Source organism: Aedes aegypti, chromosome 1, assembly GCF_002204515.2.
Source record: "Aedes aegypti strain LVP_AGWG chromosome 1, AaegL5.0 Primary Assembly, whole genome shotgun sequence".
In the NCBI taxonomy this organism is placed as follows: domain Eukaryota; kingdom Metazoa; phylum Arthropoda; class Insecta; order Diptera; family Culicidae; genus Aedes; species Aedes aegypti.
The window spans coordinates 294,615,861-294,730,157 of NC_035107.1; the positions used below are offsets into that span (position 1 = coordinate 294,615,861).

Here is a 114,297-nt window from a genome sequence, read left to right on the forward strand (position 1 = left end):
TCATCAAGAACGCCTTAGCCTAAGAGCTCTCAAGTGATATTTGTTACGCTTGCCCGAGTTCATCACAATTTATCATGCTTCTATTATGGTGTTCAGTAAAACTACCGCCATGATTGTAATTACCGATGCTTTGGCAAGGAAGCCATGATGGGAGAATCCATGTATGCTGGATTGTTCAACATTTTCGGGCACCAAATAGATGAAATTGTTTTTTTCTGGAAATGCAATATTGTCGAGGCGCATTGTGCGTTTCGGGTGTTTCATGCATGATATTCACGATGTAATAAGCGTGACAACCGAAAACACAGGTAGGCATCGCAAAAAAACGGAAAGTTATTATCACAAATGTTTTAATTTGCATTTTGTTTTATTATTGGTTGATAATTTTATGAAGAAATATTTATAAATTCGTTAGCCAAACCAACATGATAAACATATTGTGAGTTTAACTTGTTTTTAGAACTACAGTGGGATTCCGTTTTTGGCAACAAAGTCGAAATTTTCAGTTGCCAAAAACGGAACCATGCCAAAATCGGATAAAACATCATTAGAATGTTATTACATCATCCTTATGGAATCATAAGGCATCGGAACTTCGGAACGGTTCTGTTCAAAGCAAATTTCCGGACGGGTGGACTATGCTATGAATCTATAACCCCGTAATGTTGATTGTGGCAAACGTTCTACATAATTTTTCTCGCTTCAATGATCTCTTAAAAGCTTTATTTACGCTATTTGTATATGTGGGTAATGTAAACCAATAATCGCATAAGTGACCTTTGTTCAAGAATTGGAACTCCTTGAAACTTTGTGAGAATACAAAACAAAAAATAAATGTATTAGGCGTTTTCCTTCAAAGACGTACTTATAAAACAAAGGCGATGGGTATTACAAAACTGCATGAGTTTTTTTTATAATTTAATGAAAATTAAAAATCAGTTCAACTTTTAGACTCTGGCGTTTGACAAACTTTGGTGAGTTTAGAATAAATTTATTTTCTGATAAAGCATATCATCTCATAAGGAATGATTTGCAGTAATCAAAAGAGCAAACATAAACAAGTACATTACAGGATAGTGCTATGAAATCTCAAGAGCCTGATAAGAATCTTCGGGTGCTTGTGAGTTCTCTACGCTAAAACTCTGAAGCATCTTGGTAAGAATCCGCAGGATCCCGCTTAGATCTCTCAGGATCTCGCTTAGGATTTCGCCTCGATATTTCTGAAAATTCTCAGGTCTCCGATGTTAATTTTCAAAAATTCATTATTCTTAGGCTACCATTATCACTGGCCGAATTCCTCAAAAAACAACATTTTCAAAGTCTACAACTTTTCACCAGAACTACACAAAATACCATTAGAAATCCATTATCTCGCTAGGATTTCACAGTACGCCCTAGAAATCTTAAGAGTTTATTGGGCATCAGATATTGGACATAATCTTCAATGACCAATTATACATTCTCAGGACTCCGCAAAAACCCTTAGTGTCCGTTAGGAACATGCAGACATCTTCAAGAAAACGTTGAAATTTCTGAGAAGTTCCCTTAAACCAAGAAACCCCTAAGGTTTCTCCAGGGTAAGTTAGGAAACTCATAGACCTAATTCGTAGGGATCCTAATGATTATTTTATGAGCCTCATATTCTGGATTAAAAATATTGTATAGAATGTAGCATCGTCTCTTAACAAATCTAACGTATTACGACATCTCTAACAAATATGGAACGTAGCTCTAAATAGTTGCTGCAGAAAGATCAATATAGGGTGTTTTATGTATTTTGGACAGAGCGTTACGCGTATATAATTTGGCCACTTCCACATGATCTTGCTGTAAATGTCCAAATTATATACGCGTAACGGTCTGTCCAAAATACTTTGATCATCCTACACACTAATACTACAGACAAAACATTTAGACACTCTCAATCGTATTTATCGCATATTTCACTGATGTGTTTGACAATAAAGTGATGTTTGGAGTGTGTGCACATTTTTCATGGTGGCGGTATTAAACGGCACTTCGAAATAATGATGATGATGATGATGATTATTTAGCCACCATCAGCGCAAGGATTACCTATGGCTGCAGAATCATACCGGGATGGTATGATCTACCTGATGGTTTGTTGTAGCAGGGCTAGTTAATATCTTTGAAGACCTTTGGAAGACAACACTAAGGCTGTTTTCTCATGACAAAAGGCTGGCGACCCCACGCACTTTCATCCAGTCAACAGTTCAATTAACTCCCTTAGGCTACCCCTCCCCAATACCCAATATATAGTAATATATCATACATAGTGTTAATAAAGTATCTTACCGTAAAATTATACAAATAATGTTAGTGTGACTACCGTTGTTACTAGATACCGTGATCATCTCTGCATCTCCTCGGTAGTCGCAGGAAGGATTTTTGTTAGTGGGAAGGGTTAAAAAGTTACATGATCAGGGTTCACCTTGGTAAGTGATGCGACTCATGAAACTTTGATTTTAAATATCACTATTTTGTATGGCTTCATTATAAACGATGACAAATGTATGTCGTCACCTGTGCTGACGAACTATTCAAAAACAATTGTCAATTAAAAAAAATATTTATTTTCATTTGATGAGTGTTCATAAACTATGCCGACACACGGGGTGATTTATATACTTAATTCACAAGCATTGCATATCAAAAATCGATAAAAGGTAAAATATATATGCATGCTTTCATAAAAAATAACAAAAAAAATAAAAATAATCAAAGCTAAAACTAATAATAAAGAATAAAAGGAAATAACAAGAAAAAATATACTTAACAAAATCCAATTAAAATCTTGATAAATTTCAAAGCAACTTCACTATTGGACACTTGATAAAACCAAAGAATTGGAAACTTCGTAAAATTCGAGTGCTCTTCCAAATACAGGAATGAACGATCCCTTGAAAAAGTTCCTCTTCAGTCCAACGTCCAACCAATGTACGGAACACGAAACATGATCACCCTCCAAATGTTTAGAACGATCCTAGACGGAATGTCCTTCCTCAATTCCAGCGCTCACGTGAACTGGATAAATCAAATTCTTGAACAGTTTGGGAAAATTTCTCCTCCTACAAACCACTTCGAAATAATAATGAAAAAAATGAAATACAAAAAAGTGAGATGAAATTTATGATAAAAACTCTGTGTGAGTCATAGACTTCATGTTGCTTTTGTGTCAGTGCTTGTGCTTTGTTCAAGTGTTCCAAATCTGAAGAAAAGTAATTTTATTTTGAGTATTACTTACTGGCAGGCTATTGTGGGCTGGTCATTCAGTACGAATGCCGTAGAAAAGAGGTTTTTCTCTAGTTGAGATACTAATGGAGATTAATGGCCTCATGGAACATTGCGAATGCATGACCAATGACTATATCGAAGTAAATAGGCGCGTACGAGATCCCTTAGTAGTTGGTGGGATTATTCCCTCAAATAATAGAGCTCTGGAATGTAGTCGGTGTGTAGTTGACTTGCTATTCAAATGACTAAATCAGCAGACACAATAATATTCACAAATATTTACAAATTTCAATGATTTTCAAAAAATGTTGCCAAAAACGGATCCCTTTTGTTGCCAAAATCGGGGGGTGCCAAAAATGGAGCATGCCAAAAACGGAGCATGCCAAAAACGGAGCATGCCAAAAACGGAATCCCACTGTACTTGTGGAAGGTTTATTGAAGTGTTGAAGATTGTTATAAGTGATGACTACAAGTTTTAAGAGATTCTTGACAGTTGTTCTCCAACACCGTCTCTAGTATGGGCCACTTTAGTCTTATGAGAGGTTTATCATTGGGTTAGTGTAGGTTTGTAGAATTACTGGTTTTATTGCTAGTTTTATAGAATTGGTGTAAGAAAATACTTCAAGAATAGCATAAAATTAACTTTGCTACTTGGGATAGGATCAACCAATTGCTAAGAACATCATCGGGAGCACTCAAATCTTCTCCGGCCTATTGCCTTGCTGTTGAAGCTGGGGAACTGCCAATCATGACTATCCTCACCTCCGCAATGCAGTTGATACTTCGCTCCGCGAAACTGCAGGAGGTATTATTCCTGATATCACTAAGCTTTGACGTGTTGACCGCCATCCATGGAACTGCCATCAGGTTAAAATAAGCTGGTCCATGAACAACATCAGAAAGGCAACCACGGTGTGCCAGAAACCGTTATTAACAGAAAAAAATGTCCAAGAATTTGGCACCCACCATTCGAAAGATATATTTCTCAAGCATCTTCTCTGTGAATTTGAAAATATTTTAACGAGGGAATCGAAAGTTATCGTGATTTGAAAGTTTTGAGCTATTTTGGAAGGGAATTTCACATGCTTATAAACATTCCCCAACGGTGCATCATAATTAACTTGTAAACCAGCCAAGTTATCAACAGCTTTGCATTAAGCAATCAAAACATGTGATATCCAAGCACCTTCTCTGCAAATTTGAAATTATTTGGTCGAGAAAATCAGAAGTTACAGTGATTTGTATATTTACCAATATTTCTAATTAGAGCCTTTTTATAGCTTTGTTATATTAATGCACAGATTTTATAAATAAAAATTTCCATACGACTGACACTCGGCATTCAAAAGATGTATTATTCAATCATCTTTGCAGCTTATTCGAGAATACTTTATCTAGAGACAACATAACTAAAGTACTTTGAAGTTTTGGAAGTATATTTTGATTATTAAATTACCCTGTTCAATGCTTTTACCACTACTAATTGCAACAAATTTCATCGATATGTTGATCAATGTGATTTAATAGCGTGATTGACCACCTACTGTTGCCTCTCCGTTATTACAAAAGCAAAACATGCACAAAGAACCAACGGATGCTACTTAGGATTAACCGCAGCACTCTTAGTGTGTAAGTAATGGAGTTCTCAATTCTTGTACTAAGCAATCCTGCTGCGTCCGAATACAGGTCAATTGGGGTCATGGAATAAATATGTACGTGTTATATCTTTGAGGAAGTCGTTGGATTCCTCTGCACTTCCACGAGAAGACAATGGGAGTTTGGAAAATTGGAAGGGGTACAGATTCGTCTTGGTAAACAAAACGCTTAATTACAGTATAGTCCTAGGGATCATCACATCATTTTCACTGGTTATACCTTGTTATACCTCCCTCAAAACAAGATGAAGTCATCAACATAATAAATAAAATAAAATAAAAAGTTGGGAGGCGAATGAATTGTATTTTAAAGCCTCTTCAATATATATTTATATGCACAAACATGACTGAAGAATCAATATAATGATACCTTTGATGAACGAACCATTTAATGATCATCATGCAGTATCAATCCAAAAAAGTAATCTATCAGTATCTAAAGGAAAAGTCGACACTCATAGTATCGAATAATTCAAGGAACCAAACAAAATATAAGGCTTGTTGCATTCACATATTTTGCAAAACGTGAAACAATGTTAATTTATACAATAAAATCCTACTGACTATTAATTAAACAAACACATATATAAACGTATCCCCTTCGCTGTCATGAATAATATGTGAACCATCATATTTTGCTTATTTAAAATACTAGCCTATAACGATCTCACCAGTTGATAATCCAAACTCGACTGAGCAACAAGGTGCCACTTTCAAATTATTCAGTTTCACCAATATGCTTATTTGGGCCATAACGAAACAATGCCCCGCAAAACGCTGGAAATGAAACAAAATTTTCAAAAACGAATCCATTTGCTTGTGATTTAACGAAGCACTGGATTTCTTCAATGAAAGATACAAGTTGAATGCAAATCTGTTAAGTTGATTTGTGTCGCAATTATTAAATGCGTGTTGCAAACACTATTTTAGACGATTGAAAAAAAAAATAAATAAGCTCTAATTTAAGGTGAAGATGAATCGAAGCCAAACCTCAAAATTTCAAGAGCACAAATCACAAATATCCGTTTAAGCTGAAAACTTAACCGATTGGTCACTCGCTGGTAGTGACCAATCGATTAAGTTTTCAGCTCAAACGAGCACGGTTTTCCAGATTTGTGGTCTCAAAAATTTTAAGTTTGGCTTCGTTTCATATTCACCTTAAACTTCATATAAATAATCATAAAAATACAAATCACTGTAACTTCAGATTTTCTCGACCAAATGATTTCAAATTTGCAGAGAAGGTGCTTGGATATCACATGTTTTGATTACTTAATGCAAAGCTGGTGCTAACTTGGCTGGTTTACAAGTTAATTATTATGCACCGTTGGGGAATGTTTATGAGCATGTGAAATTCCCTTCCAAAATAGCTCAAAACTTTCAAATCACGATAACTTTCGATTCCCTCGTTAAAATATTTTCAAATTCACAGAGAAGATGCTTGAGTGATATATCTTTCGAATTGTGGGTGCCAAATTCTTGGACATTTTTTTCTGTTAATAACGGTTTCTGGCACACCGTGGCAACAATACCAATATACAGTCGACTCTTCACATCTCGATGTTCTATATCTCGATATCTCTCCCTATGTCGATGATTTCTTCGGTCCCTTCAGTCTGCATACATTTTCTCTCTCTCCATATCTCGTTACCCTCCTTATCTCGATTTCTCCATATCTCGATGTGCTCCTGTTGATTTGTTGTTCCAAATTTTCTCTCCATATGACCAAAATCAAAGGTGACTAGACTAGATTGTAGTGATTCAAGACAATTTCAGAACGCGAGATGACGTCTGCTTGTTTATCATATTCCTGGTAACGGAGGGATTTTCAATCTAGTGTTCATTACAAAATTGTTCTTTGTCTTGATCTTTCCGTATCTCGATGGTCCCTTCGATATCGAGATGTGGAAAGGTAACTGTAGTAAGGAGCATCTTGAAACGAAATACTCCAATTATGTAAAAATCTTTACTGATGGATCGAAAACGCAAAATAATGTTGGAATCGGAGTGGTTGGACCTAAGCTATTAATCGCAAGAAGTCTAGACCCTCAATGTTCAGTTTACTCTGTAGAAGCCACCACTCTAGTAGCAGCGGCACAAACTTCTACGGTTATTCTGACTGATTCCGCTAGTTGTACCACTGCTATCGATAAAGGCGAATCCAATCACCCTTTTGTGCAAAAATATTAAAATACCGCTCTACAGTAACCGCTCTACAGTAAAACATCACCGTTTGCTGGATCCCAGGCCACTCTGGAATCACAGGAAATAAAGAAGCAGACCGAGTAGCTGAGCGAGGGTGATCTGCTAGGACGTTCAACAGGACCGTTCCATCATCTGATGTAAAAACATGGATCCTAATTTTGGTGTACGAGTGCTTCCTGAACATGTGGAATTCTCACAGACCGACCTTTCTGAAGAGCTGCAAACCTTCGATAGACAGATCGGACAGACGCGAACAATGTGTTTTAACTCGGCTTCGAATTGGTCATACTTTGACGACTAAAATACACCGTGCTAAACAATAACAAAAAAAATGAAATCAAACTATTGAAATTTGTTAAAAAATGTAAACTAGTTCGAATCTAAACTAAAACAGAGGTGAATGGACCTATGCAAGTTTAAAACCTCTCAAATTAAAAAAAAATCCGACCTTTAAAAAGGAAAACAAATTATTACTAACTAATTGCAAAAAAGCTCAAAAACTTGCTATGCAGTTTGAAAACACGCATAATTTAATTTATGGTCAAGAAAATCACATTTCTATGATCGCAGTACGCAATTGACAAGAAATTACATTTCAAATGGGGCTGTCTGTAAGAAATTTCTTAACCTGTTCAGTCAAGAAATTTCTTTACTTTTCTTGAGCGAAAAAGCATTAAAATTTAAAAAAAACTTGTAATTTTACAAGAAAAAACGAATATTTTTTTTTAGAGTTATTTGTCAAATCGTACACTTCAGGTTAATTATCAGAACTCCAAGTCTGAAAGACTCCACCAAAGAAGAAGCAAAAAAGTTTGGATATTTTTCCTTCATACTTGCAAAAAGGGAAGATTATTGTTAATGCTACCAAAACTCAACATATAATATTCCCACATAAAGCAAAATCTCTTTACTTGAAACCTTCAACTTGACATGTTGTCACGAAGAAAGGGAAAATAATAAAAATAATAATAAAAATAATAAAAAATAAGTCAGATAAAACTAAGTATCTATGGCTCATGCTAGATATAAATTTAACTTTTAAAAATCACATCGCCAAATGTAACAAGTAAGGTACAGTGGGGGAAGTATATCAGTGGGGTAAGTGGATCATTCGTCAATGTTAAGCATAAATACTTGAATATGTTGAATGTTTTTGCACCATTGCTTCGTTTTAGGTTCTATTCTTACGTCCACATTAATACTATTGCAAAACTGGATCTACACGCACACTAACACAAGTAAACTTGTTAGCTGCAAAAATTAATTAATTTCAAAATTGTTTTCTATCAATCAAAAATCCATTGTGTCTCTGTCTAAAATCGAATTCTTTAAGTTTTTTCGACACATGGTGAGCATTTCAGATCTAATTTAATGAACAACAATGAAAAATATGTGATTTTTATACATAAATACAGATATATTATACATGGTACACTTACCCCTACTTTTTAATGGGGTGGGGTAAGTGGATCAAGTATTATTATAATTTGCTTTATTGGCAGACTGCTTACGAAAATTTTAACAAGTTTTAACATCCTCAAATGTTGTTTTCCCTTTTTTTTCATTCCCAGCTTAAATTTGTCGAATTGATCAAAGAGAATTTGAAGTTATCCACCTAATTTTTTTTTTAACCTTTCTGGTAAAAACATATGTAAAAAAAATAATTCCAAAACTCACGCCAAACTTTTCATGGTTTATCTAAGCTGAGTAGCAAAAGAGCAAAATAAACTGATTCTCCTATTGAAAGCATATTATCGTACCTTATTTGACCATATAAATTATTCTAGACGGTATCATCACATATTCATAAATAGAATAGAAGGATTTCAGTTTGTTATTCAAAAATAAATGTAAATAATATTTTCAAACGACGAGTGTTTTTCAAAAACATCGTTAGGAGTAATCCTACAATACTTCAGTATAACTCATGTGTATACATAGTTGGATTTTCTCCAAATTATTTTAGTTACAATGTTTTTTTATGTTGTTCGAATTAGTGTAAAATAATGTATGTATATTTATCAATATATTTTAAATACATGAAGATACTTTTTAATTTTAAATTACTAAAATGTAACATTACTAGCACTAATAACAAAAACGAGAGTAATATCATTTTTACTATACACAATTACATCACATTTGATTTGAGAACAGATTTTTTCTATTGGTGATCCACTTACCCCACCATGGTGGGGCAAGTGGATCATTAGGCTCAAATTTTTAAGTTCCTCATACTCAATACATAACAATCAGAAAAATAGAAATATTCGATGATTTGAAGTATATTAGTCCCTCATTTGCTATCCACAGAAACAAATTTTAGATTTAGATTTTTAGATGGCGTCTATCGAAGTATAGTAGCGTCGAAAGGATGAGAGGGAAACTATTTCTTTTTGTCGTATACGTTTTCGTTCATTGGCAACACGGTTTGTAATGGTTCTGATTGTGCTCTGTGTACCCCTGTTTTGAATTAAATTTCAAAGTGAATTTGTGAACATTAAATCATTTGCTGCTTCTCTTGGATTGAATAATATTACTATCGTGTTGTATAACTAAAAAAACAGTGTTACAATTAGTGTATTACAGCTAAAATCGTAATAGGTGCAAACTTTGTTTCTTGCCGTAATTAAAACAAAGCCAGTGGTGTGAATACACATTCAACAGTTTATCCAAGCTAGTATTCGTCTTGTTGTGTTGCACATGTGTTCTATCCAGTGTCCTCTATAGTGATTGCATACAGTATGTTCTACTACTTCATTGTTGTGTTCAATATTTGATCACACTTTCATGCAAGTATATCATAAGCGTAGCTAGTGGTGGGCTCTACAAACTATACGTGTTGCAAAAATATAAATAAAAAATGGAATGATATGTTTTTAATTTTTTATTTTTTTTTTCTTAGAGCGATATATATTTATTTTATTTTATTTATTTTTTGTTTTTTTTTTCATTTTTTACACTAATTGTTATTTATTTTGATCGATATTTATTTTCCTTGTTATTTGCGTGTTTGTTAACTTATTTTGAGACTTATATTATTATTATTATTATTATTTTTTAACCTACATGTTTTGAACAGACTTCTTTGATATTTTAAAGTGTTCCTACGTCCGCGATTATGGAAAAGTCCAAGGTAATTTGTAAAGAGTGTAATAAAGTCGAGTTGGATTCTAATAAATTAATTAGTTGTATGTACTGCTTTTCACATACTCACTTAAAATGTAAAAATATATCTGCAAATGCCACTCGTCGTCTTAAAGAAGGTATGTTCTTTTGTACAACATCTTGTTCAGAATATTATAAACGTATCATACAAACTAAAGATAGCAAGCCTTCTATTACATCCGAGCTCAACAATGATATACAAACTGTTGTGTCGAAAATCTCTGAAGAAATGTTGTCTGTTAGATCAGAAGTGCGATCTATCACTACCGCAATTGAGAAATCGCAAGATTTTCTTGCAGAAAAATTTGACTTTATAATGTCTGATTTTAAGGCCATTAAGGCTGAAAATGAGTGTCTCAAGCTAGAAATAGCTGAGCTGAAAAGATTACATTCGTCACTAGCTAGTACAGTTCATACTCTCGAATACAAAGTAGATAAGTCCGATAAAAACGTTAATTCAAATCATGCTGTAATTACTGGCTTGCTTTGTACTCCAAACGAAAATGTTGTTGAATTGTCACATAAAGTTTTGAAAAAGTTGGGGTAAAATTAAGCGCTGACTCAATTGTTTCCGCTGAGCGAATATTTCAAACAATAAAGCCTAACTCAACAGCACCGATAAGAGTGGTTTTTAAATCTAAGGCAGATAAAGAAAGAATTATTAAGAAAAAGTTTGAAACAGGAAATTTAAAATCTACCGCTATAGACAATCGATTCATTATTAACGGGAAACCAAGTAATGTTAATATTCGCGATGAGTTGACACCTTTATCTTTAGAAATCTTGAAAGCTTTGCGTTCTTGTCAAGAAAAACTTGGAATCAAATACGTTTGGCCAGGTAGAGATGGTGCAATCTTAGTTAAACAAAGCGAAAACTGTGATATAGAAATAAATAGGAATAGGGCAGATTTGAACGATTTTATTAGGTGTTGTAGTAAATAAAACCATCGTTTTCAATTGTCTTTCTGTGTTTTATTATTATTCTTAGTTTAATGGCCCATTTAAAAAAATATTCTTGTGATAGTATTGACGATTTTAATAATATGTGTATATCCGATACAGGATCAACGTCCTTAAAGATATTACAATGGAATGTGAGAGGGCTAAATGATCTTCAAAAGATAGATAGTATTCTACAGTTTTTAGACGAATTAAATGTTCCTGTTCATGTTATTGTAATTAGTGAAACCTGGTTAAAATGTGGAAATACCTCTTTGTTTAACATAAGGAATTTTGATCCCATTTATTCTTGCAGAGAATCTTCATCAGGTGGTTTGGCTGTGTTTATTCGCAAAACGTTATCTCATAAAGTGTTGGAAAACTTGGTTGATGATGGATTGCATCATATAAGTATCGAAATTAAAGCAAAAGGCTTGTATTATGAAATACATGGTGTGTATCGCCCTCCTTGTTTTGAGTTTAACCGTTTTCACGACAAAATGGAAACATGGTTGCAAAAGTCCTCTGTAAATCGTCCTTGTTTAATTGTTGGTGATATGAATGTCCCCATTAATCTGGTAAATAACAATGTGGTTTAAAATACAGAAATTTATTAGAATCCTTCGGCTTTATATGTACCAATAGCTTTATTACAAGGCCTTTAAGCTCTAACATACTAGACCACATAATCTGTCAATCTGAATACGCACATCGGTTAACTAACTATACTGTCTTGAACGATGCTAGCGATCATTTGCCCATAATATCAAGTTTCAATCTGGCCAAACCATTTGATAAGATTATACTAACAAAAAAAACCATTGATTATCGTAAGCTAAACTTTGATTTTAAAAATTATGTTGACAGCATTGGAGTTGTTGATAATGTGAGCAATTGTCTTGAAGGAATCATTAGGAACTATAAACTGATTTATGATAGGTGCATAAAGATAGTGTCAAAGGAAGCAAAAATTAAAGGAACCCAATGTCCCTGGATGACCTTCGATTTTAAAAAACTTAAAAATAGATACCTAAAGAAAACTAAACGGCATCCTTTAGATGAGCAAACAAAGATCATGCTAGAACATAATTCAAAAAAAGTAGATAGGCTTAAAAAAACATGTAAGAAAAAATACTATGAAAATATTCTTAGTAATACAACACATTCTAAACTTTGGAAAAATATTAACTCTCTATTTGGACTTTCTAAAAGTGAAAATAAAATTTGTCTGACTGTAAATGGCACAGACGTTGAGAATGACCAACATACTTGCGAAATCCTTAACAATTATTTTTCCAGTATTGGCAGCAACCTTGCTGATGAAGTTTCATTACAGAATACAGCTGACCCTTATTCTGCCATCAACTGCATACAGGAATCTATCTTTCTTCAACCTTGTTCTGAAAATGAAGTCACACTTTTAATAAATGATTTGAATTCGAAAAAAGCTTGTGGCTATGATAACATTCCTGCTAGGCTTATCAAAGAAAATTGTTCCACTTTTTCTAAAATTTTGTGCCAGTGTTTCAATACTATGCTCGAAAATGAAATATATCCTGATTGCTTAAAAATTGCTAAGGTTGTCCCAGTGTTCAAAGCGGGTGATCCGCATTCGCCCGACAACTATCGTCCCATATCAACTCTCTCGGTTTTTAACAAAGTTTTTGAAAAGATGTTAGTCAATCGCTTATTATCGTTTTTAAAGAGGCACAACATAATTTACAAATTACAATACGGCTTTAGACAGGGTTGTAGTACTACTACTGCTGTTACAGAACTCGTTGATTCCATTATTAATGAAATTGATGCTAAAAAACTGTGGGAGCTCTATTTTTAGATTTAAAGAAAGCATTCGATACGTTAAATCATAATATTTTATTGGGTTCTAATTTACCATGGTGTCAGAGGCGTTGCGTTGAATTTAATAAAAAGTTATTTATCCAATAGGCAACAATATGTATCAATTGGCGATTATAGTAGCAATCTGCGTGAAATTTCGATAGGTGTCCCACAAGGAAGCAATATTGGACCACTTCTTTTCTTAATATATATTAATGATTTAGGAAATATAGCCTTAAATGGAACTCCACGATTATTTGCAGATGATACTGCGATATTTTATCCTTGTGCAAATCCCAATTTAATGATTTATCAGATCAACGAAGACTTGTTGTTGCTAGAATACTAATTTGCAAATAATTTGTTAACCTTAAATTTGTCAAAAACCAAATTTATGGTGTTCAGGTCAGCGCGCAAAATTTTACCTCATCTTACAGAACCCAAAATAGGAACAACAAGTATTGAATATGTTACCTCATTCAAGTATCTAGGAGTTCATCCTGATTCTACGCTATCATGGGAAGTTCATATAAAACACGTTGAAAGAAAAGTTGCCTCTTTATGCGGAATCGTACGAAAAGTTGTTAGTTTTATACCTCGCCATGTTTTGATAAAATTCTACTACGCTCATATTCATTCTCGTCTACAATATTTAGTATCTGTATGGGGTCGCGCTTGTAAATCCAAACTTATAAAACTACAAGTATTACAGAATAGATGCATCAAATTAATTTTCAAACTGCCAATTTTGCATCCCACCTTGGAATTATACTCAAACGAACTCCATAATATTCTGCCTTTACTAGCATTATGTGAATTGCAAACACTCCTTTTAGTTCATGATATTCTTCATAATCCTAATGTTCACTGTAATTTAGTAATGGATGGTGGTAACCGACCACATAATACCAGACAACATGGTCATTTAACGCGTATAAGAGCTGTTACTAATTTAGGTCAAAAACGCATTTCATGCGTTGGTCCAGTGAGATATAATAGTTTACCAATTGAGCTTAAAGAAATTATCATTCGAAGTCTGTCCAAAACTCGTCTCAAAAAGTACTTAAAAACTAAAATTAATGATTTCCTTCTATAAAAATCAGAACCATCACAAAACTACTACATGACAATTTTTTTTTTCTTGCCGTTGTCAAATTATTATTACTATTTATCTGAGAGAGACTCGCGAAGAGGAAAAATATCAACGTCATATGCAGCCCAGATTCCCCTCTCACGAAACGTCAAATGCAGCCCACCGTTTTTATGGCTGAAAAAGTGAAAAGTATTGTGTTCAAAGTAAACTGTTATTAAAAACCTAAGTCGGTGGAGCAGTTTTTTCCAAAGTTGCTGATAAATCTAAGCAGAAGATTAATTATTTCTAATGTCTGCCACGTTTGCTGGCATGAATTTCACTCAAACGGCTATTTATGATTCGATGTGATGCAAACTCAATCATTTTTTGCTGAGAGGTTCATGTGAGAGTTTGAACAGCATGCGCATAATTGGTATAAACACAAAGTGGAATAAGAAAAAAACTCAGCAATCACAGAAAAAGAAGACCGTCTTCGCGAGTCTCGTCTCAGCTATTTATTATCTTTTGGTGTTGGCCTTCGAATAAGCTGCAAATATCGCGTTTTTTTTTAAGTTCTTGTTTTAGTAGAAAAGTATTTCGTAATATATGCATGATTCAAATTTCTGAACGCCATGCCTAGAAAACACAGTGATACAACAGTAGCTAACCTGGCATTTTAGATAGAAAAATCCTGTGAACTCAGATGACACCCATAGTTAGACTGGCAGCTTGCGGGTGCCGGATAACTGGTATCTTTATGTGTTCTACATTGTTTTTCTTGATTGCTAGAACAAACTACAAACGTTTCACGGTAAACTCTAGAAGCACACCATCAGTTATTTGTTGCTATGCATATTACAAATTTAAAGTCGAATAAATGAGGCTTCATACTTGTTTGGCCTTTGCGTTTGCAGTTTTCGATGATCATCAAAATAACATTTAATCATCTATGAATCCCTTAAAAGGAGATTTCTCTCCACTGGGATATCGTATAGATTATTGTTTAAATTAGAACTCTCTCATTTTTCTTTTTTGTATAGTTTTTAGCTTGTTGTTATCTCAGCTCATAAACATAGATTTTTCCTCTTATTAAAAAGTGTTGCTCAATTTAGCTGAGAATAGATGAGTCCACTACCAGGAGGCTCTTCTCTCAATATTTTGTTTTTGTGAGATGAGCTTTTTGGTGTGGGGGTGAGTGGCGGGTAAAAAAAAAATTGATTTACATTATTCACGTTAGCTGTACATAACAATGAAGTTGACTAATGATTTTTCTGTATCCACTTACCCCACGGAACCTTATATGAAATGTCTGCCTGTATCCACTTATTGACAGAAAATCAAAACTTTGTCTTAAGAACAACCTTTTAGCCTTCAAACAAATTTTCAGTACCAATATGGACTAGCTGCTGTACTGCCCATAACTGCAAATAATTGGAGTTAATACCATGGAGAGTCATCAAATGACAAATACTTTCGATCAACTTACTGATTGATTGATTGTAATACTAGAAGGAAAGCTCTGCAGAGGATTCAAAATAATATTTTGAAAATGATTCTGAAGGTCCCTCCTTGGAATAGTACTTATAGTTACATAGAATATCCAATGATAAAACATTGAAACAAATGTCGAATAAAATGTTTAATAATTTTAGACAAAAATCGTTGCAATCTTCTATTGCACCATTAATTCGTTATACATTTAAATTAAGTTAGGTAAGTCTAAACATGTTTATACTAAAATTTCATACTATTTTTTTTCTGTTTTAAACTGGGCTAACAAAGACACCGTGAGTTCGTCACCGTCGACGCCACCGGCTCGCCGCGAAAGTGTAGCAAAGCAACGACGACGACGACAACGATCAGTCAACGCGTGCTTACGAGGGGCTTCTTCGCCGGCTTCCGTCGCTTGTTAGTTATCAGTCTCTGTACGCGGCCGATGGAAAGAGCATCCACACCAGCGCAGCGCACCGCCATCCGTAGATAGTAGAGTGTTGTTTAAAGGTATTGTGGGGGGCGACATTCTCCTCTCTAACCCAATAATAGAATTAGAACACACAAACGCCCAGCCTTAGTGTAGTGAGTGTATCGTCGCGCAGAGGCCAAATCGGTGGATAGTCTGGGCCGGTCGGTCGCGTGAAAAACAACCCATCGCCAGTTGTGTGAACCCCGCTCTCGAGAGGTGTGTGCGCTCAAGTGTGTAGTGCCGCTAATCTAATTACATACTATCTGCTATCCGGTACCTAATCGTGGTTCATCATCATGAGAGAAATTGTGCATCTGCAGGCCGGTCAGTGCGGAAATCAGATCGGATCAAAGGTGTGTGTGAAGCAACGGAAGTGAGGGGGGCTAAAGGTGAAACGTGGCCCACTTGGGTTTTCCAACCACATCGCATTCGATAGACAGAGGGGGGGACAGTGAAATCCTATCGTCGAAACATGGACTCAATTTCTATTTTTGAGTCACCTAGCAGCAGCAGCAACAAGAGCAGGCGACAGTGCGCAAGTAGGCCTTGGTGTACGTGATTGCATAAGCGGCCAATGTTCAAACGGTTCATCGTAGCAAGCCTTACAGCCTTAAAGAGGACTGATATCTTATCTAGCGTTCGCCTTTTTTGGACCGAAATCAGCAGCATTGCGTCAAATCGTGTGCACCGTGTGGGAAATTAAAATCCCTCACAGGGTGACACCGTTCACTCTACTACCTACTAAACATAGACATGCTCTGTTCTCTACTAATTGACTCCAACTCATAAGCTGACAGTTTTCGTCGGTCTATAAACCTGACTGAATTGGCGTGGCGTAAAATTCAGCCCTCGAGATACGCTCTATTTGCATCTTAATATGGGAAAGCCCAGTCCCATTTCTGTTTTATGCTTTCTATGGGCCTAGCTGCTGGAGGCTGTGTCTAGTCCAATGTTTCTGCTCCAAAATCGTCGTCACTGCCGTCGTCAGCGCCGATGAATGAAATCGACAACAAACATGCGCAGCATATTCTGTCAGCATGGTTCGCTTAGTAGGCCCGCTCGATTCCTCCATGGGCGCAGCCAGAGGAGGGCAGGAAGGGGCCGTTGCCTCTCCTTTTCTGAAGTGCATCAATCAGGCTTCGGAAAGGATCTTACTGGAAATTACTTGAATATTTTGTCATCAATCTGCAGTAGGTCTTTTCACTTTGAAACGTTCTTTGATTTTCAAGTCCACACCCGTATTTTGACTGGCATTCTCAAGGAAGTCTCAAGAAATCCAAATTTTAGCCGATTTTATTAAGATTAGGACGTGCATCAAATCGGTTTTGTGTGTTTGGACTGTTTACAAGAGAAAATAATTATAATTATAGGGTGTCTCAGAAAGTATGGGCACGTCTTTATCATAGTGCAGATATAAATTTCATTTTCAACATTTTATTCTTGCACTCATCAAGAGCAGATATTGAGCAATTTTTTTGCTGCCTGATTGATGATGGTGTTACATTTCTGGAAGCTCCTCTTATCAGTTTTGCACAAATCGTGTTATAACTGAGCGACTTTGTTGTACGAAAATTGTGCTTGGTCATAACGTACGTACAATAAAAATCTGGAAATAGTAGTTTACGAAACTACTACGAGGCTTGCCGAATAGGATAATTACGACGAGTGCTGTAAAAATCAAGTTCTGCAACGAGTTATGTACAACATTTTTTGCAATTTCATTGAAGACCACTTGAGGGTATCAGAAATGATATCGGAATGCATTCACCATCAATTTACAATTTCTGAAAAATTGTTGTGTAATAATTCATTACGCAACTCAAAACAGTTGTGTAATGAGAAAGCGTTGCGTAATGAATCATTACAGCACTGGTTTCAGTTGCGTAATGACTATTCTCGCACTGCATACTTCAGTGCAGGAAAGTAGGCCGTTTCATGACAGATTGGCGTGATTGAAAATCAGCCTATTACGATGAGAAATTGCAAAAAAATATATTTATCATTGCCGATACGATAAATGATCAGACTATCACTTATTTTATTGGAAATTTTAAACTTAACTATATGAAATTTGGGGCCCAGATAGCCGTAGCGGTAAACGCGCAGCTATTCAGCAAGACCAAGCTGAGAGTCGTGGGTTCGAATCCCACCGGTCGAGGATCTTTTCAGGTTGGAAATTTTCTCGACTTCCCAGGGCATAGAGTATCTTTGTACCTGCCACACGATATACACATGCAAAAAATGGTCATTGGCATAGTAAGCTCTCAGTTAATAACTGTGGAAGTGCTCATAAGAACACTAAGCTGAGAAGCAGGCTCTGTCCTAGTAGGGACGTAACGTCAGAAAGAAGAAGAAGATATGAAATTTGAATAGAAACTAAAAATACGATTTACGACCACAGCCAATTTGTAAAAGGGCCCAAACCAAGTTCTTGTATATCCGTCAAAACTTGTAAAAATCTAAAATTTGCGTTGCCTATCCAAAAGTATAGATATTTGGCATAAGTAAATCTGAAATCAAAAAAATATTCATATTGGAATTACATAAAAGCTATGATTTCGTGAAGTTATGTTATGTGGCAAAGCCAAATAAAATATTAAACTAAAATTTTTGTGAAACATCTTAGATACAATATACTTGAACTCACCACATCAAAGGATTTTGATAAAAACATCCATTGCTAGTTAAGTTCCAACAATATAAAAAAGTAGAGTTTGTGATGGCTAGATAAGAATTAATTTTCTAATATCAAAAATTTAAATGTAATAGGTTATTTTACCAAACAAAATTTTCACAAGCAGCATTGACAATACCCCATGGAAAACACAAAAATATAAAAATATTTATTTGTTCGAAAAAATATTGTTATTCTCATTATCAAACTCGTGCCCGTACTTTCTGAAACACCCTATGAACATAATCGCATCAAAAATATTTTTTACCTCAACATGTTAGCTGTTCATTACTGTTACAAAATAAAGTACACATTGGCCGTTTTTCAATACAAAATGGCCATGCTTCGAGGCCTGGATTACGGCTTCTAGGGCTTCGGTTGACCTGAATTCTTATAACAGCTTATAAATACCTTAAATTTTGCTCAGTTGAAAATGTACAGCATTTTATTATTAAAATTTCAAGTTGCATCAAGGCTCCAAATTTGACGGAAATGTCAATACTTTGAACAAACAATACAGAGACGAACTGGCCTTGGGCCGAAACTCTCTTTAATAAAGACATAAAAAAAAACAAACAATAATTTTTAAATGAACATATAACTCTTCCGCAAATATGATCAATTTAGTAAGATTAAATGTTTGTAGAATAAAATTTCCAGTAAAACTGATCGTTTTCGAAAAAGTTTGAAATGAAATAAAATCATTTTAGCAAAATTTCACATTTGCGATAACTAAAAACACAAATTGTGAAATATAGTGGATTTTCTGTCAAGTGAAATTACTTCTGGACTGCGGATAATATCTCAAGTTATTGTATCGATAAAAAAAAAACAGAATGTTGTTTGCTCAAAAATACGTTACTAAGTGATTTTTGTGACCAATTGATTTTTTTTTTCATTTAGCAAATAGCAGTAGTTGTAGTAATTAGCAGAATTTTCTTCCAGATCACACAAATGTTTTGTTCTATTACATGAAAATTGTAAGAATTGATCAAGAATCAACTTCTTCAAAGTATCCGCAAACCTGGAAAGTTTCAATAATAATTCCTTATAAGAAAAATCCGTTTTATTCTACGTTTAGATAACTTAGGACCCATAAGTATTCTCTGTGTAATATCAAAAGTCCTTGAAAAAAAAAATTGTTTTGCCTAACTTTATGTATGGGACCGAACTTCTGTTAGATGCATTGGCGATGATTCTATCCTATTACCCCGAATGCCATCACCCGGCTGCTACTACCGCGAATGTATCATTACCCCAAATGTTGTTTCCCCGAATGTACCTTGAATGAAATTGCCCCGTGATATTGTAGTTCGAGGTAAGGGCATTCGGGGTAATGGGGTAGAATTAGTTGATGAATTCTGGCAAATCACGAAAGAGCAAAACGTACTAGTTTTAATTGTTTGCGCGCCAAAGCACGTTCTTCAAAGAAATATCAATTTTTATGCCAAACAGGCTTAAGTGATTTTTTACAATTCTGCTTCAAGTCCTACAGCATTGGTGTCAAAGAATAAAACATTCAGGTGACGTGAAATAATACGATCCTGCTAATAACTATGAAATTGGAATGATAAATGATGGGCTTACAAAGCAAGATGTTCACAAAATCTTATGAAATACCCACAAAATTTTGTTTTATTTCCTTTTTAAATTTATTCTTTTCGAGGATGCATATACAGTTAATTTTTGCTGTGTTAGTGTTTAATTGTGTTGTTACAAACACAAAACCGATTTCATGCACCCTTCTATTTTAATGAAATCAGCCCCTCAAGGTTCCAGTCAATATACGGGATTTCTTTAGAAATTACTCCTGATGGTTCTTTTGGGTTCATAATCCCAACTTCCTAAATTATTCAAAGAATCCCTTTTCTAAAACTTTTCTCATGAAATTGCTGATGGAATTCGACCTGAGACTCTGCGTTTCTGACTCTAAGTTCCCTTCTGGAATTCTCACAGAATTGCTAAGATCATCATTCCCACCTCAGATAATTGGAATTTAAGGAATTTGCCATAACTATTTTTCCAAGTGACACTTCTCGGATTATACTAGGAATTTTCCAAGGCATTAAATGAAAAAAATCATGAACAATACTACAGGAATTTTACCAGGCATATCTCTGGGTTTTCTATGATTTTTTTCCCATAAATATAATCTGGAAATTTGTCCCCGCGTACCCTCAAATACTTCTTCAAAAGTTTCTCAAGAATTATTTCGGAGTTTTAAGAAATTTTTCAGGGTTCTTTCGGTAAATAATCCAGGAATCGAGCTGGATATATTTCTTAGGGTATGCTTTCAAGTGATTTCTGTCAAGAACTATGGTAGGCTTTATCTAGAACAAATCTCATATACCTACTTCTCCCGAAATCAGTCTAGTGGTTTCTCTAAACATTCAAACATAAATTCTCTCATGATCACCTTAGGAATGATTGCATAGATTTCTTCAGGAGTTCATGCAATACTTTCTTGAGGTTTTACTGTCATTTACACTTTAATACTTCAAAGAACACTATAAGAAATAGTCTACGTAATCTAAAGGAATTTTCTGATTATATAATTTCTCGAATTCCACAAATAACAGCAAGAAGCATTTTTGGGAAAAAAGATACTGTACAAATCCTTTGTTGAGCTCCTGAAAAAAAATCCCAAACTTATACTAGAGTTATTTAAGTTTAGATTTTTGAATGTGCTCCGTTACAAAATAACATGTCAATTTGATAGCCAGCGAGACTGAGATTCAGTAGAAATTGAAAAATCAAGATTGAGTTAAACTTGTGAGAAAAATCTAAATGTGAACAGCATGCAATGGTCAGTAGCGCAGACGAAATACAATATCTATTCAAATAAAAAAGGAACGGTGTTTGCATGTCACGAAAAAGATGTACAACGAGTCAACGGATCAACCTGTTTCTTTCACTGTTGAATTCGTCAAGGGTTCAAGTTTAAAAAACGGGAGAAAACTAAGCGGTGGTACACGGTCATTTGGCCGAATGCCGGTTGGCCGAATGTCGTTAGGCCGAATGCCATTTGGCCGAAATATGAACAAAAAAATCAAATTTCTTCACCGTTGATGAGTAGGATTCATAAGTGTGACCCAATAACTGATTAGCTAATTTTTTTTTTTAATTTCTTTATTAGTATCATTCCAAACATTACATTCATTTCTTATACCTAGGTGTTCTGTGTTATTTGACAACACTATCATCCTAATTTGGTAAAACAAATTTAAGATTTAATTAACATTTTGTTAACAACATATTACATTTCATTTGTCGTAGCAGTTCAGTTTTTTTTACAGGTGAGTTGATTTCACCTGCTTATAAGAGAAAAAAAAACGTTTTTAATATACTTAACCTAACATAACCTAAACATATAACGCATTAATCGTGGCAATAGAATATTGTAACGATTTTTGCCTGAAATTATTTATTATTTTATTTGACATTTGTTCCAATGTTTCAACATTGGTTATTCTATGTAACTCATTGGTACTATACCAGGGAGGAAGCCTCAGAATCATTTTCAAAATTTTATTTTGAATTTTCTGCAGAGCTTTCTTCCTGGTATTACAACAGCTAGTCCATATTGGTACAGCATACAACATGGCTGGCCTGAAAATTTGTTTGAATATCAAAAGCTTGTTCTTAAGACAAAGTTTTGATTTTCTATTAATAAGGGGATAGAGACATTTTACATATTTGTTACATTTGGCTTGAATGCCCTCAATGTGATTTTTGAAAGTTAAATTCTTATCTAGCCTGAGCCCTAGATACTTAACTTCATCTGACCAATTTATTGGAACCCCTCTCATCGTGACAACATGTCTACTTGAAGGTTTCAAATAAAGAGCTTTTGGTTTATGTGGGAATATTATTAGTTGAGTTTTGGAAGCATTAGGAGAAATCTTCCATTTTTGCAAGTATGAAGAAAAAATATCCAAACTTTTTTTGCAATCGACTACAGATTTGAGATGGTCGGGTTTCACATTTTCCAAACCCGAACCCGACCCGTACCCGACTTATTTTATTCCTTCAAACCCGGACCCGACCCGAACCCGAGACAAAAATTGACAAGCAAACCCGGACCCGACCCGAACCCGAAAATTTTTCGCTGTGCAAATCCGAACCCGACCCGAAACCCGAAAAAGTTTTCTAAGAAAAACCCGAATAGAACCCGGGTTCTAAGAGATGATAAACTCATCGTTTCTGATGCATTGGGAAGCTTTCAGGTTGTTACTTTGTAAACAATTCTCACCAAACCCGACCAAAACCCGACCCAAACCCGACTAAACAACATTTTTCAAGCCCGAACCCGACCCGTACCCGGTAATTTTTTAGCCTTCAAACCCGACCCGAACCCGAACCCGAAAAAATAAAAATTTTCAAACCCGAACCCGACTCGAACCCGTCGGGTTCGGGTTCGGGTCGGGTTTCGGGTTTGAAAACCCGAGACCCGACCATCTCTACTACAGATGACACGCAGGCTTCGTCCTTTGGCGGAGAGGCCTGTGTCATCCGCAAACAAAAATTTTTGACGTCCCTGAGGAAGCTCAGGTAAGTCAGATGTGAAAATATTGTATAATATTGGTCCCAAAATGCTGCCTTGAGGAACACCAGCTCTTACAGGAAGTCTTTCAGATCTGGAGTTCTGATAATTAACCTGAAGTGTACGATTTGACAGATAACTTTGAATTATTCTAACAATGTATGTTGGAAAATTAAAGTTTTTTAATTTTACACTCAAACCTTCATGCCAAACACTGTCGAATGCTTTTTCTATGTCTAGAAGAGCAAGACCAGGTATTTTATTTTCAAAATTTTTGTTTCTTAAATCTGCAAAACGTTTCTTGATTTCTTTCTGCAAATCCTGCCATATAATTTTCATAGCAGGATCACGAGTGCGCTGAAATTGCCTTCTCCTCACGTTTTTAAGACGGATCAAGAGTTTAAGATCATCGTCTATAATCACGGATTCAAATTTTACTTCACATTTTGGAATTTCAATGTTCCTGGCTTCAACAATGGAATTTGTTAAAGTTTCAAGAGCATTGTCAATATCAATTTTAGTTTCTAAAGAAATGTTAACATCAAGATTAGAGTCAACATACGTTTCATATATATTCCAGTCGGCTCGTAAATAATTGAAAGTGGAGCTGATAGGATTGAGAATCGCTTCTTGGGATATTTGAAATGTAACAGGGACATGATCAGAATCAAAATCAGCATGAGTAATCAGTTGGCTACAAAGATGACTAGAGTCGGTTAAGACCAAATCAATCGTAGATGGGTTTCTAGAAGAGGAAAAACATGTAGGGCTATCAGGGTATTGAATTGAGAAATATCCTGAAGAGCACTCATCAAATAAAATTCTGCCGTTGGAATTACTTTGAGAATTATTCCATGACCGATGTTTGGCATTAAAGTCACCAATGACAAAAAATTTTGACTTATTGCGAGTCAATTTACGCAAGTCAGTTTGGAGCAAATTAACTAGCTGCCCAGAGCATTGAAAAGGCAAATAGGCAGCTATGAAAGTATATTTACCAAACTGTGTTTCAACAGAAACACCTAAAGTTTCAAAAACTTTAGTTTCAAATGACGTAAACAGTTGAGGTTTTATACGCCTATGAATGATGATTGCAACTCCCCCACATGCCCCATCAAGTCGATCATTACGATAAACAAAAAAGTTAGGATCTCTTTTGAGTTTAGATCCAGGTTTTAAATACGTTTCGGTAATAACTGCTATATGCACGTTATTAGCCGTAAGAAAATTAAACAACTCGTCCTCTTTACCATTCAGAGAACGAGCATTCCAATTTAAAATATTTAAATTATTATTTGGATCCATTACAAAAACGTAATCCAATAACAATTTGATTTGTAAATTTTACACCTACTTGGACTGCTTCAGTCATAGTGGTGGTTTTGAACATTGCATCAATCATTAGATTCAATTTTTCAGTTAGAAAATTAAAATCAGAGGCAGACATGTCATGTGATTTCCCATTGGAATTTCCGGTAGACGAAGAAGCGGAGTTACCTGTGGCGGTAGGGTTTTTTCCATTTGACTTGAAACAAGTAGAATGGGTACCCATGGATCGAACAGGGGAGGAGTTCGAATTTCCTGCTACGATATCGGCAAAGGATTTACCGTGGGTAGATACATTCGAAATTGAAAGATTCGAACGGCTGCCCGACGGATTAAAATTAGTTTGTGAATGAGCATGATTATGATCTTCCTGATGGGTATGATTCATGATCAAGCGATCGTTTACTGAAAAATGAGCATTGTTCGATACTCTACCAGGCAAATTCCGGAAACGACCGTTATCGTAACGGATATTATCTTTCATCTGCCTGGCACGAGCCTCAATGACCCTTTTGCGTGAAGGACAATTCCAAAAATTGGACTTATGGTTAGCCCCGCAATTACAGCATATGAATTTGGTGGTATCTTCCTTCACTGGACAGACGTCTTTGGCGTGAGAAGAACCTCCGCAAATCATGCATTTAGCATCCATGCGACAATTTTTTGTACCATGACCCCACTTTTGGCACCGACGGCACTGAGTGGGGTTCTGGTAATTTCCTCCAGGTTTCTGGAAATGTTCCCATGTCACACGGACATCAAACAAAAGTTTTGCTTTTTCTAAAGCTTTAATATTATTTAGTTCTTTTTTGTTAAAGTGAACTAAATAAAATTCTTGAGAAAGCCCTTTCCGAACAATGCCAGATTGGGTTCTCTTTTTCATAATGATTACTTGGACTGGGGAAAATCCAAGTAAATCATTTATTCCATTTTTGATCTCTTCAGGTGATTTATAGTCACTTGAGAGACCTTTCAAGACAACTTTGAACAAACGTTCAGTTTTGTCGTCATAAGTAAAAAAATTGTGCTTCTTCTCTTCAAGATGTTTGAGAAGAAGTTCACGATCTTTAAAAGTTTCCGGCAAAACGCGACAGTCTCCTTTCTTTGCGATTTGGAAGGAAACCTTGATTCCCCTAATGGAGTTCAAGATCTCCTGCCTAAATCCCCCAAATTCGGAACAACTGACCACGATAGGCTTCCTCACTTGAATCAAAAAGCCTGGAGAGGCTGCTTCGATTTGGTGTTCGGAAAATTTGTCTAGAGCATCGAACTGATTTCTCATTTCAATAAAATTATTCATTTCACCCTTGGAAGAAAGTTCGCATTCCGGGGAAGCGTCCTTTCTTCCATTCTTGCCACGTGTAGTGACAGTTTTAAAACCCACTTTTTTGGAAAGAAGTAGTGAATTCAGAGATTCACCCTTCCTTTTGTTTGTTGTTGATACCATGTTTAGTTAATAAACGAAAGAAGACGTGTCCTTCGAGAGGTTTTTTCCCAAGACGGTGTCCAAGAAGGATTACCACCGCTAGCTTTCGCCAACGGGTCCAACGAATCACAAATCGAAGGCACGGGTCCAAACAAGGATCGTAAAGGGATCAATAGTAGAAAAAATAGTACTGAAAAGTACTGTTTTAGAAGCACTGAAAAGTACCGTTTTTAATTTTAGCACTGAAAAGTACTGTTTTTGTAGCACTGAAAAGTACTGTTTTATTGCTTTAGGTAGTTTTTAAGAAAACTTCCAAGAGCAGAGAGAATTCGTGTATGCACAGCACGAAGGTACGATGCGCACTGAATGTGATTAACTAATTAATTTGTTGATTTTCATGATGTGGTCGAACGCCATGTTTGTCGCTATATTGTGCTGTTCTTTCATATTTGAATATTTATCATAGTGTTTGGAATTATGGCTTATAATACGCTTGTTCAGGCCAGCAGCAAGCCACCGGGGTACTTCATCCTGTACCGCACCAGTGGACGCAGCATTCCTCATGCTGCCGGCCACAAACACTACAAATCCACCATACTGGCAGCACTTTACTCACCTTCGATCATTCCTCAGTAGCATACCTGAAATACTATCAAAACATTCAAATTAATTGAATAAGATTGAAACCAATATTTTAACTTCTTACCATTATGATCATTCTCGATCGACATAACATTGTTATTGTTTATTTACATTTTCATTCTCTCTATTGTCTGACAGTTCCAGAATATTCAGTCTGTCAATAATATAACAGTTTAGACACAGCACATTATTGTATACAACAATGCACATCGAGAATATTCTATGCAAGTACAATAGGGTAGAGGACTATAAATACAACACCATGTAATGTTCCAAATCAGTTAGAAATAAATCGTGAATTAGATCACATCTCTCTCGTGTAATTATTCCCTACCGGATCGTATCCGCGGGAACAGTTTGGCGCTGTAGACAGGATGCTAGTGCTTAACTAGTATCCTGGTGAATAGTAGTGAAATGTAAAGAATAGTTCGACACAGTTATTGCGAGTAGTGTTACTGCGTGAATCCGCCGTGTGATCCAACATGCTAATACTTCGACTGCCGTTGACACCCTATGGCTTCGCTACGACCATTGCCTACTCTACTTGGACATCTTCACGACCATGTCGGCGGTAACATTTCGTAATCGTCAACGACAACAATTTGCTGTGAACAACGTGTACATCGCTTCTTCATATGTTCGTCGGAGCAGTTTCGCTGTGCGCAACAACCCGTTGCGTGGAACTCGTGCCCCCGAGAACTCTGCACATCGCATCAATCGGCACATCTTCGATCGCAACAATCCGTTGCATCTCCCATCGTCGAAGCGGCTACGGCAATCGTAACAATCCATTGCCGAAGTTATTGCCTTCGAGTTGGATGTTCTTTCTTCATCAACCTTTGTCGGAGCAGTTTCCCAGTGCGCAACAATCCGTTGCCGAAACTATTGCCTCTGAAAGGCGCATCACTACATTCACGGTGTACTTCAACGTCGGAGCGGCCTCGATAAGCGCTAGTGCCTTCGAGTTGGATACCGTCACGTTTCGTATCGTGCAACAATCCGTTGCACAAATACACAAGAATCGCCGAACGGTCCCTGCCAGCCCGCGACTATTGCTTTGGGATTCACTTCATCCTCCACGTACTCACATCGCCGAAACGATCCCTGCCAGCCAGCGATTATTGCTTTCGAGGTGTGCGTCAACGTCATCTACAATTCAAATCGCCGAACGGTCCCTGCCAGACAGCCACTATTGCTTCGGGATTAACGTCATTCTCTTTAACATCCCATATCGCCGAAGCGGCCACTGCCAGCCAGCGTCGAATGCCTTCGGGATACATTTGGACATCCAAAATTCATCGAAATCATCGGAATACCCAATTCATCGTTTCAACATCGTACTATGCTGCCTATGCGATCGTCACGGTGGGCGGCGCATCGAAGCTCAAACAAAGATCAAAATCCATTCAACCATTTCATCAACGTACATTCATCAGAGATCTACGTCACGACGACAATCCACCATACTGGCAGCACTTTACTCACCTTCGATCATTCCTCAGTAGCATACCTGAAATACTATCAAAACATTCAAATTAATTGAATAAGATTGAAACCAATATTTTAACTTCTTACCATTATGATCATTCTCGATCGACATAACATTGTTATTGTTTATTTACATTTTCATTCTCTCTATTGTCTGACAGTTCCAGAATATTCAGTCCGTCAATAGTATAACAGTTTAGACACAGCACATTATTGTATACAACAATGCACATCGAGAATATTCTATGCAAGTACAATAGGGTAGAGGACTATAAATACAACACCATGTAATGTTCCAAATCAGTTAGAAATAAATCGTGAATTCGATCACATCTCTCTCGTGTAATTATTCCCTACCGGATCGTATCCGCGGGAACAACGCTCATAAAAAGTCTTTACAAAAATACATTTTTATCACAAGGGTTAACTTAGGTAAAATGTCATTCTCCTCTAAGATTAACTCTGCACCGTTGCTTGCGTAGATAAGTAAATCGAACGACTCGGTGAACACTTACGTCAAATAGGCTCAATGTTTCTCCGTTGTGAAAAGAAGAATCCAAAACTCGTGGTTGCTAGAACTATGAATTCATCTACTTAGTACGGTTCGAAGCATTGAAGCAAACCGATCCTTCAGAAGGACGAATATAGTCGTAAACCGTTTGAGTTACTGTGTACTAGCAAACTACAAACGAAATGCGAAAACCTCGGCTGGCAGCTATTACCACTAGCATAGAAGTGAGTAATTGCTTACATTTAGTAGGTTCTGCTTTCAGCATTGACTGTTCCTTGAACTAATACTAAAGAGGAGTACAGTTAACTCTCCCTTATTCGATATTCCGTATCTCGATATCGAATTAGAGAACCATAGTAAAAGTTGGTTTTCATGGCTAACTCGATGGTCCCTTAGATCGCAGTTGCACTGGTTTTGTGTTCTGTAACTCGATACCTCCCTAACACGATGGTCCCTTCAATATCGAATAAGGGAGAGTTGACTGTATATCAATGATGATTCATCCTTCGTTAAGCATAAACTGTTCTTTGATTTTCATTACAAATGCATGCTAACTGTTTTCAGTTTCGGCCTAGCTGCATTCGGCCAAATGGCATTCGGAAAAATGACCCGGAACCCTAATCTGTCACTTTGTACGGGTGTTTTCAAAGCTTCTTTTAACAGTCTACTTGATAGCAAGACAAAGTTTGCCGGGATCACTAGTTGGAAATAAAAAAAGTAAACAAATGCCGATTTCCTTACAAAATAATTATGAAGGGAGTCCTATAGTTCTGTGTGTAATGAATGACAAGAAATTTTGGCGACGATTTAAAAATAATGTGAGTGTACCGTTTTTGTTGGATTTAAACTTTTTTTGTACACATGTCTTAAAGGTTTAGACGGTTTCAAATTGGAAATAAATGCTGGCCTCGTGGCCGTGTCGTTGAAAGTTTTCTTCGCCAGAAATGTTTCTCGGCTTTGCCATTGAAGCATGCTTGTCCGTTGTCTAGTGTTACGTTAAAGTCTGTGCAGCTAAATGGCTGAAGGCTTTTTCTAATGCAAACAATGGCTTATAGCTTAAAAATGAAATAATATATTATATATAAAATGATATTTTCCCTAAAAATAATTCAGCATCCTGACCAATGGATTACATCAGACTTTTAACAGATTTTGTTACTCGGTTAGTGCTTTTTGATTTTTCTAACAAAAAATGTTATAATTTTTGCTGATTAGTACTTAAAATAACAAAAAATTATAACACAATGCTGCCACACGATATACGAATGCAAAAAAATGATAACAGTGACAAAAAAAGCTCTCAGTTAATAACTGTGCAAGCTGAGAAGCAGGCCCAGTGGGGACGTAATGCCAAAAAGAAGAAGATCTACTTGGGCACATTTTTGCTGTACTGTGCATGGGTTTTTTCTCGACCAAAGTGTATGAAACTTTGCATTAGGTGAAGTACTTCAATACGATTCATATTTTGGCCAAATAAAAGGTTAGTATCTTTAAAAAAAGAGCCCCTGTCGAAGAGGATCAAAAGTGCCTGGAATAGGATCCAGCTCCCTATACTGATTGTTTTTGCGTGAATAAACTTTTGAGGTTTCTCGGCTCCTTCCTGATGTAAATTTTGGCTACGCCCATGGTCTTATCCCATGAAGTGATAGTACTTCACCATGGTGATGACGATGGCGTGCGGCAGGTGGAATGGCATTAGCCTAAACAATGAGATTTGTACACAGCACCTCAAGGAAAATCCGTTATGGCAGTCAACATACTTTCTTTCCATGCATTTTTCGAAGCGCGCTGATTTTTCGGTCGGTAATTGATTTCAATCAGAAGCTCTGTGAATGGGTACGGCAGATGGGAGGGGAGAGACGACATAATTTCACCACCGCCCTCGGCAGATAAACAGAGACGGCAATTGCCAATCACGTGGTTCAAGTTTTAGATAGATGGTAACGAACGGTCGTGGTGACGCTTTATCGTCTCGCGCCGCTCGAAATTTTGTGTGTGAATATTTTTGACCGAAGTGTGTCATAAGATTTTTTTTTTCGGGTGTGGATAAATGGAAGAATTCCTGTCTGTAGCCTCTTTAGCATTTTTGTAGACATCAATAAAGTTCTTGCGTCACATGGAAAGTCAAAAATGTTTTAATTATTTATATAATCTAGAAAAATGCATTCCAACGTCACTAACAAAAAAAAATGGTACTGCTTCTGTATCGCGCAACTCTATCATCTATGAATAGAATGAATGATCTATTTTTCTTCAAATTCTACGATGAGATCACAGAAGCAGAAATGGAATGCTCAACAAGCTTCGCAGTTGAATTCCCAGTTCAGCTTTGAATTCTACACCGCTACCGTTACAGAAAAGATCGATTACAAATAATAGAAAACAATCTTTCTCATCACTGAAAAGGCTAGACTGCTGATGCATCCACCGGCACGGCGGCGCTAACACGCATTCAGTCAACGTGATTGGCAGTTGTTTGTTGTGATAACATACACGTAAAATAGTAATCATCGGCTGGTACCTACTACCTAGATTCGATGGGTTTATTTCAATATCTGATAAGCTTAGGTCCAAGCAAGCTTAACAACAGTGAGTCATAAATGTATGAGCTTCCGCTGTTGGGAAAGCGCCTACTTCAATTGGATTTACAGCTTGAACAGTGGACATAAATCAAAATTCAATTGTTGCTGCGATCCTTAGATTGAAAATCTAACTGTGGAATTAGAAAAAAAAAATGCTGTCTGATCAGATCATCGCATTGTTCTTCAAATGTAAACTCAAAATTCAGCGATAATTTTTCAAATTTGACAATTCAAATTAAGTGTGTACACAAGCCGAATGTGAGAAACGGTTTTCTGACGTCAACAATTTATCACGTTATCTTTTCAACATTTTGTTTTCGGCTTTTCAGATACTGATATTTAGATAAGTGAAATGTATCGATGAAATTTTATAGAAAAATGTGTAATGATTTGTAATTGGCATTGTGCTAAAAAATAATGTATAAATCAATATCCCAGCAGTTTCCCTATCTCTGTACAATCAGTTGCAAAAGGCTGTAACGCCACATTGCTAAACACAAAAGTCATCAGCATACTGATTAGCGATTCGCTATTAACCACTTGTGACTAATTTATGCCATCAGCAATCTGTGTCTAGTTCTGAACGACGCTCTCAAAACCCGCGTCGTCAGTCATGCTGCCGCCGCCACATAATAATCCGATTAACTGCCGCACATTTAGTTATAGTTCATATCTCGCACCAGAACAAAGCCACAATGGAGCAGCAAGCATCGGCAGCATATGTGTGTAACCGCTTAGTACTAATCAACAATTATCCTCGACGCCGACACTCCACCTAATTCATCTTCGCTCTAGGATCAAGAATCCTATTAAAAAAAAGTTTTTGGAATACAATAGGTTTTATTGTAACAATACGGATTTATCTTAAAACAAAATGTAGTTTTTTCAATCTACTTACCATTGTTTGTTTTGTATCATTGAATTAATTGTAGATGGAATTTTTCAATTTCGATTCGATTTCGATTCGATTTTGATTCGATTTCGATTCGATTTGATTCTATTTCGATTCGATTTCGATTCGATTTCGATTCGATTTCGATTCGATTTCGATTCGATTTCGATTCGATTTCCATTCGATTTCGATTCGATTTCGATTCGATTTCGATTCGATTTCGATTCGATTTCGATTCGATTTCGATTCGATTTCGATTCGATTCGATTTCGATCGATTCGATTCGATTCGATTCATTTCGATTCGATTTCGATTCGATTTCGATTCGATTTCGATTCGATTTCGATTCGATTTCGATTCGATTTCGATTCGATTTCGATTCGATTTCGATTCGATTTCGATTCGATTTCGATTCGATTTCGATTCGATTTCGATTCGATTTCGATTCGATTTCCGATTCGATTTCGATTCGATTTCGGATTCGATTTCGATTCGATTTCGATTCGATTTCGATTCGATTTCGATTCCGATTTCGATTCGATTTCGATTCGATTTCGATTCGTTTCGATTCGATTTCGATTCGATTTCGATTCGATTTTCGATTCGATTTTATTTGATTCGATTCGATTCGATTTCGATTCGATTTCGATTTCGATTCGATTTCGATTCGATTTCGATTCGATTCGATTCGATTTCGATTCGATTTCGATTCGATTTCGATTCGATTTCGATTCGATTTCGATTCGATTTCGATTCGATTTCGATTCGATTTCGATTCGATTTCGATTCGATTTCGATTCGATTTTCGATTCGATTTCGGATTCGATTCGATTTCGATTCGATTTCGATTCGATTTCGATTCGATTTCGATTCGATTTCGATTCGATTTCGATTCGATTTCGATTCGATTTCGATTCGATTTCGATTCGATTTCGATTCGATTTCGATTCGATTTCGATTCGATTTCGATTCGATTTCGATTCGATTTCGATTCGATTTCGATTCGATTTCGATTCGATTTCGATTCGATTTCGATTCGATTTCGATTCGATTTCGATTCGATTTCGATTCGATTTCGATTCGATTTCGATTCGATTTCGATTCGATTTCGATTCGATTTCGATTCGATTTCGATTCGATTTCGATTCGATTTCGATTCGATTTCGATTCGATTTCGATTCGATTTCGATTCGATTTCGATTCGATTTCGATTCGATTTCGATTCGATTTCGATTCGATTTCGATTCGATTTCGATTCGATTTCGATTCGATTTCGATTCGATTTCGATTCGATTCGATTTCGATTCGATTTCGATTCGATTTCGATTCGATTTCGATTCGATTTCCGATTCGATTTCGATTCGATTTCGATTCGATTTCGATTCGATTTCGATTCGATTTCGATTCGAATTTCGATTCGATTTCGATTCGATTTCGATTCGATTTCGATTCGATTTCGATTCGATTTCGATTCGATTTCGGATTCGATTTCGATTCGATTTCGATTCGATTCGATTCGATATTCGATTTCCGATTTTCGATTCGATTTCGATTCGATTTCGATTCGATTCGATTCGATTTCGATTCGATTTCGATTCGATTTCGATTCGATTTCGATTCGATTTCGATTCGATTTCGATTCGATTCGATTTCGATTCGATTTCGATTCGATTTCGATTCGATTCGATTCGATTTCGATTCGATTTCGATTTCGATTTTCGATTTCGATTTCGATTCGATTTCGATTCGATTTCGATTTCGATTCGATTTTCGATTCGATTTCGATTCGATTTCGATTCGATTTTCGATTTCGATTCGATTTCGATTCGATTTTCGATTTCGCAATTTTCGATTCGATTTCGATTCGATTTTCGATTCGATTTCGATTCGATTCGATTCGATTTCATTCGATGATTCGATTTTTCGATTCGATTTCGAATTCGATTTCGATTCGATTTCGATTTTCGATTTCGAATTCGATTCGATTTCGATTCGATTTCGATTCGATTTCCGATTCGATTTCGATTCGATTTCGATTCGATTCGATTCGATTTCGATTCGATTTCGATTCGATTCGATTCGATTTCGAATTCGATTTCGATTCGATTCGATTCGATTTCGATTTCGATTTCGATTCGATTTCGATTCGATTCGATTTCGATTTCGATTTCGATTCGATTCTGATTCGATTTCGATTCGATTTCGATTCGATTTCGATTCGATTTCGATTCGATTTCGATTCGATTTCGATTCGATTTCGATTCGATTTCGATTCGATTTCGATTCGATTTCGATTCGATTTCGATTCGATTTCGATTCGATTTCGATTCGATTTCGATTCGATTTCGATTCGATTTCGATTCGATTTCGATTCGATTTCGATTCGATTTCGATTCGATTTCGATTCGATTTCGATTCGATTCGATTTCGATTCGATTTCGATTCGATTTCGATTCGATTTCGATTCGATTTCGATTCGATTTCGATTCGATTTCGATTCGATTTCGATTCGATTTCGATTCGATTTCGATTCGATTTCGATTCGATTTCGATTCGATTTCGATTCGATTTCGATTCGATTTCGATTCGATTTCGATTCGATTTCGATTCGATTTCGATTCGATTTCGATTCGATTTCGATTCGATTTCGATTCGATTTCGATTCGATTTCGATTCGATTTCGATTCGATTTCGATTCGATTTCGATTCGATTCGAGCTTCGATTTCGATTCGATTTCGATTCGATTTCGATTCGATTTCGATTTTCGATTCGATTTCGATTCGATTTCGATTCGATTTCGATTCGATTTCGATTCGATTTCGATTCGATTTCGATTCGATTTCGATTCGATTTCGATTCGATTTCGATTCGATTTCGATTCGATTTCGATTCGATTTCGATTCGATTTGATCGATTTTCGATTTCGATTTCGATTTCGATTCATTCGATTCGATTCGATTCGATTCGATTCGATTCGATTTCGATTCGATTTCGATTCGATTTCGATTCGATTTCGATTCGATTCGATTTCGATTTCGATTTCCGATTCGATTTCGATTCGATTTCGATTCGATTTCGATTCGATTTCGATTCGATTTCGATTCGATTTCGATTCGATTTCGATTCGATTTCGATTCGATTGATTCGATTTCGATTCGATTTCGATTCGATTTCGATTCGATTTCGATTCGATTTCGATTCGATTTCGATTCGATTTCGATTCGATTTCGATCGATTTCGATTCGATTTCGATTCGATTTCGATTCGATTTCGATTCGATTTCGATTCGATTTCGATTCGATTTCGATTCGATTTCGATTCGATTTCGATTCGATTTCGATTCGATTTCGATTCGATTTCGATTCGATTTCGATTCGATTTCGATTCGATTTCGATTCGATTTCGATTCGATTTCGATTCGATTTCGATTCGATTTCGATTCGATTTCGATTCGATTTCGATCGATTCGATTTCGATTCGATTTCGATTCGATTTCGATTCGATTTCGATTCGATTTCGATTCGATTTCGATTCGATTTCGATTCGATTTCGATTCGATTTCGATTCGATTTCGATTCGATTTCGATTCGATTTCGATTCGATTTCGATTCGATTTCGATTCGATTTCGATTCGATTTCGATTTCGATTCGATTTCGATTCGATTTCGATTCGATTTCGATTCGATTTCGATTCGATTTCGATTCGATTTCGATTCGATTTCGATTCGATTTCGATTCGATTTCGATTCGATTTCGATTCGATTTCGATTCGATTTCGATTCGATTTCGATTCGATTTCGATTCGATTTCGATTCGATTTCGATTCGATTTCGATTCGATTTCGATTCGATTTCGATTCGATTTCGATTCGATTTCGATTCGATTTCGATTCGATTTCGATTTCGATTTCGATTCGATTTCGATTCGATTTCGATTCGATTTCGATTCGATTTCGATTCGATTTCGATTCGATTTCGATTCGATTTCGATTCGATTTCGATTCGATTTCGATTCGATTTCGATTCGATTTCGATTCGATTTCGATTCGATTTCGATTCGATTTCGATTCGATTTCGATTCGATTTCGATTCGATTTCGATTCGATTTCGATTCGATTTCGATTCGATTTCGATTCGATTTCGATTCGATTTCGATTCGATTTCGATTCGATTTCGATTCGATTTCGATTCGATTTCGATTCGATTTCGATTCGATTTCGATTCGATTTCGATTCGATTTCGATTCGATTTCGATTCGATTTCGATTCGATTTCGATTCGATTTCGATTCGATTTCGATTCGATTTCGATTCGATTCGATTCGATTTCGATTCGATTTCGATTCGATTTCGATTCGATTTCGATTCGATTTCGATTCGATTTCGATTCGATTTCGATTCGATTTCGATTCGATTTCGATTCGATTTCGATTCGATTTCGATTCGATTTCGATTCGATTTCGATTCGATTTCGATTCGATTTCGATTCGATTTCGATTCGATTTCGATTCGATTTCGATTCGATTTCGATTCGATTTCGATTCGATTTCGATTCGATTTCGATTCGATTTCGATTCGATTTCGATTCGATTTCGATTCGATTTCGATTCGATTTCGATTCGATTTCGATTCGATTTCGATTCGATTTCGATTCGATTTCGATTCGATTTCGATTCGATTTCGATTCGATTTCGATTCGATTTCGATTCGATTTCGATTCGATTTCGATTCGATTTCGATTCGATTTCGATTCGATTTCGATTCGATTTCGATTCGATTTCGATTCGATTTCGATTCGATTTCGATTCGATTTCGATTCGATTTCGATTCGATTTCGATTCGATTTCGATTCGATTTCGATTCGATTTCGATTCGATTTCGATTCGATTTCGATTCGATTTCGATTCGATTTCGATTCGATTTCGATTCGATTTCGATTCGATTTCGATTCGATTTCGATTCGATTTCGATTCGATTTCGATTCGATTTCGATTCGATTTCGATTCGATTTCGATTCGATTTCGATTCGATTTCGATTTCGATTCGATTTCGATTCGATTTCGATTCGATTTCGATTCGATTTCGATTCGATTTCGATTCGATTTCGATTCGATTTCGATTCGATTTCGATTCGATTTCGATTCGATTTCGATTCGATTTCGATTCGATTTCGATTCGATTTCGATTCGATTTCGATTCGATTTCGATTCGATTTCGATTCGATTTCGATTCGATTTCGATTCGATTTCGATTCGATTTCGATTCGATTTCGATTCGATTTCGATTCGATTTCGATTCGATTTCGATTCGATTTCGATTCGATTTCGATTCGATTTCGATTCGATTTCGATTCGATTTCGATTCGATTTCGATTCGATTTCGATTCGATTTCGATTCGATTTCGATTCGATTTCGATTCGATTTCGATTCGATTTCGATTCGATTTCGATTCGATTTCGATTCGATTTCGATTCGATTTCGATTCGATTTCGATTCGATTTCGATTCGATTTCGATTTCGATTCGATTTCGATTCGATTTCGATTCGATTTCGATTCGATTTCGATTCGATTTCGATTCGATTTCGATTCGATTTCGATTCGATTTCGATTCGATTTCGATTCGATTTCGATTCGATTTCGATTCGATTTCGATTCGATTTCGATTCGATTTCGATTCGATTTCGATTCGATTTCGATTCGATTTCGATTCGATTTCGATTCGATTTCGATTCGATTTCGATTCGATTTCGATTCGATTTCGATTCGATTTCGATTCGATTTCGATTCGATTTCGATTCGATTTCGATTCGATTTCGATTCGATTTCGATTCGATTTCGATTCGATTTCGATTCGATTTCGATTCGATTTCGATTCGATTTCGATTCGATTCGATTTCGATTCGATTTCGATTCGATTTCGATTCGATTTCGATTCGATTTCGATTCGATTTCGATTCGATTTCGATTCGATTTCGATTCGATTTCGATTCGATTTCGATTCGATTTCGATTCGATTTCGATTCGATTTCGATTCGATTTCGATTCGATTTCGATTCGATTTCGATTCGATTCGATTTCGATTCGATTTCGATTCGATTTCGATTCGATTTCGATTCGATTTCGATTCGATTTCGATTCGATTTCGATTCGATTTCGATTCGATTTCGATTCGATTTCGATTCGATTTCGATTCGATTTCGATTCGATTTCGATTCGATTTCGATTCGATTTCGATTCGATTTCGATTTCGATTCGATTTCGATTCGATTTCGATTCGATTTCGATTCGATTTCGATTCGATTTCGATTCGATTTCGATTCGATTTCGATTCGATTTCGATTCGATTTCGATTCGATTTCGATTCGATTTCGATTCGATTTCGATTCGATTTCGATTCGATTTCGATTCGATTTCGATTCGATTTCGATTCGATTTCGATTCGATTTCGATTCGATTTCGATTCGATTTCGATTCGATTTCGATTCGATTTCGATTCGATTTCGATTCGATTTCGATTCGATTTCGATTCGATTTCGATTCGATTTCGATTCGATTTCGATTCGATTTCGATTCGATTTCGATTCGATTTCGATTCGATTTCGATTCGATTTCGATTCGATTTCGATTCGATTTCGATTCGATTTCGATTCGATTCGATTTCGATTCGATTTCGATTCGATTTCGATTCGATTTCGATTCGATTTCGATTCGATTTCGATTCGATTTCGATTCGATTTCGATTCGATTTCGATTCGATTTCGATTCGATTTCGATTCGATTTCGATTCGATTTCGATTCGATTTCGATTCGATTTCGATTCGATTTCGATTCGATTTCGATTCGATTTCGATTCGATTTCGATTCGATTTCGATTCGATTTCGATTCGATTTCGATTCGATTTCGATTCGATTTCGATTCGATTTCGATTCGATTTCGATTCGATTTCGATTCGATTTCGATTCGATTTCGATTCGATTTCGATTCGATTTCGATTCGATTTCGATTCGATTTCGATTCGATTTCGATTCGATTTCGATTCGATTTCGATTCGATTTCGATTCGATTTCGATTCGATTTCGATTCGATTTCGATTCGATTTCGATTCGATTTCGATTCGATTTCGATTCGATTTCGATTCGATTTCGATTCGATTTCGATTCGATTCGATTTCGATTCGATTTCGATTCGATTTCGATTCGATTTCGATTCGATTTCGATTCGATTTCGATTCGATTTCGATTCGATTTCGATTCGATTTCGATTCGATTTCGATTCGATTTCGATTCGATTTCGATTCGATTTCGATTCGATTTCGATTCGATTTCGATTCGATTTCGATTCGATTCGATTCGATTCGATTTCGATTCGATTTCGATTCGATTTCGATTCGATTTCGATTCGATTTCGATTCGATTTCGATTCGATTTCGATTCGATTTCGATTCGATTTCGATTCGATTTCGATTCGATTTCGATTCGATTTCGATTCGATTCGATTTCGATTCGATTTCGATTCGATTTCGATTCGATTTCGATTCGATTTCGATTCGATTTCGATTCGATTTCGATTCGATTTCGATTCGATTTCGATTCGATTTCGATTCGATTTCGATTCGATTTCGATTCGATTTCGATTCGATTTCGATTCGATTTCGATTCGATTTCGATTCGATTTCGATTCGATTTCGATTCGATTTCGATTCGATTTCGATTCGATTTCGATTCGATTTCGATTCGATTTCGATTCGATTTCGATTCGATTTCGATTCGATTTCGATTCGATTTCGATTCGATTTCGATTCGATTTCGATTCGATTTCGATTCGATTTCGATTCGATTTCGATTCGATTTCGATTCGATTTCGATTCGATTTCGATTCGATTTCGATTCGATTTCGATTCGATTTCGATTCGATTTCGATTCGATTTCGATTCGATTTCGATTCGATTTCGATTCGATTTCGATTCGATTTCGATTCGATTTCGATTCGATTTCGATTCGATTTCGATTCGATTTCGATTCGATTTCGATTCGATTTCGATTCGATTTCGATTCGATTTCGATTCGATTTCGATTCGATTTCGATTCGATTTCGATTCGATTTCGATTCGATTTCGATTCGATTTCGATTCGATTTCGATTCGATTTCGATTCGATTTCGATTCGATTTCGATTCGATTTCGATTCGATTTCGATTCGATTTCGATTCGATTTCGATTCGATTTCGATTCGATTTCGATTCGATTTCGATTTCGATTCGATTTCGATTCGATTTCGATTCGATTTCGATTCGATTTCGATTTCGATTCGATTTCGATTCGATTTCGATTCGATTTCGATTCGATTTCGATTCGATTTCGATTCGATTTCGATTCGATTTCGATTCGATTTCGATTCGATTTCGATTCGATTTCGATTCGATTTCGATTCGATTTCGATTCGATTTCGATTCGATTTCGATTCGATTTCGATTCGATTTCGATTCGATTTCGATTCGATTTCGATTCGATTTCGATTCGATTTCGATTCGATTTCGATTCGATTTCGATTCGATTTCGATTCGATTTCGATTCGATTTCGATTCGATTTCGATTCGATTTCGATTCGATTTCGATTCGATTTCGATTCGATTTCGATTCGATTTCGATTCGATTTCGATTCGATTTCGATTCGATTTCGATTCGATTTCGATTCGATTTCGATTCGATTTCGATTCGATTTCGATTCGATTTCGATTCGATTTCGATTCGATTTCGATTCGATTTCGATTCGATTTCGATTCGATTTCGATTCGATTTCGATTCGATTTCGATTCGATTTCGATTCGATTTCGATTCGATTTCGATTCGATTTCGATTCGATTTCGATTCGATTTCGATTCGATTTCGATTCGATTTCGATTCGATTTCGATTCGATTTCGATTCGATTTCGATTCGATTTCGATTCGATTTCGATTCGATTTCGATTCGATTTCGATTCGATTTCGATTCGATTTCGATTCGATTTCGATTCGATTTCGATTCGATTTCGATTTCGATTCGATTTCGATTCGATTTCGATTCGATTTCGATTCGATTTCGATTCGATTTCGATTCGATTTCGATTCGATTTCGATTCGATTTCGATTCGATTTCGATTCGATTTCGATTCGATTTCGATTCGATTTCGATTCGATTTCGATTCGATTTCGATTCGATTTCGATTCGATTTCGATTCGATTTCGATTCGATTTCGATTCGATTTCGATTCGATTTCGATTCGATTTCGATTCGATTTCGATTCGATTTCGATTCGATTTCGATTCGATTTCGATTCGATTTCGATTCGATTTCGATTCGATTTCGATTCGATTTCGATTCGATTTCGATTCGATTTCGATTCGATTTCGATTCGATTTCGATTCGATTTCGATTCGATTTCGATTCGATTTCGATTCGATTTCGATTCGATTCGATTCGATTTCGATTCGATTTCGATTCGATTTCGATTCGATTTCGATTCGATTTCGATTCGATTTCGATTCGATTTCGATTCGATTTCGATTCGATTTCGATTCGATTTCGATTCGATTTCGATTCGATTTCGATTCGATTTCGATTCGATTTCGATTTCGATTTCGATTCGATTTCGATTCGATTTCGATTCGATTTCGATTCGATTTCGATTCGATTTCGATTCGATTTCGATTCGATTTCGATTCGATTTCGATTCGATTTCGATTCGATTTCGATTCGATTTCGATTCGATTTCGATTCGATTTCGATTCGATTTCGATTCGATTTCGATTCGATTTCGATTCGATTTCGATTCGATTTCGATTCGATTTCGATTCGATTTCGATTCGATTTCGATTCGATTTCGATTCGATTTCGATTCGATTCGATTCGATTCGATTTCGATTCGATTTCGATTCGATTTCGATTCGATTTCGATTCGATTTCGATTCGATTTCGATTCGATTTCGATTCGATTCGATTCGATTTCGATTCGATTTCGATTCGATTTCGATTCGATTTCGATTCGATTTCGATTCGATTTCGATTCGATTTCGATTCGATTTCGATTCGATTTCGATTCGATTTCGATTCGATTTCGATTCGATTTCGATTCGATTTCGATTCGATTTCGATTCGATTGATCGATTCGATTCGATTTCGATTCGATTTCGATTCGATTTCGATTCGATTTCGATTCGATTTCGATTCGATTTCGATTCGATTTCGATTCGATTTCGATTCGATTTCGATTCGATTTCGATTCGATTTCGATTCGATTTCGATTCGATTTCGATTCGATTTCGATTCGATTTCGATTCGATTTCGATTCGATTTCGATTCGATTTCGATTCGATTTCGATTCGATTTCGATTCGATTTCGATTCGATTTCGATTCGATTTTGTTGAAATATCGCGGAACTATTCGCGAGGAGATCGCGATGATCAGATTCGATCAAAATAATAACAATCCAGCATTGAAGGATTGATGACGTATGTCATGTTATTCCAATAATGCCCAAACGAGATCCAACGGGAACTTGCATACGAGGTTGTATGCGGGCGCTATAAATGTTCTGCTGCAGATAGGTTCATAAATATTCTCACTTGAATTCAGTGTTGAGAGTAATGCTATTGGATTATCATGTGAATCATATTGAATTATAAACATTGGATTATTTACATCGCTATCGAACATTGACTACCAATAATGACCTGACAGACGAAATAAAGAATTTTTATCTACAAACCAAACCAAAACTGAGTTTAAGTTTTAACAGGTTATGGGCCCAGTAGTCAACTGAGCAAGATTTATTTTTCTTCAACGATCAAGTTTTTTTTGAAGAAATCGAAAGATGTCTGTGAACGATGTCGAAGTCAAGGCAGGTGGTCAACCTGCAAACCAGCGACAGGAGGTTGAGAATCGGACCGAGAGAGGAGCCTTCGAACGGCAGCTGCCGTATACCGCCGTTGCTGTACGAGATCGTGCCCATATCTTCGATGGGTCGGAGAGGATGTTTGCGGCATGGAAGTGGAGGATGGAGCACCACCTCTCTATGATGGACCTCATCCATACGTTGGTTCGTACTCCGTACGAAGAAGAATACGCCACTCCCGTGGCGGGTAATTCGGAAGCCCAAGAGGAAGTGAGAAAGGCAAAGCTGCGTAAGAGAATCAACGACGACATGAACGCTCTGGATGAAATTGTTATGTGGGTGAACAATGACGTCCTTAACAAGCTAATCGGAGTCTCATACGCAAAGGAGGCTATGGATCTATTGGTGAAAACCTACCAAAAAGTTGGAACGGGCGTTATGATTGCCATGCGTGATCGATTGTTTTCGATCAAAAATAGAAAACATACTTCTATTTCGGGCCTTGTTCGACGAGTACGAGACGATAATCCGGGAGCTAGATCGGATGGGTACTCGAATGGATCAATCGGAGAAGATGGCCACTCTGATGATAGCCATACCGAAGCGATATCAGCACGTCAAGGGAGCATTGACCGTTTTGCCGTGCGATGAACTCTGCAAGAAGCCGTTAGTGGAGATAAAACGAATGCTGTTGGATGCGGAGCAAAGCGAGACGATGGAGGTCGATGATGAGCCAGTGGTGCCAGACGTGGCGCTAAAAACGACCAGAAGAGTAATTGAGTGTTTTGGGTGTGGAAAGCCAGGACACTACAAAAATAAATGCCCGGCGTTAAAGAAGAAGAAGAAGCGGTTTGTTCATCACCAAGGTCATGCGATGCTAGCAGGAGAAAAGAAGAAGGAATCTCGGAAGGTATCGTTTGCTGTGGACTCTGGAGCTTCAAGCCACATGGTGAACGACGAAAAATTGTTACAGAGAGCGGTGAAGCTGGCAACACCGGTTACCATCAGCACAGCAAAGTCGGGGGAGACCCTACAGGCTGTGAAGGAAGGAAAGGTAACATTGAAATCGGTTGTTGGCTTGAACAAAATAAAACGTATTGAATTGTACGATGTTCTTTTCATTCCCAATCTCGAAGAAAACCTCCTTTCAGTCAGAAAGATTAATTCCATGGGGAAAAGGGTCACTTTTCAGGATAAAGAGGTTCGAATTGAAGATAAAGGCGAGGTTATCGCTGAGGGGAAGAATAAAAATGGTTTGTATTGCGTTGATATGTTTTTGGAGCATACTGTCGACCAAGCAGCGTTGTTTAGTCAAAGGAAGGTAAGTCTAACCGATTGGCATAAACGGCTCGGTCATCTTAGTTTTTCGGGGCTTGAAAAACTGCTCAAAAACAATATGGTTGATGGAATAGATATTTCATCAAATGATTTAGTCAAACAGTATGAAGTTTGCGAGAGTTGTTTAGCAGGCAAACAATCATGCAAGAAGTTTCTTTCTATGCAATTACCCAGATCAAGTCGGCCACTTGAATTAGTGCATACAGATGTATGCGGGTATATGGAGCAATCCACCTACGATGGGTATCGGTATTTCGTCACCTTTACCGATGATTTTACCCATTTCACTGTTGTTTATCTCATTAAAAGAAAAAGTGACGTATTCGATCGTTTTAAAGAATACGAAGCAATGGCAACAGCTCACTTTGGTCAAAAGTTGTCTAAAATGCGTTGCGATAACGGTAGAGAATATCTTGGCAAAGATTTCCAAGACTACTGTAGGAATAAAGGTATCAGAATGATTTTTACCGTTCCTTATACTCCTCAGCAGAACGGAGTAAGTGAAAGGATAAATCGAACGCTAATGGAGAAGGTTCGAGCTTTACTCCATCAAAGTGAACTTTCGAAAGAAATGTGGGGAGAAGCATTGTATGTGGCTGCTTACGTCACTAACAGGTCTCCGACAAATGCTCTTGTTGAACTCAAGACGCCTTTTGAAATGTGGAATGGCAGGAAACCAGACCTTAGTAATCTAAAGATGTTTGGTAGCCATGCTTACAAGCAAATTCCGAAAGAGAAACGTCACAAGCTTGATTCGAAGACAAAACGATTGACATTCGTAGGTTATGCGAATAACGGATATCGGTTGTGGAATAAAAACAACCGAGTAATTGGAATATCCAGAAACGTTGTCTTTGATGAATCAATTGTTCGCAGTAATACAACAACCGAAGATGTTCATCTACCAATTGTTGTGAGGGAGCAGAAACACTGCGAAAATGAAGATAAGGAGGAAGAAATTTCAATCTGCAACGAAGATGAGAGCATAACAAACAAAGATGATGAAGAAGAGGTGATTCGACTTCCTGAGCCTGAGGAAGAAGTGGAAGCAGAAGAAGTTGTAATAATCGAGACGTCTGATGAGGTTTTCGCGGATGCTGAGGAGGATGAGGGTATCGATGAGCAGCAATCAGAGCTAAGACGTGGTACACGGAAAAGAAAAGTTCCCCAAAGATTCCAACCGAGTTCTGCCAAGATAGCTTCTGCAACATTCGATGAAGATGCTCCAGAAACAGTAGCCGAATTGAAGAAACGGGAGGACTGGGAGAATTGGAAAATTGCCATCGATGAAGAATTAAATTCTCTTCATGAAAATAAAACCTGGACAGTGGTCAACTGTTTACCGAGGAACCAAAAAGCTATTCATTCGAAATGGGTTTTTTCGGTGAAAGACGATGGCCGCTATAAAGCACGGCTAGTTGCAAAAGGTTGCTCACAGAGACCTGGTTTTGATTATCAGGATACTTTTGCTCCAGTAGCCAGAATGGAAAGCGTTAGGACAATTTTGTCAGTCGCAAATAAGAATGGACTTTTGATTCATCAAATGGATGTTAAGACAGCTTTTCTTTATGGAGATTTAGAGGAAACGATCTTCATGAAGCTTCCAAACGATGAGATAGGTAATTCTCAAATCGTACGTCTACATAAAAGTTTGTACGGTTTAAAACAAGCTAGTAGATCTTGGAACAGGAAATTCGATGACGAAATTAAAAAGCTGAGTTTTATTCCATTAAAGAGTGACTGTTGTGTGTATACGTCTCGAGCAAAAGATTTGATTTTGATTTTATGTGTAGACGATATACTCATTCTTGGAAAACAGGAATCACAACTAAACTGGATAAAATCTGAACTTGGGAAGCTATTCCAAATGAAAGATTTATAAGAAGTGAAACACTTTTTGGGTATGGACATATACCGAGATTATCAGAACCAAATCATGGAAATATCTCAAGCAGGTTATGCAGAGAAAATCCTAAAAAGATTTGGAATGTCCGAATCAAAACCAGTTAGCACTCCACTAGATCCGAATGTACGATGGGTCAAGTCAAATGATGATGAATTAACATCACATCCATTCAAAGAATTGCTTGGCTGCTTGCAATATCTAGCATTAGTATCACGCCCTGATATCAGTGCTGCAGTAAATATCCTAAGCAAATACCAAGCTTCCCCTTCAAATGCACATTGGACAGGATTGAAACGCATTTTGCGTTATTTGCGAGGAACCATGAACACAAAAATCGTATTCAGCAATAGAGAACACTCAAACGTTTTATTGGGTTTTGCTGATGCCGATTTTGCCAACGACATCGATGATCGAAAATCAATTTCTGGAAATTCGTTTCTTGTTTTCGGCAATCTTGTGTCTTGGTCAACCAAAAGACAACAAACGGTTAGTTTGTCGTCAACAGAAGCTGAATTAATTTCACTCTGTCAAGCTGCTAAAGAAGGATTGTGGTTAACAAACCTTCTGAATGAACTGGGCATAGAAAGTTCTCCATTCATAATCATGGAAGACAACATTCCATGCATAAACTTCACTGAAGAACCTCGAAGTCACCAACGAATGAAACACCTTGATTTGAAGTTCATGTTCATCCGGGAACTCGTCAGGAGCAAGAAGCTAAAGATAGAATATATCTCGACGGTGGATCAACCAGCTGATGCATTCACCAAAGGACTTCCAGCTGCTCAACATAGGAAACTGCTGAACATCCTTAATGTCCGGATTGAGGGGAAATGTTGAAATATCGCGGAACTATTCGCGAGGAGATCGCGATGATCAGATTCGATCAAAATAATAACAATCCAGCATTGAAGGATTGATGACGTATGTCATGTTATTCCAATAATGCCCAAACGAGATCCAACGGGAACTTGCATACGAGGTTGTATGCGGGCGCTATAAATGTTCTGCTGCAGATAGGTTCATAAATATTCTCACTTGAATTCAGTGTTGAGAGTAATGCTATTGGATTATCATGTGAATCATATTGAATTATAAACATTGGATTATTTACATCGCTATCGAACATTGACTACCAATAATGACCTGACAGACGAAATAAAGAATTTTTATCTACAAACCAAACCAAAACTGAGTTTAAGTTTTAACAGATTTCAATTCGATTTCGATTCGATTTCGATTCGATTTCGATTCGATTTCGATTCGATTTCGATTCGATTTCGATTCGATTTCGATTCGATGTCGATTCGATTTCGATTCGATTTCGATTCGATTTCGATTCGATTTCGATTCGATTTCGATTCGATTTCGATTCGATTTCAATTCGATTTCGATTCGATTTCGATTCGATTTCGATTCGATTTCGATTCGATTTCGATTCGATTTCGATTCGATTTCGATTCGATGTCGATTCGATTTCGATTCGATTTCGATTCGATTTCGATTCGATTTCGATTCGATTTCGATTCGATTTCGATTCGATTTCGATTCGATTTCGATTCGATTTCGATTCGATTCATTCGATTTAGATTCGATTAGCAAGTTTGCATTAATTGCAAATTTTTATTCGGGATCGAAGCTAAGATCTTCAAGTTGGAGCTGGAGCACCCACTTGCTCTAACATGACACACGACAGCATCGGCCAACATCAAACAACATAACTATATTCATTTCCAATTTCAATCAACGAAATTTGGCACAAGCTGTTGTTGCGTGCTAGCAGCTGCTAGCTCTTTAGCTCTGGTGCTGCTTCTGCAATAACCTCCACTCAACTTCTTGATCCATTCGACACCACCCCCAGCAAGTCACACACATGTCCTGGCCATTATTGGCAATAAGGGAAAAAGGCGAAAGATGAGAAACGACGACGATGTTGTTATCACATATGTACGAACAGGCAACGACACAAGATGGTCCTTTGCGCCCTTCGAAGAAGTGGAAATATGGCGAACATCATCAGACATTGGCGCGCGCGTTTTCACCACTCACAATGAATGTAATATAGTCGCTGGTCGGGCCCCTCTTTGTTTTTTCCCACTTCTAGGGAAAAAATGCGCGATTGTCGAAGCTGCGACCGATGTTGGAAAATTCGGGAGAAAATTGTGGAAATTCCAATCCAAGCAAGCCGGGACAGCGTCCCGGCCAACTTTGATTCGCTGAGTGAAACTTTATCATTGCAAATTTTCCTCGTACTGTGCGGATCCAAGCCACCGTTGACTGCTGTTGGGGTTAGACTTGTGCGCCGACACCGCCTCACCGATTATTTTTTAACAGTTTAGAAAATCATTGCACTCGAATTTTTGTGTACTCGTGTGGTACATTTTAATACACATGTAGAGCACATGAAATGCATCATAGCTTAAAAAATAATATTTCATTCCTTCAGAACCAATCAACTTATTTTTTTTATATTTTCACTTGAGCTTGATTGGTCGCCTAGGTGCCACTACAGTGCTTATGATCTTCAATTTTTAGGCAACAATGGCGCCTGCCATGTCAGTATGCAGACCAATGAGTGGAAATAGGAGGAATTGATGATGCATTTAAAGCTAGCCCACAGTAGACTTGATATACCCCTGTATCTACGCCAGTTCATGCAGGGGTGGTATTTTTATGGCTAAGATGGTTGCTTTTTGGTTAGCAGACTACCTGTTTATCAGGCATAAGGAAAGGCGTGCTATAATGATGGAAGAATAGAAGCGTAGGAAAACGTTTTTTTTCGTCTCTGGTTTTAGCTTATGAAGCAGAATGGGGTGCCATTAGACCACCACCTCCGTTTTTTTCATAAGATTAACGAATTCGAACTTTACAATATGATGAGCTTCTAATGTTTAGTGATAGATGGCACTGATGTTTCACCTTGTTTGATATTGGAAGGTTAAGAGAAGCCAACTTGTTTTTCTAATTTACGATGATATGCAATGATTCATTCTGCCCAGAATTCCTTGAGAATTTATTCGAGGATTCTTCCCAAAATTCTCACTGTTATCCATCGAGAGATTCCTCAAATTCATTCAGGGAATGCTACAGGAACACCATCAAAAATGAAAATGAATTCCATGAACTCTTGTAATGATAGTTCTAATAGGTAAGGAATTTCGCCAGTAAGATCAAAGTAGTTTCACCATGTATTCTTCCATCAATTCTTACGTTAATTTCTCTACTGAAACTATTAAAAACTCTTTCAAGAATTACTTCAAAACTACCATCGGAAACCTTGCCAGGATTCTTTCAAGGATTATAAAAATTCTAAAAATGTTTTTTTTTTACTTCCCCCAGGATTTTAAGGGGCTGTCCATTAATAACGTAAGTTCCTCCATGTAAGATTTGTTGTATGAAAATTGAAAATAATTTATATGGCGTGTAAGAAACAGCCGCCATCCCCCCACAACCTCAAATCAGAAGAATTTCTTACTAATATAAATTCTGCAGCAATCTCTTCCTGCGTATGGGATTCTTATTCTACAGATATTGTGTTCATAAAGTTTTCCTACAGCGATTTCCCACAGATTTTTTTTTCTGTCTTTATTAACGAGATTTATAGCTCGGGACCAACGGTTTTACTTCCCTTCCGATTTTTATAATATTTTTTTTACGTCATAAGTGATTATGTCGGAGATGGGATTCGATCCCAGGTCCTCGGCGTGATAGGGGAGTGTTCTAACCACTACACCAGATCCGTCCTCCACAGATTTTTTCCAAACTTCCATTACAGACTTCTCCCACAATTTCACTATAGAATTGTTCAGAAATTCTATAAAGATTTCATTCCGCAAGTTTCTTCAAAAATACATCCAAGAATTTTTTCATAGATTCCTTCAAAATTCCAACAGTTATTTATGCAAGAGCTTTATGAAACATTCCTCCAAGAATTTATCGGAAAAATTTCTCCTCATATTTCTTCAAGAAATCTTGCTCGGGTTGCTCCACAGTTTCTTCGAGAAATGTATCAACAAAACTATTCAGGGATTCAACCATTATTTCCCTCATGAATTCCTATACCGATACTTCTTAGAACTATTTCTAACATTCTTCCAGGGGCCAAATCTGATTTAAAAAAAATATACTTTAGATTTTCTAAGGTATTCTCCATAAACTCCTCCAGATTACTCTTCTGGTTTTCTCCACAGATTTCCTTAAAAGATTCCTGTACAAATTTTGCCCAAATTGTCCAACCAATGTTGACTTAGGAAGGAATTAGGGTAGGAATTTCTTCGAGGTCTTGTTTTCTTCAAGAATGCCTCCACGAATTTCTTCAATTATTTCCTTATAAATATTTCTACAGACTCCTTTAACGATTCAAGTAGTATATGATATCTATTAACTACTACAGTAGTCTATCAAAGGTTTTCTGCAATACATTTTTTTTTCTAAATTTACTCCAGGTATTGCTTCAAGAATTCCTCCGTGTGTTCATGGAATCTTCCAGAATTTCTCCAAATATTCGTCACCAAGCAATTTTACAAGAATATTCTTATGGGAATTTCAAAAGGCAATTATCCAGGCAGTGCTCCATATATTCTTGCAAAAATCCTTTTTGGTGTCCTTCAATGATTCCTCTATGATTATTTTTTCGGAGTTCCCCAAAGAATCCTACTGGCGCTTCAACAGAAAAAAATCACTACACTACTCTAAAAGTTCATCCAGAATTTCCTGCTGGATTTTTTTAAGATCATTTCAGGGACTCCAACAAGAATTCCTCCATGTATTGTGCCAGAGAACCTTCCAGAACTTTTTCCAAAGCATTTTGTCAGGGATTTTGTCATCTCTTATTCCAGGGATTTATACAAGGCATACTTCTACAGAAACTTCAAAATTTATTTTCATAGATTGCAGCTAGTATTTCCCCAAAGATTCCTTCAAAACTACCTACAGAGATTTCGTCAGCGATTTCGCATCGATTTCCCCCAGAATTTTTAGGGAATTTTTTTTCTGGAGTGTATTCAAATGTTCTTCCAAAATTTTTCCCTAGAGATTCCTCTAAGTATTTGTATGAGGATTCCTCTAAAATTGGAACAAATGTTGGTCCATGAGCTTTTCCAAGGATCTTCCAACAATACCTGCTATGGGATCTCCAGAGATTCTTCATTTAATTCTTTCAGGATGTTCTCCAGAGATTCAACCAGTAATTCATACAAGAGCTTCTTTACTGATACCTCTAGGAACTACTTCAGGCATGGTATATCTCCAGAGATTTCTGAAGGAATAACTCCAGCATTCCAGTAAATTGTTCAGGTTTTCTTTTAGAATTTTGTTCAAACATCACAACAGGAAATCTTCCAAGAATTGCAGGATTCCAAGAACGCTTCCAGGTATCCTTTAAAGGTTTCCTCTAAGAATATTTCAAGCATTCCTCCAGAGATTCCATTCGATTCGGGTTCGATTAAAAGTATCTTCCACAAAATTGGTCATAAAAACGTTCTCTGGAATTTTCTCAAACGAAAAAGTTTGACTCAAAATTAAATCTTAAGTAAAGGCCAACATTATCAACTTTTTTCTTAGAATCTGCAAAATTCAATTACGAACAACTTCTCTGAAGACATCATATGTCTAAAATCGACGAGAACATTTATTCTTGCTAAAATGTCGTTTCGGATCATTGTGCACTGATAACAGAATTGACTGTTACCTTGTTATTCGACGAACAAATTTGAGCTCTCATTTTGGGGTTAATTGTTGGCTGATAAAAAAATCAGTTATCAAAGGATGATAACCATGTAACAAGATTTCTTATCATTTTGTTATAAATTTCTGCTGGGGTATTGCATTAAGGTTAAAATATATTATGAAAACAATTCTGGGGAATGGATTTCTGTCAAATGGCCCATTCTGGGAAATGGCTTTTTGTCGAATGTTTCATTCTGGAGAATGTTTTTTTTGGTAAAAATCATTCTGGTGAATTGATTCTGGCAAACGGTTTTCTGTAAAATGCCATACAATAGCAAATCAAGTTGTCAAGTTTTTTATGTTGTTTGTGTATTTCAAATTAATTTGTTCATATCCAACAGGATTGTTTATCAGAGTGAAATATAAGGTTTTACGTCGATTTTCTATCAAATTCCAAACAATTGTAATTTATGGAAAAAGCATTTCTCCTTGAAAAAGGTATTATTCAAGGTTTTCTGCTTTCTGCAAAAGCTTACTTACAGCATCTTGATTGGATCACAATTTCACAATTTTTCGACAGTGTCCGGTATTAGGTGGGTATTGGATACTGGAGGATCTCCCCTTTCATAAATCTCTCCAAAACTCCTTCAAGTTTGCTTCAGGAAACTCCTCTATGATTTCTTCAATGGTTACTTCAGAGAATCTTCCAGAATGCCCTTCGAGACTTCCTCGAACATTCCTACAAAAATGTTTGAGAATTTCCAATGATTCTTCCTAAATGATTTTAACTGAATGGCCCCTAAGAATTATATTATAGATTCCTATTCAACCAAGATTTCCTTCAAAAATTTCTTCAGAGATTGCTCCATGAATTCTTGCAAAAAAATCACCCTGTATTGCTCCAAAGATTAGAAAAAGAATCCTGCCAGGAATTCCAAAAGGGATTTCTCCATGAATTTAATGGAAGAATAATTTTCGCTTGAATTTCTCAGATGCGGATCTCTACAGATCTACAATTGAATTTCTCTACAGGCTCTTAGAACTTCCCCAGGAATTTTTTCAAGAATTCCTGTAGAAACGTTCCTAGAGATTCCTTCAAGGAATCATTTTAGAATGTTTCTAAAAATTCCTCCTAACATTTCTCCAGGATTTTAATCAGAATAATATCTTCAGGTTCTGCTCTTATAATGCTTGTGCTGAGCCTGGAACTCTACAATTTTTCTCCAAGTATTCGTGCAGGCATTTTTCCATAAATCTCAGAAGAAATCTCTGCAGTAATTCAGCTAGAGAGGTATCTTGTAGATGGTATTCCTCAGCAAATACTTCTAGAGATTTCACAGATTTTTTTTTCAACAGGTTTCTTGAGGAAATTCTTCAGTTTTGTTTTCAATAAACACCTCCAATAGTTTTTCCATGGCTTTCTTAAAAATTCCACCAGCTTTTAATACCGTCAAACGGGGTAACTTGCAACAGGGGTGAAACTTGCAACACTTCGACATGTAACCGAATTGACGTTTCGTTTAGGATTTAGTCAAATTATTGTTATTCATTTCACCGTTTATTGACTTTAGGCCTAAAACAGTAGATTTTGTAGAGGGTTTGAGTATTGTTTCTTTTTTATTCGGTTTGCTGGAGGTAAAAATCGTATTACACGTTGTATTGTATGAAATTAATGCTGAAAATCGTTCCTCGTATAACACAAACTGTAAAAATGAACCTTTCAGGGCATTTGCTATCAGTTACAGTTCATAATAGTGTACTAATTGACAGTAAAAAAGTTTTGATAATTTGATGCTTGAACACTATAAAAATTCAAAAACGCTTTTGACTGCCCTAGTGGGGTAACTTGCAACAGCAATTTTAATCTCAATTGTTCGATATTTTTTTGCCGGTTGCCATTAAAAACACATGAAAAAGCGAAATTGAACATATATTTGTTCAGTAACGTTAAAATTGTTGTACATTAATCAGTTCTATAAGCATTTGGTACTGAATATTAGAAAATTTACATAAATCGCAATACAATTAGAATTAGTTTTATTTCCTTCATGAAAATAGTAAAAACTTTTCAAAATCTGTTTTAAAATTATCTTACAGAACTGCCATTGGAAACTTTCTGCATGTAATATGATGATAGTTATGTCAAAACACTAAGAAAGGCTGTTTAAAGACATACATATCAATATAAGATACGTTGCATCGGTTGAAATATATATAAATAAAAGTTATGTGAAGCATAACCTAAAATACTATTACATTTGTTGATAAATTGTATTGAAACATTGGCTTTTCAATAATGGTCAAGACTTATGATATGCTAGAATTTCCCCGTGTGGACATCCTATGCAATACCAATGTAGTTTTCAATCGAATTGGTTTAATGCTCATAATTCAATCAAAAATAATTAGTTTTCTAAGAGTAAAGTATCCTGTTTCTGATTATTGTTATGCTTTTACTGCAGAAGTTTAGTAAATGATCATAATAAAACGATATAGGTTAAGTTTTTAATGATGAAATTTAGGTTGCACTATGTGTTGCATGTTACCCCACATCAGGGGTAGCATGAAAAATGTATACTTTTCGTCTCTCCTGAGCCCAGAAAACCAAATACTGTTAAAATTATTATCGCGTGGTATTATTTACGTGGCGATTAGGCTACCAGATGGTTTTTATCTCATCTGAATCCTTAAATTTTTCATCCATATAGCTTTGAAGTTGAAATGTGTTGCAAGTTACCCCGTTTGGTACAATGTTTTTCCCCTGGAATTCGTTTCAAGAATTCAGCGAGGAATTTATGCAGGCATTCTTCCAACAAATCTTGCTTAGGTTTCTCTAGTGAATATTTAATAAATTCTCTCTGGGAATTATCCAAGGATTCAACATTAGCTATTTCAGATATGTCTCTAAAAGTTGCTACATGAATTCATCCAGGATTCTTTCAAATAAATTCGTTTTAGTACTCCTCTAGATTTTCTTTTAATTACCCAAACTCGATTTTCTTCAGGAGTCAACTCGAAGATTCGTACAAGAATTTTCTCCAGTATCCGTACAAGAATTTTTTTAAGGATTCATGAAAGAATTCTTTCAAAGACTATTCCAAAAATGCCACCACAGATTCTTTCAATTCTTCAATTTCTCTAAGATTCTTTGAAATTCTCAATGAAATTCCCAAGCTTTTCTTCTGAAGATTCCTTGAAAAATTTCATCGAGGGATTTCATTAGGAGAATCCCTCAATAAACTACTCTGGGAATTCATCCAGGATTATCTGCATGAATTTAATCAATAACTCCCACAATAATTCATCTTTGTTTTGCACCAGAGGTTCTGCAGATATTTTGAAAAAAAATCATTGAACTTTTGCTTGACTTTTTCACAAACAGTTTTTAAAAAATCTACGAGACTACCTCCCGGGATTCCCACAAGTTTCAGTTCCATGAATTCCTTTAAGTTTTTTTGTGGATTTAATCCTAGGGTTCATGTAGAGTTTTTTTTTAGTATTTTGCAATTTTACAATTTTACAAGAGATTCATATAGAAATTATTCCAAGGATTCTTCATGCATTACCTTCAGGAAACAATCCAGCGATTCCACTAGCGATTCCGTCAAGATTTTTTTCAGAAATTACTCCACATCCTCCTCATAAATTCTCATGGAGATACTTTAAGAAGTTTCTTCAGCGATTCCTTTAGGGATTCCTTCAAATATTAATTGAAGGGTTCATGAGGATGTTTCGACAAGAATTTCTTCAATAATATTTCCAAGTATTCGTTCAGAAATCTTGAAAAGATTTCCAAAAATAAATCCTTCAAAGACTCTTCAACAAATTCTTTCAGGGACTCATCTGAGAGCTTTCTTCAGGAATTCGCCACAATTCTCCAAGGATTTTTCCTAGAAATTTGTCTAGCGATTACATGCGTGATTCCTCCTGAAATTTCTTGAAACATTTTCCACGTCTTCGGAGAATTCTTCTATTGTTTTGCCAGGACTTCCTACAAGTATTATTCTCTGTATGCATCCAGGGAATACTCAAGGGATCCTATTTAAAATTTCTGCAGGATTTCCTCGAGAAATTCTTTCAAGAATACATCCCTAGATGCCCTAGACCCACACATCCGTAGTGGCAAACGCCAGTTATTCAGCAAAAACGACATGTTGAAATACCGGTCCGGTAGATGATCTTTAAGGGCTGGATATTTTTTTTCGATTTTCAAAGTCTTAGAGTTTTTTTGTATGACAAGGTATACAAATGAAATAAAGGTCAAATGACAAACTGAGGACTCTTTCAAGAATTAAAGTAGAAACTCCTTCAGGAATTTTTCAAAAAATCGAAATAAAATTACTCCAAATACATTCTTAGATATCGTGACAATAAATTTTCCCAATTCTTTTATGATTTTTTTCCAGGGAATTGTTTCCTGGAGTTTAAGGGTTTTTTTTACGTTAACTACGTTTTACGGAAATATACTGGGTGTCAATTGAAAATCTAAAATGTTGCGAAATTATGAAAGATTTTGAACGCTAATAACTCAGCCATTTATCGATAGATTTTCAATATTTTCCCACCAATCGGTCAAAAATGTATACACCATTTTACTCAAATAGAGAAAACTATTAATTTCTGACGATAAACTATTGAAAATTGGGTGTTACTCGAATCTAACAATTAAGTCGCCCTTTTTCATGAATAATTGACAATACGGCAAATTGAAATTTACGGTGACAATGACGATATCGATGATTGGGGTACTTCTCCGAAGAGAGAGCTCCTCGCTGTTCTTAAATTCACAATCAATTGCATTCTAAATTATAACTAAAGGAGAGTTGCAACTATGACAATTGACTTAAATTCAAATGCAGCAAACCACAAGGCGTAGTTAACGTCATGAGTTCTCTAATACAGCCATTCCATGAAAAACCGATCTAGTGGGTCTCCGAATTCCGTGCAAATTTGCTATTTTGTTCCTTATCCGAAATAAGGATACATGTATTTTTGGATTTTTTGATTAGGGTGACCATTTCCGAAATAGGGTGACCAGAAATATCACGATTTTGCAAAATTTTTATTTTTAAAAAAATTATAACTTTTGAACCGTTTGACCGATTTTCAATCTTTTTGAACGAAATGAAGGCTAAAGATTTTGACTTTTCAGGAAAAATATAAAATCACACAAAATTTGTGTTTTTTACATGAAAAAAACTCAATAGTTTACGTTTTTTCGTGTTTTGAAGGCCTCGGGACCAAAGGGGCTATCACTGTTCTCATTTTTTCTTGAAAGTTCAGAAAATTTTACGTATACTGTCAAATTTTCAGCAATGTATGTTTTTTAGTTTTTGAGATATATTTTTTTTGAAAATAAAAAATCAGTCATTTTTTATCGGCACACACTGTAGGTCTCAGCGCATTAGATTTGTAATGTCTAAAAAAATTATAACTTTTGAACAGCTCAACCGATTTCCAATCTTTTTGTATGGAATGAAAGCTTAAAATTTCAACTATTCAGACAAAATTGAAAAATCTGATAAAAATATCTTTAAACGTGAAAAAATATAAAAATTTCCAGTTTTTTTTAGAAATTTTTATATATTTTAATGTGAAAAAAAATATTTTTTTTTCAAAGTTTTCCATTTTTTTCTATTTTTTTTGAAAAGTTGAGACCTTAAGCTTTCATTCCATAAAAAAAGATTGGAAATCGGTTGAGCTGTTCAAAAGTTATGATTTTTTTAAACATTACAAATCTAATGCGCTGAGATCTACAGGGTGTCCGCAAATTATCCGAACAGCAAAATATGCGAAAGATGATTTCGCATTGAAAACAATGAAAAATCAATGTCCATGTACCTTTTATAATACGTCTATATGCTAACACAAAATACAACTTTAAAAAATTTCGAATTGATTGCTTGTTACTGAGAAAGGCAAATTTATTTTTTCGGAGACGATTTTCCTGAGGGCCGCTAGTCATACTGGAGATGTGTTACCCCTAATATCTAAAAGAGATGAATCCAAATGTCCTATTATTATTTGAAGTAACCTACAGTTTAGTGGCTTCAAGTTAGACTGGAAATAGAAAATTACACGGTTCAAATCCAGTGAGTTCTACGAACATATCTCTTCCGTCATAAAGCACAAAAAACAGCTCTCTTTAAGACACCTCTACACGATTGGCTTGGTTTTACAAATATTTGAGTTCAGAAATGCGCCAAACTTACTTCTTATGCATATAATAAGTCAATGGTTGAAACCATGCAAGAATATTGAATTTATTATGCATGATTGTATAGAGACTTGTCTTCAAAGTTTGTACGGATAATTTGCGGACACCCTGTACAGTGTGTGCCGATGAAAAATGACTGATTTTTTATTTTCAAAAAAATATATCTCAAAAACTGAAAATCATACATCGCTGAAAATTTGACAGTATACGTAAAATTTTCTGAACTTGTAAGAAAAAATGAGAGCAGCAATAGCCCTTTTGGTCCCGAGTCCTTCAAAACACGAAAAAACGGAAACTATTGAGTTTTTTCATGTAAAAAACACAATTTTTGTGAAATTTTATATTTTGCCCGAAAAGTCAAAATCTTTAGCCTTCATTTCTTCCAAAAAGATTGAAAATCAGTCAAACGGTTCAAAAGTTATAATTTTTTTAAAAATAAAAATTTTGCAAATCGCGATTTTTCTGGTCACCCTATTTCGGAAATGGTCACCATAATCAAAAAATCCAAAAATACGTGTATCCTTATTTCGGATAAGGAACAAAATAGCAAATTTGCACGGAATTCGGAGACCCACTAGATCGGTTTTTCATGGAATGGCTGTATATATATAAGTCATGCACGAAATTTGAGACAAAACGGTGTACATGTGAAATCATATAATAGCGTTTTATGCGAGGAAACTCTTCGATCTAACGATATCATCCGCCATGTGAAGCGGATGTGATGCAATTGTATAAGTAGCCGAATTATCTAAGATCAAAGATTCCTACAAACAATGGAAAACTACCAAAAATTTCTTGAATTACTTCAACGACTTCTATAGAAATGCCTCCAAACATTCATTCGAGAATTACTTTAAGAATATATTTTTCCTTCTTAAATTTATCTAGGGATTTCATCTGGAGGATTCCTCATTAAACTACTTTTGCAATTCATCCTGGATCCAGCCAGTGGAAGTTTAATCAATAGTTCCTACCAGAATTCATCCTTGTTTTGCTCCTGAATTTTTTTTCCAGAGATTCACCAGATATTTTGCTAGAAATTTCCATATACTCAAACAGTAATCTTCCATTAACTTTTGCTTGCTTTTTTCACAAATAGTTCTAAAAAAATCCGACAAGATTACCTCCCGGGATTCCTACAAGTCGTGTTTGAACATTCCTCAATATTTTATAGAACGATTACTATAAGACTTCTTCAGTAATTACTCTTTGGATTCGTTCTATTAACTCTCAACAAATACTTTCACGGATTCATCAAGAAATTCCACAAAAGATTTCTCCAAAAACTGCTTTAAGGATTGTTTCGAAACATTTTTCAAAGATTTTCTTCAAGAATTTGTACAGAAATTTTTCGAAATATTCCACCAGATATTCAGTCGGGAACAACTCCGAGAATATCACTAAGCAATTTTTTTCAAGGATTTTTTTGAAGGATACCTATAAGATTTTTTTTCTGTATCTGATCCTAGGGCTCTTTTACTGTTTTCGCAGGATTTGTGCAAGAGATTTATACAGAATTCATTCAATCCAGTGGTTCCACAAACGATTCTGTCAGGAATTCATTCAGGATTTTTGCCAGCTTGTATCCTCCTCGTGAAATCTCATGGAGATGCTTTCAGAAATTCTTCCAGCGATTTGCTAAGAATTTCTTCAACGATTTCTTCAAGTATTCGTTTAGAAATCTCCCATGATAAACTTCTAACAATTTCTCTGAGGATTTAAAAAAATCCTTTAAGGACTCTTCTACTAATTCCTTCAAGGATTAATCCAAGAACTTTCTTAAGAAATTCATTGAGAGTTTCATCCTGAAATTACCCCAAGAATTTTTCCTATATTTTTTCTCGGGATTATATGCGCAACTTCTCCAAAAATTCCTATGTATTCTTCCAGGGAATACTAAAGGGATCCTAGCCCAAATACCCGTAGTGGCAAACGCCAGTTTATCAGCAGAAGTGGCGTGTTGAATGATCTTTTCATGTTGGATACTTTTTCGACTTTCAAAGCCGTTGTTGAGTATTTTCGTGATTGTCACATGATATGCAAATGCATTAACCGTCAAATGGTGAAGTAAGGTCACAGTTGACAATAAATACTCTTCCAAGAATTAGTGCAGAAACTGCTTCAGGAATTCTTCAAAAGCTTCCATTTCTTTAACTATTTTTTTCATGGGATCATGTTGGAAATTGTTCCAGCAAGTCTTCATTTTTTTTTTTCGAAGAACTCTTGAAAATTTTTGTTTCTTCAGTTTCTTCTGAAAACAAACCAGCTCTTCATCCAAAAATTTTCAAAGAATTCCTCTACGATTTTTTCATAAATTCTAACAGCATTTTCTCCTGGAGTTCCTCCAGAAACTTGCGAAGGCCTTCTCTAAAGATTTCTACCTGAATGTATTCAATGTTTTATCCATGAAGCCTCCCAGGGATAACTGTGGAGAATTTTTGCAGAGTTTCCTCGAGAAATTTCATCAGGAATTATTTAAGGAGCTATAATGCCCAACATTCCAAGCCGTAGAATATCCCTATGCTTGTCACACGATATAAATGCAAAGAAGATCGAATGGCAAAGAAAACTCATGGTTGATATGAGAGATTCAATCAAGATTAAATATAGAAATTCTTCTCGTGAGAGGATTCGATTCTGATGAGAATCCTGAAAGGATTGAAGGGTTCTGATGAAAATCCTGAAAGGATTCTGATTAGAATCGTGAGAGGATTCCGATGAAAATCCTGAGAAGATTCTGTTGAGATTCCTAAGAGGATTCTGTTGAGAGTTCTGAGAGGATTCTGATGATACTCATGAGAGGATTCTGATGAGAATCCTAAGAGAATTTTTAAGAGCATCCCGAGAGAATTTTTAAAAGAATCCACAGAAGATTCAGTTGATAATCTGGAGATAATTATGATGAGAATTCTGAGGAAAATGCTGAAATGGCATTCTGATGAGAATGCTGAGAGAATTCTGATGGGAACTTGAGAGGATTCTGATGTGAATCCTCGATTTTCAAAGATTAGTTTTAGAGAATGCAGATGAAAAACTTAAAAAAAACTGACGTGAATCCTGAGAGAATACTGAAGAAATATCTGTTAAGATTAAGAAAATCCCCAGACGATTCTGATAAGAATCCTGACAGGAGTCTTATGCGTATCCCAGGGAGGTTCTGATTTGGATCTTCCCCTTAAGATGAAAATAATGTAGAGATTCTGAAGAAATAACTGAGAATCATGATATAATTCTGATGAGAATCTTGTGAGCCATTTAATATGAACGCTGCGAAAAATTTGATGTGAATCCTGCGGTGATTCTAATGAAAAAGCTGCGAGAATTCCAACGAGAATCATGACAATATTCTGGTGAAAATCCTGAGTGAAATTCGACGTCAATCCTGCAAAGAAGCTTATTAGAATTCTGCAACGAATTCGATGAGAATCCCGAGTGGATGCTGTTTACAATTATGTGAGAATCCTAGGAGATCCCTGAGGTTATTCATCAGAAACATTCTAGGATTCTCATCAGCTTTCTTCTAGGATTTTCAATTGAATCTTCAAAAATAAATCATTGAACTTCCGTAGTGAAACATTTCCATTCAATGTTTCTTAAAGATAAGCAAGTGTAGGACAACAATGTCAATAGCTGCATTATTATAAAATGAAAATTTGATGTAATTAAATTTTATTTCAATCGCTGCATTATTTAAAAACTTTAAATTTATTATTCATTGTTTGAAATATATGTATGGCTGAAAACGTCTTGCTTTCACTGCCAGTTAAAAATGATTCGGCGCACAACTCTAACCAGAGGGTGAGTTACGGAAGAGGGGCGCGAAAAAATGAAATAAAATCCAGTGCCATCGTTTACGCTTTTTGATACTCGATCCATATGGTTCGCAGCACAATATGTGTGTGTAGGAGATATGTTGTGCTAGTACGAAGTACCATCATCCGGATCCTTTTTATCCCCGCGAGAGTGTTATGGGAGCTAGTCTCCTTCACAAACCCGTCGTACGGCAAACTGAAACGAATCTTCATGGGGGAGTCAAAATAAGCGATAACCTAATTTATGGAGTTACTCTTGCAGTATGGGCCCAGAACCGTGTATAGCGCAGCCAACTTTGATTCTACACACGAGCGACGAGCGTGGAATGCCAAGTCGGAAAGGGAACTCACTGACAGCGCATATAGGGAATATACGGAATGGGAGTTATTTGAGTAGTTTATGATCATTAGCACGGTTCATTTGGCAGCAGCAGCATGTGTTTGATGAATCCAATAGTGAAGCCAATTACCATTACTCCCTGACAGCCGGAACGAAATGGAACGGAATACACTTGTGCGGTAACCGACGAAGTTCATTTGTTTCACCCAGAATCAGACGGTAATTCAATTTAGCTTGGAACCAGGGGAAAGTTAGGGAGCTCGGGAATAGCGCGCTCCGGATGAAATTTAAACTCTAACTATCAAAGCGGTGAAGCACTTCTGATTATGACACATTTATTACATTACCTATTAGAACTAGTTGACGAAAACGCCGGAGATGATTTACCAACTCCGACATTCATATCAAAACTAGAAATCCCCCTCGGTCGACTCTGGGATCCATCAGCCAAATTACAAAAAAACAAGGCAGGCCATGAATAATTGAAACGTTACAACAACGTTTCAATCGCAGCGAAACGAACTTCGGAACAAGTGTTTAACATATTCATCGAAGCGGGAACCATCTTCATTAGACTTGTCCACTTTTTCAGAAATGTCTTTGACATTTTATTTAAAACCTGTATCTTGACTGACATCCTAAAAAGAGCCTCTAGTACAAATTTCAGATCATTTTGTTTAGGTTAAGAGTCGCCCGAACGAAAACTATCGTGAATGATTTTGAGATTTTCATATTTTTTAACTCGATATTGAAGGGACCATCGAGTTACAGAGCACAAAATCAGTGCAACTGCAATACGAGAGACCATCGAAGTAGCCATGAAAACCATCTATTACTATGGTGCTCTAACTCGATCTCGAGATGCGAAATATCGAGTAAGGGATATTGTCCGATAACATTTCTAAAATGTGGACAGGCCTAATCTTCCTGATTTGATCGGCAGCGGAATAAAAAAATCCCCTCCTCGAACGAATGCGGCGAAAAAAAGCGACGGAAATTGCTAAACTGATTTCGATTCCCTTTGGTCGATTGTCTGCATCCGTCGCAGTAGACCGGAGGAAACGACATCCTCGCCGCCTACTGCGATGCGAAGCGCCTATCCTGAAGCAGCACCCACAAAAGTAGGATGTTGTGGCAAGCCGAAATCCTCCAACTCCTCGAGTGCGTCGTGTCGGTGGTTCTCCGTGTGGTGCAGGTTGCCTAGCCGCAGGGGACAGACGTCAGATGTTGCGTTTCCTATTCGTTCTGTGGACGGACGGTCGAAATCGCCCTCCCATGGTCAAGTGTGGCCACCGGTGGAGGTGGAGATCAGGAAAATTAAAAATCGTCTCCCAAACCATCTTCCGTGGTCGGTTTTGCTACATGGCCACGGGAGTCCTGGTGCTTAGTCGGTCGAAACGACGACACACAGGGATCATACCTTCGAATCTAAAACCGTACGAGGCCCTGGATGGCCTCCGGTTCCAGTTTGTGTGTGTTCATCGACCAACCAGCGTTGTTGGCAGTCAAAACATATGCCGGTGTTTATTTTGGGGTAATTGGAAATTCAAAGCTATCGTGAAATTTTCCGATGAATTATTCAAGGTTCATGCTGCCGGTCGTGGAACTTTTTGGGAAACGGTGCATCCAGGTGGAAAATTTCTTCGGATCGGTCGTTTATGTTGTCAACGCAGTTGGAAAGATGGAACTTTGAAAACTTAAAGTTTCCATGTTTTAAAAATTTCGTTTCACAAAGAATATGCTAAAGTCGCACAGTAGGAAAGAGTTATTAGATCGACAAAAAGAAGGCCGAACGTTGAGCTGTTAGGATTGTTAGGCTCAGAATATTATTAGGCTATACAAGGTACCCCCGTTAGTTTGACCACTTTTAATTTGAACCCCGCTAATCTGCACATCGTTCAAACGTTATTCAGGTCATGGAGTAAAGTGATATTACATAATGTTACTTACTAATGTCTTACTTTGAGTTTCTGGGGAGAAAAAGCTTGGATCTCTCAAATCACAATAAATTTCCTAAATATTCTCGATTTTTTTTTTAAACTTCCTTTAAAAATTGGAAAGACTTCTAAAACAACACTTGAACAAATTTGGCTACATCATTGGCGTAAATACGGGGGGGCTAGGGGGGTTTAATACCCCCCTAGAAAAGTTCAAGCCCCCCTAGAAAAATTAAACTCTCATGCTAAGTATGCATCTTACTTAAGGCATTTGTTTGATCGAAATGGTCAAGCCCCTCTAGATTTAAGTTCAAGTAACGCTAATGGCTACATTTCTAAAACTTGGAAGAATTTCTGAATAGATTTATGAGATGTAACAACAGTTTAGTCAATATTTCAAGCCGGTTTATTTAAGAAACTCTTGGGCGATATTCAAAACTAAAAAGACAATAGATGGCTCTTTTTCAGTGGTAGTAAAAACGAAATCCTGAAGCAAAGAAAGCACCATGGAAGATGAACTAAACAGTAGCGTAGCTAGGGGGGTGCGGTGGGTGCGGTCCGCACCGGGCCCCGAGTTTATAGGGGCCCCCAAATCGTGGTAAGTGTTTCATTTACTATAAAGAATTTGATTTCAAGAAAACTAACAGGTTACAAGCAGATGAAAACTCAGTTTGACGGTGACCTTGATCGGCAATGTGTAGGGCCCCATAATCAATGGTATTAGTGGTTAGAAAAGCTTTAATACCTCAAAATTCATTCTCGATAACTCGGTTTAATTTTGAAATTCATACGGGTCTACCTAAATGTGCGGGGCCCATAACAGTATCTGAAACTGATTTGGAGGTATGTTACAGACCTCACCGTATTTCATTTCAATTATAATTTAGAATAGAAATCAGTAACCATCTTCGGGACATGGTTTGTACATATTCAAGGCTGGTAGAAGATCTCTTTTTAGAGGCTTAGCCTCTATTTTAATGCAAGGCTTTATTTTTAAAGGCTCTATTTTTGAAAGATCTTAAAAATAGAGCCTTTTTTAAAGAAATTTTTTTCACTGGTTCTTTAGGTATTTCTTTTCAGATTCCTCCAGAAAAAACTCCATAAATTCTGATAGTGATTTTTTTCCATAGATTCTATACAAATTTACAATACCCAATTGCCTCAGACATCTATTCAATGGTGTGTTGATTTAAATTGATGATTTGACCTTTCTAACTAAGATTTCCATGAGCTGTCCGAAATTCGAATCAAAGTGTTTGGATTACGAGGCAAAAGCGAAGAGGCGTCCGGAATAAGAATCATGAAAAGGCCACACATTTCCATTTATTTAAAATTATTCCTGTTGCGGAATCAAAATCTTTACCCAACATTCGAAAGTTAAGTGTTTTGAAGGCTCGATAACGCAGAAGAATTAAACATAATGATTTATTTTATATGCTTTCTGATGAGTTATATTTCACTGAGGCCTTAAGTGTCCGTAATATGAATCAGAATGGTATAGGAGATCTTCCCTAGCTTCATAAAGGAGCTCTTTAAAAAATACTATACTGTTCATTTGCATTTGAGGATTTTTCAAAGAATTCCTAAGAGAATTCCTCTGCCAGTTTCTCCAGTTTGCCATACAGGACTTTTTACAGCAATACTTCGATATAACATAACTCGATTTTCATATTCGTTACGTTACATCGAGGTTACGTTATATCGAAGCAAGTTTTTTTTGTATCTAAATTTCGTTCAACATGTATACTTTTATTGGAAAATGGATCATGAATTGATGTTATTGACCTAGCAAGCATTTTCAGTCTTTTTTACATATTTTTGCGTGTTTATTTTTTTATTTTCCTTTGAATTTATTTTTTTTATTGTTACGTCTCTATTGCTGCAATCTTTGTAGAAATGTATTCCAGAAATATCTTTGGAGGAATCCTTGAACACTCAGAAAAACTCTGAAAGAAATTCATAAACGAGATTTTTCAGAAACCCTTAAAAAGTTAATGTTGAGCCGTCCATTAACAGTTCTAGTAGGGTCGATGTACCAATAACCGCATAGCTAAGAACAAAAATTCGTATAAAATCGAAAAATAACGCTAGCGTCATATTTTTACATCATCTGAAAGCTTTTTATCTTGGTTTTATGGCAAAAAAAAACGAAAACTGAAATGTTTGTATTTATTATCGCGTGTGCCACTATAGGAATACATGTGCCTATAGTAGCACTATTTCTAATTTCTGTTCCTATAGTAGCACTAGGATGACGTCGTTGGCAAAATACTTATCAAAACAGTATTTTTACAAAACTTCTATATTTTTCCTACAAAGTGTGAATCAAAAGCTATCGTTTGATGTAACAAAGTTCTTAATGCATCAATTATGTCGTAAAATAAAAAAAATTGTTTCTCTCAGTAGTGCTACTTTAGGGACAATAGGTTTACTATAGGCGCAAGGGAGCTCAAATTTTAAGCAAAACTAATTATTTAGATCATTTTTTGAACAAATTCAATCTGTGTATCAATGGTACTTAGATAAATAGCTCCTGACCTTCATGTCAAAAAATGTTTTGAAAAGATTTATATCAAAATGGCCGTAAAAGCCACTAGTGCGACTATGGGGGACTGAGAAACACCGACTCTAGGCAATTATGGGACTTGAAGAGTTTTGTTACGAGGAACTCTTGAAATACATCCTTTTGTTATTTCTTGACAGAATTTTAGAATAAATTCCCCAAGAATTCTTTAAAAAACGTATCAGTAAATTGATGAAGGAATCACTAGAAAACTCCATTCAAAGAAGAACTAACGTTGAGAGATTTTCCATGGAAAAGTTTCAGAACGAATACGTTGTGAGAGTATCGGCATTATTCCAGGAGAATTCTCTAGGGGATCTGGAGATCTTGATAAGTTTTTGGAATAATTCCCGAATATATTGTGTAATACAAAATATTAGTAGGATTTTCTATAGACGAAAACTTTAAAGATTACTTGGAGAACCTACTGAAAAAAATCCTAAAGAACTTTCTTAAGACATTCCTGATGGAATCAAATGGAAGGATTTCGTAATTAATTTACTGACGATAGATCGAGAAGATTGTTGTTTAGGTTTTTGGACGCATACCTGTACGAGTTTTTAAAAAAATTGCTAGGGCATTTCAAGAATCATTACTGGATAGTTCTTCGAAAGAGTCGCTGGAAGAATTCATGATAAACTGCTGGAATAATTTATGAATTTCTATACTCCGGAAAAATTAAAGTATCGTAGGCAGAATGGTTTGAAGAATTTATAGTTGAATCTTCTTTATATCCTGGAGAAGTCACTTGGTGAAATTTTTGATCAAAGGCATAGAAGAATTCATAGATATATTTGAAAAAGAAACCGTTGGAGAAATTCAAAATCCTTGAATTTAAAATCCCTAGAATCCAGAATTTTTTGGAAACAGTTCTTGGACATATTCTGGATAAAATCCTGGAGGAATTTAATTACAATTTTCTTATGAAATTTCTCAAGAAATCCTTGGAACGAGAATCCGTTAAGTCAATACTAATCAAATGTTTCTAGAAACTCTTGGAGCAATCTCTGAAATCGCTTTGAAAAAAAAAAATCTTGTGGAATCCCTGGAATTATTTTTGAGGGATATCTCAGAAGTTTTTATGCATGAATATCATGAGATTTAACTAGTGGAATTCCTACAAGATCACTGTCGCATTTAAAAAAAATCTCTAAGAACTCTATATTCTTTAATTCCCGAAGTAATCTTAGGGACAATCTCTGGAGTAATTCCTAAAGGAATTCACTGGTTAAAATCTGAACGATAATTTTAAAAGAATTCTAGAAAATCCTTTGAGAAAACTTACTTGATACTTGATGGGCTACAATTCGCTACGATGAATCTGCGCCGCATGGATGAGTCTTCTCCACTGGGCTCGGTCCTGGGCCAATCGCTTCCAGTCGCCCTGAACGTTAAGTGCCCTTAAGTCCTCCTCAACCGCAAAAAGCCATCGTGTGCGCGGCCTACCACGAAGTCGGCGGCCTCGTCCGGGTTCTCTGTTGAATATTATCTTTGCTTGTCGTTCTTCCGGCATACGGGCAACGTGACCAGCCCAACGCAGCCTGCCGTGTTTTATGCGCTTGACAATATCCACCTCTTTATACACTTGGTACAACTCGTGATTCATGCGACGCCGCCAGATGCCGTTTTCTAGTTTACCGCCGAGTATTGTTCGCAGCACTTTACGTTCAAACACCCCGAAAGCTCTCCGGTCGACTTCCTTCAATGTCCATGATTCATGGCCATAAAGGACAACCGGAAGGATCAGTGTCTTGTATAACGCGAGTTTTGTTTTCGTTTGCAGGCTACGGGACTTCAGCTGGTTACGGAGCCCGTAGAAAGCCCGACTCGCAGCTGCAATACGTCTTTTCACCTCGCGGGTAACATCATTATCGCATGTCACTAGTGTTCCAAGATACATAAATTCTTCCACCACTTCAAACTTATCACCACCTAGCACCATTTCGCTACCACTAACACGTCCGGACCCACGTTGACCACCAGCTATCATGTACTTCGTTTTTGTGGTGTTGATCGTGAGCCCGATTCTCGCTGTCTCCCTCTTGAAAGGCACGAACACCTCTTCCACTGCCCGACGGTCAATCCCGATGATGTCGATATCGTCCGCGAAGCTAAGGAGCATATGAGAACGTGTGATAATGGTACCGCTTCTCTGCACACCGGCTCTCCTGATAGCACCTTCGAGCGCTATGTTAAACAGCAAGTTAGAAAGAGCGTCACCCTGTTTCAATCCATCTAAGGTTACGAACGATGATGAAATCTCGTCCACCACCCGCACACTTGATTTTGATCCATCAAGCGTTGCACGAATCAGTCTAATCAGCTTCGCCGGAAAGCCATGTTCGGACATAATTTGCCACAACTCGTTTCTCTTCACTGAATCGTACGCTGCTTTGAAATCTACAAACAGATGATGAGTCTGCAAGTTGTACTCCCGGAATTTATCTAGGATTTGACGCAGGGTAAACATTTGATCCGTCGTTGATCGGCCCTATCGAAAACCAGCTTGGTATTCGCCGACAAAGGACTCCTCATACGGTCTCAATCTGTTGAACAGAACTCCAGACATGATTTTGTACGCCGAATTAAGGAGTGTTATCCCTCGGTAATTGGCGCACTCCAGTCGATGCCCTTTCTTGTACAAAGGGGAAATGAGACCTTCCAACCAACTAGTAGGCATTTGTTCTTCCTCCCATATCCTCGATATGATACGGTGAAGGAGTTCGTGCAGCTGCTCGCTTCCGTGTTTGAGAAGTTCGGCCGGGAGCTCGTCCTTCCCAGCAGCCTTGTTGTTCTTCAGCCCATTGATAGCTTTTTTTACCTCATCTAGCGTTGGAGGTTCCACAGCCTGTCCATCGTCATCGATTTGAATTCTGCTACCAGATCCACTTCCATTATTTCCATTCAACAATGACTCAAAGTACTCTTTCCACCCTTTGAGAAAACACTATTTGAAATTATAAAGATATTGTATACGGGAATCTTGGTGGAAGTTATGAATAAACGTAAAATCATTGTAAACATTCCTGGAGTACTTATTTTCTTGAACAATTTCAGGAAGGTTTTTTGAAGAAATTTATGCTGGAATCTGTAAGTTAACTTTTATGGTTATCCTAAGGAAAATTCTACATTGGATTTTTTTGGGTTTATTAATTTTTAGGAAGTTCGTGAAAATCACAAAATGAACTCTTGAAAATCTGTGGTGTTCATTTTGTAATTAGTTAGCATAATTTAAGGCTTTTCTGCCATCAAGAATTTCAAAATCGAACAAAACACAAAATTCGGGTAATGTCAACATTACGCTAGAATTCCCAATTTAAGCTGTATATGGTATGGATCATTGCTTCCCAGAGCTACTCCGCCAACTAATATATCAACTTACATGGCAATTCACTGGAAGTCCTCTCGATAATTTTAAGTAAACTAATGTATTTTTGAACAAGAATTAAAAAAAAGAACTGTAGGCTCATTAACTGACATTTGTGTCATTTAACGACTACAGCAACATTATCAACATATCAACATAAGTTCCATTATTTTAGTCATAACTCTATAAAAGCTATTTGGTCATCGTTTTTTTCAACAGTTGATTTCACATTAGCGTACGCATTTGAACGGTGTTCACATTACTTTCTTGAGGGCCCCTAAATGGAACACCGCACCGGGCCCCAAAAACCCTAGCTACGCCACTGGAACTAAACACAAAAAGTTAACTATCCACTTTACGCTTTATTTCTAATCACTTAATTACGTTTTTATTAATTTCCATACGTTTTGACAGTTCTCGACTACCATTCTTCCAAAGAGGTCTACAAGCAAGCTGCCACGAATACCAACGCACGAAAGGTTGTTGTTTGTACTTTTTGCCGCTGGCGCCAACTGTTAGCATTTTAGAACGAATGTAAACAGTCGTTACCCTGTTTTCGTATGAAATCCTAGAAATATTCACAAAAATACTCATAGGTGACAAAATCAGTAAAATTACTAATCGCTTCCAACAGGTTTTGCCAGTGTGACTATTGTCGGCAGATTTCCCATAAGAACTGCAGGCAAATCTCTTCAGCAGCTCCAAATCACCCGCATTTTGAGGCGTATTCATTTAAACTGATGGCATCTCTGGCGAAACTGTTTGATCAGTCTCGGAAATCTCGTCGGCAAGAGCTGACAGAACAAAGTATCATCTGAATGTTTTCATTGATAGGAAATTACTGTGTTTCTGGATATGTACTGTGTGGTAGCCGATAAAAGTCGAATAATGCCGAAGCCATAAGTCTAGCTATATGTGCAAAGATTCTAGCTCACTAAAATTTCATGACTATCTCCAAAATCCTTTGAGAGATTTCTGTAATTTTTATACTTGCAACTGACGGTTCTTGGCAGTTTTCGTTAACAATTCTTAGAAGGGTACAAAGAAACGGAATGAAATCATCAAATGATTCTTTTTATAATCTGGAAAGAAACCTGAAACAATTTTCGTTAATAATTTAAGTAAAAGGCTCAGCAAAAATGCTAGAAAAATCTCGGAATCAATTTCCTAAATGATTTGAGGGAAACTGGAAAGGCTTCTATAATAAATTCTTGACTCGACTTTTTGGCGTTATCCTGAAAGAATGATTTCTTGGAAACATGCTGAAAATCTGCTGAACAATTATTAGATAGGAAAATTCCTGCTAGGATTCATGGGAGAAATTTTTGTTAGTAGAATCCTTTAAACAATTCTATATGGGTGTTATTGCGCTAGAACTCCATAGTGAGTACGAAGCTGATCATACGGTTGGTATAGTAGGTTACTATTAGTCAACGTATTTTGACAGCTACTAAAGGTACGCTACATTTTTGTCTATCTTACACAAAAACACTCACACAGATAAAATAGTTATGAAAATCCGTCAGATTTGTACTGAAATCGGAATACAAATTCAATTAATTCAACTTATTTGTTTAGAAGTGTCCATTTTTTTACATATCATGATTCTACGTAAAAAATAGAGCCAGAATCCAAAATGTTATAATTTTCCGTGCCCTGGAACTATTTTTAAAATAAATTTGAAGTTAATATGGAAATCGCTTTTAAATCATTGCTCGGCAAATGTTACTACGGGACAAGCTGTTATTATGTAAATTGAAATCTCATTGAGTCTACTGATTTAAATCTTCATTAATCATTTATAACGTCAAAATTATGATATTGAAGCGCTATCAATTTGTATTATACTTAGACAAATCTACTCTTTCGATCAAGCTACGAAAACTTTTGCAGAGCCAGTTTTCACCGGTTTGATACTAGAAAAGCGCATAAATTTCACCATCTATTATCACCATAAATCTCACCAACTATCGAATTGTCATGTTCCGACATGCAGGAGCAAATTACATTCCAAGAAATCATAAAACAGAACCATGTAAACCGGTTACTTTCCATAGAGTTCCAACGATCAATGTGCAGAGAAACCGATGACTAACATTTTTGGGCTAAAACGTGAAAACAAATACCACGAATCTTTTCGTATGTTCCAAGCACTTCCGAGAATCAGATAGCAGGACTATAGCGGAAGAAAAAAAAATCCCAATGTAAGTTTTGAACAACTATCGAAATTTAAATTATACTGAACAATAAACAACAAGCAAATGTACCTTGTGTTATTTATTTTATTATACCTATCTAAAAGATCGAAAAGGTCTATCGAAAATCTTCCGAAAACACTGTTGTAAAGCTTGAAACTTTTCAGTATACGTAACTCAAAACCGACCTAAATGTCTCTCTTACTCCTTTGTATTTGGGCCCCTCATGTGACCAAGACGTTCGGTCAAATTTCCCAAATTATATCAGATTCAACTCCTGCATTCCGTACAATCAGGCCTTTCTATGTACATATAGTAAATATATTCTTGTATATAAAATTAAAAAAAAAACAACTTGCACTGCTAGTTATTTCTGAGAGAGGTAATGGGTTGTGATGAAAAACATGAAAAATACTCCTCATAAATAGAACAAATGCATTAAATGACCTCCCAATCGGATACGTAACGAATTATTCTGCTAAATTATCGATATTTTGTTATCCTAAATACCTAAATTTACTTAAATTGCATTAAAATATAACAAATTCCATACAAATCCGGTAAAAGTTCATAACTATCTACTAATACCAATGCACAGGCGTGAATAGCATACCTTGTATAGCTGTCAATATACTTAGACTATTAGTAACCCATAGTCGGCATCGCAGTAGGCTGTGACTGCGAGTGCCACAATACTCCACTGCACTGTGACGTCACGCATCAATTTTGACAGGTACTGGTCCTGTTGTTTACAGTTTGCACTTAGTACTTTTTTCGAATCATTCTTAATTTCGTGAAAGTTTGCTGCGAGGAGAGGTCAAATCCACTGCAGATACCCACGGATCGTATTATTCTATCTTCCTACCGTGGAAAATCGTCACCATCGGCATGCTGGTGATAGAAATGCGAAGATGAAAAAATGATGGAAAAAACGACTAAGTCCGAAACGTAAACAACAGGACCAGCAGCTGTCAATTAAGTGAGGTTAGGCTCGTCATATGCAGCGCTCTATGGGCCAATGCACGAGTTTACACGTTGACGTTCGAGCGGTGCCGTGTTATTTACACTGAACGAAATCCCCCGAATCGAATTTTTGCCTCATCCGAGCCCCATACTTATTTTCAGACATAATCAAGATGATTTTCATCGCTGTCAAAATCGTTTGTTTACAAATCGCATCGCATGAAAATCATCCAGCCTAAAAATGATTTATGTTCAAGTAAAATATGCCTGAAATTGAATGATTATCACACACGTATGTAAACAAACCACATTGATTTCTATTCTAAGATTTTAAAGAAATCAAATTGAAAATACGTAATCACCCATAATATCGACAAATCATCTTTTATTTTGATTATTATGACAATACATATAAAAATCTGTGGGAATATGTGCAACGGAGCGGATGGATTACGCTTGTTAACTGTGATACTCCTGACCACGGTCCACGCGTATTCTGTCAAACAATGTGGTTCCGGAATTCCCGGACACTCAGTTGTAGTTGTTCACTCACCACACGGATCCGTCACAAACTCTCCACGCTATCATATCTATACACTAATCAAAAACTAATCATTTTAGTGTTAATGCTAACCTCTGTGCCAAGGTGTTTACATTCCAATATCAAGGTTTATACATATTTTCTAGCGTGACATATCAATTAAGTTATCTTAATAATGCAGGGCACCACATCTCCATTTTTCTCATAGATTTCTAATCTGCACTGCTGATAGTTTAGTAAGTCTTCAAGTAGTAGACATGTTTCGTTTGACATCGAAAATTTTATAATAGACTTGTTTTTTCAATAGTATTTCTGTTATTTCAAAAACTGGTTCTCGGATTTGTACATTCCACACCTCCACCTAGCCACGGAACCACAAAATGCTAAACTTCCACCGAACTAATTTCACAGAACAAGCAACGCATTCCAAACTTATCTTATTCACGTTTGTCTCAAAACAGACCATTTTCTCCTCTGAATTAAACAATTCCACTTTTCATTTTCGGTTACAAATTTTCTCCTCTATTTCCTTTTGAATGTCACATCAGTTTTCCTTTTGATGGTACTTGTATTCAATTTCGCCTGTTCAATTTTTCATCGCTGAATAATTTATAATTCTATTTTTTTTTGTTTTACCTTTTTTTTCATACGTTTATTTTAGAACATATTTTTCTGATCATCTTTTGTAGCATTTTCTTGTCTAATCTTCCTTCCTTAATAAAACATGGTCAAAAGTTCGACCCATACCGCAGAATAATAATAGGTTTCAAATGAAACAAAATTCATTATATTAATAAATATTGATCATCTTATGTTTTTTTAGAGTCCGGCGGCGGTCGTACGCCCGCAGCCGTAACAGCGAACTGACACCCGCAAGGTTAAATGAATGGAAAATCTTTCCCGCCTGAATTGAAAGCACGTGGTTTTCGCAAAATGACAGCAGTGTATCTATGTATTTGTAATAGATATCAGGAGTCACTGAAAACGATGAGTGTACTTGCTGTCTATTCCATGTACTGTGCTTCGAAGTTGAAAGTTCTGTATGATCAGTGACCGCTGCGCTTATCTTTGAAGACATAGGCAGATAATCGCTATAATTGGATTTATCTCGAGACAGACAATATTATTCGCTAGAAACATATGGTTTTCTTGTTTCTACTTCCTATACAGCGAATATGTCATCTTCAACCGCATATGCCACATATATCTACATACAATGCAATACTTTTTTATTGTTTTTGATTCAATACATACTCCATCGTTTTGTGTACTTGCCGTTTTGGTTCCAACTTCCTGGTCGGTTTACCATAATATGGTAGTTTCTGGCTCACAGCTCAATAAATTTTCAGCTTCATCAGTGTACTCAAACATAAGTTTTTGCTTCTGCAAAATTTTGTTAATAATGATTAGAATGAGACAAAAGATAGGTAAAAGTTCATGACTCCCAGTGTTACTTTCATTTGTGGTAATTTATTATGCATTTTAATTATTCATCATTTCGTTAAATATCTACCGCATCAGCGAGGTATGTCCTCTACTCATAAAAACATGCGTTTTGTCCCTCTCAAAATAATCAATACCAAGACATTGGACGTCATATTGAATCAATGTTGTGTTTGCTATTAAGGCAATCTGACGTTTAATCACCTTTCTCGTTCCTACGCACGCTCGCATATGGATTGTTTTCATACGGAAACCGTTTCCGTAGATTTCCCTCATTTTATCTTGTTGCTGAAAAGAGCTGGGTGCGATAGCCTTATTTTTAGCTCTTGTCACTCACTTGATAGATTCACCATTTTAAGGACAGATGTAACAGAAAGTAATGTAAGAAACGTTATAAACAAATTGTTCTCCATAATTTCGACTGCACTTCATTTGACTCAGCGTTAACGAAGTATGTCCGAATAATTGCAGCATGCCTTTGACTAAAAACACTCTTCCTTTTCATCAAACCATTTTTCTGTATATTGTCCCAACACATTTGCATTGCTTTCATAATGATCAACGCAGTACATTGTTCTAACTTCTTCGTCTTACGCTCACGAAGATCAATGTTGTGCTATTCATCAGCTTCTTTTATCGTACGCTTTTGAACATTGTGCAATTCACCAGTCTAAAATATGTTTTTGCTCTTGAAGTGAGTATTTTGCACAGTGTTGCGATGCATCTACCTCTTTTTTCTTTGTACGCTCTCGAAGAGCAACGGTGTGTTATGCAATAGTCTTTTTTTTAAGTACGCTCTCGAAGAGCAACGCTGTGCAATGCACCAGCCTCTTTTTTTTTAAGCACGCTCTCTAAGAGCTACGCTGTGCAATGCACCAGCCTTTTTTGAATACGCTCTCGAAGAGCAACGCTGTGCAATGCACCAGCCTTTTTTTAATACGCTCTCGAAGAGCAACGCTGTGCAATGCACCAGCCTCTTTTTTTTTAAGCACGCTCTCGAAGAGCAACGCTGTGCAATGCACCAGCCTTTTTTGAATACGCTCTCGAAGAGCAACGCTGTGCAATGCACCAGCCTTTTTTGAGTACGCTCTCCGGGAGCTATGCTGTGCAGTGCACCAGCCTCGTTTTCCATCCGCTCTCGTAGAGCAATGCTGTGCCATGCACCAGCCAATTTTTATTTCGCTCTCCGGGAGCCATGCTGTGCGTTGCATCAGCCGCCTTCAACCTCTCTGAAAGCTTTGTTATACAGTGCCTCTGCCAAACAATCCATCCTCTCTTGAAAAAAAACCTCCTTTATCGGAACACAAGCTGTAGTTCCCGGTCATGTACCTGAAATTAACAATTTTCCAATCGGCTCTCAAATTCCATTACTCGACACATCTCTCACCATTTAACGCATCACTTTTCATTAAATTACAGCCGACTATTATATTTCGTAATTTCAAACCCCTGGTATCGGCACATTCAATGCATACAATACAAACTGCTATTTCCACAAATCAACTATACCGACTTATCTCCTCCGACTTCCGATCTAAAAAATCGATCCAGCCGGTACACAACGTAGGTAAACAAATGAATTCCAATCAACTAACTGTTCACTTTCTTACCAATTCAAGATCCCATCCTCGTCGCCACTGTGATACTCCTGACCACGGTCCACGCGTATTCTGTCAAACAATGTGGTTCCGGAATTCCCGGACACTCAGTTGTAGTTGTTCACTCACCACACGGATCCGTCACAAACTCTCCACGCTATCATATCTATACACTAATCAAAAACTAATCATTTTAGTGTTAATGCTAACCTCTGTGCCAAGGTGTTTACATTCCAATATCAAGGTTTATACATATTTTCTAGCGTGACATATCAATTAAGTTATCTTAATAATGCAGGGCACCACATTAACAATCAACACACTAATGAGCTGCCTGTAATAAATCTGCTAGAAGCGATCATTAAGTGTCCGCATTACCCACACCAAAGTCGCTGGATATAGGCGATTGTTCTTGGTCACCTAATAATAAACATATTGAAAGTGAATATACTTTATAATACTTCAATAAATAGGGACAATTACCTGCGAAACCCGCGAAGAAATGCTAAGTCCCGCTGCTGCCGCAATGTTTTTGTTTTGATTGACAAGGATGATTTCAATTCTAGGATCATTAGCTTTTCAAATGAATTTTTAAACTATAACTGAATGATTTTTTATTTGGGATATGGCAGAAATGAAAATCCATCATAAATTGCATGTTATTCATTTGTGTTGTTGAATTTCAACTATCAACACATTTTCATACGGATAAATACTGAAAGTCATCATAAAAATGGATGATTTTTGTTCAACAGTCTGCGGATGCATCATATTGTTTAATAATCATTCGAAAAGAGGAATATGAAGATTTGCAGCCATGTGAATTACAAATCATTCAATTTAAGGCAGAAGGTTTTGTTCAGTGTATGTGACCATGGCAATGACTGAATTTGGCACCGCTCAAACGTCAACGAGTAAAATCGTGCATTGCACAGTGGGACGGATTGGGGTTTTAGGAGGAAAGATGGAACTCACGCCTTCAATTGTGATTTTACGTTAAAATGATGTTCTACAAAGTTGTTTCTATTATAAAAACAATTTTTTTGGTCGGAACGAAAATTAGGGTGGCCCTTTGTAAAAAAAGATAACCATCAAAACTCTTTTATTTTTAGGAATTTTGATATAGTTTGTTTTACAAAGTTGAAGATCAGAAAATTTTAAGCTGATTTGACAAAAAAAGTTTTTTCCTAGCTCAAAAATTGACCGTTTTAGAGCATTTTTCGCTATTGATGTAGGGTGGCCCTTCAAAAATAGGTTTTTGTGTGTTTTTTTTAGATTTCTCAGCAAAGTTGTCTTCCCTTCATCTTTAGAGCCGATTGAGACGCATGTTTTGAGGTCTGTACAATTTTGTAGGTGTATAGTTATCAACATTTTTCATATAAAACAAACGTCAAAAGAGTTCAGCAATAAAAATAAGGAGAAAAGTCTTTTGAAAATAAATTCTAAATTTACTTGAATTTCCCGGCATGGCTCCTCCCAAACATCCAAATACTTCTGTTTTGGGATTTGTAAGGCTTTTTGGGAAGCATTCTGATTGGAAGTTACGATTTCTTAATTGCTGCAAATCCGTTTACAAGTAATTTGTCCACCGTAGGAGATATATCGTATCTGAAACGGTATATTACTAAAGTACGATTCCTGATTATGACGCTGACTCTCAAGCCTAGATTAAGGAGAATAACTAAATGCATTATTTGATCATGTTTAGATGTGTTGACTAATTAAGGCTATAATTTAGAGATAGTTAATTTGAGAGTTCTTTAAAAAATCTGTTATTAACGTTTATTAACATATGAACCAGTCATATCGTTAGCAAACAGATCCACCGAAGAATAATACGATTTTTATTCACATTTTCAAGCTATCGTCATGTCAACACATTTTTTCTTGTTTTCCCAGCTAAATCAACATATAGAAAATGATTTTTATTTTTGTTATTAAGAAGTCTTTAATTTTTCATCAGAAAAAAATTGTATCAATATTCTTTTTTTTTGGCATTGCGTCCCCGCTGGAACAGATCATACTTCTCAGGTTATTGTTGTTAACAGCACTTCCACAATTTTTAACTAAGAGCTTTCTTTGCCATTTTTGTCATTTTGCATTCGTGTATCGTATGTATTAGTATCGATGATACTTTATGTCCAAGGAAGTAAATTAAATTTTCATTACGAAAACCCTCTTGTATCTATTTGTTTCCATTAGCTATATCTTTTATGTTTGCGTTTCAATTTGCTTGAAAAGTGATGGGAAGACAGTTTCACTGAGAAACTTGAAATAATAAAAATAAAACAAAACAACCAATTTTTGATGGGCCACCCTACATCAATAGCGAAAAATGCTCTAAAAAGGTCAATTTTTGAGCTAGGAAAAAACTTTTTTTGTCAAATCAGCTTAAAATTTTCCGATCTTCAACTTTGTAGAACAAACTATTTCAATATTCCTTAAAATAAAAAAGTTTTGATGGTTATCTTTTTTTACAAAGGGCCACCCTAGTTTTTGTTCCGACCAAAAAAATTGTTTTTATAATAGAAACAACATTGTAGAACATCATTTTTACGTAAAATAACAATTGAAGGCGTGAGTTCCATCTTTCCTCCTAAAACCTCAATCCGTCCCACTGTGCATTGGTCCATGGGCCTCAGCCCAAAAATATTCCTGTCTCTTTCACACTTTCACAAACTTTGTAAACAACATGGCCAGAAAATGTCAAAATCCCATACAAAATCAAAACAGTTCAGAGGCCTATAATATGTTCGTTTGCTGGGGCTGTGAACCGTTTCACCGTCTCGTTTAACTTTAAGCTAAAATTCGACATTTCGGTAGTTATTTTCCCCTCAAATGGTTAAAATAAACTCCGCGGTCGACCAATTTGAGTTTTGACAGTCGAGTAGTATTTCAGAACACAGTTGACAGATGGTTAGTGATTCTCAAATTACCGGGAGCGGAAAATAGCTTTTGAACCGTCGAGCTTAACCATGCTCCAGAGCAGGATTATCTGTAGGCTGTGAACCATTTCACCGATTCGTTTAACTTGTAGTTAAAATATGACATTATTTCGATAGTTATTTTTCCCTCAAATGTTTAAATTTAACTTCGCGGTAGACCTATTTGAGTTTTGACAGTCGAGTAGTATTTTAGAGAAAACTCCGGTTTTTAACCGGAGGGGAAATAACAATCGAACTGTCAAATTTCAACTAAAAATGAAACGAACGGTGAAACAGTTCACAGTCTGACCGGCGCGGCGTGGGGTGGAGGTAAGGCGTGCTACAATACCAATTTAGGCTGTTCTATGGAGTTGTTTGGCATTTTTCTGAAAAATGCAGCCTTCAGCCGAACGTCTTTATGCCAAACGGAGTATCATGTATAACAACAATTTCCATGGTGTACAAATCTACATGATCATATCAAATACATGGTTATACTACTTTTCACAGAATATCGGTTCTCCGAATGTCGTTTCTCCGAATGCCAGTTTCCCTAAAAGCCCATTCCTCAGAACATTTTTGGGCCCTCATTATAGTCATAACTTCATACATTTTAGGATGGTGAAGAAACCGGTCATCTGATATGTAACCTTCTTAATTTTATTGGCGATTCTTTCAAGTAGAGTTGTTAAGAATCATGACCGGCTTGCGACATTGGCGAAACCAGTCTTCTCACTGTCACAAGACGAAGCTATATTTCATGTGCTCACTTCGTCAGGTCCCAATGGCGGGGCTCTCATAAAATCTATTGTAAAGTTGTTTCGCTTCTAAAATTTCTATCCCATTTTTGAAAATTTCGGGAAGCAAATGTGTTTGCTATGTAAAGTGCGTATCGTTTCATGATTCAAGCGATATAAATAACAATCATATCAAATAATGAAATAAAAATGGCCTAGTTTTCAATTCCGTCACAAGCGGCAGCGATGGAAATATGAAGGAAAATTTGAAGAAAGCTTCTATCATTGTCTCGCCGTCCGATGACAGTGAGAGAAGCATCTATGTAAAAGTCGCGCGATACCCTCTATGTACATTGACGCTTTCCAGCACTGCTTTCAAGTTTCTCCGTCGTCGGAATCTATGGCAATATGTATTAAGTCAAGAATAACCAAATATCTCCTTCTTTTCATCGTTTTTTTTTTGTACACTGTTCTTTTTACGTCACCACCCTGCCACTGAAGGTAATACTTGAACTTTTTTTAAAAAGCATAACTTTTCGGAGAAACGGGTTATTCGAGAAAATGGCATTCGGGGAACTAGTGTTTGGGGAAAACAACACAATCAATATGCATAGTTGTTTCAACCGTATATTGTTGATTTGATTAATTCGTTGATTCTACTTGGACTGGCACATATGTAATATGATCCAACCATACACAAAGACTTGAAACAACTTTAAACAAGAAGAATGAAAATTCTGGATTTTTTTTCTGATGATTTAAAGTCCAAGTGTTGTACAGGACCTTATGAGTAGTATGAAGGGAAAAGTTCGTGCATTTGGATATGGAATTGAAATTTAATACGACAAACATAGGAAAATACTCATAGCATGTTTTATTTTACTCCCTGAAACTTTGAAGATGATTGGTTGAAAGTGCGAATGTTGCCAAATTTTTGTGTGTGTCGCAATTTGATTTTGTACACCATTTGATGAAAGTAGCCTCAGTAGATGGAAAAACTTTTTTCTAAATATTGAAATTCTTCGAGCTTAAAAATTATTCAAATCAACAACAACTATATCACAACTAATGTTACACAAATGTGGTTCAATTAAAATTACTAACAATTGAAAACCATTTTGGTCTGTACATATCTTTAACATGATAACGTATTACGTAATGTTAGTTATCATTGATAGCTCATTTTCCCTAATAACTCACATTTTCACTTTATCTATTGAGATACAGTTGTACACCTGAGTGCAATGATATCAAATTCAACCAATCTTCATTGAAGGACAACTTGCACCCAAAACCATCCTATGCTAGCTTCCCGGACGCACATTCCTCAGTTACACACATTCCGTTTGTCGGAGAAATTGTCCGTGACGCCCAAACCGATCCATCAAAACCGCCCAGCAAAGCGTGACGGATTAGCATAATTTGTCAATGAATAATCTACTCCTGACCACACATATCCATGGCCTGCTGCTCTATCTTATCCTTACGTGCGGATGCCTGTAAACATTCACGCATGAGAACAGTAAGCCATGCTTGCCTGGGATGGCCTTGGGTGAGACTGTTTCATGGCCTACTGCTGCTGCTGCCCGCCCCCTACTAGTTGATGGATTGAGCTCATTTTTCTTTCATTTCCGTTTATAGAGCTAATACAGTTACCTATATAGTGGTATCATATACACATAGTCTGACACAAACCATGTTTCCATTTGTTTTCCGGTCTGGTATAGTTTTGGGAAATCATCTCAGACGAGCATGGAATCGATCCAACTGGACACTACCACGGTGACAATGACCTCCAGCTGGACCGGATCGACGTGTACTACACGGAGGTCAACGGTAACAAGTACGTCCCACGTGCCGTCCTCGTCGATTTGGAACCGGGTACCATGGATTCGGTTCGCCAGTCGCCCTACGGTGCCCTATTCAGACCGGACAACTACGTGTACGGTCAATCCGGTGCCGGTAAGTTTTGTAATTAGCAGTTATTTCAATCATGAATGATGATGATTGTCCTTTTTCTAGGTAACAACTGGGCCAAGGGTCACTACACAGAAGGTGCCGAGCTGGTAGACAACGTCCTGGAGGTGATACGCAAGGAATCGGAGAACTGCGATTGCCTGCAGGGCTTCCAGCTGGCACATTCGCTCGGTGGTGGAACCGGATCCGGTATGGGCACACTGCTCATCTCCAAAATCCGCGAAGAATACCCCGACAGAATTATGAACACATTTTCCGTTGTTCCATCGCCCAAGGTAAGGCTGCTCTGCTTCTTCACACCTCATCAAAAATCTACCATTTCATCCATCTCGCTTATCTGTAGCTGGCTTTTAAACTCGCTTTCTCCCATACCTCGATACTCAATGTATACTTTCTCTTTACTTTCATTTGTCTTCGTACGTCCTATTATGTACTTTCATCCACCAAATCAATCGGAAAGGTTTCGGATACTGTTGTTGAGCCGTACAATGCCACCCTGTCCATTCATCAGTTGGTGGAAAACACCGACGAAACGTTCTGCATCGATAACGAAGCCCTCTACGATATCTGCTTCCGCACGCTGAAGCTCAGCTCGCCAACCTACGGCGACCTGAACCATCTAGTCTCTGTAAGTATTAACGCCCTTATTGCTTCCCACCCAATCCCTCTAGGTGTCGGATGTAGTTCTCGAACCGTACAACGCCACCCTCTCGGTTCACCAACTGGTGGAGAACAGCGACGCCACAAACTGCATCGATAACGAAGCGCTCTACGACATCTGCATGCGGACGCTGCGACTGGCCAACCCAGCCTACGCTGATCTAAACCACCTGATCTCCGTGAGTCGAGGACTACTTTGATCGTTTCAAACCGAACAATTGCCGCCATTAAAAATCCATTCCCATATGTTCTAACGGAAACCTTTCCTCCATCCGCCAGGTCACAATGTCCGGAGTGACGACGTGCCTCCGGTTCCCCGGTCAGCTGAATGCCGATCTGCGCAAGCTGGCCGTCAACATGGTTCCATTCCCGCGGTTGCACTTCTTCATGCCCGGCTTCGCACCGCTCACTGCCAAGGGCTCGCAGCAGTACCGTGCGTTGACCGTGCCCGAGCTGACCAACCAGATGTTCGACTCCAAGAACATGATGACGGCGTGCGATCCCAGGCACGGCCGGTACCTGACCTGTGCCGCCATCTTCCGAGGTAAGAATCGAGGCAGGGACTGTAATTGGGTTGTATATAGGGATACTGTTAATAATTAGTTATTATCTCTCTCAGCAATGCAATGGGTACAAATATTCCAAACTTTTTTGCAATCTACTACAGATGACATGCAGGCTCCGTCCTCTGGCGGACAGGCCTTTGTCATCTGTAAACAAAGATTTTTGACATCCCTGAGGTAACTCTAGTAAGTCAGATGTGAAAATATTGGATAATATTGGTCCTAAAATGCTGCCTTCTGAAACACCAGATCTTACAGGAAATCTGGTATGTCAGCCTTGGAAATCTCATAATTAACCGGAAGTGACGAATTACTTTGAATTATTCTAACAATGTATATGGGAATATTAAAGTTTTTGCATTTTACATTAAGCCTTCGTAAACAACACTGTCGAATGCGTTTTCTGTGTCAAGAAAAGCAAGACCAGTTGAACATATTAGCTATAGCCTTCAGATTTGTTGGAACAAATCAAATTCATTACACGTAAGAGTTGATGGATTCTCGAATGCCCATGTCGGAATGCGAACAGTTTATTGGCAAAAAATGAATCATTCTGCTCAAAATTACTTTTCTCAAAGAATTTACTGATGGATCAAGTTGATTGAGCAATAGAAACTTCGACAGGATTTTTGTTCTATTTTAAAATTGGTACAACCTTGGCAATTTCCCATTTTTTAGGAAAATATACCAATTGAATCAACCAATAATGAGAAGCTGCTTTGAGTATCGCAACATTATTTAAATTCATTGTTTAATGTTCTTTAAGAAAACATCCACAATTCATTTCAACGGTTGCTTTGTCCCATCGCATTCAAATCGATAGTCACCAGGCAATTCCATCTCCCCCGTAGTAACAACGGCCTACTGCGATCCGTCGGAATGGTGGTGGTTATGGGGAGATAATGATTCTGTTATTCGATTCTAATTAACAGATTACAAAGCGTTCCAGCCGACACGCTCCCTAATTTTCCGGGTGCGGTGTTGGAGCAATAAATTATTTTATTATACGATTTCTTTCCCGCCCATTAAACAGAATTTTCCTTCGTTTTTCATTCCCTTATCCCCCAGGTGTCATGTCGATGAAGGAAGTCGACCAGCAGATGTTGAACGTCCAGAGCAAAAACAGCAGCTACTTCGTGGAGTGGATTCCGAACAACGTGAAGGTCGCCGTGTGTGACATCGCTCCGCGTGGCCTCAAGATGTCGGCAACGTTCATTGGCAATACGACGGCCATCCAGGAGATCTTCAAGCGCATCTCCGAACAGTTCACGGCCATGTTCCGGCGCAAGGCTTTCCTGCACTGGTACACCGGCGAGGGTATGGACGAGATGGAGTTCACCGAGGCCGAATCGAACATGAACGATTTGATTTCCGAGTACCAGCAGTATCAGGACGCGTCCGTTGAAGACTACGAGGATGGGGAGGAGATGATTGAGGAGGAAGGTGAACAACATGTGGAATAGGGAGGAAGAATAGATGTGCGTGAAGCGCATGGGAGATTACCAGTTGTTTGTTGCCTTTTCGGAAAATGTGTTCCATATTTACGACCAGTTTTAAGTAAGACATCCTATACGGTAAAGTGAATAATAAAATATTAAAATTAGATGATCTTTTTTTGCGAAATAAATATTGGCCATTTTAGAGGAGCAATTGTATTCATTCAGAAAGAAAAAAAAGATTCGAGACTCCCATAGAATTAAGATCTTTAAAATTTCTAACAATAATTTCTCTCAGATTGTTTGATATTTTTAGCGTCGCTTCCGAAACTGTTGAACTTTGGTTTCAATAAGTGATTAGTGCGGAAATTTCTGTCTAAATTGTGAATAAATTGTTACAGAACTTATAAAAGAAATTTTTACTCATTTTGTTAAAAATGTGGCATCTTCTAATCTAAGCGCTCCCAGAGAAGATTCTGAAGATTTTTGGTAAATTTTTGGAAGAAATTTTCAGCTTCGAATACTTTGAAAAAAAAAATCAGCGAAATAATCAATAAATTGGTATCGAAGTAATCCATGTTTAAGAAGACTAATTGTAGTAAGCCATGAGAATTAGAAGTAAAATAAAATTTTCATTCCACTATCGTTACTCAACCTATCAAGATGTGTTTCAATTCCGATAGGTTATGAGCCCAGCGAAACGGGACATAGCCAGAAGATTTTCAAGCAGTTTTTCTTTAACCGGAGAAATAGCGAAGCTCTTTCCAAGATGATGAATCCCGGAGGAACAATATCGGGATCAAAGGAAGCGGCTTTGGACCGCCGGAAGCAGTGTTGCCTTGACGGTGGGGAAGCCCAGATACTCAGACATGAAATAAAAGAGAGGAGCTGGCTGGTAGCAATACCTACTGACTGCGGTTGGACCAAAGACAAATTAAAGACCTCCATGTCCCTTACAGTTGCCCAAAATGTTATGGCTCATAAGGTAATCTAAAATGCCGTGAAAAGTGTACTGTGATCTGTCAAACTTGGATACCTTTTGCACTACCAAGGGACTAAATGCAGTACTAGAAGTGGTACCCAATCTGAGCCCGAGTGGGACGGACCTGGTTGGACGGTAGTTTTTTGTTTCGTAGTTATTTCAACAGGTTATGGGCCCAGGAACGCCTGGAGATGCTGAATAACCACGAGGAAGCATCTGGACGATGAGACAGGACCTGGACGAGGAGGCAGAATCTCGTTGCGGAGGTAGAGCCTGGACGGGAGGTGGCTTGGACAAGGTGCCCAAGAGTTGGAGGCCAAGATGCTAAGAACGAGGCTGAAGGTGCGGATGCTGGCTGATCGGAGAGAACGAGCTTGGAAGAGCTGGAGGAACTCGAGAGTCGGGAGGAGCTCGACGGAGGACGGCGCGGTTTGCCAGAAGAAGTTCGCGACTAGGATGAGGAATTCAGCAGCTAAAAGGAGCTCGGTGCTGTGAGGAAGTAATGAACAGTATTCAAATAATCTATTCAGGAAAAACGTATGATTAGCAGGCTTAGAGAAATTTGATATGGAAACCGAGTAACAAACATCCTGTCAGTTATTGGTTTAATCTTGGCTTGGAAAGACGCTTCCAATTAACTACATTGGCGCAGTCGGTAGAATAAAGGTGAGAAAATATTAAAATATCTAGCATCTAATGAGGTTTAAATGGACAAAACCAGAAACCCTATGGAATTATCAATAAAGTTGTCTCCGACGGACATGGGCGGAAACAAAAATTGACGGTTTCTGATGGAAATAGGCAGAAATCCGTGGAAAAAGGTCTCTGATGGACAAAGGCAGAGAACCAAAAGTTAGATTCTGACGGAAATGGGCAGATATCTAGAATAAAAATGATAAGGTATAATCCTCATTTGATAAAAAAAAAAGAATGTTTGTTATGCGCGAACGAATAAATAGCACAGAATGTAATAAACAAATCGAAATACCAAGAGAGAAAACAAAATTATTTCGAGTTTCATGAATGGCAAACTGATTTATATGTACGCACATATTTTTAAGTGTATCAATCGATGGAACTAACGCACTTTTCCATGTTTGTCGATTTTGTTCAACATGATTAAAAGATAATGGTACCTGTGAAAAAACACAGCAAAGCGAGAGAATGCAAAACAGGCTTATGTTACATATGTGAAAATTTTGTTACGAGCTTTAAGTTACAACCCATGCAGCTGAAGGGTTAAAGACGGTGTCTGCGTCTTAAAAGAAAAGATGATTTGGATTACCTGTAAATTGCGAACTTGTTTGTAATGAATGATCGTCAAGTGCTGACTGAGAAGTTCTTTATAGTGAGTAAAAACCAGTAACTTTTGGGTTTCAATATAGCTCTTTAATATAGTGTTCAGTGGTTCACGTTGACTATGTTTATGCAGTATTATATAACATCCAAATTATGATCAGAATTATTGTACATTTAATTGTGATCCAACGCAAAGCTAAAATGCGAGAGTGACGCTATTCTAGACTGATGACAACCATACATTTGATCGTCAATTGCTTAAATCATAGAATCAGTCTTGCTCTATGATATACAGAGAGTAATTTTTGACATGGACATATCGGGAATTTCGTGCGAAGATATTACTAACAATGAAAAATTTAATGAAGTACTTTAAAAATTACTCTATGGTCTGATTTCTAAACAGCGGATTATTTGATATTGTAACGATTTGAGTTCTAGGTCAAACACTTTAGATAACTTTAGATAACCAGAGGTGTTCGAAGATTGTAAAAATGTACTTCCTAGAAGTATACAATGTACAATTTGCAATCTGCTCAATAAAGCCATGTTTTGCAACTATAAATACTTGTGTCAGTGTGACCAAAGAAGCAGACCAGTATGTCAGAGATTATGAAACATGCGCGAAAGCCCACCATGTATGAAATCGCGTAAACCCACACCAATGTATCTGTAAGTCAAACTCTTCGACATGGGCTATAATAGGTCCTTCAATTCAATACTGATGCTACAAATTCCACTTCAAGGTCAATATTTTAGTTTCCGGAATATCCATTGCTATTCAGAATAATAAAAGTCCATTGGAAGACCAACTACTGAGTTGGATAAACTTTTTGAAAATAAATTGAATCAATTAGATCTTGAATAAACTTATTGCAAACATTATTGAAAACAAGAAAAATTAAATACTGTTTGATTTATAAAGAGTAGAAAGAGCGAGTAATGTGAGGAAGTAATGAACAGTATTCAAATAATCTATTCAGGAAAAACGTATGATTAGCAGGCTTAGAGAAATTTGATATGGAAACCATGGAAACCGAGTAACAAACATCCTGTCAGTTATTGGTTTAAAGACACTACACGTTAATGCTTCCAGTGGGCTATTTGCCCTTTGAAGGAAGCATCACACTAGACAACGGACTAGCATGCAACACCCAGTGGCACAGTCGGAAAACATTCCTCACGAAAAGTTTTTCGGCCTGAGGCGGGAATCGAACCCACACTCCTTAGCACGATGTGGCTAAATGCCTCGGTGACACTAACCACACGGCTACGAAGCCGGCTTGGAAAGACGCTTCCAATTAACTACAGGTGCCAGGAGGAGCTTAGAGGACAAGAGATCTCAGTTGGCAGATGTGCGGTTTGAAGGTTGTGTGATGAAGAGGGTGTTGGAGAGCAGGTACATCACACACCCTGCAGTGGAGATGTCTTGAGTAAGAATTGTAGAGGTTGTAGAAATAGATTGGAAATATGAATATGTTGATACCCAGACATGAAACAAATGAGAGGAGCTGGCTGGTAGCAATATCAGTCAGTAGCTTGCGGTGTAAAAGGAATAGCCTTGTTTTGAAGTCGTTTTATTTCAAAAGATGGGACTGCCGAAGTACTACGCTCCCATACTGATGGAAATGGAAGCATCGGGGCTTTCTTTGTCGGCTGATGCAAGTATTTCCAAGATCCTCCAGGACGTCAAGCCGAAGCAAGGACCAAGGAGCAGCAGTGATGAAGCTGCGTTCTACAGCGGCGAGCAGCACCATAGACGTCGCATGGGCTGCGGTTTGAGCAATGGTAAGGACGATTGCTGTTTCAACTGCAATAAACCTGGCCAGAAATCCTGAATCGTCGAAGCGCAACAAGGGACGCGAAATGTGTGCGGCAATGGCAATAATGGCAAAGGTGATATGCAGCAGGAATAATGGTACTTCGACTCCGGAGCAACCACCCACATGGCGCGTGTTGGAACGAGTTTTGAAGGTAAACAAGAATTGACGTTTCAAATTGGGACAGCTAACAACGGAAGCATGTGTCGAGGTTGTTACATTTGGAAAATGTCCCATAGTTAATGGATATTGTATTGTATTGCAAGAATGTAGGAGTTAAATATATTAATTTTATAACAAAAAAAACCCTTTTTCGGAGCGCCGCAAAACGCCTATACCTCACTCCGACAACTCAAAAACGCTAGCTGCTCCTATTACAAAAACGATAAGGGGGAAACGTACAAATCGAGATTTCGAGTCGGGGTTTCCGCCCAACGACAACCCGGAGATCTTGAAGAAGGGTGCTGCCTAGCGAAGCGAGAATGGATCGCTCTCTTGTATTCTGGCTATCGAAGTGATCGGATCGTAGTCGAGAAGTCCCTCCGCGAACATATACCCCCGTGAGTGAGAATAGTCCGCGTGGCAAAGACCGGTCCGTCAGTCCGGCCAAGTGTGCAAATTGTGGGCCATAGGGCCGAAAATCAAGTGACCACCGGGATTAAATCCCAGTAGTGCAAGAATCTGACAAGATAGTTTTGAAGAAACCCGTGTGCGGGTGGTGAAAGCGTCTCAAGGAAGATTTCCCGTCGAAGATCGGGATAACCGCGTGTCGGAGAAGATTAGTGGGTAGGAGTCTGATCCGACCATAGTGAACCACGAAACCACGAAAATCTCGGGGTGGTCTGAGATTCGGTGAGCTGAGGGGTGAGGAAAACTGTGTGCGGAGTCCCCCAGTGAGAAATTGGTGAGCCGTCGAGATTCGAGAACCGCACGGCCGTCGTGCAAGAGCGTGAGTGTCGGCAGGCTGTCCGGCGAGCAGAGCGGCGGAAGGGCCCCCTTCCCAACATAAATTGTCCTCTTGATTAGGGAAGCCAGGAACCCCTGAGAAGAGTCACCAGGTGAGTCGCATGCGTCCTCCTTAGTAAAACCCTAACTTACATATTGTCGCTCCAACAAAAAATTAGGCTTCTGATTTTTCGAGGATTAATGTTTTCGTTGGAGAAGGGGAATATTTCTGGGTGGTTGATCACCATACCTTTAGAGGAAAAAATTAATACCCTCAAAATAACCTCTAAATTCTGAACCCGTCTAATTTCGTTTTGGCGGGGTGCTCATACTCACGTTCGATTTTTTGGTTAGAGAAAGAGTAGGTAGCACGTGCGGAAGGTAGGAGATATCGGTTTATTTGCAACCGCACGCTGCTTGGTAGGGTAGAAGACATACCATTTGAGCGGTCGATCGAGAAACAATAGTTGTTTATCCATATTTCATATTCATATATATCTATATTCGTATACGTTTCGTGCATGCTTGTTTTTTCGTTAGATCTATCGTCGATCGCATTGAGAGGGCACAAAGTGAACAGGCAGTGCCAGAATTGTGTATTTTTTCATTTCGCGCTCATCCACTTGTTGATATAGTTTCAACCAGGGTTGTTAACGTTAATTAACGGTTAACGCCGTTTCGTTGATTCGTTAACGTTAACTTTAACGATTAACGAAACTTCCGTTTATTTTTCGGAGCAGTTGATTAACGTTAACGTTAGCGTTCAGCGTTAAATTAACGTTAACGATAACGTTGTTTTTCACGTTGATTGCCTTATTCACTGATAAACTAAATTTATTCGGTCCAAGAACTTTTACATTATAACGGTACTCTGGCCCCGTTTAAGCATTAGGAGGCGTGCCCCGCTCAAGTGTTACAATTCTTGGACCGAGTGAATTCAGTTCACCGATGGACAAGTCAACTATTATGACTTCATTTTACCTACCTCGAACCGATTCAATAGTTATTATTTGCGTACTTATTAATTTCAATTGGACGAAATGAAAAATACAGGCAATGAAATAGTTTACTCATCATATTTAGTTTATTTATTATCAATAAAATACACTACAAATGGAGGTGAGATTATCAAGATACATGTCGTTTTTAGGAAGGTGTTGTGCTTCATTCTCATTTTTGTGAAAAAGTTCCTCCTGTAAACCTTAAGCTGCAGCAGCTGTCGTAAAGTATTGACGGAGAGGCAGTATGAACCCCCGGTATGAACCAATTGGTGAGCTGACAGATAATTTGGCTCTAACAGCGGATAATTTGACACCTGGTGGCGATAACGCGAGAACCGTTTTTGGGGGGGGGTATCCGTTCATTATTCGTATTTTGTTGATGATTCCTAATGTACACTCTTTTCTTCAATTGTTTCTGCCTATTTTCGGTAGACACTGTTGGCGCACAAATGATAAACTACGGCCTAGCATCGAAATTAATCCAGGTTATTCTTTTTCAGGGGATTGCCGTCGATGCCGTAGTACTCAAGACGGTTTTACTTCAAGATTTTGCTCACCATCTTGTAATCGATATTCGCGTGCTTCACAGTTACAGCGTAGCTTATTTGGCCCTTGTCTTGGATTAGAATTAGCTTGAAAAAAGAGCCCGAACTGGATCATTGCTGAATGCAAAATGACTTACACCTAAAGCAATGTCATATTTTTTTTCCAACGTCCTTGGATACGACGTTTGCATAGAAACCCTTTATTTATCGGGGTAACAAATGTTCAATGCTTCTGGGAGAATCAACGCAGTTATTAGCGATATACGTTGACGTTGATTCAACGCAACCCGTTGACGTTGACGCTAACAAGCAGGAAAATCAACGCAACGGCGTTGCCGTTGATCTGTAACAAAGTTAACGTTAACGGCGTTAATCGATGATTAACGTTAACAACCCTGGTTTCAACCATGAACATGGACAGAGAGTATCAGGTGGATATGAGTGTTACTTACCTAACACCTGATGAAGTTGTTTTTGAACTCGAAATCAGGAATTTGATGAAGGAGAGAGAGCGTAGTTTGAGTGTGAACCGAAGGAAGCTCAAAAATGCGTTGAGAGAAGAAGCGGATGGATTGATTCGAATCTTTTCGTACAAACGGGATCCAAAAATTGAACTAGCAGTATGTCGAGAGAGGTTAGAGCGTGTGTATGACGAGTTGAATGATAGTTCGCTTGATAGGCAGATGTCCAAGACAGCGCTCTTGCATTTGTATCATCGTTTGAAGCTTTTCAAACGAACGTTTGGTGTTGGCAGTTATGCTAATGATGCAACTTGGTTGTTTTCGAAGGTGATACAAACCTATGTATCATTCTTCAACGAAAATGCTCTGTATTCACCATATTCTGTCACTGTGCAGAACACAGTTCCTTTGGAGCTGCAGGGAGCAGCTAGTTTAGCAGCTCAGGCGGCAGAACAGTCGCATGATTTAATTAATTTGGAGCAACCGATTTTGACTTCGTCGGTGGCTGAAACGAATTCAGTAACATCAGCACCAACTGGTACACAGCCCGTCTCTAACCCGATTCTTACTGCAGTTGTAAATGATCCACAGTTAAATTTCCACAATTTATCTATTTCTGCCACGTTGGTTTCAATGCCTAACGTAACACCCGTGATTACCACGTCAATCGTCACCATTGCGTCAGGGATTGACTTACACATGACGTGGGCAACACCACGATACCAGGTCGCATCGCGTGTACAATCTAGACAAGTTAGATTCGATACCGTTCGCGAGTTGCCTAGTGATTTTCGGGAACCTTCTGTGAGTACTACAACGGTACAAACGAATGCAGTGAACACGGTGAGCTCGATTCGTGCGTCGATTGTGAACAGCGTATCAGATGTAAGAGCCCATTCAATGGGTTACCATCCGGAATCACAACCAGTTTTCAATCAGTACGCAACGACACAACAGCTCCCACAGAACACCGCCTCCTCAGCCCCTATACAGTTGATTACGTCTTTACTGTCAACTCCATACGACTATCCTCGGACCCAACCCCATTTTAGTTTTTCACAACCCAACACAGGATATTCGAATACCCAACAACATCAATACCCAGACTTCGATAACCCTTTATATTCAGTCCCGGTTAATCATCGAGACTCGATGTACCAACCAACGTTTCCACAAGTTGGTGACCCAATTAGGGAACACAGCCCTGTACAGTTATCTGATACAGTTCCACTGAGATATACTCCTACATCAGCTGATTTGTTAGGTTTAGATCCGCGGAGGAGTAATCCGACCGCGCCGAACCAAACTCCAAATCCTTATTCAAGGAACATTTTTTCCCAATCAAATGGTAGGGCTCACACTTTAGCACCAACCCCTTCCCTCAATCCCTTTCAAGATTTGGATTTTGTACCAATGGCAAACCGGTCGAAAACCATACCGGTTGTTAAATGGCCGATGCGTTACGCAGGTGAGGATCGCGGTGCAGGACTCAATACGTTCCTGTGGGAAGTCAATGACTGGACACAATCGGAATTGATTTCTGAACCGGAGTTGCTGAGATCATTTGGAAACCTGCTTACTGGAAAAGCCAAGATGTGGTTTGTCAGTAACAAACACCGGTTCACGACCTACTCTGAGCTGATTGATAGTCTCAAGACCACGTTCCGTCATCCAGACCTGGATCATTTCATGTTGCTAGAAATCTACCAACGTAGGCAACAGAAGAATGAAAGCTTCCTGGAGTTTTTCCTTGATGTCGAGAGGAAGTTCAAAAGTTTGACCAAGCCAGTGTCTGAAGAGGAGATTGCCCAAACGGTGCGACGAAACTTGCGCGCCGATTACAAACGTGCTCTCATTGGTCGAGAGTTTCCAGATTTGTACTCATTACAAATGGCGGGTCAAGAAATCGATGCGACAAACACCTATCTCTTCACAAAGCCACAGGGAAATGCACAAACTAATGCGATTCAGGCGACAGGGAAACCAGCGTCATTTAACACGTCGTCTCGAGACCCCAGTCAAGGATCGCAAAAGTTTGGAAGCAAAGGTTCAATTCAACAACAGACTTCAAATCAACAGTTCCGTCCCAAGCAAGGAGCGAATCCAGGAAAACCTGGAGGAAAGCCGTTTTTCAAAAAGGATCAACGAAACTCTAAAACGGATGACAAGAATAAAAGAGAATCTAGAACGGAAAAGAGTGACTCAAGTGAAGGTGAGGCGCCGGAGAGTCAAAAAGGAAATAATGGATTGGAAGGCCAGCTGCGTACACACGTGCCGTTGAACGATAAGTTCGTGTGCTTCAACTGCCGAAGTCAACAGCATCTCACTGGTCAGTGCACTCAACCCTACAAAGTTCACTGCCAAGTGTGCGGATTTCTAGGTTTTCCTACTCATCGGTGTCCGTTTTGCTCAAAAAACTCCCAGCGCCGGAAGGACAGGAGTCCTTCCAAGTAACGGGTTCTCGCTTGACCGATTCTCTTATTGCATTAGGGTATGTACCCTTACCCGAATGCGAGGATGATACTGAAGATTTTCAATGTTCCTCAGTATTATCAATAATGAATGATAATAGACCTTACATAAAACCTAAAATTTTTGGTACAGTGATCCGAACGCTGTTGGATTGTGGAAGTCAGAGAACATTGATCTCTACCACAACCACCCCGTTTTGGAAAACTTCTAACACGAAGATATTCCCAAGCAATTTAACTCTCACTAGCGCCTCAGGGGATTCTCTGGACGTGGTGGGACGGGTGTTTCTTCCCTTTTGGTTTGAAGGCCAAACCAAAATAATTGAGACCACGATCGTTGAAGACTTGCCCGTTGAGTGTATTGCCGGCATGGACTTCTTCACGGCGTTCGATCTTCATATAACCAGAGGAGAAGAAATTCTCTTCCTGGTGAATGAAGAGGAATGTCCCAATAGTAACCCACCTCGTATCGTAGAGCTAAGCTCCGAACAGGTTGCGGCACTAGAAAAAGTTAAGAGAATCTTCAAGCCAGCTATGTCAGATCAGCTCGAGGTCACCTCGCTGATCGAACATTCAATAGAACTGAAGGAGGAATTTAAAGATTCCCCACCAATACGGGTATCGCCTTACCCGTATTCCCCGACAATTCATAAAGCCTTGAACGTGGAGTTAGATCGGCTTCTTCAACTAGGAGTGATCGAAGAGTCATATTCCGATTGGGCTCTCAACGCAGTGCCCATCAAAAAACCCAATGGAACTGTACGATTATGTTAAGACGCGCGTAAGCTCAACGCCCGAACGAAACGAGACAGTTACCCATTGGCTCACGTCGGTCGTATACTGGGACGTTTAGGCAAGACGAGGTACCTTAGCACCATCGATCTGAAAGACGCTTTTCTACAGATACCGCTAAGTGAAGACTCGAAGCCACTTACCGCTTTCTGCATTCAAGGGCGGGGAATGTTTCAGTATACTCGCCTCCCGTTCGGCTTGACCAATAGTCCGGCAACCTTATCTCGATTGATGGATAAAATCCTCGGAGCTGGAGAGCTAGAACCCTGGGTGTTCGTCTATTTAGATGACATCATAGTGGCTAGCAACAGTTTCGAGGAACATATCCGACTTCTCGAGGAAGTTGCACACCGACTAAGAAAAGCAAACTTATCGATAAATATCGATAAGTCGAAGTTTTGTAGATCTGAAGTACCATTTCTGGGATATTTGCTGTCATCTGACGGACTCCGACCCGATCCTTCCAAAGTCCAAGGAATTTTGGATTTCGAAGCCCCCAAGACCATTCGCCAGGTGCGAAGGTTTCTTGGGATGGTAAATTATTACCGGCGCTTCATTCCCGACTTTAGTGCCATCACCACACCGATCTCGGACCTCCTAGCTGGCAAACCAAAGATCGTGCGGTGGACTAAAGAATCGGACGAAGCATTTCGGTTGATCAAAGAGCGTCTCATAACCGCCCCCATACTCTCGAACCCGGATTTTGAGAAAGAGTTTATTATTCAGACGGACGCGAGTGATCGCGCCGTGGCAGGAGTGCTAACTCAAATCCAGGACGGGTCGGAAAAGGTTATAAGTTTCGTATCTCAGAAATTGAACTCAGCTCAACAAAATTATTCGGCCACTGAGAAGGAAGCGTTGGCCGTTTTGATGGCTGTGGAAAAGTTCCGTGGTTATGTTGAAGGTAGTCACTTCACTTTGGTGACCGATGCTTCCGCTCTTCAGTATATTCGTAACAATAAATGGCGCCCATCGTCTAGACTTAGCCGCTGGAGCTTAGACTTACAGCATCTGGACATGAGTATTATACACCGAAAAGGAACTGAGAATATAGTGTCCGACGCCTTTTCGCGAAGCATTTGCGTGATAAAGGCTTCCAGGGTAGGGACATCATCTTTCGAGGAACTGGTGCGAAAGGTAGAGGAAGAGCCAGCGGATTTTCCAGACTTCCGATTAGAAGACGGACAGTTGTGGAAATACATCCCGGTAGACGAAGAGCCTTTCGACGTAAGATTTGAATGGAAGATGGTGCCACCACCGGAAAATCGTCCACGGATAATACAAGAAGAACATGAACAGTCGTTCCACCTCGGAGTCGAGAAGACGTTATCTAGGTTGCAGCTGCGGTACTACTGGCCGCACATGGCCACTGAGACCCGAAAGTGGATCCAGAGATGCACCATCTGTAAAGAAAGCAAACCAGCCACCGTCCCTACAATCCCGGTTATGGGTAAACAAAAGTTAGCCGATCATCCTTGGCAAATCGTCGCCATGGATTACATAGGACCTTTGCCGAAAAGTAAAGCAGGATATATGCATATCCTGGTGGTACAAGACCTTTTCAGCAAATGGTGTCAGCTCCACCCTGTTCGCAGGATCGAAGCGGGGAACCTCTGCAAGACGATCCGTGAGGGTTGGTTCTTGAAAAACTCCATACCGGAGATCGTCCTGACGGATAATGCAACGACCTTTCTTTCGAAGGAATTCGAGGCATTGCTGAAGCAATATAATGTCAAACACTGGACAACCTCTCGACATCACAGTCAAGGAAACCCAGTGGAACGCCTGAATAGGTCTATAAATGCTGCGATAAGAACGTACTGCCAAAAGGACCAACGAGGCTGGGACACTAAGATTGCCGATATCGAGCACGTATTCAACAATACGGTGCACTCTGCAACGGGTTTTACGCCGTTCTTCGTCACCCGTAATCACGAAATCGCGATAAGTGGAGATGACCACCTGCGAATGCGACGAAAGGAGGATTACGAACCGGAAGAACGGACTAACCAGCAGAAAAAGATTGGCGGCGAAATATACGACCTGGTATCGAAAAACCTGTTGAAAGCATACACGTCAAGCGCTCAGCGCTACAATCTTCGAAAGCGTGCGCGCCCCGAGGATCTCAAAGTGGGTCAGAATGTATACCGCCGTAACTTCAAGCAGTCCAACGCAGGAGAATACTATAATGCTAAGTTAGCACCTATGTATTTACCCTGTCGTGTGGTAGCTAAACACGGTTCCAGCTCCTACGAACTTGAGGACTCCGATGGGAAGAACTTGGGCGTCTGGCCTGCTGAGCACATTAAGCCCTAGTTTCCTGTCAGTGCGCACAAGCGATCGTTTCTTCCTATACCTATCTTATCTTATCTGTTTCCTTTCATAAAGATGATTAGCTACGGTGAAAAATCATTAAAATCTCACTTTCACATGAGACAGTATTTGTCTCTCTCGCGTTCCCAGAGAGAGGATTGCATGCTGTGAGTGGTCAAGTTCTCTTCTTGTGAATGTCCAATGTTCCTCTCCGTGGGAGTAGGGTAGAAAGGATTAGCATAGGAGATCTGTCAGGTTCTGTAAGATCAGACTAATGTTTTAGGCCGGCCGAATATCCCATAAGTTTTAATACGAAATCGCTATTCCTAATATCGACCGCTACGAAATTCCACTGCGTGTCTTCTGACATTAGAAGAAGGCCAAGATTAGGGAATTCTCTAGCAACCAAGCATGTGAGTATGATGTACCAGCGTGAGAATATCATTAAATGGGACAGATTTGAAAGGAAAAGGGGAGGTTGATCCGTCACTCATAAATACTTCCCAACGACAATCAAGGATGAGACTGCGACTTATCAGTGATAGTTAGGTGGGACGAAGCTAATTAGTCAACCAGCGTTACTCTCGCCAGTTGGCAAGGTACTACGGGTGTTCGAGGAGCCGAGCACTATATTTTGGATTCACTGTGATGGCGTGCCAGATCACAGGGGTCCCCCAAATGCGCGTACCCGAATCGAACACCTTATAAATCCATAACATTGTTTTGATGTCTAATAAAGTTGTAAATATCTAATTCATTTTTTTTGTTTATCTTTCTAAGTTGTTAAAGTCGTTATAATACGTAGTATATTTTTGTTGTTTCGTTTATTGAATTACAATATAGTTTTGTTGTTTCTTGAGCATATTTTGTAATCTATCTGAAAAAAAAACCCATATGTTTTATTCTACTACGGGGGAAATGTTACATTTGGAAAATGTCCCATAGTTAATGGATATTGTATTGTATTGCAAGAATGTAGGAGTTAAATATATTAATTTTATAACAAAAAAAACCCTTTTTCGGAGCGCCGCAAAACGCCTATACCTCACTCCGACAACTCAAAAACGCTAGCTGCTCCTATTACAAAAACGATAAGGGGGAAACGTACAAATCGAGATTTCGAGTCGGGGTTTCCGCCCAACGACAACCCGGAGATCTTGAAGAAGGGTGCTGCCTAGCGAAGCGAGAATGGGTCGCTCTCTTGTATTCTGGCTATCGAAGTGATCGGATCGTAGTCGAGAAGTCCCTCCGCGAACATATACCCCCGTGAGTGAGAATAGTCCGCGTGGCAAAGACCGGTCCGTCAGTCCGGCCAAGTGTGCAAATTGTGGGCCATAGGGCCGAAAATCAAGTGACCACCGGGATTAAATCCCAGTAGTGCAAGAATCTGACAAGATAGTTTTGAAGAAACCCGTGTGCGGGTGGTGAAAGCGTCTCAAGGAAGATTTCCCGTCGAAGATCGGGATAACCGCGTGTCGGAGAAGATTAGTGGGTAGGAGTCTGATCCGACCATAGTGAACCACGAAACCACGAAAATCTCGGGGTGGTCTGAGATTCGGTGAGCTAAGGGGTGAGGAAAACTATGAGCGGAGTCCCCCAGTGAGAAATTGGTGAGCCGTCGAGATTCGAGAACCGCACGGCCGTCGTGCAAGAGCGTGAGTGTCGGCAGGCTGTCCGGCGAGCAGAGCGGCGGAAGGGCCCCCTTCCCAACATAAATTGTCCTCTTGATTAGGGAAGCCAGGAACCCCTGAGAAGAGTCACCAGGTGAGTCGCATGCGTCCTCCTTAGTAAAACCCTAACTTACAAAGTCAAAAGGAACTGTCAATTTGGAGGGCGTTGAAGGTGACGTTGCTGTGCAATATGTGCTGTAGGTACCTGATTTGGCGACAACCTGCTATCCGTGGGTAAGATTTGCGAGGAAAGCTTCAAGGTGCTGTCCACCCAAGAAGGATGCCAAGTACTAACGCAAAACGGAGAAGTTTTTGCATCGGGCGTAGTGGAAAGAGGTTTGTATCGGCTCGGGCGTACACCGTTACCGACATGACGATGGGGCACAGGCGAATGGGGTATCTTAACAAGCAAGGTTTGAAGAAGCTCCAACAGTTGGCGGATTCAGATGATTTGGAGTGTGTTGCCTGCATCCAAGGTAAGCACTCATGTGATTCGTTTCCCTGCAGTAACAATCGAGCCGAGAATAAGGTGCACACGGACTTTTGCGGGCCGTTTGAAGTTTTCTCGATCGGTGGCAGCTGATACTTCATGAGTTTTATCGACGATGCGACAACATATGTAGGTGGTGATCTACACGTTGGAGACAAAAATCAAGCACTAGAGACGTATGAAGAGTTCAAGGCTATGTCGGAACATCAGACGGGCAAGAAGTTGAAGATTCTACGCAGCGACAACGGAACTGGGTATGTCAATTCCAGGTTCATGGCAAGCATGACTCGAGATGGAGTTCGACACCAGAAGACGAGCCCTCCTGAATGACGTGAATCTACCGAGAAGATTTTTGGCTGAGGCGGTTTACACGGTGGTTCACCTCATCAACCGCAGCCCAACTCGAGAGTTGGAAAGAGACTTGAAGATATTCGGAGCAACGGCGATGGTACACCAATCGAAACAGAAGAGACGGAAGATATATGCGAAGTCGATCAAGTGCGTTTTACTGGGATAGGGCTCATTCATTTATTTCATAACGCTGAAACTGGCCCTTTTGGACACCCACCCACCCCCTTGTAACGCTTTTTGTATGAATATTATTCAAATTTTGTATGGGCCGTAACATTGTCTGGACACCCACCCACCCCCTCCAGCGTTATGAAATTTGTGAATGGGCCCATACGACCCGAAGAGGGACAAGATTATCATCAGCAGTGACGTTATCATTGTTAACGAGGAATGCAGCGAATTCGATGCCCAGGGATATCCAGTCGAATTTATCGAGATTGAATTTCCAGAGTGGATCGTGGACCAGTGGAGTGGACCAGCGAACGTGGTCGAACGCAATCCGTTCAAGTCGGTGGTGATGACCAAGAAATCGAATTCGGGAGAAGCGAATACGATGGCGGATGGATCTGTGAGCAGCTCAGCCGGTGAGATCGTAAGCGCAGACGACGATGAAGATGACGATGTTGACGACAATGCGCTCCCACCGCAATCTGTAGACCAAGCTAATAAAGAGCATGAGTTCAGGCGCAGCGGTCGGGAGTGCCGGTGTCATTACAAGTATAGTGATTACGTTTCGTACAGCGCACATACTCGCCAAAACGTTTCCCAACAGACCAACCCGATTGTAAAGGGATATTCGCAGAGACCGGGTATCGATTTCGAGGACGCTTACGCTCCAGTCGTGAGGTACTCAACGATGGTACCTGATTGCGATGGCATGCATGCACGATTTGGCGATCCACCAGATGGACACCGTAACTGCCTTTCTTCAAGGCACACTGGGTGAAGAGGAGATATACATGGAGCAGTCCAAGGAATTTACCGTAGATCCAACGAAGGTCTGCAGCCGGGTATGGAACCAGCAGCTGGATGCGGCCGGTTGAGAATACGGTCTGAATAAGTCGAAAGTGGATGCGTGCCTTTACTTCAAGATTGAAGGTGACACAATGCTGTTCTTGACTGTGTACGTGGATGATTTTCTGTTGTTCAGCAACCACAAGAAGCTGAAGATGGCCTTGAGGAAGTGTATGTGTGGACGATTACGTATGAAGGACCTCGGCGATGTGAAGTACTGCTTGCGTATTAGAAGATATCGAGTTAAAAATGAATTGCATCTCGAACAGGAAAATTATATAGAGGCGATTGCTGGAGAAGTTCCAATAGTAGAGGTAATAGTGGCAAATGGTGAGAAGCTGGTAGCAGAATATTGTGGCGATGTTGTCCTGTATTCGGTTGTTGACGGGAAGAGGAAGAAATGCGAAGCGAGGGATGTTTTGTATCTCCCTGGACCCAGCTGCAATCTGTTTTATGTAAATCGGGTAGTGAGATCCGGTTTGCAGGTAAGATTTGTCAGTGACCGAGCCGAATTGACGAAGAACAATAGGTTATGGGCCCAGGAACGGTTCATCTGCGAGTGTGCCCTACAGGAGGATCGGCCGCATAAGCCGTGTATCGCCGTACGGGATCCGTAGGAGGAGCTGCTGGCTGATCGGAGCATGTACAAGTATCGGAGTCGGACCACTTGTACAGGGCTCGAGTTGAGGAGGAGCATCGTGATCCTCGAAAGGTAGAACCTCGACGAGCTTCGTGATTCGTTAGGAGGTAGAACCTGAACTTCGTGGTGGATAAGTAAAAGGAGTTTCGTGATTTCCTGAAGGCAGGACCCGGATGACCTTTGTGGTGGACGAAAAGGTAGAACCTGCATGAGCTTTGTGAACCTGGACGAGGAGTTTGGCGACTGGAAGAGCAATCCGGATGACGACACTAAGTAGGAGTGTTAGGATTTTAGTGTCGCACCCGTAGGTAGAATATACGGGTATCGTCGGTGGCAGTGTTAAGAGGTATGCTGTGCTTAGTGGTTAATGAATTGTAGATACCTGGATGTAATAAAAGGAACAGCAGTTGCTAGTTGAGTTATCAGTCAGTAGCTGTCTGCAGAGAATGGAGTAGCTTGTTTTCTTTGTGCAAAATTATGTATCCTGGAATTGGAATTGTCTTTGTGTACTTCCAATAATGTGTTTCAATTCCGATACAATAAAACTCATACTCATACAAACGTGCCTCTATTCAGCTGGAGATCATAGGTTAAATCCCACTGGTTGAGATTTTTTTCGAGCTGGAAGAAGAAAGAAAAACAAGAATTAATCAATTTTTTCTTCTATTTCTACCAAAAAAAATTCACAAAATCCTCCTGAAATTCTTTTTGGAATTACTTCAATTTCAAATTTTAGCTAAACCTCTTTCAATCAAAAATTATTTAACAAAAGTTTTCTCAAATTTACCCAGTAAATTTTCTCCAATAATTCCTTCATTAATCGCTGGAGAGTATACACCAGATATTCTACCTAGAAGGATTTTCATAGAGAATATGAGCTTGAGCTTGATTGGTCGCCCGTGGTTGCTACTCCAGTATCGCCAGATCAGCTGCACTTACACAAGGAACCAACCGAATGACTGCTTGGGACTAACAGACACCCTCAGTGTATAAGTGCTGGTGATCTTCTATTTTTAGGCGACAATGGTGCCAGCCACGTCAGAATGCAGACCAATGAAGGAAAGGGGGAGGAATTGATGATGCATTAAACTGGCTCCCACTGCATCTACGCCAGTTCATGCGGGAATGTATGGGTTGGGGGAAAGGCGTGGCAGAGAGGTTTGCTCTTTGGTTAGCAGACTGCCTATGTATCAGGCGTAAGGAAAGGCATGCTATAATGATGATAGAGTGAAAGCGTAGGGAAACGGTTTCTTGTCCGTCTCTGGTTCTAGCGTTTTGCTATGAACGGATAAGGTGTGGAGTGTGATAGATTGAGGAGAATGGAAGATAGAAGCAAGTGAAATATACAACTACAAAGTACGAGGAAAGGGACGGGCCTGGGATTGAACTCATGACCTTCTGCATATGAAGCAGAAGCGGTAGCCATTAGACCACCAACCCCGTCTTTTTGGATTTTCATAGAGAATATGTACACAAAACTCTCAATGAGTTCCTCCAGAAAATCTTTAGAAATTCATTTTCCTCTAAAGAGTTTTTCTGGTAAAATTAAACTTACTCTAGAAGTCCCATGGAGCCTCCAGCCTTACTTCTGGTACACCATTTTCTACGAGTTCTGGTAGCGAGCTTGTTATAACCGTTAAGCTAAGGCTCGAACGCGGGATCACTGGATTACCAATCGGACACCTTACCACTGAACTACCAAGGGATACGTAATTTCAGTGATTATTAGCCAATATCAATGCATGTTTTATGTACAGTGGGCAACTTTTAGCTCCGTGTCGGTGAGATCAATACAGTTCTTGACGGAGGTTACGATGTTCTCGGATCGAAAGCAGACAAATATACCCAAAATAATCCCTCGAGTCGTGAGATTGTTTTGACCAGTTTCGACGCTGCTCTAGTGCCACGAATATTCAAAAGTTTTTCCTTCAGTTGACCAACTTCGCGTTTTCTTTTTGGTGTATTCGGAACAGGATTTAGTCCGGTTATTCGTTTCAGAACCGACCATGGTGTGGGCATTACAGGAGTAACCGGCTTCGAGTCTATTTTGGATGACACACTCCTTACTATTTTTTTTTAACTCTGCTATGTCAGTCTAAAGAAGCAGCTAAAACACCTTTTCGATCTACTAAAAGCCGTTTTTGCTGCTTGTTAGACTGAAAAAGCCTTTGGAAAATGCTGGTAAATTACAGTCAGCAGCAATTCACCGAGTAAAGCAATAAAGTTGACTAATTTCTGATGTTGAATTTTTATATTAAAAAAAAACGAATGTGTTGAGCAGATTTAGTGAACATCTCAATGAATACTACTCATTCCATCCAGCATTATGTAATTTGTAAATGGGCATCCATTTTTCGATCTAAGACATGTATCAAATAGCACAGGCCAAAATTATTTTATGCCAAACGTACATTATGCCTAACGTTCTCATGCATAACGTTTTATGCCTAATGGGGTAAACCAAATCTATGAATTAAATGAGAAATAACAAGACTAATGACGACGAAAGTTAAAACGTTTTCAGTATTCTAGTTAACTAAAAAAATAATAAAAAAAAATGCGAAAAAATGCTTAAACTATTCAAAATTTGTCTTTTTTTCTTAACTAATTTGAACTACAGTCGACTCTTCATATCTCGATGTTCTATATCTCGATATCTCTCCCTATGTCGATGATTTCTTAGGTCCCTTCATTCTGCATATAATTTATCTCTCCTCGTCTCGATATCCTCCTTATCTCGATATCTCCGTATCTCGATGTGTGCCTGTTAATTCTTCGTTCCTAATTTTCTCTCTGTATGGCGATATGACTTATATCAAAGGTTACCAGACCAAATTTGTGGGGTTCAAAACAAATTAGGAACGTGCAATGACATCTGATTGTTAATTATTTTCTTGGCAACGGAGTGTTTTTCAATCTAGTATCCAATAAAAATGTGTTCTTTGTCTCGTTATCTCTCTATCTCGATGGTCCCTTCGATATCGAGATGTGGAGAGGCGACTGTAATTTTCAAATATTAATGTCTGGTCAGCTTCCTTGAAAACATTATTGGCAAACAATCATGTTGGACATCTCCCGCCCACTGTGATGTGCACTAAGCTTTTAGGTGAACAAAAGCTCCATGAAACGGACTGTGCATTGCAGCACTTAAAAAATACATTCCATGATGCCTTATCTTTCTCAGCAACCCAAATCTTAAAGGTTATTTGTTTTTCATGTTTGAAAGTAGTAATCAGACAAATTCTTTGTTTTGTATTAGAAAAGAAAGACTCTTAAGGCGAAGTTACCCGTCATTCGTTTTGGCAGCAAAATGAAAGTGCTGCGTGCCCTTCCAAAGTGATAAAACTCCTTCTTGATAGTTTATATTGACTTGAAAAAGTATCACTGTACGCGCCAACATACATAAAGTATGCTGATACTTTTCCAGCGGTGTCAGTGCAAAACCAACTGATTTTCTTTGATTCAAAATCGTGAGATGATTTAGCAACAATCATCAACGACGCGTACAAATTTCAATGACGGCCTACGGCACGGGACGTCATCATAATCACCCTATCCATTTCAAGAAGCAAATCCCAAGAACCACTCCATATATCGATGCGAAAATGTATCACTATGATTCTATATATGTAGTGCACAACCCAATACATTTTCAGCTTCATCGGTTCACTAAAACTAACTCGAGATTTGCTTTCACAAAGTTTTGATGATTATTGCTAGAGCGAGACGAAAGATAGGGAAAATAACACGGTCTCCCGTGTCGCCTTAAGGCTAAGTAGCCCGTCATTCGTTTTGGCAACAATGATGACTTTTCAACTTGCATTTCAAAATGATAAAACTCAGTCTCGATAGTTTTTATTGACTTGAAAGAGTATCACTGTACGCGCTAACATGCATAAAGTATGCTGATACTTTTGACGTTAACTACGTCTTACGGCAATATACTGGGTGTCAATTGAAAATCTAAAATTTTGCGACCGTCACGAAATTATGTAAGATTTTGAACGCTAATAACTCAGTCATTTATCGATAGATTTTCAATATTTTCCCACCAATCGATCGGAAATGTATACAACAATTTCCTCGAATGGAGAAAACTATTGATTATTGACAATAAACTATTGAAAATTGGGAAAATGTTGACCCCTTTCTTACACAACCAATCACGTGCAAGCAGTTTTCCACGCTTCTTTTGCGTTCCGCTTCGCACTATAAAACCAGACCGATTCCTGCTTCTTCGCTCATTCTTCTTTTTGCCGTCAGATTGTGAACATGGTCGCAGTGATGCCACATACACAGATTTATCTGTTATCGCACAGACTTTTTCCTGTTCTTGCCTACAGATATCTGTGATCACAGATCACAGATTTTTTAGATAAAAAAGATTTTAAAGATTTTAGGATATTTAACTAGTTTAGGACACAGTTTTTGAAGATATAAAGCAGAAACGCCATTACTCTGTTTAGTTTTTATAAAAAAAATAAGTTTTTCTTAAACTTTCAGAAACAATTGCGAATCTTTAATTTACTTTTAGTAAAATTAGTTCAAGTTAATAATTGCTACACAGCCATAATACGTTTGCAAAGGTTCATTTCGATCTCAAAATGAAATTCGGCATTTTTTTTGCACAACACAGATTTCAACCAAGATTTTTAGAGGTTGACCTAAGATAAAAAAGATTTTTTCGGCCGAAAACACAGATGAGATTCGGAAAAAATGTGGCAACACTGCATGGTCGGCGAGCAAGTCTCGAGTGCCTTTCGCATTCTCAATTCAGTTTTCAATGGAACGCGAATGGAACAACAACACGCCGCCGCGACTGAAGCCGCTTGTTAAAGCGCCCATCATCATCGCCACCGCAAACCTCATCGGGCGAGGAGGATTTCTACCAGTGCGCCGTCAGCATCTCACTACCAGAGGCAAGCTCTTGATCATCAAGCGGCGGCAAAATACCAGCGTCCGGATTGTGAAATCGCTCAAGATTTCTCAATGGACTCGCGCTTCCAGAATTGGCGCTGCAGGAATCGGGGCGCAAAGGTAAGTTTGTACGAGGTGGCTGAAGAAAATCGACCAAAGCCGCTTGTTGAAGCGCACATCGTCATCAGCACCGAAAATCTCACCGGGCGAGGAGGATTGCAACCAGTGCGCCGTCAAAATGTGTCCGTGTTACGTAAATTCAACAGTTCAATCGGCACTTTTCAGAGCCAACAAGTGTGTTTTAAAGAGTTGATTGTGTAATATTCCTTAATTTGTTCGAGATGGCTGAAGAAAATCGACTAAAGCCACCGAAATGTGTCCGTGTTACGCAAATTCAACAATTCAATCGGCCCTTTCCAGAGCCAACAAATGTGTTTTAAAGAGTTAATTGTGTAATATTCCCTAATGTGTTTACCACATACTTGCTATAATTTCTTAATTCATCTCATAGCAGCATACAATAATTGATTTATTACGAATAATTGACAATACGGCAATTTGAGGATGTTTCCGAGGACGCTGCTGCAGTGCCGTCGGGATGCAATAACAGCATAATGCTAATCTTGTACATCCCTTCCCCAGACATCAGTATCATATAGCCTATTTCCCAGATAAGAAAACGAAGAATTTGAAAGGAGGAGCATCACCTGCTATTCTAAGGGTATAAAGCATCCCTTCTTCGTTGAATTCGGTTTCATTCTGTTTTCGCTTTCGAGCTGGTAAGAGCTCCTCCAAACCTGCTCAGCTCCTCGCTACCAGAGGCAAGCTCTTTGTACGAGATGGCTGAAGAAAATCGACCAAAGCCGCTTGTTGAAGCGCACATCGTCATCCGCACCGCAAATCTCATCGGGCGAGGAGGACGCAACCAGTGCGCCGTCAAAATGTGTCCGTGTTACGCAAATTCAACAATTCAATCGGCCCTTTCCAGAGCCAAAAAATGTGTTTTAAAGAGTTAATTGTGTAATATTCCCTAATGTGTTTACCACATACTAGCTATAATTTCTCAATTCATCTCATAGCAGCATACAATAATTGATTTATTACGAATAATTGACAATACGGCAATTTGAGGATGTTTCCGAGGACGCTGCTGCAGTGCCGTCGGGATGCAATAACAGCATAATGCTAATCTTGTACATCCCTTACCCAGACATCAGTTTCATATAGCCTATTTCCCAGATAAGAAAACGAAGAATTTGAAAGGAGGAGCATCGCCTGCTATTCTAAGGGTATAAAGCATCCCTTCTTCGTTGAATTCGGTTTCATTCTGTTTTCGCTTTCGAGCTGGTAAGAGCTCCTCCAAACCTGCTCAGCTCCTCGCTACCAGAGGCAAGCTGTTTGTACGAGATGGCTGAAGAAAATCGACCAAAGCCGCTTGTTGAAGCGCACATCGTCATCCGCACCGCAAATCTCATCGGGCGAGGAGGATTGCAACCAGTGCGCTGTCAAAGTGTGTCCGTGTTACGCAAATTCAACAATTCAATCGGCCCTTTTCAGAGCCAACAAATGTGTTTAAAAGAGTTGATTGTGTAATATTCCCAAATTTGTTCGAGATGGCTAAAGAAAATCGACCAAAGCCGCTTGTTGAAGCGCACATCGTCATCCGCACCGCAAATCTCATCGGGCGAGGAGGACGCAACCAGTGCGCCGTCAAAATGTGTCCGTGTTACGCAAATTCAACAATTCAATCGGCCCTTTTAAGAGCCAACAAATGTGTTTTAAAGAGTTATTTGTGTAATATTCCCTAATATGTTTACCACATCTCTTTATCCATCTCATAGCATCATTCAAAAACTGATTTATTACGAATAATTGACAATACGGCAATTTGAGGATGCTTCCGAGGACGCTGCTGCAGTGCCGTTGGGATGAGTGCTCAACATTTCACAACGATTGTAAAATAGAGTGGAAACAGCGTCTTTGTTTTCCCATATTTTATGGGACACTTCGATGACGAAAATTATCACATGTAACAAAATTGCACAGTCGAGTCTAGTACACGACACTGAAGACGGCCTTACAGTTGAGGTCGAAATACGCGTATCTGTCAAAGGATACAAACTCTAGTGGAATATAATGGTATTGTACTAAATTCAATTTTATAATCTACTTCAAATTGCACAATTGTAATAATTTTGGCAATTGTAATAATGGATCAGAAATTTACCTTCATAATAAATAAAACTAATGATTATCAATAGCTAATTATTGAATATTTAGTAAATGTCAACCCTTCCAACAAATCATTCATTTCTTACGCATTAGCATTTTCTGAGATTTTCAAGTAATTTTTTTCCCAACACATCATTGGCACATGCCCATTTCTCAGATTGGACTATCAGAAAGAGAAGAACACGAAAGGGAGGAGCATCATTTGCTATTCTAAGGTAATAAAACATGCTTTCTACGTCAGATTCGGTTTCATTCCATTTTCGCTTTCGAGCTGGTAAGTGCTCCGAACTTGCTCAGCGAGGAAAACCTCGCTGCCAGAAGCCTGCTGAGATGTAGATTTTCAAGTTGCCAATCCAGCGTCTGGTTTGTGAAATCGAAGAAGATTTCTAGATTGGCTCGCGCTTTGAAAATTGGACCTGCGGGAATCAGTGTGCGCTAATGCAAGATTTGTACGAGATGACTGAAGAAAATCAGCCAAAGTCGCCTGTAGAAGCGTTCATCGTCATCGCCACCGCAAATCTCTTCGGGCGAATAGAATTTTAGTCTGTGTGCCGTCAAAATCTGTCTGTGTTACTCGAATCTAACAATTCAATCGGTCCTTTCCAGGGTCAACAAATGTGTACTAAAGAGTTAATTGTGTAATACTTCCTAATACCACATACTTGCTATAATCACTTAATTCTTCTCGTAACATCATACAATATCTGATATGTTATGAATAATTGCAAATAAGAGCCTTCCTTAGCCGAGTGGTTAGAGTCCGCGGCTACTAAGCAAAGTCATGCTGAATGTGTCTGGGTTTGATTCCCGGTCGGTAATTTCGTAATGGAAATTTTCTTAATTTCTCTGGGCATAAAGTATCATCGTATCGGCCACACGATGTACGAATGCGAAAATGGCAACTTTGGCAAAGAAAGCTCTTAGTTAATTACTGTGGAAGTGCTCATTGAACACTAAGCTGAGTAGCCGACTCTGTCACAGTGGGGACGTTATGCCAAGAAGAAGAATAATTGACAATACGACAAATTGAAATTTACGTTGGTGATGACGATATCGATGACTGGAGCACTTTTCCGAAAGAAGAGCTTCTCACTGTTCTTAAATTCACAAAAGTTCACGAAGGTTGCTAATATGACAATTGACTTAAATTCAAATGCAGCAAATCAAATGGCGTAGTTAACGTCATGCGGTCGTGTCTTGTACACAACCCCCACTGATTTTTTCAGCTGTGTCAGTGCAAAACCAACTGATTTTCTTTGATTCAAAATCGTAAGATGAATTAGCAACAATCATCAACGACGCGTACAAATTTCAATGACGGCCTACTTCGCCTTAAAGCGAAGTATGCACTCAACAGAAAAGTAATCGCCTATCTCGATGCGTGGGAAATTTCTTGCAAGAAATGGTCAAGAAAATCATTTTTCTTTGATCGCAGTACGCATTTGAAACGAAATGTCATTTCAAATGGAGCTCACTGAAGAAAATTTCTTGACCATTACTTTCGCAGAAACTTCTACTTTTCTTGAGCGGAACAGCATACTTAGCTTAAGGGTTAAGAAAAATAATGTTCAAAATTTCGATCAGCACCTGTATCAAACCACCCAACTCCGGAAAGCTCATGCTCATCCCGCTACCCGCATACCAATACCATCAAAAAAACACGACGCACTACTAAACGCACAGCCAGCAGCACAGAGAAGAAATTCCATTCCTCGTCGCTCGCATCGCATAGGGCGATGACATATTGAAAGAGAAGAGAAGTGAAGTGAAGTGTTGGCGAAAAGAGAAGAGAAGAGGTAAAAATGGTATGGCATATTGGAAGAGGTTTCGAAAGAGTTTCAATGCGCTCCGTGTTTTCATTGATTTTGTGCTTCGGCAGCAGCATGCTGCCTGCGACCAGAGAGAGAGCGCGCACGGCTGCTTTATTCGGTTTCTTCTCCTTTCCCATGTCCCATTCGCATCAACAGAGTCCTGTAAAGGCGACTCTGTAGAATGTAGCAAGCTTGTTAAAATCATTTCTCATCAAGCAGGAAGACTGCTTCTCGATGGCGTGCGAAGAAAACCTGTTAAATCACTAAGCATGTTTATTTTTCGTCATCATCCGCACTCAAGTCCGCTAGAAATTACAATATAGGGCCGATACAACTTGGATGAAACAAGCAGAAATAGCAATCATAGGCTATCATTCAGAGTATATACTATGACCCCACAGTTATGGATCAAATAGTGTGGAGTCCAACCTATAAAATTCAATAAAACTACATGGTAAACGTAATTTAAAAGCACGAATTGAATCGTTTCAAATTGGATCTTCATATAGTAAACTGTTTTGAATGTAATATTTACATAGGATTGCACAAAAATTAAAAATTGTTTCGGTTTCTGAAAACCATATTATGGATCAATTTTCATATTATGGATCAAATTGTGACATATTACGGATCAGTGCGCAAAATCAAGAGATTTTCAACTCAATGCATCTGTTTTGCTTGATTTGGCGAAAGTTAACAATGTGTCACATATTACTGCAAAAAAAATAGCAGTATTAGTGCTGGAAACAAGGGTGAAATGACCTTTTTTGCGATACTGCATTGTAGTAACTGAGACATGAACTGTTTTCGCTCCATACCAAGTTTTCCACCCATTTTTGTCTGTTAAAAAAACGAAATTGACAAACCTTGATGTTTTATTAGTTTTATCCTTAGTGCTTTTATCTAAAAATGTCGAGTCCAATGCTAAAAATGGCAGAAACCTACATTCTTTGGATGTGATCCATAACCGTGGTAAACAATCATTTCCTGGTCCATATTATGGATCACTAGTTAGAAATGCTAATATTTGGTATTTAGAATCAACAATCAAGAAAAATGTTTTCCAATGATGAATTTCTACTGAATCGAAACGAACAAGCATGTTTTATGCTATAACATTTGAATTTTACCACCTGTGGGAGCTTATGAATGCTGACGGCACTTCTTACAGAAAACGACCATATAATGATAGCTGTGTGGTACCAACTAAACATTTGTCAAATACACCGTTATTTAGCGGTTGAATGTTGTGCTTAACATTAAAAATGGTAGAAGACAAATAGTATAACATGGGAAAAATATGTTTTACGTCAACGTTTATGTTTTAGGCAAGTTATTCGATGTTGAACGCCAAAGTGATCCGTAACTGTGTGGGCATGGTACAACATAAAAATTGGAAAAAATATAACAGAATAAATAAGTTGTTGTTAATCTGATTGAATACACGATTGACTACATTAATTAAATAACCAATGAATAGATTTTCGTGACATAGTTTTTAAATTTGAATCACTATCACATTTTATCAAAACAACTACTAAAAAGTTAAATTAATTAATTCAAGAGAACAAAAATAAATCAAAACATATATGGTACTGGTTGTGTATAATGATGATAGCTATCAAGCCGACTGGTATATATATGGAACATAAATTGACTCTAATCTGTTTACATTTCTTTCGAACAAAACTTGATATAAACAATACTCTTGAAACTTTAACGAATTCCATTGTTGAAGCCAGGAGCATTGCAGTTCCAAAATGTGAAGTAAAATTTGAATACGTGATTACCCAAGTAACCACAAGCATTATATTATTGCATTAATTTGGTCGAAAGTCAACATTTTTTGCATTAATATTGTTATCATGCATTTATTCAATAACTGTCAAGCAATGATGCATTTGATTAACATTGTAAATGCTTTGTAGCATTATTTTAATATAGCATTATGCTAAGCGTTTAGAGTGAATATACAGTTATGCTGTCATACAAGATTGCATAACCTCATTAAACGCACTTGAATCTGTAATAAATAAGTAAGACGATCGAACACGTTCGCACTCGCTCATTACGTTTTGTGGGATATGGAAGAATAAGGAAATGACTTTCTTTCATCTCGAACCCCCATTTCATAATCTAAGGATATATGTATTCAATCAGAATTGTTGTATTTTATCTATGAGACTCTTTTACTCATAAGGAGCGAAAAGAAATGTCGATCAATTTCTCTTCCCTGAAATCTTTTTAATGCGCTAGGGCTTTGTTTTGTGGGTTAAATTTTGTTATTTCCTCTACGAGAAAGAATGGTGATCAAATTCTTTCTATTGATGTTTCATTTGGTGAGGAAAGGAAATCAATCGCCGAAGAGAATTCTTTCGATTCGCAATAATTGGGCGAATTGTAATGTTAACACACACAGTGGCTTCGTTTATAAGGAACTTTTATCCTACCTTATTACATCAGCAGCTTTAGCACAGGACACCAACGCGCCAGGCATCCAGCACACCATCATCCTTGTTGTGGGTTCAAATCCTGATTCCAACAAAAAAAAATCATTAAGCTGGTAAAGAAAAGCATTGAAAAGGTATACCTATAGTAAATGGATTCATTGTTTTGTTTATTTTTAACGCAAGCCCTAAACATACATTATTTTAAGCTAATATACATCATGAACCCTAAATATACAAACATAAATGCTTTAGTAGGGCTTGTGCATTAAAACTGCTTTACCAAGTATTGCATTAATTTGGTTGTTGTGGGGCCCTTCCCAATTTAATTATGCTTTATAAAGCTCTTAAAGGTTATGTCACTTTAAAACAAAATCTGATAGCACACTATAGAGCAAACATAAAGTATGCATATATAGCTTCGTGGTTACTTGGGTATATAGCTTCGTGGTTACTTGGGTATAGACTATGATGATAAACCGTCATAAAAAACGTGAGGAGAAGGCGATTTCAACGCACTCGCGATACTGCTATGAAAATTATATGGCCGGATTTGCAGGAAGAAATCAAGAAACGTTTTTCTCAATCAAGAAACAAAAACTTTTGTAAACAAAATTTCTCAATTGTACCTTGGCTCTAAGCCCTTTTGGAAATTATCTAAAATTTTGATAAAAAAAACCTCAGAAGCCAATACCGGCATTGGAAGAAGAAAACAAATTACTACTAACTAATTGCGAAAAAGCTCAAAAACTTGCTATGCAGTTTGAAAGCGCGCACAATTTTAATTAAGGACTTACTAGTCCAATAGAAAATCAAGTTCTTCAAAATAGACTTCGAAAATATTCTCAATCAAGAGAAC

The 114,297-nt window shown here is 38.1% G+C and overlaps 1 protein-coding gene across 2 annotated transcripts; it reads left to right on the forward strand.

Annotated features, from left to right (window-relative positions):
• The first annotated feature begins 16,053 nt into the window (after positions 1-16,053).
• On the forward strand, positions 16,054-85,444 carry LOC5565955 (tubulin beta chain). 2 transcript variants are annotated; one of them, XM_001650283.2, is made up of 6 exons: positions 16,054-16,449; positions 82,329-82,563; positions 82,624-82,853; positions 83,250-83,417; positions 83,518-83,782; positions 84,870-85,444. In XM_001650283.2, exons 1-6 carry the CDS (start codon positions 16,393-16,395, stop codon positions 85,262-85,264), a joined length of 1,350 nt encoding a protein of 449 aa, XP_001650333.1. In that variant the 5' UTR covers positions 16,054-16,392; the 3' UTR covers positions 85,265-85,444. The 2 variants fall into 2 exon arrangements, with proteins under 2 accessions (XP_001650333.1, XP_001650332.1); XM_001650282.2 differs by lacking the exon at positions 83,250-83,417 and adding an exon at positions 83,039-83,206 and having other exon boundaries at positions 16,059-16,449.
• The last annotated feature ends 28,853 nt before the right edge of the window (positions 85,445-114,297 follow it).

Bases quoted from the DNA above. Each gene is read 5' to 3' on its own strand.
- LOC5565955 (XM_001650283.2), top strand. From the start codon at position 16,393: ATGAGAGAAATTGTGCATCTGCAGGCCGGTCAGTGCGGAAATCAGATC. The intron at 16,450-82,328 runs GTGTGTGTGAAG...GGTCTGGTATAG, and splicing joins GAAATCAGATCGGATCAAAG to TTTTGGGAAATCATCTCAGA. The intron at 82,854-83,249 runs GTAAGGCTGCTC...CAATCCCTCTAG, and splicing joins CCGTTGTTCCATCGCCCAAG to GTGTCGGATGTAGTTCTCGA.